The sequence below is a fragment of the Carcharhinus amblyrhynchos genome, chromosome 16 (assembly GCF_965287045.1).
Source record: "Carcharhinus amblyrhynchos chromosome 16, sCarAmb.v2.hapA, whole genome shotgun sequence".
Lineage (NCBI taxonomy): Eukaryota > Metazoa > Chordata > Chondrichthyes > Carcharhiniformes > Carcharhinidae > Carcharhinus > Carcharhinus amblyrhynchos.
In genome coordinates this window covers 46,777,775-46,921,953 of record NC_137339.1, presented here as the reverse complement: position 1 = coordinate 46,921,953, position 144,179 = coordinate 46,777,775, and the positions used below count along the sequence as shown (strand labels likewise).

At 42.6% G+C, this 144,179-nt stretch overlaps 3 protein-coding genes, 1 long non-coding RNA gene and 1 other non-coding gene across 5 annotated transcripts; 2 read left to right on the top strand and 3 right to left on the bottom strand.

The window, feature by feature from the left end:
• Positions 1-43,879: 43,879 nt before the first annotated feature.
• Positions 43,880-46,795, bottom strand: neurl2 (neuralized E3 ubiquitin protein ligase 2). Its single transcript, XM_080205060.1, has 2 exons — positions 46,109-46,795; positions 43,880-44,563 (listed from the first exon to the last, which is right to left on the bottom strand). Exons 1-2 carry the CDS (start codon positions 46,788-46,790, stop codon positions 44,448-44,450), a joined length of 798 nt encoding a protein of 265 aa, XP_080061186.1. The 5' UTR covers positions 46,791-46,795; the 3' UTR covers positions 43,880-44,447.
• A 1,306-nt stretch (positions 46,796-48,101) lies between these two features.
• On the top strand, positions 48,102-73,209 carry acot8 (acyl-CoA thioesterase 8). The gene is made up of 7 exons (XM_080205227.1): positions 48,102-48,227; positions 52,280-52,734; positions 61,213-61,349; positions 64,979-65,204; positions 67,245-67,402; positions 71,635-71,826; positions 72,550-73,209. The coding sequence occupies exons 1-7, from the start codon at positions 48,102-48,104 to the stop codon at positions 72,669-72,671; spliced, it is 1,416 nt and encodes a 471-aa protein (XP_080061353.1). The 3' UTR covers positions 72,672-73,209.
• LOC145354117 (U2 spliceosomal RNA) lies at positions 52,905-53,103 on the top strand. The gene has a single exon (XR_013888801.1). It is a non-coding gene; the product is annotated as a U2 spliceosomal RNA (small nuclear RNA).
• Positions 73,210-74,373: 1,164 nt separating the features above from the next.
• On the bottom strand, positions 74,374-115,364 carry snx21 (sorting nexin family member 21). The gene is made up of 4 exons (XM_080205059.1): positions 114,438-115,364; positions 109,990-110,250; positions 87,827-87,978; positions 74,374-77,475 (listed from the first exon to the last, which is right to left on the bottom strand). The coding sequence occupies exons 2-4, from the start codon at positions 110,237-110,239 to the stop codon at positions 76,804-76,806; spliced, it is 1,074 nt and encodes a 357-aa protein (XP_080061185.1). The 5' UTR covers positions 110,240-110,250; positions 114,438-115,364; the 3' UTR covers positions 74,374-76,803.
• Positions 115,365-115,631: 267 nt separating this feature from the next.
• LOC145353994 (uncharacterized) lies at positions 115,632-128,857 on the bottom strand. Its single transcript, XR_013888785.1, has 3 exons — positions 128,657-128,857; positions 123,139-123,632; positions 115,632-115,727 (listed from the first exon to the last, which is right to left on the bottom strand). It is a non-coding gene; the product is annotated as an uncharacterized LOC145353994 (long non-coding RNA).
• Positions 128,858-144,179: the final 15,322 nt, after the last annotated feature.

Sequence of the window (144,179 nt, the reverse complement as noted above, 5' to 3'; positions counted from 1 at the left end):
CTTGGAATTACACCATGGACTCTCACATGCAGTGAGAGAGGCCATGCTAAGTGGTATAGAACAAGAATGGTGGTGGAAAGGGATAAGGAGAGACATAGCCCAACATTGTCACTGATGCGTGACATACAACCTTGGTTGACCCATAAAAATTAAGATGGGACACCAGCCCCAACCAAAGGGGCCCTGGGAATATCTGCAAATAGATTTCACGGGGTCACTACCACAATCCCTCAGTAAAACCTATTGTTTGGTTATCATAGAACAGTTTACCAGGTGGGTAGAAGCGTTCCCTACCAGAAATTGTACTGCTACTATGGTGGCTAGATATTGGCAGAGGAGGTAATCATCAGATGGGGAGCAACCATAAAAATCGATTCGGATCAAGGACGCACTTCACCGGAAAGGTGGTAAAAACAATGTACTAACTGATGGGAATAAAACAAAAATTCCACATCCCTTACCACCCACAGAGTTCGGGAATGGTAGAACGTATGAACCGTATCCTTAAGAATGCCCTGGCCAAGGCCATGCGCATGTCAGGAAAAACGTGGACAGGAGTATTACCTATTAATGAAGTTAAGAACCATGACAAACCGGACTACTGGATTAATCACTTATGAACTAATGACAGGAAAGGCAATGCAATTACCAGAAAACATCATAACAGGTAGGGCCAATGTAGACCCACTAAAAGACAGAATTAAACAGTATGTTTTGGAACTAAGCGCCCAACTAAAAGGGTTGTGTAAATTAGTATGAGACAATTAGGAAGAAAGAGACGCACAGAGAGAGCTTTAAATGCTCCGTGACATCCCAATGGTGGGACGTTGCGTCATGGTAAAAACATTACCTAAAAAACCAGGGTTTGCACCAAAATGGAATGGTCCATATGAGGTCATAATCAGTGGAGGCACTTGTGTCTGACTGGACATAAGAGAGAAAGGTGTATGGAAACATTGGACTCAGTTAAAATTATACAAAGAAGCTAACAAATGATATGCAATACTAATCAATGTCTTTTGCCAAACAGGTAATGACTACAAGCAAGCTTAATTAAAAGCGTTCGGGTTGACAATATAGCCTTTGGGGAATTGTTAATATAGAGTAATAAGATAATTTTGTCTACTGTACTTTACTTGCCTCAATACTTGTCTGCCGCGAGCGTGTCTAAGACAGCATATATAATTGCATTGGTCTATGTTGTCACGGTTGTAAAGGTGACAGGATTAGAAGATAACCTATTTTACAAGACCCATGTGCATTTACAAGGTAATTGAACTGTGTGCTATCTGCTTGCCCAATCCTTTGAGGCCCTGTTCGTGGCCACCCTGGGTGGACCCTTGATTTATATACGGTGGATACCTCGGACTCACCCTGTAAGGGACATACAGGCAAATATAGGAGGGGTACACAGGGAGGATGTGTGGAACCAATAAACTCCACAGATTCTGTGTGCAGGGGGCTCCAAGGAGTGAAAGCGAGAGTATGCTCAGATGATACAAGCTACCCACTTTGCTTCTTGGGGCAAGGGTAGGGGTGTGCATATGCCTTGGTCCCTGAGAATGTTTCCTGTGCGGACACAGTGTACCTGTCAGTGTTATCAAGTAAACAGAGGCCAGTTTACATGTACTTGTAACGAGCAAAGATGCCTGAATGTGACCACAGGGAGGCAATTCATTTCTGGTCAGTGTAATGGCACTCGTGTCAGCTCAGCCACATGGACATACCCGTTTGATACTTACCAATTGATAGGAATGGGTGGAAAGTCAAGTGAACTGGGAAATTGGCTGTATACACAGTTCGTACTGACCAATAACCAGGATGTTAAATGTTACCGAGCCAAGAAAGGATTTGTGTTACTCCTCATCAGCACCTCCTTGGCAACACCAATCCTCCCATCTCTCTTTGCAGTAGGAATAATAGGACCACTCAACTGTTCCATGCCCTCAAAAGGGGTATACCCGGAGAAAGATAGCAACCCGGGCCATCAGCAAGGAATTCTGTGCCAATTGGAAGGATCCAGTCACACTGGGATCGTCACTCGGCTACAGGTTCATTGGGGCCCTGTCTCTGGGGGAGCAGCAGGAGTAATTAGTGCCAAAAATAGAAACTATCTTATCTGTGGATTAACCATTCTGGGAAACAGCACAGCAAAGGGACTGGATGCCATCAACCGAGAACCGGCTGAATTAAGATTGTACACGTAGCAGACCCACTATGCCATTGATTATCAGTTAGCCCAGCAGAGAGGAGTATGCACAATAATAGGAGTCAAATGTATAAATGCATGTTACAGATGAATCCTACAACATCACCCAAGTCATTAATGACATAAGAAAGTAGCTTGACTTAGACAAGGCCCCAACAAGGGGAATAGCTGGCTCGAATGGTTATTGGGGAGATCCTGGGTGTTGGAGTAAACCCGAAATTAAAAGATACAAGATGGTTACCTGGCACAAAATGGACTCTGTGAAAAGACATTAAGGTGTGCTGACTAAGGCAGAGACATTGCACAATGAGTTAAATCCTGTCAATGTCTAATTACTACAGGAAATAAATCAGACCTTGAGGCCAAGAGGATCACCTTAGCTTGAGATAAGGCAGAACCAAAACAATGAGCTTTTGTTAACAAGGTGAGTCATTGAAAGAAGGGCATAAATGTATAATGATGTGCTAACTGCTAATGTCCATACTTGTCCAATATTTGAAAATGTATAAAAGCTCAGCTGCCATTTTAAAGTTGAGAACGTGACTGTGAGCACTGTGGAGAGCCCAGTGCTTCTCCTAAAGCTTTGTTTGGTAAATTGCACATTGAATCTTTAAATCTGACTCCAAGTGGTGATTTTCCCACAACACTGGGGGTCTTATCTAATGGATGGATTAATTATTCTTGTTGTAATAATAATTGCTTGTTGCTGGATTATAGGATGTTTTAATATCTGCTGTAAAGTCATGATGGCTCGGATTGTGCCAGGAGCCAGTGTGGTCACCGAAAACGAACATCTAATGGGAACGTCCGAAGACGGCAATGATGAAGGACGAGATGGAAGATTACCTGTAAACCTGTAATTTGTGAGTTACAGGTCAGGCATATGCATAGAACATCACAGAAGATAAATACCCGAAAGGCTGTGTATTAATTGCTGGACCAACGATATAGGAACTTTGCTATTGTTGGTCAGTCTGATTATTAGTGCATAATCATGACCAAAAGAGAGAACTGTTGGAGTAAAAATTGGAACAGTGACCTTTGAGAGTTAATACATGCAGAACTAACTGCACACAGCATTTATCTTGTGGTTAACAAAGAACATCCTGGTAGCGTATTAAAAAGAACTATAGAACAGACAAAAAAAAAGACTTTGAGGTCCAGATGGTCATCTTAGCTTAAGAAAAAGCAGAACAAAACAATAAGTTTTGTTAATGGTTGTTTTTGAAGGAATGTGATTGGAGGTCAGTTGTTGCTGGGGGGGGGGGGGGGGGGGGCGGTGGAGGGCAGGCATAATTGGCTAATGCATGTACCACGCAAAGCTAATGATGAGATAACTGCTGATATCTGTATGATTAACGTGTATAAAAAATGGCTAGCCGCTGCTCCAAATTGAGAAGTTGACTTTGAGCACTGCGGAGTGGCAAGCACTTCTCCCAAAGCTTTGTCCAATAAACTGCATGTTGAATCTTTAAGTCTGACTCCGAGTGATGATTTTCCACAACAGTTAGCCTCTACACTATGAGTTTCCAAAGAAGAATATTGAACTTGAAACATTAACTCAGTTTCTCTTTCCACAGATGCAGCCAGACCGGCAGATTTTTTTTTTCAGCTTTTTGTGTTTCTATTTCAGATTTGCAGCAAAGATAGTATGTTACTTTTATATCAGTAACATTATTTAATGGAGTATTGTCCATGATTTTGATAGTTTGGATTGTTCCCAATTAATTTTACAATCAAAATAAAAATTTATTTACCCTGTTCATTGTTCAAACATCTATAACACAGAACAAAAGCTAACTTTTAACATGAACATTTATTAGTGATACAATTTTATTGCTTGCACAATAGGAAATTGGCAAGACTGGGGGGAAAACATCACAGGAAAATTCGCTGATACCATAGCATTTCTACACTTAATGCACCCAACAACCATCAAGTATTTCCTGATTATAAAGCACGATTGTCATTTTCCAGTGCCTCCTCAGTTCTCAGGCTGTTCCAAAGTCTTCACAATGAAGTGCAGTCTCAGTTGTCATAGAAGGAACTGAGGCAACTAATTTGCATTTTTTTCAGGTCCTCTAAACAGCAAATGGAATGAGTTCAGTATGTGATCATTTTAGTTGAGGGAGGAAAGTTGACCAAAAAACTGGAAGAACTTCATTCCCTTTGAATACTACTTCGGGAAATTTTGGGATTTACATGATCATCCAAATGACAGCACTTTTGACAACGAACTCTTGAAAACCATGCTAATATCAGCCTGAATTTATGAACTCAATTCCTGGGGACACAACTGTCAGAAAGTAAAATGTTACTCTTATAAATAATAGTCATGAATTAGAACAAGACAGAGTGGAGCATGCCTCATTTCCCAAGACAGCCAATGCATTTCTTAATAAGGTAACACTATTAGAATTATTCAAAAGAACTATTTGAAAATTCGAGAATACCCCTTCATTTATTTTTCATTGTCAAGGTTTTCAGAATGAGTCTTTCATTCCAAACTTAGTCCATAGGGGAAAAGTCGATCACCCCGGGCAGGACATTAATTTTCGCCTCATAATGTGGGTATTGCAAAAAAAATAAATTTTATTTTACTGATGGGTCCTTTTGTTAAAATTACTTCCGGCTAAAAGAAAGTGTTTTACATATTTAATGAATCTAATTGCCAATGTTTTTTCAAGCAATTTTACCTTGTTAACCAGGGCAATATGATTTTCCCTCGCAGTGTATGGGCTGTATATTAACATTCAATTGTGCATAGTCATTTTCATCACAGAGGTGGACAAACGCATGCAAATCGGTTGCGTGAACAAATGCTCTCTGCCGGTTTCAGAAAGTTACAAGCCTGTGAATTATGCAACGCCGGTCAACAGAGGATGGCGATGCATATAACCACTCCGCGGAATTAACAAGGCGCAGGGAGAAGTCAAGACTTCCAGAAAGATGGCGTAAACACTCCGTACAGCGTGAGGATCCGTCGCAGTTTTCCATCTGTATCAACCTGGGCGATGTCCCGCCAGAGAAAATCAACGCGACCATTACCGGCAGGACGGTCAACATCAATGGGGAGAGGGTGGAAATAATGGAGGAAACTGATGGCATGATCAGGCGAAACTACCAAGGGTTTTCCAACACCTTCAACATTCCCCAAGAGGTGGACATCGATACTCTGACCTTGACCATATGCGAGCAGCACACCCTTCTGGTGGAAGCCGAATACTTGGATAGCATTGGCGCCATCGAAGAGTATGTGCCCAAGTCGTCCCAGGCATTAAGCAAGCAAAGTCAACTGCTGAAATCTCATCCTGGAACAAAGACCCTGGATCCCGAACCCCAAGTTTTAAGTTCATCACGAGCACGAAGCTCTTGGGCAAGTATGGGCAACGAGCCCTCGTATGCTTCAGCAGCTAGTACCCCCTTTCAGTCACCGCGTTACACCAATACACCTGTGCAGTCATTCCAGAGCACCAGCACGCCTTTCCAATCATTCCACACAACGCACACAGTCCAGGAGAACTCCAAATCCAGTCCAGACGTAAGCAGAAGGTCTTCCAGAAAAGACAGAGACTCCAGAATACACAACGGCACGGAGAGGAGAGACCCAGAGAGGAGGGACTCAGAGAGGTGGGGCTCAGAGAGGAAGGGCTTAGGAAGGAGAGACCCAGAGAGGGGCGACTTAGATAGGAGAGACTCGGAGAGGAGGCGTTCGAAATCCCATCACGAACAAAGTAGGCGATCTGCTGCAGATATAGAAAACATCCAGAAACGTCATCAGGACAGGAAAAGTGTTTCAAACATCTCCCACAGACACGTGAGATCCAACAAAGATTTCAGTAGCAGAGTCCTGACTCCAACCACAGAAATCACCACTGGGACCAGCAATACCCCTCTCTTCAGTGAAATGACAACCACGGACTCAAGCGGATTTACAATGACCGATAAACGTACGAGCACTGAGTCAACGAAGTCCATCGAACAGGCTTCCCTGTGCCACTCAGACACCAGCAGGAGGACACGCATCTCCACGGAGGAGTCACTCACTTGCCCGCAAAAGCAGCGAACATCATTGCGGCCAGCACCAGCCTCATCTTTAGCTACACACCGGAGGCGCAGCAGACATTGTGCAAAAACTGCCGGGAAAGTAAATAAAATGAAATTCGATAGCTTCCCGTTCTGCTGCTGTCCCCTGCTATTCTAAGAGACAGCCGCACGCCTGCAAGAAGACTAACCCCCCACCCCACACACACACTCCCCCCGGAACCCCTGTACCTGTAATATAGCCCCACCACTGGACGAAAACAAGACATCGACCCACCCAGATGAAAAAGAACCTCTTTTTTTTTCAAAACAGAAAAGCATTTAATTTCTTAAACTTCTGGCATATTAAATCAAAGCAGGAGATCTAGCTTTACATCCATTTGGAATTACAATTCTCTAAAATGTAACTTTAATAAAATTCTGAATTAACGTTTGCTGAACTCTCCATTCCTCTCGTATTTTTAGAAGGAACTGATCTAAGGTAACATACTTTCAACAACTTAACATAAGCTTACTTATTCCCCTCCTGACAGAACGTTTCCCGGGTCAGTGATGGTGCTTAGGAAAGTTACAGGAAAGATAAATTGAGTTATCTGAGATTATCCATTCAATAATAGTATTTTAGTGTAGTTGATATGATCGTTGGAAACACGAATTGTGTTCGAAGATTGAAGTGTGGCTAATACTTCAAAAAATCCCGGTTCAAGAACTCATAAGCATTAACACAGGGATGAATGAAATCAGCTTTCCAAATAATCATTAGCAGGCCTGTAGCACCTCACTTGGCCAGAAATAGCTGTAACTTTTTGATGTGTGCCATCTATAAGTTAACGATTATAAGGATATGAGTATTCAATTTAGTCTGCTCTGTCCGCTCTTCAATGAGGTCATGGCTGATTGGTGACAGTAATCCATATACAGGCCATGTCTGATATATATTAAAGACTCCAAGAGAACAGAAATCTATCAATCTCAGATGTAAAAGTAACAATTGACCCAGCACCAACTGCCCCTTGTAAAAGAGAATCCCAATTTTCTACTGAGTGTATTTCCTTTTGGCCAATCAGGTCTGAATGTGAATGGAATGCCAATGGTCACAATAAATAGGAGAATTTCACAATAACTTCATTGCAGTGTTAATGTAAGCCTTAATAAACAAACGAAACAAACTAAACTAAATAAGAAATGAATGTGCACTTGGTAATACATGGAGTGAGTAGTCAGGCATCAATTCCATCCATCAGTTCTATTGCAGAGTGGCAGCAGGTACCACCAATCACCATCCCCCCATCAGCCCTGCCCCCAGTATGCCCCACTCCCTCTGGCCCCACCTGGTGGGCAGTGTCAGTGTGTCCCTCGGCCAGTGCCAGGCTGGCACAGGAACAGGCCTCAATGGCTTCGGTCCCCATCAGCCGGGCGAGGATGCCTGATCCCCATTAATGAGGAGCAGTTATAAATCCTACTGGTGGAACCTCTCCTGGCATGGGGAGAAACGCCAGCAGACTCAGAGACTACCATCTCAGGCCCGTGAATCAAATTGAAATTGAAATTTCAATATGTTAAGACATGGAGCTGAAAACAAGGTCCAAGGAGAGCTCCACTAAAGGCTCTCTGCTGTTTTCTCCCAACCCACTGTGTTACTCAAGTGGTGCAGCAGGCAGAGAGAATCCCGATGAATGTGTGGAGATGAATTTAGATAATTTGGATAAATAAATCCAAGCATGGTGGATGCCATTTAATGGAGATGGATTCAATGTCATACATTGGAATTGCAAAGCTCCAGGAATGTTTTTACCATACTCAGGTATCTGTCAAAGGATAGACAGCAAGTAGAGACCTGGCAATCACAGCTGATAATTTGTTAAAGTTGTACAGGCACTATGAGCTGGCTAAAAGTGGAAGTAAATAGGCTTTTAAGTTGTTGCTAGGAACAGAAGAGTGTTATATAAAACTATATAGTGCAAGGCCTTAATGTATCCATATGCCGGGGAGCTGGGTTCGAGCTTCGGCTTGGGTTACTGTCTGTGCGGAGTCTGCACGTTCTCTCCACATCTGTGGGGGTTTCTTCCAGTTGTTCTGGTTTCCTCCCACTGTCTGAAAGATGTGCTGGTTAGGTGCATTGGCCATGCTAAATTCTCCCTCAGTGTACCTGAACAGCACCAGCTGTGGTGACTAGGGGCTTTTCACAGTAACTTCATTGTTGTATTAATGTAAGCCTATTTGTGACACTCATAAAAAAAACTTGGAGTATTTTTGCATAGTTTTTTTTGTTCCCACAAATTCAGAAGCATACATTGAGAGGATGTAGGAATCGATGAAAAGATGGTACCAACTGTTAAGGGATGTTATAAGAACATAAGAACATAAGAAATAGGAGCAGGAGTAGGCCATCTAGCCCTTTGAGCCTGCCCCGCCATTCAATAAGATCATGGCTGATCTGTCGTGGCTCAGTTCCACAATCCCGCCCTCTCCCCATAACCCATAATCCCCTCTCTTATCAAAAACCCATCAACCCGCGTCTTAAAAATATTTAGCGAGGTAGCCTCCACCACTTCAATGGGCAGAGAATTCCAGAGATTCACCACCCTTTGAGTGAAGAAATTCTTCCTCAACTCCGTTCTAAACCGCCCCCCCTTTATCTTGAGGCTGTGCCCCCTAGTCCTACTGTCCTTTCTGAGCGGGAAGAGTCTCTCCACCTCTATCCTATCCATCCCATTCGTCATCTTATACGTCTCAATGAGATCTCCCCTCATTCTTCTAAAATCTAACGAGTACAAGCCTAGTTTATTCAGCCTCTCCTCATAGCTCACCCCCCTCAACTCCGGTATCAGCCTAGTAAACTTCCTCTGCACTCCCTCCAAGGCCAAAATATCCTTGCGTAAGTACGGCGCCCAAAACTGCACACAGTACTCCAGCTGCGGCCTCACCAATGCCCTATACAGCCGCAGCAAGGCCTCCTTACTTTTATATTCAATCCCCCTCGCTATGAAGGCCAGCATCCCATTCACCTTCCTGACCACCTGCTGCACCTACAAGCTGGGTTTTTGCGACTCATGCACAAGGACCCTGAGGTCCCTCTGCACCGTCGCCTGCTGCAGTTTTTCTCCATGTAAGTAATAATCCTTCCTACCATTATTCCTACCAAAGTGGACCACCTCGCACTTGCCAACATTAAATTCCATTTGCCAGTTCCTGGCCCATTCGCCCAGCCTATCTAGATCCTTCTGTAGACTCTCCACGCCCTCCGCGCAATTTGCTGTTCCACCAATCTTGGTGTCATCAGCAAATTTCGACAGCATACACTCAGTTCCCTCCTCCAGATCATCTATATAAATGGTAAATAGCTGAGGCCCCAGCACCGACCCCTGGGGCACTCCACTAGTCACCAGTTATGAGGCTGGGCTCTGAAAATAAGTGCTATTTCATTTCGAGAAATACAAGCAGAAACATCTGTCGTCTTTAACATGTTAACTCATGATGGTAAATGTACTGTATAAATAAAAGTTGATGTAACTGATTGATTACTATCAGATTTGATAGGTTACTTGAAATGGATGGAGTGATAGGACTAGATGATATGGCTAGAAAATTCACATGAAAATATCAGCAAATGCAGTCTTTATTCTTTTTTCCCAGAGTTGTTACGCTCCAAAGCAATCCGTCAAGATGAAATTGATGGTGTTGCTCCAGCACTTGAAAAGGAGACTTGAAAAGCTCCTGACCAAATGCTGCTAGTTAGTTGTGATTCTGATGATTCCTGAGGAACCACAATATCCTTGAGTTTGCTTGATTATCATAAGGAGCCTGAAAGAATTCTCAGTCTTTGTCTGTTGAATAGCTCACAAATTATTTTCATCTCTCGTAGCGTACACTATTGCTGGGGGTTGGGGCAGGGAGTGGTACACAGAAGTATGGATGTATCAGAGCATAAGAACTTAAGAACTAGGAGCAGGATTAAGCAATTAAGCCCCTCAAGCCTGTGCTACCATTGAATATGATCATGGCTGATCACACTTCAACCTTAATTCTACTTTCCTGCCCACTCTCCATAACTGTTCAAACCATTACTAATTAAAAATCTGTTTATCTCTTCTTTAAATTAACCCAATGTCCCAGCATCCTCAACACTCTGGGGTAATGAATTCCACAGATATACCACCTTCTGAGAGAAATAGTTTCTCCTCATTGCTGTTTTAAATCGGCTATCCTAAAACTATGACTTCTTGTTCTGGATTGCTCCACAAGCAATTATTCCTACAAAACATCTTCAAACTCCATGGCCTAGGGATCAGCTCCTCCCTCTGCAACTGGACCCTAGAGTTCATTAACCCACAGGCATAATCAGTAAGGATAGGCAATGACACCTCCTCCATGATTAAATTCAGCACTGGTGCTCCACAAGACTGTGTCCTCAACTCCTTAATATACTCCTTATACACTTTTATTGTATGGCCAAATTCCCCTCTAACTCAATATTCAAGTTTGCTGATGATACCACCGTAGTGGGTCGGATCTCAAACAATGATGAGGTGGAGTACAGGCAAAAGATAGAGAATCTAGTGAAACAATGTGATGATAATCAACTTCCCCTCAATGTCAGTAAAATGAAGAAGATAGTTATCAACTTCAGGAAGCACAGTGGAGGTCATGTGACTTTCTACATCAACAGGGATGAAGTGGAAATTGTCAAGAGCTTCAAGTTTCTAGGTGTCTAGACCACAAACAACTTGTCTTGGTCCCTCCATTCCAATACTCTAGTTAAGAAAGCCCACCTGCGCCTCTACTTTCTTAGCAGGCTAAGAGAATTCAGCATGTCCGCTACTACTCCCACCAATTTTTACAGATGCACCATAAAAAGCATTTTCTCTGGATGCATCACAAATTGGTATAGCTCCAGTTCTGACCGAGACTGCAAGAAATTACCACGGGTTGTGATCATAGCCTAGTCCATCACGTAAACCAACCTGCCACCCGTTGACTCTGTCTACACTTCCCACTACCTTGGAAAAGCAGCCAGCATAATCAAGAACCCTACATACCCTGGACATACTCTCCTCCGCCTTCTTCCATTAGGAAAAGATACAAAATTCTGAGATCATGTACCAACTGACTCTAGAACGGCTTCTTCCCTACTGCCATTAGACTTTTGAATGGACCTATTTTATATTAAGTTGATCTTTCTCTACAGTCTAGTTTTGACTGTGCAGATGGAGAAATGAACAGCCACAACAGTGATTTACCAACAATAATAGCAATAGTGGCTTTAAAATGGCTATTCTGGCTGAGAATTAAGCATGCTGAGATTTTTGGGCAACTTGTAATTAAAACCAAATGCAGGTCATAAAGTTTCTCTGAGTCAGGGATGTGGTAGTCTGAAGCTTCCTGAGTTGCTCGGATATGGGAAGTTGTCCATATTGACTTAGACATGGTGGCTCTGAGGTAATGGGGGTGTATGTGGAATACATGCAGTCTGAACTAAGTGTAATGGCGTCGCTTGCATATAATTTCATTGCTTGAGCCATGCGATCGGTTTCTGGATACACAGTTGGCTGGATGACAGAGAGTCTTTTGGAAGCAAGTGGAGGATTTCTAGATAAAAGACACTTTGTTTGACAGCAACAATTCTATAGAGATTAACCATCATAGGAAGCGTGCCCTGAAAGAATTTTCCTCAGAAGAAGATAGATTCTACGTCGGAAATATTTCTTGGCCCAGGTTTTCCTAAACTTGGTGATATTTATTTTCAGTTAAATAATTAAGGTTGGTGTGCAGTTAATGGTGAAAATTCAATTGAGAGTTGATGTTTAGTTAAGAGTTAAAGTTCAGTAAAAGAGTTAATGAGTTGCAACTTCTGAGAATGAGTTGGAATTGGAAGTGTTAAATAAAGAAATAAATTGTTGAATGAATTAAAGGATCAACTACAGTTCATGTTTGTCTCATTAAACTAAAATGCTGGAAAGTATTTAACTTAAAAGCCAAATGATAATTGTAACACTGTATTCTCCTCTCCCCTCTCCTTTCCATCTCCCCTATGTTCTATGACTGGTATGCTTCATCTGTATGGCACACAGGGGTGACACAGTAGCACAGGAGTTCACACTGCTGCTTCACAATGCCAGGGACCCAGGTTCAATTCCCAGCTTGGATCACTGGCTGTGTGGAGTTTGCACATTCTCTCTCTCTCTGCGTGGGTTTCCTCCAGATCTGGTTTTCTCTCGCATTCTGAAAGATGCGCTGGTTAGGAGCATTGATCTGAACAGGCACTGGACTGTGGTGATTAGGGGAATTTCACAGTAACTTCATTGCTGTGTTAATATAAGCCTTACCTATGACTAATAAATACATTTTTAAAACTTTAAAGATACAATATTTTACACTGTATACCAATACATGTGCCAATAATAAATCAAATCAAATCAAAAAGCAGAAGCATCCACTCTATGTCTACTTTGATCATCTTATATACCTCAATTAGGTCTCCTTTCATTCTTCTAAATCCTGTAGTGTTTGATTGCTCAATTTCTCAATTCTAGATTGCTCAATTTCTCTTCATCTCTGGAATCAATCCAGTGAGCCTCCTCTGAATTACATTGAACACGACCACATCCTTCCTCAAACATACACAGTACTCCAGGTACAGCCTCACCAATGCCTTGTATAGTTAGTTGCAGCAACACTTCCTTGCTCTTACATTCCATTTTCTTTAACTGCCAAAATTCCATTTGCTTTCTTTATTACGTGCTCTACCTGCATACCTCCAGTTTTCTGCAACTATTGCATGAGGACAGCCAGATCCCTCTGCACCAAAGAACTCCAAAGTCTCTCTCCATTTAGATATTTTGGTCTCCTGGTCTGAGAAAGGACATTCTTGCAATTGAGGGAGTCCATCAAAGGTTCACCAGACTGATTCTTGCAATGGCAGGAATGACATATGAAGAGAGACTGGATCAACTGGACTTGTACTCACTGGAATTTAGAAGAATGAGAGGGGATCTCATAGAAACAAATAAAATCCTAATAGGAATGTACAGGTTTGATGCAGGAAGAATGTTTCTGATGTTGGGGAAATCCAAAACTAGGTGTCACAGTCTAAGAATAAGAGGTAAGCTATTCAGGAATGAGATGAGGAAGTACTTCTTCACTCAGAGTTGTGAACCTGTGGAATTCTCTACCGCAGAAAGCTATTGGGGCCAGTTCATAAATATGTTCAAGAGGGAGTTGGGCGTGGCCCTTGAGGGAAAAGGGATCAAGGGATATGGTGGGATATGGAGTGAGATACTGAAAGGGCGTGATCAGCCATAATCATATTGAATGGTGGTGCAGGCTTGAAGGATTGAGAGGCCTACTTCTGTATCTATTTTCCATGTTTTTATATTTCACAGTTGCCTTTCCAGTTTTTCAATCAAAATGGAAAGCCCCACACTTGTCCACTTTAAACTTCATCTGTCACATTTTGGCCTTTTCACATAACCTACAGCCTATATCTATTTGTAAATTTCCTATTTCATCATTGCAACTTACTATCCCAATCATTTTAGTGTCATTTGCAAATGTGGCTGTAGCACCATCTATCTCCGTGTCCAAGTCATTAATATAGATTGTAAATATTTGGGGCCTGAGGAACAAACCCTGTGGCACCACACTATTTACATCTTGCGAACCAAAAAAAGACCATTTATCACCCCTCTGTGTCTTCTGTCAGAGTTGCTAAGCAGAGACTGATAGCCAATTTCCATACACATGACGACGGCCTCAACCAAGATCTTGGGTTTATGTCACACTATTTGTAACCCCCATGACTTGCCTGGGCTTGCAACATCTCACTTATTGTCGTGTCTGGAGACAATACACATCTCTTTAACCTATGCTTAATGCTATCTCTACGCACACTGTCGGCACCTTTAAGACTTGACTAGCTGTAAACACTCACATTCTAATCAGTATTCTGTAAACTGAGTGTGTACCTTGATATTGCCCTGTTTGTGATCAGAGCTCTCCATTCACCTGACTAAGGAGCAGCGCTCCAAAAGCTAGTGGTGTTTGTTACCGAATAAACCTGTTGGACTTTAACCCGGTGTCGTGAGACTTCTTACTGTGTTTATGCCAGTTCAATGCTGGCATCTCCACATTCTGTCAGTTAGCCAGTCTTCTATCCAAGCTAAATTACCCCTAACCCCATGTGATCTTACCTTGTGTATTAACCTTCCTGGAGTCCAGATACACTACACCTAAAGGATCCCCATTATCTACTTGGATTGTTACATCTTCAAAGAACTCTTGCAAATTAGTCAAACATGATTTACCCTTCATAAAACAATGCTGACTCTGATTGATTGTGTTTTGATTTTCCAAACGTCCTGTTATTACCACTTTAATAATGGATTCTAACAATTTCCCAACAACATACGTTAAAATAACTATAGTTTTCTACTTTCTGCCTTCCTCTCTTTTTTGCATTAAGTAGTATTTTCCAATCCACTGGAAACTTTCCCTGTCGAGGGAATTTTGAAATATTATAACCAATTGGCCCACTATCCCTGCTGCCACTTCCTTTAATATACTAGCATGTAGGCCATCAGGTCTTGGAGACTTATTTACCTTCAATCCCAATAGTTCAGTACTATCTTTCCCTATTGATGATGATTGTTCTAAGTTCCTCCTAATATATAGCATTATAAATCCTAACCGTGGTACTCCTTATTTTGTACTGAATAACCCTAGCAATGAAACCTAAAGCTCTGTTGGTTTTGTCTACTTCATACCACATGAATATTTATAACAAATGATTAAGTATTATCTTCAGGTTTTGTACCAGGTCCATTTTTAATGAGCAATGTAATAGAACAGAATAATGGAACAGTCCACAAGAAGGCCATCTGGCACATCAATCCTGTGTCTCTGCATTCCAACCTGCAGCAATTGTGCACTACAAAATTAAAATGAAGAGAAGCACTTTTGGTGAGGATTCTATTGGTGGATTGAAGGGCAGCTGCATGCACTGGTTGGGGGTGGAGGGTTATTGCCTGCAAATAAAAGGGCTCTCAAATGAACTGTTCATTCCTAAATGAGGAGAGAGGCACAGCTGAGACATGTTAGCAGCCTTTCAATGCCAATGCAGGGAATCAGAAAAGTGAAGCAATGATGCACATTCATGCATGATCAAAGTGGCACTGATCAATCTCCTTTTAACACTTTGTGTGCAGCTTTGAAATTTCCTAAAGTGATAATGAACTCCAGAGTGATTGGGCAACTGCACAAGATTCAGAAGTTAGTTAGAAATTTGACACTGGACAGATCACAAAGGAGGATTCTCAGGCACCCCTCAATTAATCTCATTTCCTGACTAAACATTTACCCTCGTTCCAAAGAGTGTAGTTTTGGAGTGCTAGTGTGCTTAGAGTGAAAGTGGCACATCCAAGTGCCTGGCCAAAGCAGTTGGTCATGTTGGGGAGTGTACCCTTGAGGCCTTTATATGTACTTTGTACCGGCCAACATTTCAGAGGAACAAAGCCCTTGAACACACATTCACTGATGAAGCATTGGGAGAAAGTAGACATTTGGAGACTACTTCATTTTCTCATTGATAATGCGGAGAGCAGATGATCAGGAAGATGGAACCTGAATAGATAGGACAATATTGCAAGAGAGTCTCTTGGTTTATCCAGGGGAGGAACAAAGTCTCCAAGACCAAGGATTAACAGGGCCTTCTTCAAACAAGAGGATGATCAGGCTCATAGAACCACTATGCATAGGCGACTCACCAGACTCAGGATGTACAGAACTTGCATGTGGTATCTGTACATGAGCAAGAATCAGTGTTGCCAGTGCCTCCATTCATCCAGGGATCTTGTGACTTACATTTGATACATTTACCAGTAGTTGGCATCAAGGGGTGCCTGAGAATCAGTTAAAGTAACTGCTTCACTGAACATCTATGCAGCTGCCCTTCTAGGTCTCCCCTGGGAACCTGAATAGGATCCATGCACAAACACATTTATGAAGTCATAGATACCCTTTTTGCCAAGACCCACAAATATGTCACCATCAATAGGGAGCAAGCAAGCCAGGACACCAATGGGCTTTGCTGAGATTTCTGGATTCTCAGGTACAGGGTGCTCACTATAAAAGCTCACTGGCAACAGGTATTCCAATACAAACAGGAAAGGTACAGCTGGTCTGTGACGATAAGAAACTGATCTTTGTGGCCAATGAAGTGTGACCTCACACCATAGTCATGCTCAAGATGCGATTTTGATGCATGGGCAGATTTGGCAGAGCACTCCAGTGCAGATCAATGTGCACAACCAATTGCAAAGGGAAGGTAGACTTGCCAGATGAGAGGATGGAGGAATTGCTTGTCTTCTCCAATGAGGAGGATTTCAAAGGAGATGTGAGTGATGATTTTGAGACAGCGGGGTTGCAGAGGAAGAGGCCTTAGCATGGGTTAGATGAAGTAGGTGTGTGTGTGAGGCCCTCGATGCCATCAGATTTCTTGAGGAGGACGCAGTGAGTACTCTTTTGGACAGGTTCCCTCCGTCGTGGGCCAACATGAACACCAGCATTCTTATTTTTCTAATTTCACCCATATGAGAGTGAATAATTACACATCAGGCTCACATTGTCCTCTGAAGGATGACAAACCCTCAGCGGAACCTGTCCATGATGAGTCAAAGTGCTAACTGGTGGAGTCCACTTCAGCATGTAATAACTCAAGAAACCCAGCTGGAAAAGAACATTATTTATTTACAGAACCAAGTAAAGCCACAACCTTGGTGTACACATGCTAGTCCCTGCCTTTTTTTGGCAAATCAAATAAACTAAATTAAACAGGCTGAGGGACAAAGCAAGAAGGGCAGCTCCTCAAAGTGGAACTACCTAAAATAAAAACAAAGCATTAATGAAGCTTAAAATATCAAATCAAAAGGGTCAATAACATCTTCCAGTCCCTGCAGTGCCCAATGGACACTGCACGCTCCCTCCCCAGGGACACCAGGATACAGTAGGGGGATCAGACAGGCGAGTCAGACGATCCCCGCGATCACCCGCTGCCCTGGACCTGTTTATGGCAAGCTTGCCCAGGCCCAGGAACAGGTTCATAAGGAACAGGTTCCCGCCCTCCTCCACATCGAAACCTGTAGATCAGAAGCATAGGATTGAAGTGCAAGCAAACTATTATTAAAATGTTTTTCAGATAATGAGAAAGGGAATGCAGCCTAAGCCAATTAACATAGAGATGGTCCATGGACTCCAGAAGACTGCAAAAAGGGCAGGTTTCTTGGGAGCCCGTGAACCATTGCAATTCTCGATGTATGTACTGCTGCATGTGCTACTCTCCACCCCAGGTCCCCAATGTAGTGGGGGAGGACCCCTTCATAAAAGGACCTCCAATAGGGTCCTCTGCCACCAGATGGCAACAAAGAACATGAAGACATGTTTGGGTGACAGACAAGAGTAAGGTAACGGAAGGTGTGCAGGAAATCTTTTTGTGCAGTGGCAAAGGGCAGGGAAGGCACTTTAATGATATGGCTCAAACTGTTGGGCTCCAGACCTGGGAAAGGGTCTGGGCTTGAGACCAATGTAAAATTCCATCAGATACATGGTACACTCTGAAGCTGAAGGGATCCCACTGCACAGCTGCGGCTACCTCCCCCCGAGACTATGTGTGACTTTGGATGCGAGCAACCTTTTGTGGTAACAAATGACATCGGTCATGAACTGAACCATCCCACTTGTGGGGTGGCATCTGGCTGACTCCTCTGCCACCCAGCACACTCCAACTCTGGTCACCATGGCAACGTGTCTCTGCCAGCCATCAGAAATTATGGAGATTCCTGAGCAACAGCCGCTTCTCCAGGCGGGAGAGAGCTGCAGTGCAAGGCGACCGTGTCCCAGATTTTGAGGAGGTCCTGGTAGAATACCAGCAACACCTACAAGGAATTTTAAAGACCCAGGTCTGTGAACAGAAGCTGCACATCATAATTCAGTCATGAACCTAGCAGAAGAAATACATCACCAGGGCATATCATCGAAAAATGTCACGGTATCTCTGCAGAGTCTGACGGTGAAAGGTTACCTAGGTATGAAGGCACACCCATGCCTGACTGCCCTTCCTAAGCAGAGATTCAGAACCTCAGCAACAACCCAATGCAGCCTCTGTCCCAGAGTAACTGCAAAAGCATTCTCTGGATATGTGTGACAGAGTCAGGAGAAGGAGTCAAAGTGACCAACTGGTATGACATCATGGAGGCAATCACTTGTTTATTATGACAAGAACTCATGCTGTGGAAAATAGTACTCAGACCATTATGTCCAATGACTCAGATGAGTGATGACCTTAGCCTCCAGTCCTTGCCAGCCAGGATTTCGCAGCCAGGCAAAGATAGACTCCCAAGTAAAGGTGGTCTTGCTCCAGGTTAAAGTCCTGAGCTCCTTTGGGAGGGGTCCATCTATTACAGACCGATCAGGAGTCCGGAACACTTGGTTCAGTTAATCCTAACAGAGGATGTAGCAGAGTATACGGCTTGGTATACGCTCATCCTCCGCAGGTCAGCCGGGTCCATGAACATGAGGAGCGTGCCATCAGCATAAACATACAGGATCATTCCAATGCCTGGCTCACACAGAGTCAAACCTGACAACCTCCTCCACAAGAGGCACAGGAATGGCTCCATGGAAATAGAATAGAGTTGGCCAGACAAGAGGCAGCCCTGCCACACTCCTCTCCCAAAGCGAAGGGGCACTGTCAGGGACTCGTTAACCTTAATGAGACACTCTGCAGCAGCATAGAGTAATCGGAGATACTTGCGATCCACCTTGTCCAATGCATTTTCCTGGTCAAGAGACCGGAAGGGGTTTTAAATTATAGTGGGCCCAGAGGGTGTTCTGTCCCTGAACCAGTTCTCTGGGGTGCATGATACAGGCACAGAGGTAACTACCCCCATTTCACCCTTTCTCGTGCCTTCCAGCTGCAAGGACGTTCTCCCCCCCACCCTCCTCACCAACAGCTGTGATGGCGGCTGCTGCCAGCACTTGTGGAGAGGCCACTGGAGTAACAATGGAGGGAAGGGGGTACGGCAGTGCCAGCTGCAGTCTCCTTGATATTGTCGCCAACCTTGGATGTGGGACAGTTCTTTTACATGTGCCCCACCCCTTTGCAAACATGGTGGTCCAGAAGACATTTAAGCTGGCCCCCTCATGAGAGACATAAAGCCCCCCCACCAGGCACTCCTTCTAGGCCAGACAGGCAAGGTCTGGCGCCAGAAAGAGTAAATGTGCCAGATGGAGGCTTCCCTGAGGCCAAGTGTGATTGGTGCCAGATTCATCTCACCCAGGACATGGGAGGAGGGTTAGGATGTTCGATAATATAATCCTCTGGGAAGTGGCCTCAAGTTGATCCACTGCCAGGAAGTAAGCCTCTTTTCGAGGGTGAGTTGGAACACCCACTCAGCCTTTCGAAAAAATATGGCCATGCCATGCATTTTGAAGGCTGTGCCAATGGCCAACAGGGTGTAATTTTGGAACGGGTATAGTACTTCACCCCTAGAGGTTTTGTAATTAGGTGGAAAGACAATGGAGGCATGGGAGCAACAGGGCCTGAAAAGGTCACCACTCCCACATAAGTGGTCTTGGAGGGCCAGCGAAGATGGTGTTTCTGCCATATTGGGCAGTGCTACACCACCACTAGTGGGTTTGTAATGCTGTGCAAGGAATGGTGAGGTAGGGGAGTAGAAGGGGTGGTTTGTGGTGATGAATAAAAGGAATAGAGGTGCTCTTTCCCAGATGGTAAGTTTAGCAAGGTGGGAGAGAGGAGAAGAGATCAAAGGGCAGAAGGGAAGATGAGAGATGGGGTGGCAGATCAAGTGCAGAGGAGGGGTTGGTGGGACTAGTTAGGTATACCTCAGTCAGTGTGGTGGGTGAGAAGACTTAGTGTCTTCAACCTCAGAGGTGCCTGGCTTTAAGCCCAAATGATAACCTTCACCTCTCACCCCTTCAGTTGGTAGAAAAGCTTTCCCTTCCTCCAACAGGAAGCACCAACCTTAAAATGATTGGGGCAGCAAACCCAGACTCAGTCCAGTTGTCCTCTCCACCCCTCTCTTCCTTTCAGGCTATGAGGCCTTTGCACCTCAGACCCAGGACCCAGGCCCCTGTGCTCTAGGCCTCAGGAGAATTAAATCCAGTTCTTGTTGAGACTGCAGTTCTGCAGGCCTGGGTCTGCCTTATAAATGGCTTAGGTAATGAGTTCCAGCTGGACAAGCCATTACCTGTTACCAGGGATTCATACTCAGTGAACCTCATAGGGAGATGAATTAGTGATTCCCAGTGGGGGTTGCCCACATGGGGGTTATTATCAGACATCAACAACAGATATCAGAAGGTACTGCCTCTTCAAACATCTGTTCAGCATTCCAGCCTCAAGATGTAGGGGCAGTTGCATGATCCTCAGTGGACACGCAGGTATATGCCTTCAATCTGATGAAGCTCCTTTGGGGAAGTTCATCCGAAGCAACAAAATTACACACTCTGTGTAAACTTTGGTGAATCAGATAATTTACACTTTGGACAAGGCAGCAAATGATGTCCTGCTGCTGTGAATCCACTGAGATATGACTTAGTCATCTGTGGTATATTCATCTAAATCACACAGGCACCTGGTACTCTTAGTAAGGGATCCTAAATTATCATTTTCTTCACCTTACTGTGGATGCGGACCACCTGAGCATGATGACATCAAAACTTAATTGCCAGATATTGAAACACTGCTTCTTAAACACAGATATTGTGCACTCATGGCTAACCCTGTCCATTATAAAGTCCAAAATGCTCAAACAACATGAAGCCTTCAAGGGCACGTGTTAGGATGTTAGATAATATAACCATACTTAAGTATTTATTCACTCTTTTCCCATTGCTCCCTCACATAGTGTAAAGAAATGATGTGTATTTCCAGAGCTCTACTGCCCTCCTAAATCACTGTTTGTAATTAATATCAGTGACCTTGATGAATGCTAAGGTAAGGGGAATGCACAGTGCTGTATCCCAACATTTTGACAAAAGCCTTATCACCACATTAAACACAACTACAGGGTGTGAGATATTAAAGATTGGATATTTGAGCACAAATGCAATAATGTGGCAGAGCTTCTTCATCTTGAGGTGGCACGGTGCTCCCACATATCAGCGAGCTCAGCAGAAAAACACTCAAGTCAAAACCATGGTTGGCTGATTGTGGGCTCAGAGCTGACAGATAGGGAGAGAACTGAAATCACAAGATATATGAACTTTCTCCATGCACGATCACATCTGTCCTTCACTGTTCAAGAATACAGATGAGATAGGAAATCTCTGCTTCAATCTAACACAGCCAAGAATAGACTCAACTCTGCAAAGCAAGTGAATAAGGTACATTCCACGACACACTTAATATTAAGGTCAAGGCATCGCTGAAGTGGAGAATGATCTGCAAAAGAGCCACACACTATGGCGGGTAACATGTAAGTGGACTACATAGACGAGATAAGTGTGGGGACGAGCTAAGGTATCACACATGATTGACAGTAACACTCATCATAAGAAGGAGCATACAAAGAGAAGATGTCATAGAGTCATAAAGACATACAGCCCAGAAACAAGCCCAACTCATCCATGCCAACCAGGTTTCCTAAACCGAACTAGTTCCCTTTGTCTGTGTTTAGCCCATACCCCTCTAAACCTTGCCTATCCATGTACCTGTCCAAATGTATTTTAAATATTGTAATTGTACTCACCTCTACCACTCTTCTGGCAGCTCATTCCATATATGCATCACCCTTTGTGTGAAAAGTTGCCCCTCAGGTCCCTTTTAAATCTTTCCCCTTTCACCTTAAATCAATGCCCTCTCGTTTTTGACTCCCTTACCCTGGGGAAAAGAACTTGGTTATTTACCTTGGCTATGCCCCTCGTGATTTTATAAACCTCTATACGGTCACACCGCATTTTCCCACATTCCAGGGAAAAAGTACCAGTTTATCCAGCCTCTCCCTATAATTCAAATCTTCCAGATGTTACAAGGTAACATCATTGTAAATCTTTTTTGCACCCTTTCCAGTTCAATAACATCCTTCATACAGCAGGGCAACTAGAATTGTATGCAGAACTCAAAGAATTCATGGTAGGCTGGTAGAAAAGGTTAAGGCACATGGCATACAAGGACGGGTAACTAGGTGGATTGAGAACTGGCTGGGCAATAGGAGACAGAGGGTAGTTGTTGAGGGGACCTTTTCGCGCTGGAGGCCAGTGACCAGTGGTGTGCCGCAGGGCTCAGTACTGGGACCTCTCCTCTTTGTAGTATACATAAACAACTTGGAAGAGAGCGTCCAGGTTTGATCAGCAAGTTTGCGGATGACACCAAGATGGCAGGATTGGCGGATACTGAGGTGGAATGTCAGGTGACACAGCAGGATATAGATAGGTTGGTACATTGGGCAGATAGGTGGCAGATGGAATTTAATCCTGACAAATGCGAGGTGATGCATTTTGGAAGGAATAATGCAGAGAGGAGCTACGTGATAAAAGGTAGACCGATTAGAAGTATAGAAATACAGAGGGACCTGGGAGTGCAGGTTCACAAGTCTATGAAGGTTGTGACACAAGTGGAGGAGGTCGTGAGGAAAGCTTATGGAATGCTAGCCTTTATAGGAAGGGGTATAGAGTATAGGATCTGCCGTCTAATGCTTCAGTTGTACAGAACGTTGGTTAGACCGCATTTGGAGTACTGCGTCCAGTTCTGGTCACCTTACTACCGGAAGGACGTGGAGACTCTGGAGAGGGTGCAGAGGAGGTTTACCAGGATGTTGCCTGGCATGGAAGGACTGAGTTACGAGGAAAGGTTGGAGAAACTGGGACTTTTCTCCTTGGAAAGACGGAGATTAAGGGGAGACATGATAGAGGTATATAAGATACTGAAGGGAATAGATAGAGTCAATAGTGAGAGGCTGTTCCCTAGACTGGGTACAATTAGAGAGGTCATGATCTAAGGGTGAGGGGGGAGAAGTATAATTTGGATGTGAGAGGAAGGTTCTTCACACAGAGGGTCGTGGGGGTATGGAATGCGCTACCGAGTAGGGTGGTGGAGGCAGGAACGTTGGACTTGTTTAAGGTTTACTTAGATAGACACATGAGCGAAACAAGGATGGAGGGTTATAGTAGGGGGTATTAAATAGGGTCAGAGCCTTGGGAGACACTGGAAATGCAGACTTATATGTTAACGTTTTTGTCTTTTTATTCCGCAGGTGGAGGTCCACCTTGTTGTCAAACAAGGGGCATGCACACGGTGGGTCGTGCGTGGGCTGCTCTTGGAGGTTCCGGGAGTGACCTAGTACTTCGTGTCAGTGTGTGTGCTTGATCCTGGACCGGTAGATGGGCGCCGCAACAGCTCAGTGACTATCACTGCTAGCTGTGCAGATACATGGATTTGGGCCTGTGTCTGTGGGAGTTTGCGCATTCTCCCTGTGGTTGCGTGGGTTTCCTCCGGGCGCTCCGGTTTCCTCCCACACCCCAAAGATGTGCTGTTAGGCTGATTGGTATACCAAATTGACACTACTCTCCCCTGAATCTAACTAAGTTAGGGGTTCCACTCACATACACGCAGGGCAGGGTAGGTGTAGGAGGATGCGGCGGCGCGGGCTCGTTGGGCCAAAGGGCCTGTTTCCTGTGCTGGGTTGTTCTTTGTTCTTTGTTTGTAACTCCAAATGTGGCCTTACCAACTTGTAACATAATGTACCAACTCCTGTACTCAATGCTCTGACCGATGAAGGCAAACATACCAAATGCCTTCTTCAACACCTTGTGATGCCACTTTCAAGGAATTATGTACCTGCACCCTAGATCTCTGTTTGACAACACTCCCCACAGCCATACCATTAACTGTGTAAGTCTTGCCCTGGTTTGTCTTAATAAAATACAACACCTCGGATTTATCTGAATTAAATTCCATCTGCCATATGTTGGCCCACTGGCCCACTTGATCAAGATCCCGCTGTGTTCTTAGAATATCTTCTTCACTGTCCAGGACACCACTAATTTTGGTGTCATCCATAAACTTACTAACCATGCCTCCTATGTTCTCACCTAAATTGTTCACATAAATGACAAACAACAGTGGATCCAGCACACTGCTGGTCACAGACCTCCAGTCTGAAGACAAGATGGGAATCTTTGCAAGGATTCAGAAAAGGGGGGATTAAGAACAAGAGGAAAAGAGAGTAAGGAGAATAAGGAAAATGATAGGTACAGAAATCAAATGTTAGATTCAGATAAATGCTGAGTAAAAAAAAGGAAAGGAAAAGAAATGTTAAAAGTGTCCACCTTGAGGTTTTGTACCTGAATTCTTGGAGCATTCAAAACAAAATGGATGAATTAGCTGCAAAGAGTTACGATACAGTTGGCATTACTGAGACACCTGTGCCTTTTAATGCCCTTTTGAGAAGGGAGTCATAATAGCAGATCTGAAGTAGAGGGGAACAGGACCTGATGTGAGAGATTCTTCAACAATACCAGTTAACATGGGAGCCAGGAAGGGAAGTTGGATGGTCAGAAATAAGTCAAGAGAGCAGGGGATGGTCACATGGACTAGATGAACATGAAGAAGGCCTGGGGGGAGGTAGGAGAGAAACTAGATCAAAAGAATAAGTTCAGGTGCAAGGCCAGGGAATCTTAGGGGATTTGGGCAACTGAAGGGGAAGCGAGCAGCAAAGGCAATTGATCAGATAGTCTGAATGTAGATCTATGTTCGTGGATGTGATATGGGGGAGGCAGGGGAGAAGAAAACAGCTTGCTGTAGAGATAAAATCTGGAGGTTACCTATGCATCCCGGGTTGACCCAGCAATAGTGAACAGCTTTGGCAGATGAGAGCAGGATAGTGCTTTATGTAGTCCGGCCAAATCTTGGCGTCAATGGCTAAATTAATTGTCCTCCATATTAACTTAATATGTTCAAGTCTGCAACCCTTGGATTTACGGGATACAAAAAAGGATCCCAGCCCAGGATGTGTGAGAGAGAAACGGTTTTAGTGGACACGAGGGCATCAAAAATGCAGATGAGGGTACAACTAAACAGATAGATCAATCATGGCAAAATTGTGCGGCACAGACATGGCAGGCAGGTGCGATATTGAAAGAACAGTTTTAAGTGAATTCGGAGAGCGTTTTCTTTCCTCCAGGGTCAGACACAGAAGGAGGTAAAGTCAAGCTTTTTTTCTTAACTCAAGACGTTCCACGAACAAAAAAAAGATTCTATTTCCTGAATAGCAATAGTGTAACTTCAATAATTTATTGCCAGCATATATTTAAAAATAAACCCAGACCCACACGATTGAATATTTCAATGCTGGAACTGCCTGTTAGTAATTATTTTTGTTGACATAAATATATTTAAAATTAATCTCACCTAATAAATTGGTTTCTGTCATCCCCGAAACCATGGTATCTTCACTCCTTCCTGATCCAGAAAAAGGAATGACACAACTGACTCTGCCAACGGTGAGTCTTATGGCTCGTGTATGTGTGTGTGATGCAGCAACCAAACCAGTGTGATGTCATTGATACAGTAAACATTACCTTTGAGACAATCAGGGCAAAGCAAAACCAAATAGCACTGATACTAGTCAACTCGTTAGAAATGGAACATGTCACTCACTCACATCTTTCTCCTCCCTCGATATTCACACTGATTCTCATTTTAAATTCGCTTCTAGTGATGGAACCTGAGCGAATATTCAACTAGATTTTTTTTAAAAAAAGAAAGGCTAGGATTTGAGATATCAAAAATTCAAGAACTGATGATCAGTGAATCTGATTTCGAATTTTCTTTAATTTAGGGTTCTTAACAAGGCCACTGTTGATTTCAAACGGCTCCCTAATTACCAAAATTACTAAACATACAAAATGCTGCATTAAACTTCAAATGCTTTTGAGTGGGAAAGTGCTCGAGTCTGATCTGGGAATGCCAAACTTGGAATGATTCCTGAAAGAAACCCGGGGCTGCCCTTCCTTCTGGAAACGCGCACGTGTGAAAATCATTCTTACGAAATAACAATGTCTCAGGTTGATTTCACTTGTTTTGCATCACTGGGGTGTGTAGGCTTGTGTGTGGTGTGATATCACAGTGACAGACCGGTGGCGTAACGAAGAGGCCAGCCCCAGGGGAGGACTCCTTTCCTAGAAAGTTACGAAAGCCCGTGAGCCGGCAAACATCAGCACATAGGGGGCAAGCCACCCTGGGAGACTTCGTGCAGATTTCAGTGGCGGTACGAAAATATACAGCCGGGACCAATGCAAACCAAGAGCGACCCTCCCGACTTCTGCTGCACTGTGAATCTGAGCGGGGTTCCTCCCCGGGATTTGGCCGTCAAGATCAAAGACGGGAAGCTGCGTATTTATGGAGAACACGTGGAGAGATTCCAGGGCGAAAACGGAGCTATGAATTTAAACCTGCGGGGTTTTTCGAACGAAATTAACCTCCCCTCGGGCCTGGGCACTGACGCGTTGACCTTCACCGTTTTCAACAATCAGGTTCTGAAAATCCAGACCAAGAAGCCTTCTCCAGCCACTGCCACCGACAGCAAGTGCCCAGAGGAGGCGACACCAGTTAAATGCTGCCCCAAGGAGCCGCCTGTCCCCGTGCGGGACGATCCGCGGAATGACTTCCCGAAATTAACCCGCTACCACGGCCCGGGTTGCCCCTACAGAAAGCAGAACAACGGGCAAGCTCCTAGCACCAACAAGGCTTCGGACTCAGAATGTTGCTTCCCAACCACCGATACAGAATGAAAAGCGAGTCGGAGCTGGTAACCCAGCTACCAGACTGAGCAGAAGCTGGAGTTGGAGCGAAACCTGGAGGGGGGGGGGGTCAAGTTGACCAACTCCTGCCAACTATCTAAATGGGGAGCCAAAAGACACAAGGAGCTCTCTTCCATCTTAGAGCAACCGACGTCTGAAGCTTTTCAATAAAACTCAAAATTAAACATTCATGACAATTTTCCCAAATTCTTGTACACATTTTTCGTATGCACATCAAGTGAAACAAATAAATTTGACTAAGCAATGAAAGAGAAAACCGCTAAGTCAAGAGACAAAATAATGTCGTTAACCAAGTCATCTATCACCAAGACGATGACTTTGGTAACTTGTTAACCCTCTTGTTGAAGAGCGCTGGGCACGTTACTACCTCAATAAAGGTACATAAACTCCAGTTGTTGTTGTAGTGACCGAACAGACCAAATTGCATTTTATTATACGAGTGTTTTTTGGATTTTTCAGAACTTTTTTCAATATTTTTCTGTAAAACCTGAAATAGATATACCCACAGACTGGGCACTACGTGGGCAGGAAAGTGGCAAATGAAATTCAGTCTGGAGATGTGTAAGATCCTGGATTTTGCTTTAATATGAAATGCAGTAACATCGAAAACGCAGGAACGTGCATGGAAAATCCGCACTTGTACTAGTCCCAGAGGAGTTCTCCCCATGTCCTACCGGCACTTATTCCTTAATCAACATTATCGAACCACATGACCTGGTCATTAATCATACATAACACACTGTTTATGAGATATTGCTGCATACCAAGAGTCCGCGTTGCTGTGAGAACTGTAATGCTTTGGCTGTGAAGTACTTTGGGATGTTTAAGGTAGGATAGCAAGTATGAGTTTGTTAAATAAAGGTATGCCTGACTCAATTAATGAACTTTCTTAAGGTATTAGCAAGGGAAGTTGTTTAGCATAGCACATTTGATGTAGTCTACATGCGTTTTAGCAAAGCTTTTGGCGACCCAACGAGAATTGACAAGTGGCAGAAAGTAAGTGAAATGGTTGGCGATGTGTGTGGTGCCTGGAAGGTTGCTTCCAGTGGGGTTATGCAGAGCGTAGTATTACGTTCCTTGCTTTATGTGATATACATCGAGGATTTAAGCTGAGATTTAGGGAGCAAGGTTTGCAGATGATACAAAAATTTGCCAAAATTGATAGTGTAGAAGACTGTAGACTCCGGGTAGATATCAGTAAAGTGACAGCAGGTGGACAGAAAGGACGCAAATGAAATTCAATCTGGTGAAGTTTGAGGTGATGTATTTGAGGAGATCAAACAAGACAAGAGAATACAGAATAAATGATTGGATGCTGCGAAGTGAGTAGAACAGAAGGACCTTGGTGTGCATGTCGGTAGATTCCTCAAGATAGCAGGATAGGGAAATAAGATGGTTAAGAAGGCAAACAGGGTGTAAGACTAGAACTGTATAAACACTAGTTAGAATAAAGTTTATTTATTAGTAATAAATAGGCTTACAATGAAGCTACTGTGAAAATCCCCTAGTTGCCACATTCCGGCACCTGTTTGGATACACTGAGGGAGAATTTAACATGGTCAATGCACCTAATCAGCACGTCTTTTGGACTGTGGAAGGAAACCAGAGCACCCGGAGGAAACCCATGCAGACACAGGGACAACATGCAAACTCCACACAGACAGTGAATGACCCAAGCTGGGAATCAAACTCAGGTCTTTGGTGCTGAGAGGCAGCAGTGTTAACCATTGTGCCGCCCTACTGCCCATAGTTCTAGTGATCGTATTACAGGAAAATGTGATTGCACTAGAGATGTTACCGAGGGAATGTATGAGGATGTTGCCTGTTTTACTATGAAGAATGCTTGGGTTGGCTAAGGTGTTAATTGTATATAAATGACATTTAATTATTTGCAGGCAGAAGGCATTAATTGGAGTTGAGCATAATAAAGGACGCTTGTTGAAACTTCTCTGGTGAAGTTAGAAGGCATAAAGAACAAAGAACAAAGAAAATTACAGTTCAGGAACATGCCCTTCGGCCTTTCAAGCCTGCACCAACCATGCTGCCCGACTTAACTAAAGCCCCCTACCATTCCAGGGACTATATCCATCTACTCCCATCCTATTCATGTACTTAAACTGATGTTTTTTTTTTAATGTGAGACTTAGTGAAGATTGACTCCAGTACTATTCCTCACCAACTGTCTTTCTGGAATGGAACATAGTCACAAAGAATGATTGTCTGAAGGTGAAAGCGAGAAGTAAAATAAATCAGGAATAAGACTACAATCCAAGTAACCATTGTAAGAAATGGTTGAAAGCATTTTAAATTGTTCGGGTATGATTACCCTTAAAAGTGTTCAGAGTCTGAACTGAATGATCAGCGAAGAATGAAGTGGATGTGTGGACACAGGTTACAATTCTACCCAACAGGAATTAAGGTATGATGGTGACATAATCATTTTCCATAGGAAAGGCACAGATTTTCTGTCAGTGGTGGATTGGAAACACTCACCATTTACTGTGATTTAAACTGCCTGCTTACTATTTTATGCTGGAGTCTTTGCACATTCTGGTCTTGGCTGCAGTTTGAATGCAGCAATGAACAGAGTCTGGAAGCCAAGCAGTGATCATATTTCCAGTGAAACCACATCCCTTTTCCCAGTGAGTACACTTTTTTTTCATCACAAACTGAAGACATGCCCCTTAAGGCCTGTTTTTAGTTCATGGATGTGCAGAGTTTTAAAGAGACCATCCACAACACTGCATAGCTTCCTTCCCTGGCCCCAAAATGTTCATCCCCTCCCTCAGTCCCCAATAATGCTCACCTGCACCAGTGCTGATGCCCTCCCCCACCCAACAGTGCTGACCTTCTCCCTCCCCTCCACCCCATAATCCTCACCACCGCCCTTCTGACAGTGCTCACCCCCTTCTTCAGCCATTGATTTTCAATCCTCCTTATCCTCAATAATGCTTGCCTCACCTCACAGTGCTCACCCCTGTCATCCCTCGACAATGTTCACTCCATCCCAAACAATGCTTCCCTATCCAGCATTGATGAACCCTCTCCCTTAACCTCCAACGTTGCTCCCCTACCCTCCCTCAACCCTTGACAATTTTCAATCCCTCCCCCCCTCACTGACCTTCACCTCAAACAATGCTCATCCCCTCACACCTTGACAATGCTCTGCCCTCTTGATACACTCACCAACACCTCTGACTCTCCTAACATTGGCTAGACAGGAACCTGGGTTCCGGAAGGTAAGTCAGGATGGGGAGTAAGCATTGTGGGACAGCAGGGACATTGTCTGGAGGGGTAAGTGAACATTATCAGATGAGGGTGAACATTGTCGAGAAAGTGGTAAACAATGTTGGGGTGGGGGGAAGAGCTGGTGTAAGTGGAAGCATAGTGAGCATTGTTGGATTGAACACTGTCAGGAAGAAAGTGAATATTGGAGGGAGGTGATTGAATATTGTTTGGGTTGCTGTGGTGCTGAAGTGCTCTGACAGTCTTGCTGATTAGGGTCCATGAAATGCTGCATAAATTGCAGCAAATCAACTGGCCTGCAGGTAAACGGCCAACCTGGCATGGGCAGTTCATGCAAAGAATTAACTTCAACTGGTCTGAAGTAATAGCACCTACCATTCGGCAAAATCCAAATTGTCTTCTGTTCTATGCAATAATCCTCCTGCACTGGAAGGTATGTTCAATTGTTTTCTGAACATTTCAATGCTTTAGATGCATAGAGCACTGACGTCAATGAGAACATTCAGAAAGCTCTGAGGCATCCTCTGAAAACATCAAAGACAACAGCATTTAATTCAGTATATTTGAGTTTTTATTAATAAGAAAATCGTAAGCAATAGAAAAGCCCTGCGTTAAATCCTGATGGTGAGGCTATATTTATCAAATATTAGAATCAAGCTGTTGAGGCTCATTTCTCACAATCAATTTTTTTACTCTGAGATAGACATTGTATTAGAGGAGATTAAGGAGAAGATTTGACTGAGATGTATAAAATTATAAAGGGCTTGAATAGAATGGATACGAAGGGTCTATTTCCCTTGGGCGAGTGGTCAATAACAAAGAGCATAGACATAATTGGCAGAAGGGTTAGAGGGAAGTTGCATAATGTTCTCATCGAGGGGATGCTGGGGTCTGGATGAACGTTAGATGCTGGCCCAGCCTGTGATGCCCACATCCTGCACATTATTTTTTAATTCCTCACTCCTTTTGTATAAGTACTTGGGATTCTGCACATGAAGTTGCATACTTTACAAGTTATGGCTGGGAAGTGCAATTAGGCTGATTGGCTGTTTTCCAGCTGAAACTCCTGAGCTATAAGCTTATGTATCTAATTTTTTGACACAGTGATCATTTAATTTAAATTTATTAGTGTCACAAGTAGGCTTGCATGAAGTTACTGTGAAAATCCTCTAGTCGCCACATTCCTGCATCTGTTTGAGTACATCCTGTTTGAGGGAGAATTTAGCATGGCCAATGCACCTAACCAGCTCGTCTTTTAGACTGTAGGAGGAAACTGGAGCACCTAGAGGAAACCCACTTAGACACGGAGAGAATGTGCAGACTCTACACAGACAGTGACCCAAGCCAGAAATTGAAATTGGGTCTCTGGCGCTGTGAGGCAACAATGTTAACTGTGTGCCACCGTGCTGCATAATGAAAGGTGCCATTTAAATGCAAACAATTTACTTGTATTACAGGCAAAAAACCAAAAGGTACAGCAGTGTAGATTATGTAGCTGCAAGTTTAAGACAACAGAAGAGACGATGATCACTCAGGAAATTCAAATTTTAGAAACCCTTTTCTGCAATTTACATTTTTTTCACACTGACCTTTCAGTGTTCTAGGTCCTACACTCAAGATTGACAATTTAAATCTCTCTAGATCTCTATTTCTCTCTTTCTCTATCACTTTCTTTAACATCTAACTCCACCTGTTCTATTATCTCATTATGCAGCTTGGGGTCAAGCTTTGTTTAAAAACACTCCTGTGAAGTGCCTTGGGGCGCTTTACAATGTGAAAGGCATTATGTAATTGCAAGTCAATGTCGTGGAATACGTTCAGTAATCTAAAAATAATTTTTGAGGAAAATTGGCACTAACAGGGCATACTGTAGCATGTAATTTTATGATCTTTGTGAATTCAAGCAAATCTAACGTATTGGTCATGTGGTCAGATTATCTGGTGTGAAAACTCCATGCACAAATTGGCAAATGTGTATCATTCAAAATAATTTTCCAGTTTCTACCATCTCCTAAGCTATTCTCAGGGGGAGAAATGTGGAGAAACCATTCTCTGGAGGGTTCTAGCCAATTTTCTGAGTATAGTTGGTTGATTTTACCTTTATGCTAATGATTTTAAGGATGAAGCAACCCTAAGTTCCTTAAATATCTCAATCCTTTCATGTATCTGAGCATATAAACTATTTCAGAAGATGTCAAGTGATTGAGTATTTATTTTCTATCACTTTTCTATAATTGACACTGCAGAGGACTATGAGTGGAGCAAAATTTGAATTGTTCCTTGATTTATCTTCTGATTGTATTACTTCTGCGTAGTCAATTCTTGACTGTCATTGAATAGACTTTATGGTGCAGTAATCATCCCTTCAGTGTTAATGTCATCATTTATCAACAGCAAACAGATAAGATAGATTTCAGCTTGTGGTGAAGCGATAAAATCTACCTTAGACTTTTCGGCCTTTTGGCTAAGATCAAGTGTTGAATCAAGGCCACTAGATTGGTTTTCACAAAGAGCTACTTGATTTTGATGTGGGTTAAGGATTGAAGAAGATAGTAGGACGGAAGACAACGCCTGAACTCTGCTGCTATTGGTGGATCTTCATGCTGGTTTAAGCCTCCAGCTTGGACATACCGCTGGTACATCATGACTCAGTGTTTGAGCCATGACTACAGCTTCTTCTCAAGCACCAGTCAAAAGATTGTGAAACACAGTCTGTGTGACAGTGCCTGTGGATTTAACCTACTTCATGAAGCAGGTTCTGTTTGAGTGCTGCAGATTTGATTCAGTAGACATCTTCTGCCCATCAATGGGTTTTTTAATGTGACCTTCAAGAGTTTTGTAGAATATATCAAGCTTTTGCAGGCTTTTAAACAAAAAGGCATCTAGGGATCACTTTCCATCCAACTGCAGAGCCTCTGTTTACTCTACTGTCACAGTGGAACTGTATGTTGTTACGTTCCACATGTACAACTCCACATCCCCATGGTGAACATGCTCATGTTTCTCACCAGGTATATTGTTATAAATCAAAACAGTACTGAGGTAAAGGGCAACTTTGGCATCTGAACGAGCAAAAGTGACCTTGAGAATGGAATCGCCACCCTTTATTTTTGCCATTGGAGGAAGTCAAGGCTACCCCTTTTGTTTAGGTCAGGCCTGAGTGTGCTGCACCTGCGGCAAAGCCAGATATGTTGCTGCTGACTGCAACACAACCTACTACAGAAAATGCTTGCTGGAGGGGAATGTAACCAAGGGCTGCAAGGAAAGCAAATACTGCAACCTGTGTGGGGAGGCTGGTCATCTTTATAAGGCCTGCCCAAAATGAGGGACCACATGTGCTCAAATCATCAAAGGTGGAGCAGAAAAGGTCATCACAAAGGATGTTCAGGTACACTCCAAAGACACCACTACACAAGATGCTGCCAAAGGCAAAGCATCTGAATCAAACGTGGAGGTCCCGGCACAGCCGGGTAACACATTTGTACCCCCATTGAAAGGTGTAGATTCCATACAACAGGAGGGAGCAGGTCAAAAGTCCCTGCATGAACAATAAAAATCAAGAAAATCACTTGCAGCTACAGCGTCCAGTGGCAGCACCTCCTCAGACAAGGAAAGACAAGATCATTGTTGATGAAGCGCCAAGATGGAACAGGAGACACAGAGAACCCAGACCACCAGCGATAAAACATCCAAGAATATTAACCTCAACTCAGTGGAGCAGCAATGCACCTACAAATCCCAGAAAAGACACACAAGGCCATACAAGCTCCTGGCAACTGGGAGAGCGGAGATTAGCCTGTAACCCTGACACCAACTGAGTGCACGGCTACAAAACCACCCCAATGTTACCCGGTTGAACTTACAGGCCTGGCACAGACCAGAACTGCTTTCTCAGCCCTGCAATCCTGAAGAAGCGCAATAGCACCACAGGTATGCAGGGATACATGCAGCAACTTGAGCTTGTGTGGAAAAGACTAGACATTTGAGATAATAAATCTGCATTCTTTAAAATGGGTTTGAAAATAGCAGCAGTCAATGTGCAAAGTATTAAAGGTGCTTAGTAAGGTGTGGTCAACCTCATTTACCTGGCCAATATTAAAGCCAACCTGCTGTTCCAGCAGGAGTGTGGGCTACTGCACCTCAGCAGCCACAGACGCTGGTTGAGCTTATAGTCTCATGGGCCATCCACCTGGTCAGAAGGAAATTGCCATTCCTCTGGCCTGGGTATTCTGTTGAGGTGGGGCAACTCCACTGTCTCCGAAGTTAAGGAGGTGGTGGGAATATGCCTCCTCATAGCAGATGTCACAAAACCGCTCTCCTCAGACTGATTAATGTGTACGCCCCGCCTGTAAAAGATTGAGCAACTTCCACTGCTGCTAACTACTTCCAGGCCAGTCATTCTGGCCAGTGATTTCAACTGTGTCATCAATGCAGCTGGACAATCCAGCAGAGCTGACACCAAACTGGATGCCACTTCCAGACTCCTGATGGAAGCAGTTAAAGATGGCAAGCTGCACAATGACTTCAGCAACCCAGCAGACAGAGTGCCGGGAAGATACACATGATCGCGGCCAGGTGAGTCTGTATGCTCCATCAGAGACTTCCTGTTTGTGTCTCTCTTACTCTCAATCAAGTCCACTGACATCAAACCAGTATTCTTCTCTGACCACTGCCTCCTACTTGCCAACTGTCACCTATAGGCCACAGAAAGCAACTGGCCCGCAAGGGGTACCCAGACGTGCACTCAGATCCTGCATGGATCAGCTGGCGGGGGTACTCACAGACATCTTCAACCTCTCTTCACAACAATCTGAGGTCCCTATCTGCTTCAAGAAGATGACCATCATCCCAGTACCTATGAAAAACCAAGAAGTGTGCCTTACTGACTATCAGCCAGTGGCTCTGACATCCATCATTATGAAGTGCTTCAAAACGATAGTCATGGCACAAATCAATTCCAGCCTTCCAGACTACCTGGATCCACTACAGTTTGCCTACTGCCGCAACAGGTCCACAGCAGACACCATATCCCTGTTCCTGCACTCAAAAGCTAGATAACAAGGACTCTTATGTCAGACTCCTATTCATTGATTACAGCTCAGCCTTTAACATTATTATTCCCACGAAACTCATCTACAGACTCCGTGGCCTGGGCCTCAGCACCTCCCTCTGAGACTGGATCCTGAGCTTTCTAATTCACAGACCACAATCTGTAAGGATAGGCACAACACCTCCTCCATGATTATCCTCAACACTGGTGCCCCACAAAGCTGTGATCTCAGTCCCCTATTATACTCCTTATAAACCAATAACTGTGTGACCAAATTTCCCTCCAATTTGATTTTCAAATTTGTTGACAACACCACCATAGTGGGTCAGATCTCAAACAATGACGAGACAGAGTACAGGAATGAGATAGAGAATCTGGTGAACTGGTGCAGCAACAATGATCTCTCTCTCAATGTCAACAAAATGAAGGAGATTGTCATTGAGTTCAAGAAACATAAAGGAGAACATGCCCCTGTTTACATCAATGGGGACGAAGCAGAAAGGGTTGACAGCTTCAAGATCTTAGGTATCCAGATCACCAAAAATCTGTCCTGGTCCCCCCCTTCCCGACACTATAGTTAAGAAAGCCCATCAATGCCTCTACTTTCTCAGAAGACTAAGGAAATTTGGCAATCAGCTATGACTCTCACCAGCTTTTACAGATGCATCATAGAAAGCATTCTTCTGATTGTATCACAGCTTGGAATGGCTCCTGCTGTGCCCAAGACTGCAAGGAACTACAAAAGGTCGTAAATGTAGCCCAATTCATCATGCAAACCAGTCTCCCATCCATTGACTCTATCTATACTTCTCACTGCCTCGGCAAAGCAGCCAGCATAATTAAGGATCCCACACATCCCAGACATTTTCTCTTCTACCTTCTTCCTTTGGGAAAAAGATACAAAAGTCTGAGGTCATGTACCAACTGACTCAAGAACAGCTTTCTGTCGCTGTTATCAGACTTTCGAATGGACTTATCTTGCATTAAGTTGATCTTTCTCTCCACCTGAGCTATGACGGTAACACTACGTTCTGAATTCTTTCTCATTTCCTTCTCTATGAATGGTATGCTTTGTCTGTATAGCATGCAAGAAACAATACTTTTCACTTTATATTAATACATGTGACAATAATAAATTAAATCAAATCAAATCATACCAGAGGGTGGGCAGGGGGACATGGAAGCAGAATATAAAAGTGTTGACCCCAAAGAACTTCAAAGAGCTCAAAAGAGTTCAAAAGGTTGAAGAACCCTGAAACCTTTCTTTGAGTCTCCATTGCTCTGGTGGAAAGCAATTAAAGGGAGTGTTAGGAGTTCTTCAGAAGGTGAGAGCGAGATGAAGAGAAATGTCCTGACTCCAGAACAGCATGCAGAATCTGTTCTGACTTCCGTTGATGGGGGTCGATGTCAAGGAGGATCTCTGGGAGGTAAAGAGCTAGCAAGCCTTGTTCTTTGCTTTGGAAGCCTTCAAGATTATCTTCCAATCCAGAGTCCACTCAGTAGAGCAGGATGAAAGGTGCTTGTGTTTTGTCTTCCAGAAGTTCCACAGAGGGAGCTCTGCAATCAGTAGCCTGAAGTTAGATAGTTCAATAAAGTCATCACGGACTGATATTCTGAAGATCTGAAAATCCTTCTGTGCCGGACTGTGTGACCTGAAGCAAATGGACAGCATGGTCTTCCAGTTCTTCCAGTCATCTATCACAGAGATCTTAGACAACACTGAGCAGCAGAGCCTGGACAAACCTATCTTTGGATGAGCTGGCAAAGGCTGCCTAGTCCTATGAGATGAGTTAACCCCTGGAAGCAACGGCTTACCAGCTGAGTTGTATTCAGTTCTACGGGACTGGATTGGCCAAGACCTGCTGGAAGTGTACAAAAGTATGCTTCTGTATGGCAGCAAATTAGAATCCACGAGGAAAGGCATCATTACCCTCATCTACAAGGGAAAGGGAAGAAATTGGTGACCCATTTTACTATTGAGCATGGACTATAAGATTCTAACTAATGTCATTGCCAACTGGGTCAAGTCTGCTCTGGAGTTGGTGATCTAATCTGACAAGATCTGTGCATACCCGGCAGAAAGATCTCTGGTATTCTCCTGCTTCTTGGATACGATTGCCCACATGCAGGACAGGAGGGTGGGCACCTGCCTCATTAACCTTGACCAGGCGAAGGCATTTCACAGAATATAGCATGTTTACATGATGGATGTGCTCTCCAAAATGGGGTTTGGGGGAGAATCTGCAACTGGATCCAACTGTTCTAGTGCAGTTTCAATCAATGGTGGAAATCAGAAATCTGTGAGATCAAATCTGGTGTCAAGATGGCCTGTCCTCTCTCCTCTGTCCTGATTTTATGTTGTGACCCCATCAAGGAGGATCTGGGCATAAGAAGGGTGACAATTTGAGAGAGCAGAGCCCCGCAGGTCAAAGCCTTGAACTTGAACAGTGTACTAGAACATCTTCTGCTCAGACCCTACGTCAGTGTGCAGACTTCTGAATGGGTGTGACTAGTTTAAACTGGACTCAAGAGCCAAGGTAAACTATGGCAAGAGTGAAACTATATTTTTTGGGAACTGGACTTTGCTCCCTTCATAGTCAAGCCAAATTGACTGAAGTTGCTGGGGATATGATTTGGAGGGGCTGGGGCTTGAATCAAAACTGGGAGGAATGCATTGCCAAGGTAAAGCAGAAACAGGGCTTGTGGGAGCAACGTTCTCTCTCTATTGCAGGAAAAAACCTCATTTATTATGAAGTGCTCTCAGGATTGGTGTATGTAGTGCTGGTCCAGCCCATGCCCCAACCCTACATTGCAACAGTCACCTGAGCCATCTCCAAATTCATCTGGAGATCCAAGATGGATTGTGTCCGGAGAGACACCATGCATAAATCTCTGGGCAAGGGATGGAACAATGTACCCAACAACACACTTATCCTGATGGTCACCTTTGTGTGCATTGCATCAAGCTGCACATAAATCCTTGGTATACAAACATCAAGTGTCACTATACACTGAGGTTCTACCTGTCCCCAATGTTACAAAAAATGGATCAGGCCACATTGCCATGGAATTCTATAAGTAGTTGGACCATTCCAATCACCTGTCCCTCTTGTAAAAGTTTATTCAGAAGAACACCTTTGACACAAGGCAATCAAGCAGTGGTCTACATCTAATTTCCTTGAGGCCCTGAGGGAAAAGGAGATGGTGGATCCTGCTTAGTTGGTTCCCTAAGCAGACTGTCAGAGTTATTTGATAGAACACCTTTCAAACAAGCACCGAGACCTAGCTTGGATGGTAATGATGATGGCACTTCCCATCAGATTCTCATGCATGCCCAAATTCTCTGCACCTCTGTATACTGCTCTTGAAGAGGCTAGCGGGAAGAAGAAATAGTCACACATCTCCTTGTGGAATGTGCCTCTGCAAAGGAGGTCTGGAGAATGATGCAGTGGTATTCGTCAAGGTTCATCCTGAGTAGCTTTGTGACACAGGACTCTAAGCTCTATGGGCTGTTTCCAGGGACGCATTCCAAGACAAACATCAACTGCTGCTGGAGTATCATCAACTTGGTGAAAGATGTTCTTGGGCTTGCCTAAAATCTATTGATCTTTCAGTGCAAAGTATTTTCCTTGACCACGTGTTACAGGCTGGCACATTATGTGCTGAGAGACATGTGCTATGGCAGCCACTGCCAAGGCGCAATGGGGAAAAGCGAAGTAGCTTAAGAACATAAGAACATAAGAAATAGAAGCAGGAGTAGGCCATCCAGCCCCTCGAGCCTGCCCCGCCATTCAATAAGATCATGGCTGATCTGTCGCTGCTCAGTTCCACTTTCCCGCCCTCTCCCCATAACCCTTAATCCCCTCTCCTATCAAAAACCCATCAACCCGCGTCTTAAAAATATTTAGCGAGGCAGCCTCCACCACTTCAACGGGCAGAGAATTCCAGAGATTCACCACCCTTTGAGTGAAGAAGTTCCTCCTCAACTCCGTTCTAAACCGCCCCCCTTTTATCTTGAGGCTGTGCCCCCTAGTCCTATTGTCTTTTTTGAGCGGGAAGAGTCTTTCCACCTCTATCCTATCCATCCCATTCATCATCTTATACGTCTCAATGAGATCTCCTCTCATTCTTCTAAACTCTAACGAGTACAAGCCCAGTTTATTCAGAAAACAAGGTGAAGCCTTCCATTGTTTGCTGGAGCAGACGAGTGAAGGAGCAGAGAGAGAGCTAAGATTTTACCTGTTAAAAACCTGTTTAAAATAAGTTTAAAGCACTTTGTTCTTTGTAGAACTGTTTAAAGCATTTATTTATTGTATTTACTGCTTTAAGAATTCTGAGGGAGTGGTTAGCAGGCAGTTGTGGGCCATCAGCTTTAAATCAGCGCCAGGTTTAAAAGGAGGCCTGGTGTAGACAGCGGGCAGCGTCTGAGCGGGCAGCGGAGTGAGTGGGAAGCAGAGTGAGCTACTAGGGCTTAATATCAAAAAGGGCTGGAAGGAAAAAAGGCCAGGTGAGTTTGTTTGAAAAACAAAAAAAACAAAAAAATTTTTTCAAAACTACTACAGTGAATAATGGAGGGGCATGTGATGTGTGGTTTCTGTATGATGTGGGAACTGGTGGACCCTAGGGTTCATCCCAGTGACCATGTCTGCAGTAAGTGCAGGTTGCTAGAGGAGCTCCAGCTCAGGGTAAATGAGCTGGCCTCTGAGCTACAGACACTGAGGCTCATCAGGGGGAGAGAGGGTGCCATTGTCAATGGGGTGCAAGTGACATTTATTTAGCTTGAGAGACTAATAACCAGCAAAACCCCTCAGACTGTGTGTATAATTTTCACTGTGTGTAACTTTATTGAAGCACCGCAGAGTGCAACATGAATAAAGTATTTAGTTTGTAATGAATTTTGGACTTTGCAATGAATGTTCTCAAACTAAACTCAGCGTAAATTTTGATCTCAGGAGAAAATGTAAATATTGTCAAACTTTACTATTGTACTAATTGAAAATGTTTTGTAACGTGGTTTTCAGATTTTATATGAATAAAGTATATTTTTGCAAAAAAAAATTGCCTTAATAATGTATGATGTTCATGGAATCACAATGTGATGCTTAGATGCCTTCACATTAACTGCCAGGTTTATATATTTGCATGATGTCCCTTCTCAGAGGAATCCACTTCCAAAAATCTTAGCTCAATAAAGAAAGGTTCTGGGAAGCTGAGGTGTGCGTGGCAAAGATAGACTTCTAGAATTATACCAGCTGAAACTGCACTATCTGCCAACACAAAATGCTCAAAGTGTTTTTTTTTGCTGTTTATTCAGTTAGGGCTATCCCAATTGTTAGGAAAGAATCTCGATCCACGTCCGTAGATCTAGTCCTCCAGGTTCCATTAATGAGAGTTTCTAAAATCTTGAAAGCCTCAATTAAGACCAACTTGGTTTGACTTCCTCATTGTGAGGTTAAAGCTTAACTGTGTCCTAAAACGTCTACCTTACCTCTGCTAAAGATGATTACCAGGTGGTCATCAAATAACAAGAAAGCATGGTTTTTGAGTCCTTGCTAAGGTGCATCAGGTATGAGGCATACCTCACAAGTGTGCAGAAAATGATCCCCAGTATTCTGGTTAATATTTATCCCTCAATCACAAAAACAGACTTTCTTGTCATTATCGCAGTGCTGTTTGTGGGAGCTTGATATCTGCAAATTGTCTGTTGCCTACATTATAGCAGTACTTACATTTCAGAAGAACTCAGTTGACTGTAAAATACTGAGACATCCAGTGGTCATGAAAGGCACTGCACAAATACAAGTCTTAATTCTATCAAACAAAGGTAAGAGCATGCAGTGGAGAGCATTGACTGGGTGGTTACTAGAACGCATATAAAGAAATACTAATATGAGTTGAATAGAGTTGGGAAATATAGAACTATAATATTTCACTCTGAAAGATTGCCTTCTTTTCACCAACAGGCTATCAGGAGTAAAATGCCTTCCTTATGGTGAAAATATGAATGCATTGCCATTGTGCTCATATATATTGCAAACACACAATATACCCCATGAACTAGCTCAAAGTTTAAAACATCAGTGGAAAATACTTGTCTCACTACTGATTCAAGGTAGGCATCAAAACCCACATATATGAGCATATGTTTATATACCTGATTTCCATGAAATTGTCATCCCTAGCCAACGCAAAAAATATTACTCCAAACCAAAGGAAAAACTTTTCCATGAATCTCATCTGGAGTGAATTTAAGATTGTATTTTGTCTTTGAGGATCAGGCGACCATTATGAATTTGTTTACGAAATTAGATGCCTATTTTTGGAGCCCTGCCCAGGAATTAAATTGATAAAAGTGAGGTAACTACCAAAAGGCCCCACCTTTGATCCCGAATCTGTGTGTATTTCAACTGCAGTTTCTTTATAATTTGGTTGTGGGATGTGGGAAATACTGGACAAGTTGTATTTTTGTTATTGCTCACCCTTGGTCATCCAGATAAAGTGGTGTTTTGCTTTCCCTGGAAGCTGCTGCAGGCCTTTTGGGGGATAGTAATTCCACAGTTACATCAGCAAATTTTCAGACAGTTATCCAGTAATGATGAAACCTTGGTCATACTGAACAATTCATCTGAAATGTATTAATAGGAACATCATGTTTGCCTGAATCACAGATCGATCAGGCATGCCTGCTTTTTCTGAAGACCATGAAGTAAATGAGGAAAATGTGTACAGAAGTCAAGTGAAGACATAATTACTCTCAATTGTGATTCTCTGGGATAGAATCATGCTCATGGCTATTTATAAGGCAGAACAGAGCACATCTCAATCACTTCAGCAAACAAAATGTACACTGCACACACTATATAGTCAGGTGAAAGTATAGCCCATAGGTTGCAAATCAAGTGTAATGGAGCCATATTTATTTAATAGTGTCCAGTACATTAATATGTTGTTTAGCCATAATCAAGGGACATCTTGAATAACATCATTGATTGTTAATGAGGAAATTGGTAAATTTAACACAAATTTAATTATGTGGCTACTTGTATAGATTCAACTTGATAGCATTTTTCAACTGTTAATTGTTGTATAGTGGATTAATAATTATGGTAAAGATTTTGAGATGGCATCATGATGTAACAGTGACATCAGCAGTCATGTGCTGGAGACCATGTTGAGCAGCTGAAGTAGTCTGTACACAAGAGAGATGTACATACCTAGTGGCTCATCCTGTCTAGTGTAAATAAAATCATTTCGAAGTGACCAGCCTGAGTTAGACTAGAGTTACTCATGGTAAGAGGGGAAACCAGAACACGTATAGATTGGGCAAGAGACCATCTCACAAAACATTAATGAAAGGTTACATACTCATTAATCTTGAACAGGCAAAAAGTTAATCAATAATCTGTGGATATCGAACCTCTTTGTCTTCAAATTCTCAGTTTCATTGTTGCTATTGACCTGTGTTTCTAACTGAGTAGCACATTAATAATGCTCATTCTGTTTTCTTGCAATACAAATTATACACTAAGTCATAACTATGAAGAAATTATGTGATGAGTGACAAGAATAATGGAGTCATTAACTCAGAGTTACAGATAAAGGTGATTAATGACTCAGTGATGGTGAAAAATCATGGAAGGAGTTTTCTGTTTTTAGGTTAAGGGCACACATCAGTGGGAAAAAGAATGTATTTCCCACAGGAACTGGCAGAACTATCAAATGGGATTCACCCATCTGAAAGATGCAAATGCACTCATCTTGGGGAATTGATTGGCCAGCCCTGCAGTTTGCCCCAATCTCAATGCTTGGTATCAGGCCCCTGTCTCCCAGAAAATGGAATGGTGACCCCCACCCCCCACTGCTGACCAAGGGAACACCCTCAACTCTTACCAAACAGGGGCACCCTCCCCATACCACACAGGCAACAGGGTGACCTGACAATATCCTGCCCCCCTCCATTTGCACCCCCTTGGAATTGCCCACTCAGCCTCGCTCCTTGGATCATGTAGGTCAAGCCCAAGACAGGAGGTGAGAGCCCTGTCTTGTCAGCTTGGATTGGGAATGTCCCAACTTGTTGGGACTCTGAATTGGCTTTAATTTGACTTGATTGGATTGGAATAAAGTAAACAAACTCAGCCTCCCTCCCTCCTCAGAACACCACTCAAGTCCGCTTCCCGCACTGACCACCCATATGTACTCTGCAAAAGAGGAAGTTAAATCACTTATTCCCTTTGAAGAAACCAAAATCAATCAGGCTTAGAGTTAATGTCAATATTGCGGTTCACAACAATGGAGGTACTTGAAATGCCTTCAAACATGAAGAGAACTGTACATAAACACAGCTGACTGGAGACTGAGTACAAATCCATTAAGATGTCAATGGAAGCCTCTTTCAAAGCACTGTACCACACAAATTGATAGAGATCAAAGGTTTCCAATGAGATAGAGACAGGTTCGGGGGGAGGGGGAAGGGGAGGGCACTGAGGGCACAAACCCACTAATTGTATCAGAATTAATGTGCTTGTATAATTATTGTCTGCTATGGGTGGGAACCTGATTGGGGCCAGCGGGGTCGGTCAGGTGAATCCTAAAAGCCATCACACCCACGAGGAATCCCAATTTTTAGCTGACGCCCCATTTAGCAGGGTATTGGGATTCCCACCAGCCTTCTGCTGAGGTCAGTGAATTCTCCCCTTCCCACACTGTTATTAGAGAGGGAGTTCCAGGATTTTGACCCAGCAAAAGTGATGGGATGATACTATAGCTTCAAGCCAGGATGGTGTGTGGCTTGGAGAGGAACTTGCAAGTGGTAGGTGCCCTTATTCTTCTAGGTGGTAGAGGTTGGGCATTTGGAAGGCATTTTAAACATTCATAAATAAACATGCTAATATTTTAAACTGTTCTGCTTCATGTTTCAAATTTTAGAATACTTTACATACAGTTTGTTTTGTAGTAAGCTGTAAAGAAAAGAATAAGTAACATGGATGCTAATATGAAACCATGTGATTTACTTTTTTCATCATGACCCTAGTTCAAAGTCTTTTCCCCATCAATACTGCCTCATCATTCATATTTGCAGTAATTCTTTAAAAGGTCAGGTAGGTCTAGCCAGTCGATAGCCAGTCTGTGCATTATGCATTTCTGAACAAGCTGACGGCACAGAGTCTGTAGAGATGGAACTGCAGAGATAAAGATAATTAAATTATTAATCGCACTTCTCCTGAAGGAGGTTATGCATGTGGTATATAATTATCAATCAGGATATACATATTTATTTGTGCATTATTGACATTTGATCCAGAGATTTGATCCAGAGCATTGATCAAGCGCCACAAACCCAAGCAGTGATTTGACTGGGGGGGACCGTCTCTTGAATTTACTTCATCTGATGTTTTTTGAACCTCGCTTATTTTTCTCTTTTGGAGGGTTAAAAAGAATTCAAATCTGACTTGACACTCTCCCTAGCCTTATGTATTGCCATTCCAAAATGAACTTTACTATTATAGTGTTTTATCTGTCTAGCTTTATTTCTCTGTATGCAAACAATTCTTAATATAAATGGAAACATAACCGTGCAGTCCTGCTGTAAGCCAGTTCAACTCACATATTAGTTCAATTTATGATGCATCTAAAAATTAACAGACTAGGTATTGATTTTCTTTTAAGAAATAGATCAATGAAAAAGTACTGCTGTTGCTATAGAGATAAAAGGAAATTGTGCTTCCTATGTATATAGCTGATGTGGAGTGGCTGATGAAGTAATTGATGACTCTGTACAAAGATTTTGATCAAACTCAGCACTTTTTAACTTTAATTTCACTGAATTCTTTGTTATTTCATGAGATCTGGGGATCACTGGCATTTGTTGCCAATCCCTAATTGCCCTTGAACTGAGTGGCTTGTTGAGCCATTTCAGAGGATAGTTAAGAGTCAGCCACATTGAAGGGCCTGGGGGCCTATTCCTGCTTCTATTTCTTGTGTTCTATTATTGTGAGTTTGGGAGTCACTTGTAGACCAGACCAGGTGAGGACATCAGATTTCCCTCCCTAAAAGACATTAATGAACCAAATAACTTTATATGGTAATGGATAATAGATTCAGGGTCACCATACTGAGAATATCTTTCTATTCCAAATTTTCTTTGATTAATTAATTTATGTTAAGATTTCACCAGCTGCCAAGGTGGGATAATGGTGACTACAACAACTATCGATTATTGTAAAAACCCATGTGGTTCACTAATATTCTTTCGGGAAGGAAATGTGCCATCCTGATCTAACATGGCTCAGCAAGATACATAGCTCAAGGGCAATTCAGGATGAGCACCAATGTTGAACTTGCTAGCATTCCCCATAAATCATTTTTTAAAAAATAATTGAACTAAAATCCCACCGCTGCAAGCTGTGACATTAATCCATGTCCCTAGAGCATTAGCCTGGGCCTCTAGATGACTAGTCTACTGACATTACCACTTCTCACTCATTTCGCCTGCTGAACACAAAATATATTAAAAGGTGAATGCATTCGATTTGGTTTCTGAAAAAAGAACTATTACAATTTCAAATATAGGAGCCCGCAGTTTTTGTCCCAGCATATACTTAAGAATCACAGGTGCAGGACACCATATGAAGGGGCATTCAGGAGTATATATGCAATGTTACAAATCAAATAAATCAATCTGAAATAGTATACTAATGTAACAAATTTGATCTGGTGATACTTACAACCGTAGTCCACTTGTATGATCCTCACAGTCTTGGTGGAAGCAAACACGTCAACAACAGCGTAGAGAGGTTGGTTTATGGGGATTCCTTTAGCACAGGGGCCCATGTCCTCCCCATTGATGACAATGTGCATTTCCCCCATATTAGCACGAATAGTGTACAAGACCCCCACTCTGCTTCCTCTGGCAGTTGCAGGAAGAATGTTAGTCTTATACAGTTGATCCAAGAGGTGACTGTACCTTCCTGGTCTGCTTCTTCCCACCAGCTTATCCTTGGGGATTTTACATTTTCCAATTTGTAGATAGTCTTCCATAGAACAAGGTGGCATTGGAGCAGGAGCGGATTCCTGATCATTAGTGAGGACCTTATTGTGATTCCTGGTTATTGCAAAAACCCAACTACTCCCCAAATTTACCAAATCAGGAAGAGAATACTCAGGTACTGACTCTAGGTTTCTTGGATTGTGTGCTGTCAAACCAACCCTTATATTGCCACACCAGCCTAACTCTTTCTCCACAATTTCGACAAGGAAAATTTTGTCAGGATCCAAAGGTTCTTTGCTGAAACATACCCCATTACCGAAGCTCTCAGCTCTTGTTGCCTGAGTCTGAGAATCATCCAGTCTCACGTTCGTTCCATGAATGTGGTGGAAACGTATATATGGATCTGACATTGCAGCCATTTCTGTGATCCTTGCTGCTTAGGCTATTTTTAACCACAGCAGGAATTTGTGTTACATATCAGTTCAGAGACTGACAGCTGGTGTGGAGGGGCTGACATAACTGAAGCCTACGTAGTACCCCTGCTCCTTCTATTTGAACTGCAAATGTTATCCCATTTCAAACAGCGAAATACAATGAGTTAAATCTGAAATATAAACAGGGAATGCTGGAAATACCCAGATCAGGCAGTTTCTGCAAACAGGAAAACAAGTTAATTGGCAGAATTTTCCCAAGTTGTTGCAGACAGATTTGATTATGAGGGTGGTGAGGTGGAAAAGTCCCATTAAGAGGGTCAGGATCCCAACACGATTCATCCCCTCACAGCTACCCCAGGGAGACTTGTGAATTGAGAAGTAAATGTGTCAGTGAGAGTGTTGCAAGGTCTACTTGGGCCCAGCCACACTGAGTTGCGGACAACATGAGGAATTTGAGAAATGTGGATGTAAAACTTGCAGTAGCCGTAAGGACATGTAAGGGTGGAGCATATAAAAGTTTGGAATGAGGCCTGATTGCTGGAGATTATTGATGAATAAAAAATGGGGTTGTGGTACATTGAGAAGTGAGTGAAGTTGTTGGAACAGTAGGTAAAAGATGGCACTTGAAGATTCACAGAGATTGGGTGGTAAAGTGGAATTCTGTCTAAGGATTAGCCTTGATTTTATTAAATGTGGAGCAGGGTAGAGGAGTCGCAGTGATCCACTCCCACACCTATTTTGTTTGTTCTTGTGTTTCGGTAGGGAACTCTCATGTCAAACAGGAAGCCAATTGTGGGAGGCAATTTGGACTTTTTATAATCATAGATTTGTTTTCCAGAAAAGCATTCTTTATTTATAAAACTTATTAAAGTACTTTATGTACATAAAGGTATATTCAGTTCAAAGTTGATGTTACATAAGATGCAATACCAAATCACTTTCTTCCAATGCTGTATGTTACTCTTAAGTGTAGCAATGTCCATTACATGTCAAACATATTACTCGAGGGTTTTTCCAGTTTCTAGTACCCTAATATACCACCACTGAAAGTATTTCCCAAATTGCTTTTATGCAATAGCTGTTCCAAATGCCAGTGCTTCTGGTCCCAGACTTTGCAATTTGCCTGTCTGTAATACTTGGTTATGAACAACTGTTTGTATGAACAACTAGAAGACCAGCAAGTTTCAGGCAGAATCATCAAGTTGACAGTAATCCAGCTGTAGTTGATGTTTATTTCAGTGAGCGTTCCTTGGGAACAGCCCAAAGATCACAGAGTCCTGCATCACGAAACTCAGGATGAATCTTGACAAAAACCACTGCATATCATTAGACATTTTTTGCAAAGGCACATTCTATGACAAGGTGGACAATGGTTTCTTCTGCATCACAGGGAGCCACCTGAAAGGCTATATGCAAAAGGGGGTAAGACTCCCAGCAAGTAAGAAGCATCTCATGGGGGTGGGCCATTCCCACCATCAACCAATCTTGGTGCTTTTTTGAAAGTTCTGGCAATGAAGTACTCTATCAAATTACTTTGCCAGTCTGCTCATGGAAGCATTTGATTAGGATTCAACATCTCCTTTTCCCTCAGGCCTCTAAGGATGTTCTGTGCTGACCACTGTGTGGTGGACTAATGGTCAAATGTGTTTTTCTGCATTAACTTATCCACGAAGAACAGTTGGTATGGCATGGTCTTGCTAAACGTAGTGTTCAATGGCATAGTGACCAGCCAAACCTTCACAACACCCAAGGACAGGTGGAATCACAGCACACAGTGACATTTGTTCTTTGCGTACCAAAAGTCTGCACACAGCTTGATGCAACCACAGTCAACATTCCGGGAGTTAGCATTGACAGAAACTGAGCTGTACTTGTGGCTACAAGTGTCAGTCAGAGGCTGGGAATCCTGTGGCCAAATAACTCACCTCATGACTCGCTAAAGCCTGTTCACCCTCTACAAGACATAAGAGGGTGATGGAATACTCTCCAGTTGTCTCGATGAGTACAGCTCCAACAACACTCAAGAAGTGCAAAAACATTCAGGACAAAGGAGCCCTCTTGACGGACATCCCACCACCACCGGCGGTGCACACGAGGAGCAGTTTGTACTATCTACAAGATGGACTGCAAGAATTCACCAAGACTCCTTAGATCATGCCTTCCTAACCCATGACCACTATCATCAAGAAGAAGAAAGGCATCAGACACACGCGAACACCATCAGCTGCAAGTTCCTCTCAGAACCAGCCATCAACCTGACTTGGAAATAGATCACAAATCATTCTATTTCTCTGGATCAAAATCTTGAACTCTATCACTAATAGCACTAATGAACTGCAGTGATTTAAGGAGGTTCATGTGGTGTAGGTACATCCACAGTGCTGTTAGTGACCAGAGTCCCCTCCCTTAGAGGTTTGTACACCATGTTCCAGTGAGCGCAGTTCATTTTTAACGCACAGATGAAGAAGAAGATGTCTCGGATGATGACCAGGGTGCAGGATTGGTGAAATAGCCACGTGTATAGCAAAGGAACTTGATCTTGTTTGTGTCATGGTTTACTCTCCAAGGGCTTATCGAGCTGCTCGCAGATACATAGTTTGCACAATGAAAGCGGATCTGAGCAGAAGAAGGTGACATTGTCCATGTTCAGTAATAACAGGCTACATTGCATGGGGGGCACATTTTAAAATATGATTTATTCTTTTCTTAAAGTTACAAGCCAATGTGTTTAGGTGGACTGAGGGAGTCCTAATCCCCCCGTTACCTGCTCCAAAAACCAAATTCAAATTAAATCCAATTCATGGTACACACAAGGAAAACATGCAAGATCCTGGTTGACAAGAAAAGGCAATGCACCCCAACTTAGACATGATTAGATGCTTGGCTCTGATGCTTGGTTTTAGCCAATTCTTTTGAGTTAAACATCAAACTAAAACAAACTGAGGAAAACAAAATAAAAGGGCGGTTCCCGTAAACAAAAACAAATCATAAATGAAACTTGAAAACATCAAACCAAAGTGTGGCACAGAAAACCTCAATAGTGCCGTTGTATACTCTTGCTCCAGGGACACCCAGCTGCAAATATAGCCACAGTAAAGGGACAACCACCGCGATCATCCACAATGTTATTAGTGACAGAATTCAAGGATTTTGATCCAAAGAAGCTGAACGATTTGTGAAATGTTAGCTCTGTCCTCTCTCCACAGATGCTGTCAGACCTGCCTTTTCTTTCAGCCTGGATCTTGTATGTTTCAAGAACACCCATTTCAGACTTCTATTCATTGACCACAGTTCAGCCTTCAACACCATTATTCCCACAAAACTCATCTCCAAACTTCGTGGCATGGGCTTTGGCACCTCCCTCTGTGACTGGATCCTGAAGGTCCTAACCCACAGACCACAATCAGTAAAGATAGGCAACAACACCTCATCCATGACCATGCGCAGTACCAGTGCCCCACAATGCTGTGTTCTCAGCCTCCTACTATATTCCTTATACACCTATGATTGGCCAAATTCCCCTCCAATTCGATTTTCAACTTTGCTGATGACACCACCGCAGTGGTTTGGACCTCAAACAATGACAGGACAGAGTATAGGAATGAGAAAGAGAATCTGGTGAACTGGTGCAGCAATAATAATCTCTCCCTCAATGTCAACAAAACGAGGGAAATTGTCGACTTCAGGAAGCGTAAGGAAGAACATGCCCCTGTCTATATCAACAGGGATGAAGTAGAAAGGATCGAGTGTTTCAGGTTTTTAAGTATCCAGATCACCAACAATCTGTCCGAGTCCTCCCAGGCTGACACTATATTTAAAAAGCCCATCAACGCCTCTACTTCCTCAGATGACTAAGGAAATTTGGCACATCAGCTATGACTCTCGCCAACTTTTACAGATGCACCATAGAAAGCATTATTTCTGGTTGTATCATAGCTTGATATGGCTCCTGCTCTGCCCAAGGCCACAAGGAGCTACAAAAGATCTTAAATGTAGCCCAATCCATTACGCAAGCCAGCCTCCCATCCATTGATTCTGTCTACTGCCCACTGCCTAAACAAAGCAACCAGCATAATTTAGGACCCACACACCCTGAACACTCTTTCTTCCACTTTCTCCCGTCAGGAAAAAGATACAAAAGTCTGAGGTCATGTACCAACTGACTCAAGAACTGCTTCTTCCCTGCTGCTGCTCAGACTTTTGAATGGACCTACCTTGCATTAAGTTGACCTTTCTCAACATCCTACCTATGACTGTAACATTGTCTTGTTTCATTCTCTATAAACTGTATGCTGTATAGCACACAAGAAACAATACTTTTCACTGCATGTGACAATAATAAATCAAATCAACTCCCTTGCATGTCTTTTAGGGCAAACCAAATCAAATTAACTCAGGGACAAAGTAAAAGGGGCACATCCCCAAAAGGAGGGGGAACAACCCAAACAGAAGTACAAAGGAAACTTAAAACATCAAATCGTTATGTGATTATCAGGGTCTATAATGCACCCCAGCCCCCGCAGTGCTCAACAGGCGCGGAAGGCATCAACTGCGCCCGTGGACACCACATGCTCCCTCTCTAGGGACACGTGGCTGCGAACGTAGCCACAGTAGAGGGGCAAACAGTCAGAATAGATGACTCTGTCCATCGCTCGCTGCCTGGACATGTTAAAGGTGTATTTCGGCAGGCCTAGGAGCAGGTTCACCATCACGACCCACCCCTCTCCGCACCAGGTGTCCATAGATCAGAGTGTGGGACTGAAATGCAAACAAAATATTAATAAAAGGTTATTCAGGAAAACAAAAAGGGACTGCAACCTAAAACATAGAATGTAGACATGGTCCATGCACTCCACAAGGCCACAGAAGGGGCATCTTGGGAGCCCGTGAAACCTACAGTTGTACGGAACTGCTGTATGCATCAGCCTCCACCCCAGGTCCCCAAGAGAATTGGGGGAGATCCCTCCGAAGAAGGACTTCCACTGGAGTCAAATCCCTTGCGTGGACCATGAATTGGATGCGATCGACAGGGCCGTCCGTCCCGACTGCCTGCCCCTCTACCGCGGCTATGTTCGCGGCCGGGTGTCCCTGGAGAGGGAGCACGCGGTGTCCGCGGGCACTGCCGAGGCCTTCCGTGCCCGTTGGGCACCGCAGGGGCTGAGGTACCTTATAGACCCAGATAATCACATTTTGATTTGACGTGTCTTAAGTTTCCTTTGTACCTTTTGTTTCTATTCGGGCCGTTCCCCCTCCTTTTGGGGAGCTGCCCCCTTTTTGTCCAAACGTAATTTAAGTTGGTTTACTTGTTTCGCCCGAAAGACCGACCACCATGCATTGGATGCAATTAGCATTCAGTTTTGGGCGGAGCTCCTCCCAATGCGCCGGCCTCCGCCTGGCTCTGATTGGCTAGAATCAAAGTTATTGTGATGACTTCGTGCTTCGTTTTCTGATTCGTGGATCTGGATGTCACTCAGAAAGCTGGTTTTCCGATTGGTCAACTCCTTGTGCCGGCGGAATGGCGGCCGTGGGCCGGGGAGAGGAGCGGCGCTCCGGCAGCCCGGCTTCGGGCGACAGGGCCCCGGCACAGCGCTCCGGCAGCCCGGCTTCGGGCGACAGGGCCCCGGCGCAGCGCTCCGGCAGCCCGGCTTCGGGCGACTGGGCCCCGGCGCAGCGCTCCGGCAGCCCGGCCCCAGGGCGACTGGGCCCCGGCGCAGCGCTCCGGCAGCCCGGCCCCAGGGCGCAGGGCTGAGGCAGAGCGTTCCGGCAGCCCAGCCCCAGGGAGCAGCACGATCCCGGATGACAGGGTTCCGGCACAGCCCCCCGGCAGCCCGGCCCCGGGGAGCAGTTCGCCCTCTCCCACTGCGGATTTGCGCAGTGCGTTGGTTACCAGTGTCCTGAATTTGGAGAGATTGGAGGTGGATCTCTACAGGTGGATCAGGCACAGTAACCTGTCCTTCATCAGTTAAAAGTTTTTCAAAGCTTATTAATCACAAGTAAGGCTGACATTAACACTGCAATGAAGTCAATTACTGCTGTGAGTTAATTACTGCCTGAGACGTTAAGAAGTCTCGCAGCACCAGGTTAAAGTTTAACAGGTTTATCGCTTCTCAGCCTTTTGGCTAAGATCAAGTGAAGTATCGACATGCTGCACTTGGTTGAAGTCATTAGGTTACATTTCAGCTTCATTTGAAGCAATTTTTTAAAGCGGCATCTCGGCCTTTTGGCTAAGATGCAAATAAGATCAAGCCTTGGAGGAGGAGCTATACCTACTGCAATCAGCTTGGATCATGCAGATCAAGCCCAAGATGTGGATATGCTAGCGTTGGACATATCCAACGCTGTAAAAAGTAAAACACAGTAAAAAGTCTGACAACACCAGGTTTTAGTCCAACCGATTTATTTGATAGTAAACTCATTAGCTTTCGAGGGGTTTCCCTCTTCTTCAGGTGAATGGAGAGTTCACTGTCTGAGGCCAGAACTCTCCATTCACCTGAAGAAGAGGGAAACCCCTCAAAAACTAGTGAGTTTACTATCAAATAAATCGGCTGGACTAAAACCTGGTGTTGTCAGTCTTTTTACTGGATCAAGCCCAAGACAGATGGTGAGAGCCCTGTCTTATCAGCTTGGATCGGGAATGCCCCAACTTGTCGGGACTCTGAATTGGATTTAATTTGACTTGATTGGATTGGAATAAAGTTTAAAAAAAAAGGTTTATTTGGAATCACTTGAAATAGTGATTTCAATTTTTAAAAAATGTTATTCCAATCCAATCCAGAGTCCTAACAAGTTGGGACATTCCTGATCCAAGCTGACAAGACAGGGCTCTCACCTCCTGTCTTGGGCTTGATCTACATGATCCAAGCTGATTGGAGTAGGCATAGCTCCTCCTCCAAGGCTTGATCTTATTTGCATCTTAGCCAAAAGGCCGAGATGCCGCTTTAAAAAATTGCTTCAAATGAAGCTGAAATGTAACCTAATGACTTCAACCAAGTGCAGCATGTCAATACTACACTTGATCTTAGCCAAAAGGCTGAAAAATAACCTTGTTGGACAATAACTTGGTATCATGTGACCTCGCATTTTGTCCGCCCCAGTCTAACATCAGCATCTCCACATCACGTTTTAGGAGACTTAACAAGTATACCAGACAATATACAATACTTATACAAGAATTTATAATGGAATGTACGACAGTAGGCAGTACAGAAGAACAGAGGATCCCTGAAGGCAGCAAGGCAGGTCAATAAGGTGGTTAAGATGGCATATGGAATTAGCTGAGTCATAAAATATAAAAACAGTGAGGTTATGATGGAGTTATTTAAGATACTGGTTAGGCCACAGCTGAAGTATTGTGTGCAGTTCTGGTCATCACACTATAGGAAGGATGTGACATTGCAGGAAAGATGTGATTGCATTAGAGAAGGTGCAAAGGAAATTCACCAAGATATTCCCTGGGTTGAGGCATTTCAGCTATGAAGAGAGGCTGGTTAAGCTGAGATTGTTTTCCTCAGAGTAGAGAAGACTGCGGGGGAGGGGACATGATCAAGGTATACAAAATTGAGAGACATTGATACGGTAAATCCCTGGAGTATAACCATAGGGGGATGGATTTAAGGTAAGAGGCAGAAGACTTAGGAGATTTGAGGAAAAAAGAACATTTTCACTTCATCCAACAGGTGGTAGGAGCCTACAGTTTGAAAGGGTAGTAGAGGTGGGAACCCCTTAAGCATTTAAATGAACGTTTGAAATAGCAAAGCATACAAGGTTATGGACCTAGTGCTGGAAAATGGAACGAAAGCAGAAATATGCTGGAAAATCTCAATTTGTCCCTTTCACCCTGTGCAAAGGGGGATGCAATGGCCTAGTGGTATTATCGCTTGACTATTAATCCAGAAACTCAGCTAATGCCCTGGGGACCCAGGTTCGAATCCCACCACAGCAGATGGTGGAATTTGAATTCATTAAAAAGTACTTGGAACTAAGAATCTACTGATGACTGTGAAACCATTGTCAATTGTCAGAAAAAACCCATCTGGTTCACTAATGTCCTCCTTAGGAGAGGACTGTCACTGCTTCCCATTTACCTTCTGGTGTTCGACAAGTTGTTAACCATGTTTAATCCCACTACCCCTCCCTACCATCGTAGTATAAATGTCTATTGACTCACTTTCCCCTCAGCTCTGACAAAGGGTCATCTAGACTCAATGTTGACTCTACTCTCCATGGATGCTTTCAGACCTGCTGAGATTTTCCAGTATTTTTCTGTTTTTTTTTCAGGTTCCAGCATTTGTCGTATTTTGCATTAATGCTAGAAAATGGGATTCAAATGTATAGATGCATGGTGGCTGGTGTATATACAGGGACTTCCATTGTTTGCTGGAGCAGACGAGTGAAGGAGCAGAGAGAGAGCTAAGATTTTACCTGTTAAAAACCTGTTTAAAATAAGTTTAAAGCACTTTGTTCTTTGTAGAACTGTTTAAAGCATTTTTTTATTGTATTTACTGCTTTAAGAATTCTGAGGGAGTGGTTAGAAGGCAGTTGTGGGCCAACAGCTTTAAATCAGCGCCAGGTTTAAAAGGAGGCCTGGTATAGACAGCGGGCAGCGTCGGAGCGGGCAGCGGAGTGAGAGGGAAGCAGAGTGAGCTATTAGGGCTTAATATCAAAAAGGGCTGGAGGGAAAAAAGGCCAGGTGAGTTCGTTTGAAAAACAAGGAAAAAAAAAATTTTTTTCAAAACTACTACAGTGAATAATGGAGGGGCATGTGATGTGTGGTTTCTGTATGATGTGGGAACTGGTGGACTCCAGGGTCCACCCCAGTGACCATGTCTGCAGTAAGTGCAGGTTGCTGGAGGAGCTCCAGCTCAAGGTAGATGAGCTGGCCTCTGAACTACGGACACTGAGGCTCATCAGGGGGAGAGAGGGTGCCACTGTCAATGGGGTGCAAGTGACATCCACCCCCCCTAGACTGGCTAACTCTAAGGGTCAGGGACAAGAGGGGGCTGCTGGGAGGAGGAAGGGGGGTGAGGAGCAGAGGAAGGAGAGTGGGGAGAGGAGGAAGGGGGGTGGGGAGCGGAGGCCTCAGCCTCTTAATCTGCATAACAGGTTTGAGGTTCTTGCTTCCAATCTGGAAGAGGACAAGGCAGGTGAGGTTGGTGAGCAAACTCTACACAGTACAGTGATGCAACAGGACATAGGCAAAGAGAAGGGGAAAAGGAACGTAGTAGTGATTGGGGATAGTGGGGTGAAGGGTATTGACACTGTCCTTTGTCACAATGACAAAGTGCACAGAAGGGTGTGTTGTCTGCCTGGTGCTCGGGTCCGGGATGTCGCAGCTGGGCTGCAGAGGAACCTGGAGTGGGAGGGTGAGAATCCGGTCGTTGTGGTACATGTGGGTGCCGGCGACGTAAGCAAAATGCGGACTGAGGATCTGGGGAGGGAGTATGAAAAGCTGGGAATGGAATTAAAAAGTAGAACCGACAAGGTGGTCATCTCTGGGCTACTGCCTGAACCGAGTGCAGACGGGCATAAGGTTGACAGGATTAAGGAAGTGAATGGGTGGCTCAGGGATTGGTGTGGGAGGAATGGGTTTGAATTTATGGGGCATTGGCACCAGTATTGGGGTAGGTGGGACCTGTTCGGGCGGGATGGGGTTGGTCTGAACCGTGCTGGGACCAGAGTGCTGGCGAATCGAGTAAAGAGGACTGTAGACAGGGCTTTAAACTAATTGGGGGGGGGAGGGTGCGAGGGTAGGTGACGTTACGAGGTCTGAAGTTAAGGATAGAGTACAGGTAAGGGAAGAGGCCGAGGATGTCCCAATAATAGAGGGAGTAGGGGGCGTGAGTGTGGTTGGTGGCGTTACGGCAAATAGGGTCCAGGTGAAGGCTGGGATGAAAGCACTTTATCTGAATGCACGAAGCATTCGGAATAAAGTGGATGAGCTGGTGGCGCAGATCGACACAAATGGATAAGATCTGGTGGCCATTACAGAGACGTGGCTGCAAGGTGACAGGGACTGGGAGCCGAATGTACAGGGCTATCAAGTGTTTTGGAAGGATAGGCAGGAGGGAAAAGAGGGGGGCGTAGCTCTGCTGATTAAGGATAGCATCAAGGTGGTAGCAAGGGATGATATTGGAGCCAAGGAGCAGAACGTGGAATCGTTGTGGGTGGAGATTAGGAACAGCAAAGGGAGGAAGACGCTGGTGGGTGTCGTCTATAGGCCCCCGAATAATGATCTGGAGGTGGGGCGGGCTGTTAACGCGCAAATAAGTGCGGCGTGCAGGAATGGGACGGCCGTAGTTATGGGGGATTTCAATCTGCATATTGATTGGTCGACCCATGTTGGACGCGGTGGGCTCGAGGAGGAGTTCTTGGAATGCTGCCGGGATAGTTTCCTGGAACAGTGTGTGTTGGAGCCGATGAGGGAGCGAGCTATCTTGGATCTGGTATTATGTAATGAGGCGGGTAGAATTAGGGACCTTGTGGTGAAGGACCCTCTTGGGGAGAGTGATCATTGTATGGTGGAGTTTCTGGTGCAGATGGAGGAGGACAAAGTGGGTTCCCGGACACGCGTACTTTGTTTGAATAGAGGGGAGTACGGTAGGATGAGAGAAGAATTGGTGAATGTTGACTGGGGGAGCGCGTTGGAGGGAGGGTCTGCTGAGGAGCAGTGGAGGATCTTTAAGGAGATCTTTCTTGGTGCTCAGCGGAAATTTATTCCAATGGTCAAAAAGGACAGTAGGAGGAGAGGTAATAAGCCGTGGATAACGAAGGAGGTGAAGGAAAGTGTTAAATTAAAAGCGGAGGAATTTAGAGTAGCTAAGAGTAGTGGGTGAGAAGAAGATTGGGAGAGGTTTAAATGTCAACAAAGATTGACAAAGAAGTTGATAAAGAAGGGTAGGAGAAACTATGAAGCTGGGCTAGCGCTTAATATAAAAAAGGATAGCAAGAGTTTTTATAAATATATAAAAAGGAAGAGGCTGGCTAGGGTGAACGTTGGTCCTTTAGAGGATGAGAAAGGGGTAGGGGATGGGGATATGGCTAAGGTATTGAATAACTTTTTTGTTTCTGTCTTCACGGAGGAGGACGTGAATAATTTGCCGGGTGTTAGTGATGGAAAGGTGGTAGGACTAGAGGATCTTAATGACATTACTGTTACTAGAGAGGCGGTGCTCGACAGACTGGAGGGGCTGATTGTGGACAAGTCTCCAGGACCGGATGGAATGCATCCGAGGGTGCTGAAAGAAATGGCGAAGGTGATAGTGGATGCCTTGGTTATTTTCCAAACGTCGCTGGATTCCGGGGAAGTGCCGGAGGATTGGAAAACGGCTAATGTTACGCCGTTGTTTAAGAAGGGTGCCAGGCAAAAGGCGGGGAATTATAGGCCAGTTAGTTTAACATCTGTGGTAGGTAAAATGTTAGAATCTGTCATTAAGGAGGAAATTGCGAGGCATCTTGAAGGGAATTGCTTGATAGAGCAGACGCAGCACGGTTTCATTTAAAGGGAAGTCGTGTCTGACAAATTTACTGGAGTTCTATGTGGTCCACTTCAGTAGGAATAATGGTAGGAAGGACTATTACTTACGTGGCGAAAAACTGCAGCAGGCGACAGTGCAGAGGGACCTCGGGGTCCTTGTGCATGAGTCGCAAAAACCCAGCTTGCAGGTGCAGCATGTGGTCAGGAAGGCGAATGGGATGCTGGCCTTCATAGCGAGGGGGATTGAATATAAAAGTAGGGAGGTCTTGCTGCGGCTGTAGAGGGCATTGGTGAGGCCGCAGCTGGAGTACTGTGTGCAGTTTTGGGCGCCGCACCTGCGCAAAGATATTTTGGCCTTGGAGGGAGTGCAGAGGAGGTTTACTAGGCTGATACCGGAGTTGAGGGGGTTGAGCTATGAGGAGAGGCTGAATAAACTAGGCTTGTACTCGTTGGAGTTTAGAAGAATGAGGGGAGATCTCATTGAGACGTATAAGATGATGAATGGGATGGATAGGATAGAGGTGGAGAGACTCTTCCCGCTCAAAAAAGACAGTAGGACTAGGGGGCACAGCCTCAAGATAAAGGGGGGGCGGTTTAGAACGGAGTTGAGGAGGAACTTCTTCACTCAAAGGGTGGTGAATCTCTGGAATTCTCTGCCCGTTGAAGTGGTGGAGGCTGCCTCGCTAAATATTTTTAAGACGCGGGTTGATGGGTTTTTGATAAGAGAGGGGATTAAGGGTTATGGGGAGAGGGTGGGAAAGTGGAACTGAGCCACGACAGATCAGCCATGATCTTATTGAATGGAGGGGCAGGCTCGAAGGGCTAGATGGCCTACTCCTGCTCCTATTTCTTATGTTCTTATGACAAAAGGCCCCTCAGTAAAGCTCTGAGAATCTATGTAATCGATGGGATAATGTCTAAATGAGGGCTGTGTCTTTGGATGTCATCTTTTGAATTATTGTATCCAAAACGCACATCAATTGTTAGTCTAAAATATTGAGATTTTGGTCAAATGACTGAATAAAGTGTTAGGGACAATTCAATATCAATAATTTAGGGTGATGTTTTAAACAAGTGGAAAACTTGTTTAAGACATGACCCTAAATTACTGATGATGTGCTTTGTTTTAAACAAGTGGAAAACATTGGACATAAGAGGGTCGGAGCAATGAAAGTGCAAATGTTCATGTCTCTCAACTGCAAATTGAGAGCAAGTGGGAAAAATAGGATGGGTTAATCTTCAGAGGTTGAGGCAATTGTGTTGAGTAAAAGTCAACTCTGCATGTGCTGTGCTATTTAACTGACTTTAGACTCTTGATGCTGACACTGGGAACCTAAATTAGAAATTGATATGTTAACAGAAGGAACTTGACTGCAATGTTTTTATATTTACATTGGACTCTTATTTTCTATTTTCAGCACGTTTGATTTATGTTAAATAGCTTTTTATAGGAGTCAGCACTGCCTATTATCAACTCTCCAAATACTGTTTTCATTAATCAAACATTAACCAATGCACTAAGGTAAGTATCTGTTTAATTTGATGGCTAACCATAAGTAGAGGTATTGGAATTCTCAAGCACAGTTGCTTATGCTGAGTTGGAAAATTACTACAAAAAGTGATGTTTTCAAACTGCCCTGTCGGCTTTCTGTCTTGTGAAATGGTTGTGCCGAGGTGGTTAACTGCGTTCAGTGAAATTAGTGTTCTATCCAGGATGCAAGTCTGGGCGAAATCTGTGGAGACCATGGGTTGCCAAATGTCAGGGTCCTCCTTTTAACCTTTCTGCTGTAGCCAAAAGAATGCAAAGTGCTACGTTTGTCACTGGCATGGTTGCAAGAGTTTCTGAAAAAATACCAAAATTAAACTAGAGCTTCAAATCAGGGTTGTAATTCTTGTCACCCACCAGTTCCTTTTTGGAGGTGCATTTATGATGCTTATCAATGTTGAATACTAGCTGAATCTCACCATGAAGTGTTATGTATACAGAATGATCACTTGGTTTTGGTACGAGTAAGTGCTAGCACCAGTGGTATTCTACACCAAAGTAAAACATATTCAGGAGGAGGGAAAAACACAAGTCTAGCAGGGCGTAAGAGTTTTTGAACCACAATAGATAAAAGATCAAGGATAACTTTAAAACAAAACCAAAATAGTGTGGATGCTGGAATCTAAAAGAAAGACAGAAAATGCTGGAAAATCTCAGCAGGTCTGACAGCATCTGTGAAGAAAATAGAACTAATGTTTCAAGTCTGGATGGCCATTTGTCAGAGCTTCATCAGAACTTTAAAAACCTGAGGAGACTTAGCAAAGTTAAAATCAGTGGTGAATGGAAGTGACAAATCTAATAAAGAAAATTACAATTGGTAATGGTAGTGTATTTTGTTTTGCATAGCTTGAGGCCAGTACCGACTATGTTTGAGGCTGGTGAGTTTCATGCAGTTAAGTTATGATTGAAGTTGCGTGTAGGCCTGTGTAATGAAGTGACTGTGAAAATCCCCTAGTCGCCACACTCTGGTGCCTTTTCAGGTACACGGAGGGAGAATTTAGCATTGCCAATTCACCTAACCAGGGTGTCTTTTGGACTGTGGGAGGAAACCAGTGCACGGGGAGGAATCCCGTGCAGACGCGGGGAGAACGTGCAGATTCTGCACAAACAGGATTTGAACCTGGGTCTCTGATGCTGTGAGGCAGCCATGCTAGCTACTATACCACCGTGCCGCCAATTGAAAGTAGATTGTGGAAATGTGTGAAGACTACATGGTAGAGTATATAGAAAATTGTATCATAGTGCTACTGAAATAATGAATTTGTGCAGAGAAATTAAAAATGAAGTATTCTGTGATCCTGTCAAAATCAAAATTTCCATGTTTTATGTTTTAAATTTTAAATTCCCTTTGCCCCATCCACTCTTCTATGCTTGTTTTTTTTTAAAAGAGGAACACCTCACTGGATCCCAAGCAGTCGTGTGTTATTTGGTGGACAGATTGTGGGCCAGTCGCTAGCAGCTGCTGCAATGTCTGTACCTGAGAATGTTTTTGTTCATTCGTTGCACGGTTACTTTGTACGAGCAGGTAAAATGTGAACTTCTTCACTGGCTAGTTCCTCCTCTTCCTGTAAAGCAGCTGTGAAAACTAAAACCTGCATTGCATCAGAAATTCAGACAGTGCTGTGCTCTCACAAACAGGAGGATTTGCCCAGAGAATGTCAATGAACAATCTGCATTGTTAGATATATTTGCTATTATATTGAACAACGGCATGTTTGTTCCATGGGTGCCAAGAAGAAAAAAACTTGCATGTCAGTTTGCTGATATTACAGAACTTCAAAATGTATTTGCCATTATCAAAAATATAGTTACAATTCCTGATATTTCATTTGTAGTGAAGTAACCACTTATATTTACAGTCTTGGTGACTGTGCGTGGAGTTTGCATGTTCCTCCATGCCTGCATGGGTTTCCTCCAGATGCTCCAGCTTACTCCCACAGTCCAAAGATGGGTGGGTTAAGTTGATTGGCCATTCTAATTTGCCCCTTAGTGTCAGATTAAATGCCTGGGGTTATGGGGAGAGGGCCTGGGTAGGATTGTGGTTGGTGCAGACTCGAGGAGCTGAATGGCCTCCTTCTGCACTGTAGGATTCTATGAATATCATGAGGAGGCTGGACAAAGGAGATAGGAGGACATTGTTCCCACTTGTGAAAGGATCAAGAATGACGGCTCAGATTTAGTGATTTGCAAAAGGAACGGATGTGATGAAAAGCTTTTTCATTATAATGAGTTGTTCAGGTCTAGAATGCACTGCCTGGAAGTGTGGTGAAGTAAATTCAGTAGGAAGGGTGGTGGCATAGTGGTATTGTCACTGAAGTGGTAATCCAGAGACCTAGGGTACTCGTCTGGGGACTCATGTTTGAATTCCACCACAGCAGCAGATGCTGAAATTTGAGCCCAGTAAAAATCATGGAATTACAAGTCTAATGATGACCATGAAACCATTGTTGTAAAAACCTATCTGGTTAACTAAAGTCTTTTAGAGAAGGAAATCTCCCACCCTTACCTAGTCGTGTGACTTCCGATCCACAGAAATGTGATTGACTCTTAACTTCCGTCTGAAATGACCTAACAAACCACTCCGTTCAAAGGCAATTAAGGACGGGCAGTAAGTGCTGGCCCAGCCAGGGAAACCCACATCCTGTGGAAAGAATTTAAAAAATTAAGGCATTCAAGAGGGCATTTGATGATTTGAATAGAAACAATGCAGGTGGAGGGGGAAAAGGCATAATGCTCATTTGGAGAGCCACTGTTGACATATGGGTCGAATGGCTTCCTTGTGCATCTAAACAATTCTGTGAAACATAATTTGATTTTGAAAAGTAAAGTCTGTAATTCGCTGCAGTTAGGCAACATTCATAACAATATATAGGAAAACAGTCTCATGCTACATACCAGATAACTAAATTGAAATTTGACACTTCTGATGTATTTTCACAGGAGGAACAAAGCTGACATCCATGTTGATGATGTTGGGGATAGGACACAGAGCGAAAAGGGAGGGCAGACAACCTTCTTTTTGGAATGGGAGGATATCCCTTGTGTTTTTTTAATAAATTTAAATGAAACTACATAAATTTTACTATTTTTGATGCACTGTAAATAAACAGCAGCTATGTTAACTGACCCAGCAGGTCAGATATTACTAAATTAACTAATCTTTCCACTTCAGTCAGAGGGTTGGTCATGAATGCTGTCTTGGTGCTCTCAAATCAGTCAGGGTGAAGGATAGAGAGCAGTAAACTATTTGGAACTTACTCCAGGGTTCTCCAGATCGACTGCCATAGTTTAGGAAGATCCACTACAACCCTGAATAGATACAGATAGAACTATTCTTCTCCATCCCAGAAAATTTGAGGCAAAAGTTCACATTCAGTTTGTGGCTGGACCGTTACAAATTGTGTAATGACTCCTTTAATTCTGTCTGTCTGAAGTATCCAATTTATCAGTTTGTGTACATGTGCTTGTGCCCACACAGCATGTAGTGATCACCTATTTTTCCCTCCTAAAGCTTATTTCTTTGACCAACATCCCTCTCCCTAGCACTTGTGTTCATTTTCCCTAAGCTTCTAGTCATGTGCTTTAAGCTATCTTGCTGTTAAAATGGCAATATAAATTGACGCAATTGCTAATAATAAATCAGAGGAGTACAGATGGAGAGCTGCTGTCTGCAACTTGCATGTGTTGTGCATTTCTGGAAATGGCATAATACAACACTGTTCTGCAATTCAAAATCCATTAAAGAACTTGCTAAAATTGAAGCTTTACGTTTTGTGACAAAACATTAACTTGCTGCATATCTTGGTCACCATGTATTGGTGCTTTAAGAGGAATTTTCCATGTATTGTTATACATTTTACAAGAGAAAACACTAGATAGGGAAAGGATATGCATTTCTCACCTCACTGTTTTGCATGTGATAGCTATGCTATCCAGCATTTGAAATTAACATTAATTGTCAAACAATTGCTATCTCAAGGAAGTGATCACTTTCTTCTAAACATTCGGATTGGTGATTTTTGGATTTGTTACTTGTTGCAAATCATTTTATTTTCATGGTTTGTTCGAGTAGGATGAGATGTGCTTCACACATTTCCAAGCTGGTATAGGAGATTCTATCCTTGTTTTTCCAGCCTGTTAATAACATTTTAAACAGTTGTAAGTTTTTTGGTGGTAATAAGCAACTAAGTAAAACCCCACATTCTGTTTGAGGACTTTCTTATTAAACATTGTGATAAAACCAAAACAGATTTTGGAAGTACACACCAAGTTTGTTAGTAGACTAAAATTTCAGGGGGGACTGTTTTGCAAGTACCTGAATGTTCTCCCAAAACATTCCCTCCTTTTAGTATATGCAACCTTTTTAATTGGCAGTAACAAAATAACTATATTTTACAATCTTGGGAGATGGTGGCATAGTGTTATTGTCATTGGACGAGTAATCCAGGGGCCTGGGCTAGTGCTCTGAGGACATGGTTCAAAACATAGAATCCCTGCAATGCTGAAAGAGACCATTTGGTCCATCGTGTCTGCATCAAAAACAGTCCCTCCCAGGCCCTATTCCCGTAACGTCACACATTTGCCCTGACACTAAGGGGCTATTTAGCATGGCCAATTAACCTAACCTCCACATCTTTGGACTGTCCCACCAAAGTAAATGCTGGAATTTAAATTTGATTGACCTGGAATGGTGATGGTGAAAGTATCATTGATTGCCGCTTAAAAAAAAATCTGCCTAGGTAAGGAAATCTACAGTCCTTACTTGTTCTGGCCCACATGACTCCAGAATGACAGTGATGTAGTTGACTCTTAATTGCCCTCCTGAAATGGCCAGTCAGTCATTCAAGACCAATTGGGGATGGGACTAAATTTCCAGGGGATTTACTAGGAGATTTTCACAGTAACTTCATTGCGGTGTTAATGCATGCCTACTTGTGACTAATAAAAAAAAACTTCAAAATGCTGACCTGAGCAACAGTGCTCACACCCCAAGAAAGAAAGAAGTGTTGTCCAACAATCTATTCATTACGAATCACTCCTAAATGTGGAAAGCATGGAGTATAAGAGGATTGTCCTTTTATCAAGTCAGTTTCACTGTAATACATAATTACACTTAAGCCCTGACCCTTAACATTGTGTTTAATCTTACTGCAGGTGATCCCAGTGTGCCAGTTGTATACAGAGTTGATCGTACTCGGGATGGTAAGAGCTTTTCTGTCCGTTCGGTGAAAGCCATCCAGCATGGGTACCCAATCCTAATTTGCCAAGCCTCTTTCCAGAAGAAAATGGAGAGTCCAATTCAACACCAGTTTACCATGCCTGTTGTTCCTGCCCCTAAAAATGTATTGACCCAGGAGGAGCTCATTGAAAAATACTTGACGTATGGCAATTAGCCAGCACTGAGATAAGACATTATTTATAATATCCTGTACTAATGCTTCAGAATATCAGGCCCCTTGTATAATGGTTTGTATAACTCTAAAGACAGACTCAAGTTGCTATATTTTTAGATTGACAACAGCTTATTAGCTTCTCTAACCATTAACTGCATAGAGAGGTTCTGGAAATATAATTGTAATTTCACATATAATGCCAGTTTAGTGCAAATATCTTCCCTTAGTTGGGAATGGTTTATTAGGTAGGCATTGTAATTTGAAGAAACTTTTACAAATTGTTATTATGAGTTAGCCCCTCTAATCTTCAATGAATAACCAAATTCTTGTCAATGATACCATACTAAAATAGGCAGACTGAAAGACTCAATTCCTGGTATGTGTCTGCACTGTAGGGATTCTATGAAACCAGCTGGTAAACAGTTGATGTACTCTGAATGCAACATTGTGGCCTAAGGAAGGGTGAAAGCATCTAAGGTCCATGTTGTGCGGTTCTCTGATATGCCAAAAACTTCAGCCAATACAACGACTCATGAAATCCAGTATCCCGGTTAAAGATTTATCTTTATTAACCAAAGATTGACGGGAGAATGAGCATTGGGCAGTCCAATGCCTTACTGCAAGAGAAGGCCTTAAGCATTCCCATACCACCCTGAGGTTACAATGCATCAGACAGGTCAATTTTACATTTCTCAAGTTTACATTTCCCACCTTCTGTTAGTTATGAACCAGTCAAGTAGAGCCTGGATGGGATTGTGGTCAGTGCAGACCCGATGGGCTGAGTGGCCCCTTCAGCGCTGTAGGGATTCTGTGAATACCAATCATTATTAATACCTGTCATATACTTCAGCCAATTGTCTCTTACCCTCTGACCTCGTGGGATTTCATTGGCCTGTAAAATCCGGATGCTTCCTCCCTCTAATGCCGATGCTACTTCCCCTATTCCTTAGCAACCCCTGATGCTTAGCTACAAAGGTCAATGTTAATGTTCTCACCAACACTTGCTCACATCAATGGCCGAATCAGACAGATGTATATTCTTAGACGACTTATCTGGACAGTATGAACTACCCTATTCATAAAGGGCTCTAGTAACTGTCATTGATGAGAACTTGCACATTTTGTAGTTTCATTGTCTTAAAGAATGTGGTTCCTCTCGTCATGCCTCTTATCCCATCAGGCTTCACGGTAACCTGCTTTTGGTTAAAATGTATAGACTTCATGGCTAAAATACATTTTTAAAAATCCAAAATACATGTTTAAATCAGAAATAATTGTTCAAATCTTATACTTAGTTAAATCACTTGCTGTGTTTATACATGTCTTTATGTAGCCCATTCCCTATTAACTTCTAAGCCTAATCTAAGGTCATTTCACTTATTGTTAGTATTTTAATAGTAACTTAAATCCCTGATTATTTGAAATTTCTTTAACCTACTACGAATTCACTACTCCTGTTAGAAAGTGCACTTGGACTAATTTCCGATGAGGCCAAAGCCACACTAGGCTGCAAACCTCTGCACTCAAATGGGTTTCCAACACTTTTAATCTGGGGCCTTGCAAAGAAGGGGTTCACTTGGTGAGATACTGTGGGGGCAATGGCACCATAGAAGCATACCCCATTTGTTACAGTTTTGGCTTTTACAACACACTGTCTCTCAGATGTTACTGTGACAGTTTTATTTCCCTTGTGAACTAAGGTTTCCTTTTTTCTTAAGCCTCTGGCAGATAATCTAGTATATTACTATATTATTTGAGGTTCTGTCATTCAAATATGAGAATCTGAAGCCCTATCTCCCTTTGTGATTCACATGATTCCATATAGCAACTTACAGCAGGAAGATTTCTTGATATCCTGGTCAGTGTCTGGCTAGCTCCATCAAAAGCAATTCATTTGTTACCTATTTACTACATATTGCTCTACATAAACTAGCTACCATATTTGCCAATGCAAATCATTGTTGTTAAAAATAGTTAACTGTGCATTGATATGATTATATTTTTTAAAAATGTTATTTTAGTTTTAGAGATCCAGATCTAACAGAGAATTATAAAATGGATCTGACCAAAATATTAGCTGAAGAGGCTCCAATTGAAATCAAACCCATAAATCCACCAGGTTACTTCAGACATATAGCCACGGAGCCTGTACAGCAGTTCTGGGTTCGAGCACGTGGTTACATAGGTAGGATTCCAAATTTGCTTTCAGGATTATTTCTGCTTGTGTGAATTGGGAGAGTAAAATTGGGTCCCTTTTCTTTAGAAGTCAAATCTGCTGGACACCACCAAATTTGAGGGGAAAGCAGGTTTTGAGATTGTGTGATACTTGTCACTATTATCATGAGGTCTACCTGTAAGAGGTGCAGAGAGCTTTAGTGAGAAAAAGGAACAGTATTAGGTCTGGATCAAGCAGGGTACACTATTATCCCATAGAAGTTACCCAAAAACTGGATACATTCTGAAAACATAATTTAATATTGGTATTCTCTCAAATCCAAATTTCTACTTGTCAGTGTGGCAGCTTCCCATTCTGACCTTCTTTCTTCACATTCATATGAAAAATCCAAAGTTGTTAAGGCATAGTACAAAGTAATGAATCAAACTAAGAAAAATGTTACTATAAACATCTTGTGAAAGCTAATTTGCTCTGATACATTAATGTTGGTGCCAAGCATCTTGTTACTGCTTTATCTTAACAGGCTAATTTTAATGTGAGTTGGTTCTCCTCTCCCTTGTTTGGGACCTTGCCTTGGGCACAGTTGCCAATTTCAAGGACTACAGGCATGAAAGAGACGCTAACTATCTTTAGATAAAATATGATGCAATAAAGTTTGAGAATCACCTCTCTAGATCTGCTTAGTTTGCCTAGACCAATGTCATGGCTTTGTGATGAGTTCAATGTTGAATCACGACTGACCAGTCTGATAAGTATTTCCATTGTTGTCAGGATATTTTCCTAATGTGCAGTTACCCAGTTCATACTCATTGACAGTTCAGCAAAGATATGAAAGTCCCAAATTGCTTCTAACATCTGCCACTTGCTCCTCTGGCTGTCCATATTGCTTGTTCTTGAGGCCTGCTGATCAGTGGGTCTCCACCTTGTCTTACTCCTGGACCTCAATACTACCATCATTTACTCACCCTAGGCCTGTGGAAAGGGTGGAAGGAAAGATACTTGTGACACTTGGAAAATCTGAATACATAGTGTTGTTAAGAGCTCTGTGATCATTGCAAAACTGATTTTACTGTGACGGGTGCCATAGTTTTAGGCTTACTAAGGAATGCCCATTGTGGAACCTAGATACTGTAACTTTAGTACACCAGATGGAGCACTTGATTTTGTAAGCTCATGAACTTATTTATCCAGTTTTTTAATTGTATCACAAGTTTTAACAAACAGAGTGCCCATGGATTAAAAGGACCACAACAGAATGGATACAACATTGGTTAGGAGATGGAACATGGTGTGGTGGTAATTAACTATTTTTCAGTCCACGGGGAAGTATATGTCAATGTTCTCAAACTGGCATCAGGACCACTGATCATTTTCATATATATTTATTAATAACTTGGATTTGGGTATACAAGACATAATTTCAAAGTTTGCAGGTGATACAAAACTCCAAAAAACAGTGAATGACGAATTAAGGACACATGGCAGGTGAAATTTAATAGAGAATTGTGAAGTGAAACATTGATAGAAAGAATCAGGAGAGGTAACAAAACTAAATGCTACATTTTAAAGAGCAACAGGAGCGGACCTGGAGGTCTACATACACAAAGCTTTGAAGGTGGCCAGGCACACTGAAGAAACTTTTTTTAAAAAAAATCACAGGCTTCTTGCCTTTATTAATAGAAGAAAAGAATAGAAAAGCAAAGCAGTTAGGGTAAACCTTTTTTGGATTCTCATTTTGAGAGTCCACAGCCCCATAGATCTCCATGCAAAGGATTTGGGCTGGAAGAACCATCACAGTCCCTGTGCCATTTATAAAGGCTCCACTCACAGGATCCAGACTACCTCCTACCCTGTGACAGTAACATTGCCTTAGCCAGGGTTTCTATCTGCAGTGTGCTATTGAAGCAAAGCCACATGTTGTAGATTGGCTCCCTCTCTGATTCATTGCACTAAGCAGAAATTATAGGAGAAAAATTTGGATAAATGTTTCAAACCCAAAGATTTGGGGTTAAAATGAAAAAAATCATGTATTTATTGTGGAGTAAAACATAATTGACTATTCATTACCAAATGTTTTTTGCAGATTGCTTCTGTAGATATCGTAAACCAGTCTCCTTAATGGAATTGTCAAAAAGGGACAGAGCCTCCCAAACCAGCTTGGAAATGTGCAACCCGTATTCCATCTTTCCTGCACTTTTTACAACTTCAGAACATCCCACGGTGTTTTACAGACAATAATTGTTATTGCAATTTGAAGGAATCCAGTAGCCAATTCATGCACATCAAGAATCCACAAAGATAGATTATTAGGTGATCTGTTATTTATGGTGATTGAGAAATAAATGTTAGTAAGGGCATTGGAATAACTTATCTTCACATAATGTCATGAATCCTTTACACCATCTTGGAACAGGTGGGGCCCAGGTTTAACATCTCATCTAAGATGGCACCTCCATGATAACAGTATTCCTCAAGCTCCAATCAGAAGTCTAGGCTAGCGAGTGAGTGCTCCATGTTTAGAAATGTCTCTTTTTCAGTAAAATGTTAAACTGAAACCTTGGGTTGGATTTTCAAATGAGATGTGGGAGGATCATGTTGGGAAACTTGCTGATCCAGTAGACCCAATTCCTTATAAAAAGACACCCTTGCCAGTCATATTTCAAGTCAGGGAAGGCCTCCACCAACTGTATTTTTGTGTTGGACCTACTGCCTCCAGAACCAGGCCTGAGGCAGCATGGAAATTGATGGAATGGTAAGGTTAGCAGGCTAGAACCCCCAGCTACGTTTATTGGGATATTGGCTAAGTTTAATGATGATTGTCAGGGCCTCAAACCCATCCCCATCTCAGTGCGCTCCATAATCCAACCCCCAATGGCTTCAACCTCTACCTAACCCCACCACCACCCTGAAATCTGGGCCCAATCTGCACATTTTTTTCCGTAACCACTCTCTAAGTATCTATGGGGAAACCTCAGGAGCCATTTCTTTGAAATGGGGATGAACAATATAATAGAACTTTCACTCAAACATACTCCCTACGGGGGAAAATGTTCTCCTTAGTAATTGAAAAGTAGTAAATCTGGCCAAGTGGGCACGCTGTTGTAAAAACAAATAGATCTATTTCATTGACCACATGAAAGAAATTTAATTCTTTGATGTCCTCTTAAAACTCTCAATCAACATGGGAATACAGTCTCCTGAAATGAGTGAGCTTGGACCTTTGACACTCAAATATTCAAGATATGTAATAGTGTAATCAATAAAGCTTTTTTCCCTCTGCTAAGCTACACCAGCTGTCCTGTCAATCAAAGCAATCTTTATGTTGCCATTAAATCTTCTCTACCTTCTTTCAGTATAAAAGGGCTCTGGGCTTTCAAGTTATTTTAAAACCATTCTACTACAGATCCCAAGAAATGTTTTCTTGGTTTTGAATGCATAACCGCACACTTTCCAGTAAGAAAACAACTCTAATGCAGCTCAACACTAACACAATGTTGATGAAACTACCTGTGCAGGAAAGAGCCCTACACCCACTCACTGCAGTAAAAAACACATCTAACTACTAATGCAGAATTTAACTGTGGAAACTGAAGGAACGCACTTTTAATTTCAAGGCTTGTCAGTAAACCAATTACAGGAGCAGATAGTACTTTTAATTCCCTACTAGGGACTGGGGTTCCCCAATTCCATGGGTGACTACAAGGCCAACCCCCAAAGAAGTAGGCAAGGCGGGATCACTGAGTGTAAGCTCACTACACTTATCCGAGGCCTGTAAAAATCCCACACGGCAGGAATGGGAGCGGAGATCTGGGTTTTGGGTCCTACCTACTATATTTAATTTCCCCTGCCTCCGATCCTGCTTGAAAGAAGACATGAAAATCCAGGCACTTCAACTCTGGTGAATATGAAAGATCCCAAAGGATTATTTAAAGAACGAGAATAGCCTCTTGCTGTTCAGGCCAACGTTCCTCCCTTAACCAAATCCAGCAAAACAATTGAACTGTTCATTCCCCTTATTATTGATTGTGGGATCATGCTGTGTGTAAAGTCCCTCCCATATCTGTCTGCAGAACAAGTGACTGCAGTTCACAAGTAATTCTTTGGCTGCTAGGTGTTCTCCGATGTCCTGAGGATGTGAAAGGTTCTATATAAATCCAAGCTCTTTATACTTTAGCACATAACTCTGATATTAAGATGCCAACATCCTGATCCAACAGTGTAAAATTGTAATTATTTTGTAGGTGATGGGAACATGAAGTTGCATTGCTGTGTTGCTGCCTACATCTCTGATTACTCCTTCCTGAAAACTGCATTATTGCCTCATTTGCAGTACAGGGTTAAGTTCATGGCATCCCTTGACCATTCCATGTGGTTCCATGCCCCATTTCGGTCTGACGAGTGGATGTTACATGAATGTGAGAGTCCCTGGTCCGGTAAGTTTTTCTGTTTTGACGGTTCAATTTGCGTAGAAAGTGATGGATATGGTCCATTAACTATTTAAAATTGATGCCAAAATAGTTTTTGGGGGAAGAAAACATCAGGGGTAGACTGCCTAGATACTGTCTGCGTTAGCATGGTGGGATGAGCTTTGTCCATTCCATTCCGTACAGAATTAGTTCTTGATTAATCTTAACCATACCATTTAGAAAAGTGCTGGACATAGGCCAAATGAGTTCCCTTGTCACACAAAGATTAATAGTTGAGCAATTCTCATGCTTCTGATAGCAGTTGTTGCATGAATAGCATTGATGATATATCTGAACAGGTGTTTGCCCATCCTGTTAGCCAGGTATTGATTAAGTGTGGCTGTGATTTTCCAGCTTTTCTTTACTGTGTGCGTATCACAAAGGGCACCAGCAAATATGGAAACACTCTCCAGGAGCCCTTTCTAACTTCTGATTATCAGTGTCTACTGCCCAAAAAGGAAGCAATGAATCAGTGTAGAATGTTGCAGCAAAAAGAGAAACAGGCAATCAATACAAGACTGTGCAGATTTGCTGCCTTGTGATCCACCTATGCTCCCTCAGGAAGATTTGAGTCCTGGAGAGAATAGGCTGGTGAAGCAAGAGAAGGATTCATCTCAGTGCTCAAATTCTAATAACAGTAACACCAGGTGACTTCTGTCTAGCTCATGATCTTCTCACTGTTGTGTGTAGGTGGCTGCAGAGGCCTGGTACAGGGTTGTCTCTGGAAACAAAATGGAATCTTGGCAGTTTCTTGTTCTCAAGAAGGAGTATTTTATGTGAAACCAACAACCCCCAATGAAAGCAATTTGTGACAAAATAGGCTAATTGCCAATGGTGGCAATTTGTCTCTTCGTCCTCTTCAGCCTGCACAGCAGATAAAGTCCCCTGATTCCCAAATGTTTAACTGCGATATACATATTTAAATGTAATTTAAAATCGAAGGACTACATCAGATTAGAGAATGCAAAAAATGTTTGGGACTTGTGATAATTTCTGCTGCTGGGGGTACAGAAGAAAGCACATTAAGCAATTAAGCTGTGATTGTGTCCTAGGTCCTGAGTGTCACAGTTTGCATGGCCTAGTAATGTTAATGCATTAAAGATCTTCAGCTGGGATATTGGATTGTTTTATAGAATATTTATTTCATTAAATGTGCATTGATGTGTACGGTTTAGTTGTGGTTCAAGGGTCCTTTCAAGAAAAATTCATACTCAGGATTCAGAAAAATGATCTTAAGTTCATAGTGACTAAATCATAATAGCATATATTTGTACATTCTGGTGTAAAGAATCCATTGCAAGACATTTTCAAAATTAAATTATATTTTTATTAAAATCATGTTTGTGCTAATTATGGCTTTGTTGCATTTTTTTTTGTAAATAATCAGTGTACAGCGTCAAAACTGATCAGCTTAGATCACATCCATTATCGAGCCTGTTTCTGACTTGTGCCACTTCTATTGAACAACTGTGCCACAAATCTTTTTCCAGACCAACCTTCTGTGCAAATGATTTGCAAGATGTTTAAAAATAAATGGGATTTATTTCACCAAAATGTTTGGCTTGAAGTTTTAGCACATTACAGCACAAAACCATTCAATCCATTTTAATACACAGTGGTGTTCGCTTCTTAAACTATTTTAATTTGTTTTCCCCACTTAATACTAATACTTAATAGTTTCAATTTATTTTAAAATTATTCAGGATGAGGTATAGTGCATCTGATGTCCTTGTTGTGATAATCCTCATGTCCTCTTATTACTTGCCAATCTACTGTTTACCCATAACATCTTTCAGAATTCTGAAAACTTGTATGAACCTTCCCCCTCAACATTGTGTTCTGCATAGGGGTGGTAAGAGGTCAATGCATTTAATTTTTTGTTTTCTTATCTATAACCTCATTCAAAAAGCATGGAAAGAAATGAGATTTTGAAGTGTATCGGAATAATTTCTATTAAAGCCTCGGAACCTAATCTGTCTTCCTAGGACTGGGTGGGAACATCATATTTAGTTCCATTATTGTAGAGCCAGAAGAGACCATTTGGCCTGTTATCTATGCCAGCTCTTTGAAAGAGTTATCTAATTAATTGCAGGCCTCTGCTCATTCTCCTAGCACTGCAGATCTTTCCACAGCCATTTCCATTCAGGGTGGATTAGCACTAAACATCCATCTTTTGTGGTTATCTTATATCTGGCACAAACTTTGGCTCATCAGTTGTTGTTGACAAATCTTCCTCCCCAACATTTTCCTTTGGAGTTAGAAATTAGAATTTCTGCACTGCAATATTTGCCCTGTCTCTATTCTCTCAAACCCAGAATGTTAACAATTGCATGCTGATTGAATAGAGATGTTTTTAAAATGGTGAGAATGGGATAAGATTTAATAATTGTGATGCTGAGGTAACTGCCAAATTCTGCATTAACAGCTGGAACAAATGATCCCTGATTTATCTTAATGTCTGCACTATAGAGCCAGTCAAATTTAAATTAAATGTTAATTCTTGTGTCAAATAACTAGAAACTTTTTTCCTTTCCTTTATTTTTGCCACCTCTTACACAAAGCACCGTACAGACATTTAACAGTTTTATATATACACAACACTATACAAAATGCAGATATATCAGAGACAGTTGTGGAATACAAAACTAAGTGGACAACTTAATTAAATGACAAAAATACAGGGTATTCAGTCACAGAAAAACACCAAACAAAACAGTTAACACCAAGGATATGAAAATCAACCAACACCCTATGAGGCATTTCCAGTTTGCACCTTAACTCTGCATTCACCAGCCTTTTCTAAAGTATTCCGATTGGCTCTGACACACACTTCCTTATTTAATGAAAAGAGAATTGTAATTGTTGATTCATTTTCTAATATAGCAAAATACTTCAGATTTTTGTATGAATCATTAAAATCTACTACATTTGAGACTATTTAAAAATCACTAAAGTGCATTTCAAACATAGTTCCCAACATTATTCATTTCCTTTAACATAGAGATAGGTGTGACAAGCCCTAGTATAATACTTTAAAATGTTTGGTAAAAGCTAAAGGCAGATAGGAAAGCATACATGTCCTTAAGTGTCCAAGAAACCCAAAATATGTCTTGAGTATAGATAGAAATAATGCGCATTCATATCACTTCTTGCCCACTCAAGAAGTGTCTCAAATACTTAATGTAGGGAAACACAAGTGATTTTGCTCACAAAAACATACTGCAAACACTGAAAAAAATTGATAATCACCTATTTTTATTGCTGGGTGATGGATAAATGTCAGCCAGGAGAATTCCCCTGGGTTTCAGTGCAGTTGACATTTTTAATTCCAGCTCTTCACTGAAATTTTGTTGAATGTTTGCATTTGTTTGAAGCAGTAGAGTTTTCAGAAACACATCAAAATTGTTAAGTCAGGTTTCCTGCTGAAACTGGATGTGGGCATTTTACACAGTCATCTTAAACAGGAAATCCATCCAGATGAAACAAAACTGGCAGCACAAAATGTAGTTGGCGTACGAAGTGGAATTGTAGGACAGAAAATGTTTGGGAGAGCAAAAAAATTGTAAAAAAGTCAGTCCACCACAGGTTATACTACGTTAGCAATAAAAGGAAGCTAGAATACAAATATAAATACTTAATATACAAATTTACAAATTATCTTTCATCATTTAATTGACTGGCCTCACTGTAAACACAAACTAATATCTCCATATTAAAAATGTCATATGCTTGCCATAAAAAACCTTTGATTATTCTATTGATTGAAAGTTCAGGTTTGGCAGTGGGATGCATGGTGTCTAAACTGCTCCTTTTACAGTCACTGTTGGTTCTTTCACTGTGGAGAGTATTCTGTCTTTCTGCCTCTACAGCTGTACATATTTAAACATGCAGGAAGCTGTCTTCACTACACAAGTTGTAATTCATATTGGTCAGGGTCAACTGAAATAAGCTGCAAAAGCACTTTCACATTCAATTTCCCTGAAAGCTAACATCTCATGTTGGGGCTGTAGCTCTGCAGGCTAAAGCAGCTTTTCATTACTTCACTCAAGGGACACTATTTTCAGGTGAGCCTAACCCATGTTGTCAGGCTATTTCAGTAATGAGGATATCAACAGAGGCCAATCCTCTCCTTATTAAATGTTTACAGTTAACAAGAAGGCCAATTTACAGCCCCAACTGAGATCACTTGGGAAATGAAACCTGGTGTCACCCTAAATCAATACTGCTTAGTACCAAAACCTGAATGTATTTTCTTCCTCTTGGAATAAAAGCTTCCAAAGTCATATTCTGCTGTCCCCACTGCCCAGCCAACCCAGTTAAACACAGTAGAAATATTATACCCTGGAATAGTTCATTATGCAGAACAAAGAATGTACAACAACTTGAGAATTAGAAGCAAAGTTTAGATATAAAGCACATCAATAAATGGACCTACAAACAACACATCACTGCAAAAGAGATGCAATATATGTTACTGAATAGCTCCCAAGATGAATATTGCAATAGTTCAGAAGTTTTATATCAGGAATTCACCCCAAATTGCAATTTAATGTTTAGATTCTAAAGAACATAGACATCATATTACATTAACATCAGCCTGTTTTCTGCCAAATGTGTCCTTTGAATCAGGAGAGATTAAGATTAGAATCACGTTATTATAGAGTAAGTCACCAGTAAATTTTTCATTTAGGATGCACTGCACACTGTTTTACATCAACTAGATTACATTATAATTACATCTTTCCCAGCATCAGGAGAGCTATTTTCTGTGATACTAATCAAAGATGCTGCATACAGTACACAAGAAAGTAGAGCTTGTTTGACTAAACTTTGGTTCTTTTTAACATTCCTGCAGATATGAAACTGTACATTTTAATAAAACTGCTAAAAGATTTCCCAGAAGAGCCCCCTCCATCCCTCATTAAGCATCAAGTTGTGTCTGATTCACTCTACAAAATCTTTAATAAGATGTTCTTTAAGACTAGGTTGGTTTGAAACATCTATCCCAGCTTCTTGGACTTGCTGGAGTTTGGCTTCAGACTCACGTTTGTCTTTAGCTATTTTCCAGGACAGCCTGATATTGGAATGAAGTAAAGGCACTAGTAATGGATGATTTTCCTGGTTGTCTATTGTCTGTAAGGCCTGTTCACAGTAAGCCTGGGCCTCTTCCAAGCGATCCAGTTCTTGGTAACAAACAGAAATAGAAGCTTGAGTGAAAAGTAAGTGCTCAGTATCCCAAGAGCACAGCTTTTGCTGTAGGTGAAGAGCATTGATCAGCGTCTGCATAGCCTCCTCACACATACCCCCACGCAATAATCCCTGGCCCGCTTTTAAATCTCGAAAATAAAAAAACTCCAGGAAAACCTTGGACCTGCGAATATCTGCAATTGAGTGGATATGCTGCAGATACTGTTCAAATGCCCGGCTGCGTTTGGCTATGGTTTCATGTGTGAAGTTCCTCCGGATTATCTTCTTTGGAAACACCACGTTGCTCATCTCCTCTTTGAAGTGTTTGTGGAGTTTCTCGTTCAATTTTGCAAAATCCGTGTAACGCCGAATAATCAGTGCCTTGTTATCATCAAAGCTGCCTGACTTTATCACATGTATGGTGTAAGCCTGTGGGAAAGGGAGGATATTTGTTAACTGTATTTTTAAAAGGCACATGCTACAATCTTTATCAATGAACAATGTATTTGCAATGCTTGTCCCCAGCACACACCAACTATGATCACTCACTGCTATCAGTGTCACTATGGCTTTGGAGTTAGTCCAAATCTCACTCCATGGACTTGCACACAGAATCTATGCTGACATTGTAGTGCAGCACTGAGTGTTATCTGTACAGTTTTCATGATGATGCATTAAGTCAAGACCTTCAGGTAGATGGAAGAGGTTCCAGGCTACTGCTTGAAGGTGAATTCTCCCTGGTGTCCTGGCCAACGTTTATCCTTCAATCAATAGCTCAGATTATGTGGTCAATATTGCACTGCCTTATATTGGGCCCTGCTGTCTGAAAATTGACTGCCAAGTTCCATGCCAAACATGACATGTTACAAAAGTACTTCATTGGTTGTTAAGCATTTTGGAATATCATGGAGTCAAGAAAGCACTTTATAAACACAAGCTGTTCTCCTTTTTCATCACTGCAGCTGGATTCCAATTAATTCCCTCAAGCATTTGATATTATCAAAGTGCAACCAGGTACTTAAGGCACATCAGGCTTTATAGCTATAAACTAATATGTTTTTAATGTGGTTTAATGTTGATTCAGGAGTTTGTCACTATTTCGACACAGGGAAGAACAGTTTATGCTGTTTACAATCAAAATTTTCAATTTCAGACACAAAGGAAAAATGTTTGAATTTAAACATTGTGGACCTGTTGACTGGTAACAGGCTAATAGTGTGATGTCCATTTTCAAAAAGGGGAACAAAGCAGGTATGGGAAACTCAGATTCATTAGTTTTACTCCCATCCAATATCAAATAATGGAACAGATCATCAGAATGAACAGCAGTGAAGGCGGCAGCTGAACAGAAAGATTCTCACAGCCCGACCTCTGATTCCACTGAGGAAATGACAACCCAAGTCAACTGTGGTAAATTTTAATATACTGTGAATTTAGACTTCCCAAAAGACATTTAATTGACTTCCGATGAGAAAGGTTTCCCATTCAGCTGAAAAAAAACCTGAAGAGTGGAAAACAGTGGGCAGTGTTTTTTTTGTTTATGGGATGTGAGCATTGCCAGCTGGGCCTGCATTAATTGCCCATCTCTAATTGCTCTTAAACAGCCTAGCAAAGCACTCAGTTCAAGAGTCAACCAGTGACAGATTTTCTTCCCTAAAGGATGTTCGTGGTTTTTACAACAAAAACGCTTTCATGGTCATTGTTAGCCTTCTAATTCCAGATTTCTATTGACTTCAACTTTAGCTATCTACAATGGTGGGATTTGACCTGGATCCCCAGAGCATTATCCTGGGTGTCTGGATTACTATACCAATGACAATACCATTATACCTCCTTGCAAAGACTAATTATTAGATTAGGGGTACTGGTGAGGCTGGTACTCAGTGGGATACACTAAAGATTAGTGTTGGAACTAATAGTGCTTTTAAACTACATCTATAGCTTGGGAAGGGCAAGGGGGGCAGTGGAGGAGCTTTACAGACCACCCCCCATCCCCCACCCCCACTCCACATAGCACCCAGCGGCAATGTTTTCAGTGAGGAGCATGTAGAAAGATTACCTTCAACTTTCATGCCTTCCCCTTCATCCCTGATCCTATCCAGGTAATATACAGAGGGGGGATATGGGATAAGATACCCACCAGGTCGCCAACTCTTAGACCTGCCAGGGTCCTTAACAGCTCAATTGAGGACCTCAGTCCTCCTCCACTGCCATAATATGCTGGGCATCAAAAGGCAGATGAGAAGGCCATTTTTTCACCAAAGGTTGGTGAAAGAGTCGGAGGTAGACAGGAGCATCCCCCTAAAATTGTACCTACCCTCATCCTCTTTCTGCCTCCCCACATGCCTTCCAACCCTTCTTCCCCATTCTAACCCTCCCTTCCCCTGCCCCTCCATGTTGATGTTAATTGAAAGGATGTCCAAACTTGGAAACACCAGTTCATAGAGTATAGTTTTCTGCTCAGGATCGGTATAAGAGGCCACATGGGATACCCAGTGAGAATAGGTCTAGTAATAATGACATAGTATAACACTTATTAAAGATTATAAGTAAAGGTCAGTTCATAGCTACCATATTGTATATGATTATTCATTCTTGGCAACATCTCTTCTTTGTTCCTTCCATAAAACTGTTGACAATTATGGGTGGGATTTGACAGGAAAAAGTCTAAGGGTCGAGCTGGAGTGAAAAGGGGAGAGTTGCAGATGTTTTTTTCAATGAGATTTTACTCCCAATCTTATGCAATTAGTGCATGATGAAATGGATTAGATTGTTTCTAGCTACTACAGGGAGTGGGTGGAGCTGAACTCACAAGCCAGCTTGATCAACTCACCAGCCAGCAGAGGAAGCTATTGCAAATGTGCAGAACTTTATGGCTGCACATGGGCAATTCTGACAGCAAAGGTCTGACAGAGAGAGAGATCTATCAGGCCTCTGCTGCTGCAGTCAGTGTCAACCCAGCACGCCTACCACTACCCCCACCCCCCAACAACTGCGAGGCCCAGGGTCAATCACAAGCCTCACTGCCTAAAAATATCAGCCTTGCTGCCCAGATTAGTTTTGCTCCCATTTCCTGCAATTGATTATAGGCAAAGCGACAATGGGCCTCCCTCCCTCTTCAATAAGGCAGCCCAGAACTGACCCCAGACTTCCAGCTCACCCTGACCCTGCCCCTCTCAGCCACACCCCTCCAGGCCCCTCCAATTTCAGATCCCTCCCTTTAGACACCGCCTCAGCACTAGTGCCAAGGTGCACAGTAGAATTGCAGGGAACCTTGAGATCTCAGAGTCAAGGATTGGAAGAGAAATCTCTCCAGGGACATAACTGGGGCCAAGTCGGCTGTGTGCCCTTTTTGGCCAAGGCTGCTGCTGAGATGTGCCTCTTTGTAGCTGGTCAGGGCCTGCCATTGACAAGATGCTGGTAGCATGGTAAAAGATCCTTTTGAAGGGCCTTTGGTAATAGAAATTGGCTACTGTCTTGGGATGGGACCAGATTGAGGAGCTGATCCAACCTGGGATTTTTCCAGCCTTCCGGGTGTCAGTAAAAATCAATAATGATCAGTCCAATTTGCAGAAGACACCAATCTAAGTAGAAAATTGAAATGGTCAAAATATGGGCAAAAATAAGGAAATCTTGTAGAAATAGCGAATGAGTTGGAATAGCCAAGGACGAGATTGACAGAGACCCACGAGTCTTAGTGAGCTCCATACTCAAGTTTTGCAGAGTGGCATTCAACAAAGGCAATAGAATGTTGAATTACATAGTCAAAAATGTAAAATATAAGTGACAGGCAGTCTTAATCAAAATGCTCAGAGCTTTCATTAGATCAGACTGATCACTGTGTCTAATTATGAGAGGGGGAAATCAGGTACTGAAGCACAGAAGAGCCATCAGGAGAGCTGATGAACACACGTAACACTGCTTTGTCCCAACCTGTTTTTCTTTTCTGAACTTAACCCCGTTATGAGCTAAATTTTAACTTAACAGTAACATATCCTATCAAGATCTTTTTGTAGTGTATTTGTCAGAAATCCTGAAACGCAACAAAGTTACGAATATTCAGTGTTCTGATAATGCTGGTTAAGTATGCACTGTGTTAAATGAATCAATGGAACAAACATCTTTTTGGAATGGACTACAATTGGATTAGAGATGTACACTCTGTACTGGGATCTGTGCTGTTATTGAGGCTCCTGCACTTCTCAGAGAAAAATAACACAGGATCTGTCGTCGCCAGCACAGCCTGTTCTCCTATCAAAAAGCAGCCTTTCCACTTGACACATGGTCTGATATTGGTGATGTGTGACCTTGTATTTTCCCTTTATTCAGATCTCATATGGTCTCAAGAGTATGAATAGGTCTGACTGCGCATGAATCAGTCTGCTCCCTAGTGAATGTGCAAGGATGAAACACGTTCTACAGCTTCTCTTTAACCTAGGTTTTCACTCTGCTTCTCTTATATTTATTAATGATTTGAATGATGGGATAAAGATCTATGTTTCCAAGTTTGCCAATGACACAAAGATAGGTGGCAAGGTAAACAGGGTAGTTGGAAGTGTAAAATTAGAAAGTGTACATTCTTTAATCCAGTTGGAGTACCACTGCAAAAAAATGTTCCTTCCATGACCAGGAACTGACAACAGAGGAAACAAAGAAACAAAGTCCATGCCCTACCATTCCTGTAATATGTTGAAACTAAAGGAATCAATCCCTTTCTCATGCACCAAATCCTTACTTTAACCTTTTTCACCATTAAGAAAGTACTCTGATCCATTTTATGTTCTCAAGTAGATAACCTCATACTTACATTGAAATTCATTCAGCACAGTTTTGCTCATTCCATTAGTATCTCTCTAATATTACACTTCCAACTACCCCCCTCACCTTACCACCTATGTTTGTCCCACTGAAAAACTTGGAAATATGGATCTCTTTCCCATCATCCAGGTCATTAATAATTACTATGAACAGTTTGGGCCCCATCACACAAACCACCAATCATACCACTCAGCCAATTTCCTAACCAGGTCAATAATCTGCCTAATGTTCAACAGTTTCAACTTTAGCTAACCATCTCTTCTGAGGGCTTCTGGTAATCCATAAAAATAACATTTATAAACATTTTCATGCTGTAATGACATAACTATGCTAGGGGTTGTGGGTTTTAAAAAAGTAAAACATGTGGTTTGCATGCAAAACTAAAAACCGGAGCATGTGAAACACCCCAAGAACATCACCATCAAGTCATCTGACTGGCTATTAAAGCAATCATGCAACCACTTAAACATATAACACATGCCAACTACTGAAGTCTCCTCTTCAAAAATGTCAATCAGGTTCATCAGACATGACCTACCTTTTACAAATTTATGCTGGCTTTCCCTGGGCAGCTGAAAATTTTCAAAATGATCATTCATTCTAGAGGTAATAATAGACTTGAGTAATTTCCCAACAACAGATGCTAGGCTAACTGTCCAATAATTTCCTGGTTTTCTCTCTAGCCTTCCTTCAGTGGTGGAGTGGCATGTGCAATTTTCTGATCTAAAGGAATGGTTCACGATTAGCCAGAATTTTAGCAGATTATAATTAGGGCATCTGCAATGTTCTCAACTACTTCCTTTAATGCCTTGGTATAGAACCAATCAGTCCAGGGAAGGTATCATTCTTTAGTATCATTGCAACATTACCATTGTCACTTTTTATTAAGTGTATATTGCTCTCAACATCCACTTTTTCCTATAAGAACTAGGAGCAGGAGTAGGCCATCTGGCCCTTCAAGCCTGCTTCGTCATTCAATAAAACCATGGCTGATTTTTTCGTGGACTCAGCTCCACTTACCCACCCATTCACCATAGCCCTTCATTCCTTTACTATTCAAAAATGTATCTATCCTTGCCTTAAAAACATTTAATGAGGTAGCCTCACCTGCTCTACTGGGCAGGGAGTTTCACAGATTCATGACCCTTTGGGTGAAGAAGTTCCTCCTCAACTGAGTCCTAAATCTGCTCCCCCTTATTTTGTGGCCATGCCCCCTAGTTCTAGTTTCACCTGCTTCCATCTTATTTATTCCCTTCGTAATCTTGTATGTTTTGATAAGATCTCCCCTCATTCTTCTGAATTCCAATGAGTCTACTTAGTCTTTCCTTATAAACCAACTCTCTCAATTCCAGAATCAACCTAATGAATCTCCTCTGCACCCCCTCCTGTGCCAGTATACCCTTTCTCAAGTAAGGAGATCAAAAATGCACACAGTACTCTTAAGTGTGACTTCACCAGGTTCTTATACAGCTGCAACATAACCTCTCTGTTTTTGAACTCCATCCCTCTAACAACGAAGGACAAAATTCCATTTGTCTTCTTAATTACCTGCTGCACCTGCAAACCAACTTTATATGATTCATGCACAAGGACACCCAGGTCCCTCTGCACAGCAGCATGCTGCAATTTTTTACCATTTAAATTACATTCCATTTTGTTGTTATTTCTACCAAAATGGATGACTTCACATTTACCAACATTGTACTCCATCTGCCAACCCTTGCCCATTCAGACCATCTATATCTCTTTGCAGACTTCCGGCATCCTCTGCACACTTTGTTCTGCCACTCGTCTTAGCGTCACGTGTGAATTTTGGCACACTACACTTGGTCCCCAACTCCAAATCATCGATGTAAATCGTAAACAATTGCAGTCCCGACACTGATCTCTGAGGCACTAGTCACTGATCGCCAACCGGAACACCCTTTTACCCCCACTCTTTGCTTTTTGTTAGTTAACCAATCCTCTATCTATGCTAATACGTAACACCGTGCATCTTTACCTTATGCAGCAGCCTTTGGTGCGGCATCTTGTCAAATGCCTTCTGGAAATCCAGATGCACCACATCCACATGTTCCCCATTGTCCACTGTGCATGTAATATTCTCAAAGAATTCCACCAAATTAGTCAAACATGACCTGCCCTTCATGAACCCATGCTGCATCTTTCCAATGGAACAATTTGTATCCAGATGTCTTGCTATTTCTTCCTTGATGATAGACTCAAGCATTTCAACCTACTGGAAGTTTAAAACAATTGTGTTGATTTTGACATCCCTTGCAAGTTTCTATTGCTGCTCTTTTTTTGTCATTCTTACTGTTTGTCACATTTTGCTGTTTTTTTACACATTCCCTTTCACCAGTGTTTGCGCTATTTTGTGCATTTTTTTCTGTTTGTTCTTTGAATTTATATTGTCCCTGGTTGCTTTTTTTTCACAAATAGAACTCTTGCCTCTTAGGGGTATAAACTGGTCCTGTATGACATTAAAATCTTTTTATGAACACTTACCTCTGATTAGTTATTTTTATCTTTTAATAGATTTTTCTAGTTTACTATAAATAGCCTCTATGTCACTTCTGGAATCTTGGAAGTCCTGAATGAGTGGTACTATTGGCAGTCATCCTTTTTTAGGCTGCTCCAGACTTGGAACTGCAGATTGGCAATGAGTCATTTAAAGTAATGTTGTATAGCCACTCCCTAGCATTTTCCTTTCTGCCTTAATGAACAAATCTAGTACCATTAGAAACTGCAGGAAGCCCATTTGTATGTTTGAAGGGAGGCTGAACTGATACAGCATTATGTAACAGCCTTTTGTGGCCCAACAAACACCTTGTACTGTTGCCTAGATCTCTACAAAAAACTTTGACACGGGAAATTGCTCCATCTATAATTACAGATTACAACACTCTGTGAATGAACAGATTCTTTAAAACAAGTTACCTACATAACTGGTGGGTGATTCATAGAAAACATGTTAGCTCACACACCGCTCACACTCTAGTTATACAAGGTTTCAAAACTTCAGTTTTTTTTTAAATAAGAATGTGCCTGTAATCTGAATTTTAAGAAGGATAAAATAGACTCCATTTGGCAGCATCATTACATCTGTTTCTAAGATATTTCTGCTTAGGATCATTAGTTAATTAAAAGTTTAAATCTGATTTTCTTGTAGTTTATGTAATTCATGAGCAAGTCCCTGAATGAAATTTGAAGGGCAAATGCCACCTTTAGCTGCTGTTTTGAAAATATAAATGAAAATGATGGCAGAACCTTCACTAAAGTCCACGTCTGGCAAAGCTCCTTTTGTTTGCTCAGGAGACAAAAGACGAGAAATACATGCAAATACACAATCATTTCACTTTGCCAAATCAATAAACAGCACATCATGCTTCTACTCCCTCACAGAAAATATGAGAACACATTTTCACAAAGCCAGGTTTGCTTTAAACCAGCAGTATTGGTGCCACTATCAAAGGAGATTGGTGCAGCTACTAATACTGAATGAGAATATGTGGATTACCAAATACAAATACTCCACTGTGCTTGAATATGTGTGTGAGAATTACCATTATAATGAGCAGCAACAGTTAAATGAACAAACACCACATGCACATATATTCCATTCCAATGTAAATGATTACACAACCATTCATTCAGATTCAGGCTGAACCCCAATGAGTTTGCGAAAACATGTTTCAGTTCCTATTCACTCAGGTCAAGAAACTAAGTTACAGTGGTGCTAGTGAGCAGGACAGCTGCCAGCTTCCAGTTCAAAGATACCTGGGTTGGTCCCTTATTTAAAGGAACAAATGCTGGATTGGGAGACAGTCCAGAGAAGGTTTACTTGCTTAAACCCAGATATGCAGGGATTTTCTTTTGAGGAGAGATGAGGAGTTTAAGTCTGTATCCATTGGAGTTTAGAAGAATCAAACAGACATACAGAATTCTCAGGGGCTTGATAGGGTAGATATTGAGAGGTTGTCTCCTCTTACAGGAGAGTCCAAGTCCAGAGGGCATAAAATCAGAGTAAGGGGTCAGCCATTTAAGACAGAGATGAGGAGGAATTTCTTCTCTTCGAAGGTAGTGAATTTGTGGAGTTCCTCATCACTGAGAGCTCTATAGACTAAATCATTAAGTATGTTGAAGGCTGAATAGACAGATTTTTAATCAGTAAGGGAATCAAGAGTTATGGAGATAAGGCAGGAATGTAGAGTTGAGAATTATCAGATCAGTCACGATCCCATTGAATGGTGGAGCAGACTCAATGAACTGAATGCCCTACCTCTGCTCCTACATCTTACGGTGATGTCTTAGTTAAACTTAATGAGTGGCAAGCAAACTAAGTTCAGACGAATTTATTGGAGTTCTATGAGGATGTGTCCAGGGCAGTGGATAGAAGAGAGCTGGTGGATGTGGTGTTTCTTGATTTTCAAATGGTGTTTGATAAGGTGCCGCACAAGAGGTTATTACAGAAGGTTAGGGGGCATGGAGTTGGGGATAGGGTGTTAGCGTGGATAGGGGATTGGTTGTCAAATAGGAGGCAGACAGTGGGGTCAATGGGTGCTATTCGAATTGGCGGTTGGTGACTAGTGGAGTGCCCCAGGGATCGGCGCCGGGGCCTCAGCTATTTACCATTTATATAGATGATCTGGAGGAGGGAACCGAGTGTATGGTGTCAAAATTTGCTGATGACACCAAGATTGGTGGAATGGCAAATTGTGCGGAGGGTGTGGAAAGTCTGCAGATGGATCTAGATAGGCTGGGCGAGTGGGCCAGGAACTGGCAAATGGAATTTAATGTTGGCAAGTGTGAAGTTGTCCACTTTGGTAGGAATAATGGTAGGAAGGATTATTACTTACATGGCGAAAAACTGCAGCATGCAACGGTGCAGAGGGACCTCGGGGTCCTTGTGCATGAGTCGCAAAAACCCAGCCTGCAGGTGCAGCAGGTGGTCAGGAAGGCAAATGGGATGCTGGCCTTCATAGCAAGAGCGATTGAATATAAGAGTAGGGAGGTCTTGCCGCAACTGTACAGGGCACTGGTGAGGCCACAGCTGGAGTACTGTGTGCAGTTTTGGTCGCCGCACTTACGCAAGGATATTTTGGCCTTGGAGGGAGTGCAGAGGAGGTTCACTAGGCTGATACCAGAGTTGAGGGGGTTGAGCTATGAGGAGAGGCTGAATAAACTAGGCTTGTACTCGTTAGAGTTTAGAAGAATGAGGGGAGATCTCATTGAGACATATAAGATGATGAATGGGATGGATAGGATAGAGGTGGAGAGGCTCTTCCTGCTCAGAAAGGACAGTAGGACTAGAGGGCACAGCCTCAAGATAAGGGGGGGGGGGTGCAGTTTAGAACAGAGTTGAGGAGGAACTTCTTCACTCAAAGGGTGGTGAATCTCTGGAATTCTCTGCCCGTTGAAGTGGTGGAGGCTGCCTCGCTAAATATATTTAAGACGCGGGTAGATAGGTTTTTGATAGACAAGGGAATTAAGGGTTATGGGGAGAGGGTGGGAAAGTGGAACTGAGCCACGACAGATCAGCCATGATCTTATTGAATGGCGGGGCAGGGTCAAAGGGCTAGATGGCCTACTCTTGCTCCTATTTCTTATGTTCTTATGTTCTTAGATGTTGTGCATCTTAAGGCTTTTATTAATGGATTCTAGGTTAAAGATCAGAGGATTTGTAGTGATGTAAAATTTAAGATTCAGAACAGGAACAGGCCATTCAGCCTAATTGGTCTATGCCAATACAAAGTCTCTATGTTAGCTTTAACCTACTTGCCTCTTGTCAGCCTAATAATACCTCCTTCTGTTTCTTTCTTCCCCATGTTTTTGTTATTCACCTCAACTATTAGTGTGTAACAATAAGGTGCAACTTTTGAGACAAACACTTACCACTCAAGAGAACAATAAGATAAATCTGTTCAACAAAAGACCAAGCTCCTCAATAATAAACACTCACCACATATTTGGAGGATGAGTCATGGATGACATTGGCACTCGTGACCTCAAAAATCAGCTTCTCTGCGATGACATTCCCTCTAGATTTCTTCCAGTTTTCCTGGAGCTGTGCAGTGAGCACGTTGCTGGGTTTCAACTCACCCAAGGGACATTCTATAAAATACATAAAATGAATGGCATTGTTGCAGTCCCCAAAAAATCATTACAATAGATGATATAGTTATAGCTCTGGACTTGGGTAAGTAACCTATTGTTGTCACTTTCTATCCGTATTGTTGAAATTTGACCAGGATTCTCCTGAATTGGGACTAAGTCCCCACGTGATACATGCTGCAATAGCAGCATGTATCACGTGGGATTTAAATAGCAACCCAATCTCTGTGCTTGGAGACAAGACCACCCACCACCCCCCACCCCCCCCTCCCATAAGTGGTGGCCCCTACACTGACAAGGGAAGCACCACCACCCCCTCACCAAGGAGGAGCATCCTTCCCCCAATCGACAAATAATGGGTATCCCCTGCCCCACACACCTTGGCTCAGATCCCCTATTCACATCAGATGCCCCACTCAGCTGCTTTCAGACCATTCACTTTGGCAGTGCCAACAGTGTACTGTCCCGGGCACCCTGGCATGTTCACACTGGCCTGGAGCCTTGGGCTCTGTGGGAGCTCAAGTAGTAAGGTCCAGTGGCCATTTATCCCTCTGCTGATGCCAGACTGCAGAGGAAGGGTCCCTCAGGGATCCTGGGGGTTGGGTGGGCTCAGGTTGGGACAAGGGATTGAACTCAACACTTTGCCAAAATGGGCTGTCATTGCTGTATTCCCTTTTTAGCCCTGGCAAACCTAAATAGTTTGGGCTCCATCACACATATCACATCACACTGTGCCACTCAGCCAATTTCCTTTCGCTAACCATATCTTCTGACGGTTTCTGGGGAACTCAACTCCATCACATAAAACATCCATTAACCACTGCACTCTGTTTCCTGTTGAGCCAATTCTGTATCCATGTTGCTACTGACACTCTCATTCCATTAACAGAGGAGAAATGAGGGGAGGGAGAAAATATAACTATCAACATTTATAATGCAGCAGAAGTTAGAACTTTTGTGGGGTCATTATGACTCAGTTAAACCTTTGACAAATGATAACTTTAACATTTTTCAGAGCTCCCAGTCAATTCCTGTTTTGTTAACAAACAGGAACCACTACTCTGGGATTTCATTTTGCTAAAATGTTTGTTCCTGTACGGTGATCAGGATCAAACATAGAAGAGAAACAAGAATTGGTAGTGAATGGAAAGCGATCGTTCTATTACAGGAACAGTCACTTCAATATCGAAAAAAAGGAATATTCTTTCATGTGACAGAATAAAATCCTTTAGTTTATTAAAAATCAAGAGAAAAGAAATGGTCACAATGAGAATGAGGACATAGCAGAGAATTTACTGCCCTTTGTGCCAGCATAGCATGTTCTTTCAAGTCCTATAATACATTTTATTTCTGTCTATATGCAGGACAGGGAAGGATGTTGGCCTGCACTCACACAACAGCTTTACTGATTCACCAGCCACGAATGCTAACTAAGAGCATTTTCCTCAGCACAGCGATCAATATGACAAGCCACTGACAGGCTTCTAGTCAATCAATAAGCTTCTGTTTATCTGTAGAGTAAATATTTTCCCTTTCAATAAACTACTGACAGACGTCCTGTGGCAATGGTGGTGTGCAGTCTATGATCAGGAGAACAGTTCTCGTGTTTACTGCTAAAAAGGCCTGGTCCTTTCAAGGCTACTGTCCGAACATTCTTTGAGGGAATCCAGCTAATTATACTTGCTTATAAATTGCTGAGGTCATTACATTAAAATTCAAGTGCCAGGTTATTAAAGGCCTGGATGAAATGGCAGATCTCCTGTTTTTGACAAGATTATAAATAAATTGCTTATTCTTAGACATAGCTTTACCCCATCACCTTCAAATCCCTTGAAAATTGTTTTCTCTGCAAGCTCTGCATTTTACTGGGCATCTTAATTTTCCATTTATTTCACTTTCTATTTTTCACCCAACAGTGCAGATTCTTCCCCAGAAGAACTATGTTCCACCTATCATTCTACTACTCCACGAGTATCAACTAATCCTCACCACCTCCCAAATTGCAGCCCCACCCACCTATATCCTCCCTCCTCCTGTTCCAGTTACTCACTCTGTCATTCCACACCAACAAATATCTCAGATTAGTGCCTCCCCTCTCAAATCCAACCTCACTCACCCATGCACACACACTCAGCTCTTGCGCAATTTTAGCTGCTATTAACAACCACACTGCACTCCTACTTGTAGCCATTGGTGACACTTCACCCCACAACCTTGCCTCTAAATTCACCCAGGAAACCACAAGAAGAACTTTTCTACAGAGTTCCTAAAATCTTTCAGTTATCTTTCTTGCAGTTACCTTTAGCAGAGATATTCAGGTTAAAACAACTTAAACATGACAACTAAGTTACATCTGTGCCAAACACACACAAAGTCACAACTCTGCAGGACCAATCTGGCTTGGATCTCAACTCTGAAAATAGGAGTGTCAGAGGTTGAAATGCAAAACATCTGGAACTGAGCCGATGCCACCTGAGCACACTTCTTGTTTATACAGAGATGAATCGAGGCAATAGGGAACTATTCCACTTGCAGGGACAGGAGTGGACATTTAAATATTATTACGAGGCTGTGTGCTTTAATTTTAACAGTTATTCTATCATTAAACAGCTGAGTTTCCCAAGACTTGTATAGATGAGGTAATTGCCTTTATAATGCTGCTTGCATTATAAAAGGAGCAGAAACATTTCTTCCAGACACAACAAGCCACCAGCAATTACCACACACAACAGCAGCATTCCATCTCCAGCCTCCAGTGCCCCCCCCCACCCAGCCTTCAACCCCCTGTTCCAGCATCCCGATGATTAGACCACCACACCCCTGCCACCCAACCAAATTTCCGACTATTCCAGATCCCTCCCAATGATCAGAATTGGCCCATGCCATATCAACCAGCCCAGCTTGGATCCTGAAACCACCTTGAATAGAAACAGAATCCCTGCAGTGCAGAAGGAGGCCATTTTAGCCCATTGCGTCTGCACCGACTCTCCAAAAGAGCGGCTTACCCAGGCACACTGCCCCACCTATCCCTGTAATTCTGTGCATTTACTATGGCTATTCCACCTCATCTACACATTCTTAGACAATAAGCGGGATTCAGAATAGCCAATTCACCGAACTTGCTCATCTTTGGATATCTCTCTCACTCTGCTGCTCTGATAGGCTTTGGGACCTTGTGAAGCAGACTGCCCGCCCAAAAGACCTCCACCTTGTCAGGTTGCTTGTGGGCAGGAGCTCCATTTTTAAAATCCACAGGAAATTCAGGAAATCTGCTCACCCAAATTTCCCAACCTCACAGCAGTCACTAACCAACTCCTCCACTCCCTTCCCCAAAAATACACACACAATTCGCCTTCAAACTAATATCCTGCCCTTCACTGGTTTTCCTTTAAATTTCTTTCATGTAGAAGACAAAGTTCAAATAAACTTACCAAACCTGATTCGGATACAAATTGTATGATTCCATTTAAGTAATCACAACCAACAAAGTGTATAAAAAGCTTAATTTATGTTGTGCCTCATCGCGTCTCAAGGTGTTTTAAAATCAATAGATTAGTTTTAAAGTCAACAACAACTTGCATTTATGTAGCTTCATTAATGTAATATGATGTCCCAAGGTGCTTTGCAACTTCTTTCAGCCAAAATTTGACATCAAGTCCCCAAAGGAGATATTAGGCTAAAGAATTGGTCAAGGAATCACTGTTAGATGAGCAAATTTCTACACAATCCCAGGAACAGTGTTTTATTGAGTGACAAAATCATCTGTTTTGGTTGAAAGAGAAATTTTAGCCTTCTTCAGTTTGTGGAATCTCCCATAACCAACTGAGCAAGCAGAAAGGAGCTCAGACAGAGTAGTATTCTCTCAGCACCCAATCTGTCAGTACAAAGTGCAGAAATGCCTGAACAGAAAACCTCTTTACTCAGAGGAAAGAGAACCCCTCACACCTGAAAACACCAGTCAGTCACAGTCACGATGTGAAAATAACTGAGAAATATAAAGATGTTAAAGAACGTCTGATAACATTTATGACAGTGAAAAACAAAATAAAAATGACAATTCCTTGCTGACATATGACAGAGAAACAGATTTAGATTAGCCATGATTGTATTGAATAGCAGAGCAGGCCTGAAGGGCCTGGTGGCCTACTTTTGCTTCTATTTCTTGCGTGCTAAATGACAAAAGGAAAGTAGATAACTGCCTGTAAGCAGCACCAAAAGTAACGTTAGTAAAGAAAATTGTTTTCGCATTGAAATGGGTGGTATGGTGGTGCAGTGGTTATCACTGCTGGTTCGCAGCACCAGGGACCCAAGTTCAATTCCAGCTTTGGGTGACTCTGTGGAGTTTGCACAGTCTGTGTGTGTGCGTGGATTTCCTTAGGGTGCTCTGGTTTCCTCCCACAGTCTGAAGATATGTGATTTAGGTGGATTGGTCATACTAAATTGCCCCTTAGTATCAGAGGGATTAACAGAGTAAATATGTGGGGTTATGGGGATGGGTGGGAATGTTGTTGGTGTAGACTCGATGGGCCGAATGGCCTCTTTCTTCACTGGAGGGATTCTATGATTCTATAATCTTTCACCCTCTCCTCAACAGACTTATTTCTGTAAATATAAACAGCAAAGAAATGATACAGGTGGATTTTGTTCCAAATTTGTACTGTAGTAGAAATTCTCCCCATTTGCTCAAATCAGCATCTTATAACAACACAACTATTGGGAACAAGTATTTAAAATCAGTTTCATGAAGATTAGTCCACTTCCTCCTTACTGCAAGACTTCCTCCTTGACTGAGGAAACTGTGCAGACCACTGTTACATATTGAGTGGCGCTTCATATATCTGCACTACTTCATAGATCAGTGATGAGTTGCAAAACACAAGACCCTGTACCACTTCACCTTTTTTGACACTGTTTGTTGCCTTGTTTCCTTTTTCTGCTACAACCTAATATCTTTCTGCAAAAAAAAGCACCAAAACTGCAAATTCTAGCTTGGCCAGCAGTCATTGATGGTCTCTACAAATAAAATAACATTGCTGTACCATCAAAACAAAGGATTCAAACTTAACCAAAGTCATTAGCCATGAACCTTCAATATACAATAATGCAGCATATTTTAAACCAAAAAAACTCCTAATCATTTTTCTCTCTCTTCCTGAACTCGCTATCTGATGTTGGGATATTGTTCCACATTCGTGACCTGTTCTCTTGTATCCTGGCCAAGTTGACGACATTCATACATGCTTTGGCAGCAAACGTCAGCAATGTGGTGGAGGAGGGGAGGATCACAACTGTGCCTCGTGCTGCCCTCACCGATGCCCATGTACACACGCTTCAACAAAGGTCGCAAGCGCACAATCTAGAGTAGGAACTCTCCAAATTGGCCAGCTGTAATGCTCCAGTAGATGCCCTGGTTCAGATTATTTAATGCAGCCCAGGCCGGGGATCAAACTAGACAAGTTGCTTTGCATCACTCAGCTGCCTTTTGTATAAACACACTGAGCTACCAACTGTGTAATGTATTTATCATGGTTTAATAAATCCCTTTTGTTGTTGGAACACATTGAGTTGCCTCCAGTTATTACAATACCGATCATTACCGTATATGGAAAATTAATTCATGCTAATTTTACAGTGGCCAAAATAAAACAGGCCACATTCTGCATAGGATACAATATTCAGTATCTGTTCATGAATCTAAAACCAGCATCCTCAATAGCAGCTTCAGCAACACTCATCATCTTTTTTTTGTTTTACAGGCTTGTTTATCTCTCTGTCCTCTCTTTCCATCCCCCCAGCCAGACAGTAAGTGGGTGATCTTCATCACTGTTTTTTGCTGATCCTGTTGTGTAGAGTAAAAAAGCAACTTGAAATGCCCATCTCTGATTTCCTTTGTCTCCACAGTACTTTCTGCACCCCACTCATAGGGATTCTATGAAATTGTTCCTGAAAAAGTATGGAAGTTTTGCAATATCCTGGCCAATATTTGCCCCTCGTACAACAGTACCAAGATACATTTGATTGTATTGTCATTGTGGGACCTTGCTGTGCAGTAGTTAGCCCCCACCTTTCCCTACATTGAATCAGGAACATCACTTCTAAAAAGTTATCATGAGCTGTGATATCTGGAGTTCTTGAGGGAGTGCTGATCAAATGCAAGCACTCTCTTGTAGTTCAGCTGGTGGGAATCCACTAAGAGAGATTACCTTGCACTTTTGATAACAAACAACAAAGAACATTACAGCACTGGAACATGCCCTTCAACCCACCAAGTCTGCACCGATCACATTGTCCTACCTAGACCAACTGCCTGTATCCCTCTATTCCCCACCTTGCCATGTGTCTATCCAAATAAATCTTAAATGTCACTAACTTGTCTGCCTCAACCACCTCACTTGGCCCCACTTGCATTCCAGGCCCCCACTGCCCTTGGTGTAAACTTTACTTGTTAGAGATGTGAGGGGGGAGTTAAGTTTATTTTTTCATCACAAGTAAGGCTTACATTAACACTGCAATGAAGTTACTGTGAAATTCTCCTAGCCACTACAGTCCAGCGCCTGTTTGGGTCAATATACCTAACCAGCACATCTTTCAGGATAGGGTGGAAACCGGAGCACCCAGAGGAAACCCACACAGACACGGGGAGAACATGCAAACTCCACACAGACAGTGACCCAAGCCAGGAATCAAACACAGGTCCCTTGCTCTGTGAGGCAGCAGTGTTAACCTGTGCCACCTACCGAACCTTTCTCCCCTTACCTTGAACTTGTGCTCCCTTGTAACTATCATTTCTGCCATGGGAAAAAGCTTCCAAGTGTTCACCTCATCTACGCCCCTCATAATTTTATAAACTTTTATCAGGTTGTCTCTCAGCCTTCTCCTTTCCTGCGAGAACAATCCCAATTTATTCAATCTCTTCTCATAGCTATAACCCTCCAAACCAGGCAACATCCTGGTAAACCTTTTCTGAACTCCCGCTAAAGCCTCCACATCCTTCTGGTAGTGTGGCGACCAGAATTGGATACAGTTATCTAAATGTGGCCTAACCAACATTTTATATAACTGTAACATAATTTGCCAACTCGATGCCCTGGTCAATGAAGGCAAGCATGCCATATGCTTTCTTCACCAACTGGGCTGCCACTTGTAAGGATCCGTGGCTCTGTACTCCCAGATCACTGTGTGTGTCTATGCTCCCGATGGTTCTCCCATTTATTTTGTAGCTCACACCTTAATTGGATCTACCAAAACGCAGCACTTTGCATTTGCCAGATTAAACTCCATCTGTCATTTCTCCGCCCAATTTTCCAGCCTATCTTTCTCTGTAGATTCTGTGACAATCTTCATCACTTCCGCAACTCCAGCAATCTTAGTATCATTTGCAAACTTGCTAATCAGACCAGTGGTGTTTTCTTCCAAGTTGCTTACATACATTACAAACAACAGAGGTCCCAGTAATGATTCCTGTTACAGACCTCCATTCAAAAAAAACACGCTTCCATCGCTACCTTCTGTCTTTTATGGCCAAGCCAGTTCTGAATCCATCGAGCTGGTTCACCCTTGATCCTACATGATTCAATCTTTTGCGCCAACTTGCCCTGAGGAACCTTGTCAAATGTTTTACTCAAGTCCATGTAGACAACATCCACAGCCCTTCCCTCGTCAATTATTTTTGTCGCCTCCTCAAAAAATTCAATCAAATTAGTGAGACATGACCCCCTTGCACAAAACCATATTGCCTTCCACTAATAAGACCATTCAGATCCAAATGTGTACAGATCCCATCACTAAGAATCTTCTTCAACAATTTCACAATCACTAACATCAAGTTCACTGGCCTATAATTATCCAAGATACTCTTGCTACCCTTCTTAAATAACTGGACAACAGTGGCTATCCTTAATCCACTGGGGACGTCATCTGTGGTCAATGAGGAAACAAAGATTTCTGTTAGAGTTCAGCAATTTCCTCTGTTCTTTCCTTCATTAATCTGGGATAGATGCCACGTGGCCCTGGGGATTTGTATTTCTTAATGCTTTTTCATACACCTAACAATTCTTCCCCAAAGATGACTTGCTCCAGAGGGTTTATATACCCCTCCAAAACACATAAGAACATAAGAAATAGGAGCAGGAGTAGGCGATCTAGCCCTTCGAGCCTGCCCCGCCATTCAATAAGATCATGGCTGATCTGTCGTGGCTCAGTTCCACTTTCCCGCCCTCTCCCCATAACCCTTAATCCCCTCTCTTATCAAAAACCCATCAACCCGCGTCTTAAAAATATTTAGCGAGGCAGCCTCCACCACTTCAACGGGCAGAGAATTCCAGAGATTCACCACCCTTTGAGTGAAGAAGTTCCTCCTCAACTCCGTTCTAAACCGCCCCCCCTTTATCCTGAGGCTGTGCCCCCTAGTCCTACTGTATTTTTTGAGCGGGAAGAGTCTCTCCACCTCTATCCTATCCATCCCTTCATCATCTTATACGTCTCAATGAGATCTCCCCTCATTCTTCTAAACTCTAACGAGTACAAGCCTAGTTTATTCAGCCTCTCCTCATAGCTCAACCCCCTCAACTCCGGTATCAGCCTAGTAAACCTCCTCTGCACTCCCTCCAAGGCCAAAATATCTTTGCGCAGGTGCGGTGCCCAAAACTGCACACAGTACTCCAGCTGCGGCCTCACCAATTCCCTGTACAGCCACAGCAAGACCTCCCTACTTTTATATTCAATCCCCCTCGCTATGAAGGCCAGCATCCCATTCGCCTTCCTGACCACCTGCTGCACCTGCAAGCTGGGTTTTTGCGACTCATGCACAAGGACCCCGAGGTCCCTCTGCACCATCGCCTGCTGCAGTTTTTCGCCCCATAAGTAATAGTCCTTCCTACCATTATTCCTACCAAAGTGGACCACCTCACACTTGCCAACATTAAATTCCATTTGCCATTTCCTGGCCCATTCACCCAGCCTATCTGGATCCTTCTGCAGACTCTCCACACCCTCCGCGCAATTTGCCGTTCCCCCAATCTTGGTGTCATCAGCAAATTTCGACACCCTACACTCGGTTCCCTCCTCCAGATCATCTATATAAATGGTAAAAAGCTGAGGCCCCAGCACCGACCCCTGGGGCACTCCACTAGTCACCATCCACCAATCCGAATAGCACCCGTTGACCCCCACTCTCTGCCTCCTATTTGACAACCAATCCTCTATCCACGTTAACACCCTACCCCCAACTCCATGTCCCCTGACCTTCTGCAATAACCTCTTGTGAGGTACCTTGTCAAACGCCTTCTGAAAATCAAGAAAGACCACATCCACCGGCTCTCCTCTATCCACCGCCCTAGACACATCCTCATAGAACTCCAGTAAATTTGTCAGACACGACTTCCCTTTAACGAAACCGTGCTGCGTCTGCTCTATCAAGCAATTCCCTTCAAGATGCCTCGCAATTTCCTCCTTAATGACAGATTCTAACATTTTACCTTCAACAGACGTTAAACTAACCGGCCTATAATTCCCCGCCTTTTGCCTGGCACCCTTCTTAAACAACGGCGTAACATTAGCTGTTTTCCAATCATCCGGCACTTCCCCAGAATCCAGCGACGTCTGGAAAATAACCACCAAGGCATCCACTATCACCTCCGCCATTTCTTTCAGAACCCTCGGATGCATTCCATCCGGTCCTGGCGACTTGTCCACAATCAGCCCCTCCAGCCTGTCGAGCACCGCCTCTCTAGTAACAGTAATGTCATTAAGACCTTCCAGTCCTACCACCTTTCCATCGTTAACACCTGGCAAATTATTCATGTCCTCCTCCGTGAAGACAGAAACAAAAAAGTTATTCAATACCTTAGCCATATCCCCATCCCCTACCACTAGGTCCCCTTTCTCATCCTCTAAAGGACCAACGTTCACCCTAGCCAGCCTCTTCCTTTTTATATATTTATAAAAACTCTTGCTATCCTTTTTTATATTAAGCGCTAGCCCAGCTTCATAGTTTCTCCTACCCTTCTTTATCAACTTCTTTGTCAATCTTTGTTGACATTTAAACCTTTCCCAATCCTCTTCTCGCCCACTACTCTTAGCTACTCTAAATTCCTCCGCTTTTAATTTAACACTTTCCTTCACCTCCTTCGTTATCCACGGCTTACTACCTCTCCTCCTACTGTCCTTTTTGACCATCGGAATAAATTTCCGCTGAGCACCAAGAAAGATCTCCTTAAAGATCCTCCACTGCTCCTCAGCAGACCCTCCCTCCAACGCACTCCCCCAGTCCACATTCGCCAATTCTTCTCTCATCCTACCGTACTCCCCTCTATTCAAACAAAGTACGCGTGTCCGGGAACCCACTTTCTCCTCCTCCATCTGCACCAGAAACTCCACCATACAATGATCACTCTCCCCAAGAGGATCCTTCACCGCAAGGTCCCTAATTCTACCCGCCTCATTACACAGCACCAGATCCAAGATAGCTCGCTCCCTTGTCGGCTCCAACACACACTGTTGGAGGAAACTATCCCGGCAGCATTCCAAGAACTCCTCCTCGAGCCCACCGCGTCCAACATGGGTCGACCAATCAATATGCAGATTGAAATCCCCCATAACTACGGCTATCCCATTCCTGCACGCCGCACTTATTTGCGTGTTAACAGCCCGCCCCACCTCCAGATCATTATTCGGGGGCCTATAGACGACACCCACCAGCGTCTTCCTCCCTTTGCTGTTCCTAATCTCCACCCACAACGATTCCACCTTCTGCTCCTTGGCTCCAATATCATCCCTTGCCACCACCGTGATGCTATCCTTAGTCAGCAGAGCTACCCCCCCCCCCTCCTTTTCCCTCTTGCCTATCCTTCCTAAACACTTGATAGCCCTGTACATTCAGCTCCCATTCCCTGTCACCCTGCAGCCACGTCTCTGTAATGGCCACCAGATTGTATCCATTTGTGTCGATCTGCGCCACCAGCTCATCCACTTTATTCCGAATGCTTCGTGCATTCAGATAAAGTGCTTTCATCCCAGCCTTCACCTGGACCCTATTTGCCGTAACGCCACCAACCACACTCATGCCCCCTACTCCCTCTATTATTGAGACATCCTCGGCCTCTTCCCTTACCTGTACTCTATCCTTAACTTTAGACCTCGTAACATCACCTACCCTCGCACCCTCCCCGCCCCCTAATTAGTTTAAAGCCCTGTCTACAGTCCTCTTTACTCAATTCGCCAGCACTCTGGTCCCAGCACGGTTCAGACCAACCCCATCCCGCCCGAACAGGTCCCACCTACCCCAATACTGGTGCCAATGCCCCATAAATTCAAACCCATTCCTCCCACACCAATCCCTGAGCCACCCATTCACTTCCTTAATCTTATCAACCTTACGCCTGTCTGCACTCGGTTCAGGCAGTAGCCCAGAGATAACCACCTTGTCGGTTCTACTTTTTAATTCCATTCCCAGCTTTTCATACTCCCTCCCCAGATCCTCAGTCCGCATTTTGCTTACGTCGCCGGCACCCACATGTACCACAACGACCGTATTCACACCCTCCCACTCCAGGTTCCTCTGCAGCCCAGCTGCGACATCCCGGACCCGAGCACCAGGCAGACAACACACCCTTCTGTGCACTTTGTCATTGTGACAAAGGACAGTGTCAATACCCTTCACCCCACTATCCCCAATCACTACTACGTTCCTTTTCCCCCTCTCTTTGCCTATGTCCTGCTGCATCACTGTACCGTGCGCAGTTTGCTCACCGACCTCACCTGCCTTGTCCTCTTCCAGACTGGAAGCAAGAACCTCAAACCTGTTATGCAGATTAAGAGGCTGAGGCCTCCGCTCCTCACCCCCCTTCCTCCTCCCAGCAGCCCCCTCTTGTCCCTGACCCTTAGAGTTAGCCAGTCTAGGGGGGGTGGATGTCACTTGCACCCCATTGACAATGGCACCCTCTCTCCCCTTGATGAGCCTCAGTGTCTGTAGCTCAGATGCCAGCTCATCCACCTTGAGCTGGAGCTCCTGTCCCTCTCTTGTGAATATCAATACGAAGTACTCATTAAGGATCTCACCCACTTCCTTTGGTTCTATGCAGAATTTTCTTGCTTTGTTCTTGAGTGGACTAACTCTTTCTCTAGCTATCCTCTTGTTCTAATATTTGTATAAAATGCCTTGGGATTCTCTTTAATCCTGCCTGCCAAGGACATTTCATGACCCCTTTTTGCCCTCCTAACTCCCTGTTTGAATTCTCTTCTACTTTCAATGTATTTTCAAGTGCTTTATCTGTTTTTAGTTGCCTAGAAGTTGTGTACGCATTCTTTTTTTTTTTGACTAGACCCGCCATTTCCCTGGTCATCCACGGTTCCCAAATTCTGTCTTTCCTTTTCACAGGCACAAGCCTGTCCTGCATTCAAATCAACTGCTCCTTAAAAGATTCTCACATGCCAGATGTGGGTTTACCCTGAAACAAGCTCTCCCAAATAACAGTCTCCAAACCCTGCCTAATCTGGTTGTAGTTAGCCGTTCCCCAATTTAGCACCTTAACCCTTGGACAACACTTGTACTTTTCCATGAGTATGCAAAAACTTACAGAACTGTGGTCACTGTTCGCCACAGGTTCCCCTACTGCAAGTTTGATGACCTGACTGAGCTCGTTCCCTAGCACCAGGTCCAGTATAGTCCCTTCTCTAATTGAACTTTCAACGTACTGTTCCAAAAAAACTTCCTGAACACACTTAACAAATTTCTCAGCGTCCAGACCCCTAGACCTGAGGGATTTCCAGTCAATATGAGGAAAATTAAAGTCTCCCACGACAACAACCCTCCCACATGAGCCGCGGACAGATCACTCCACATTTATTTGGGATCTCCAGGGATGTTATCAACTGGATTATTTCTTCCATCTGGCAATGTCTTATCAGCATCAGACCTGACTGAACCCCACCAATGAACATTAAGCAGGTTGCACCATTCCTTGCTTAATGGGGGGGAAAAATGAACATGTGTTACAAAGATGCAAGCAATGACGTGTAGATATTCTGGATTACATTCTGCTATCAGTTTTTTGTACAGAGTGTACAATCATTCATTTGGCACTCATGCACACTATATCTAAAGACTATTGCCATTAACCAATCTCTAGCAATGTTTGTATTAAGTGATTAGAGTACGTAAAACTGACCATTAAACACATTAGTATTTGTTCTCTAACTACAAAATCACAGGAAGTCATTAAAAGTCCTTTCAGTCTCTTTGGCTAAGCACCATGCAGATTAAATGTAGAAAGAAGAGTCCTGCTCTTAATCAAGGTCTCGGTTAGCCTTTCCTTTATTCAGATTCTGCATGGGTCAGTTGCTTATCATATTAAATCCGATATATGTAGTCTGTCTCTGAGCTACAAAAACCATCAGAATTTCTGGATTGCAAACGGATTTTAAAAGCAGTTCAATCAGAAATTAGATACAAGAAGAACGCAGGAGATTACTGCACTCCCCAGCAGGATTTTCCATTTCTGGTGGGGACCCTGACATGAGGATTAAATCCAGGTCTGATCCCACACCAACTGAGTCATGACTATCACAAAGTGAAGCCTGGACATTTAGGCATGACAGCACTGGTACAAAGAAAGGAAACTTTTAAGTGCAAAAGATTTTTCAAAAGAGTGGCTCAGGAAAAAACAACTTTAATTTCTTACTGTTGGTGCCAAGTGGCAGTCAGTCCTTCACTCAAGTGTTTCACTTGTATTTGGAGGTCACCTTGAATTGTTCCCAATCGCAAGTGCTAATGAAAAGGTCACTGACATTTCTTCCTCCGCAGACACTAATTGCATAATCTAGTTTTTTTAGCATCTTCCATTTTCTCTGAATCTAAGTACAAAGAAAAGATACAGCCAGCAGTATAGCTCCCTTTTGCCAACTCACACTATTTTAAAATAGGTACTGCTGGCTGCTGAAGTATTAAGGTGACATCAAATATAGTTTATTTTCTTGTGTGCTTTGATGGTTTGTGTAATGATCTAACATTGCCACTTTGATGGTTAGGCAAATAGAATGTAGTTTAACCACAGTGCCACTGACTCACTGTTCCCCTTTATCAAATTATTTTTAGCCAGCGACTTCACACAAATTTACTGACAGCTTCTTTTCAGAAACAAGCTGGAAACTACGATAGGAGTGTTTTGCAGATATTATACAAAGTGAGGGATGGTGAAAGGCTAGCCTGGAGGGGAGGCCTAGAAACACTAGGCCTCTTTGATGTACATCCTGTTCCATTGTAAACTCTGGGAAACTTCTCACGTCCTGGACAACCGCATCTGCAAGTGTCAGCAGCTGGAAGGACTAGTGTCATTGTTGCGTATTTGTGAGGCTATGTGCCCAGCAAATTCATATTATTCTATGTATTTCAAAGGTGAGTGTCTCAGTGAGGTATCATTTTGGGCTGCATCTGGTGCAGCTGGACACCACAGACAGCAAACTGTATGATTTCTGATTTGATTTGATTTATTATTGTCACATGTATTAGTATATAGTAAAAAGTATTGTTTCTTGCATGCTCCATAAAGCACACCATTCATGCAGAAGGAAGGGAGCGAGTGCAGAATGTAGTGTTACAGTCATAGCTAGGGTGCAGAGAACGATCAACTTCTGTGTTTAACTGTGCATGTGCAGTCAATTGATGTTGCCGGTCCATTTATGCAAACATACTGGTGAGCTTTGTTAGTCTCACCATTATTTCCACAAAATATGGATTACATTAATGAAAGTTGATAGGTGTGAGATTCCCACCCCACTGTGCTGGTTGAGTAGCAGAGATGGGCAAGAAATTTGAATGGGAACCAAAAAAAATCAGATTCATGCCCAGCGTCTAGCAGTTCATAATCTTTCCAGGTCACCTTTTGATGTGATTAGCCTTGCATTATCAAGGCTCATCACAGAGGTCCTCACCAGTGAGGATCACAGCTGGTCCCCATCAATGGTGACCAAACCTGATGGTCTTGCCGGTAGGATAGAGGCAAGAGCCCCCTCTGCCGCTCCAGTGGTTGTGGGCAGTGGATGCAGCACCTTTTGGGCAGTGCCAGCCTGGCACTCTGGCACTGCCCACCAGGCATCTGACAGTGCCAAGGGTGGGGACAGAGGGAGCAGGGCCTCATGAGGGGTGGGGCCAGACAGGGCAGAGCAAACTGGAGGAGGGGGTGGTCAGTTGGACAGAGGGGAGTTGGGAACTCTGCATCGAGGTGGGTGGGACCTGGTGGTGGGACCAGCCACCAGGCTTCATACTTTAGCTCAATCTTTGTATTTTAAAAGGATCAGCAGGGTGGCACAGTGATTAGCATTGTTGCCTCACAGCGCAAGGGACCGGGGTTCAATTCTGGCCTTGGGTCGAGTTTTCATGTTTTCCCCATGTCCTGTGGGGGTTTCCTCCTACACTCCAAAAGTGTGCATGTTGGTGGATTGGCCATGCAAAATTGTCCCTTAAGTTAAGGGGATTAGTGGGATAAATGCTTAGGGCTATGGGAATAGAGCCATGATGCACTGCTCTGATGGAGAGTCATTGCAGACTCAATGGGCTGAATGGCTTCCTACTGTACTGTAGGCTGGCAGCTGGTGAAGGATGGGTGGATGGGAGCAGAGGAGGCTGGCGATTGCGGGGGGCGGGGGGGGCTGTCAGAGGGGAGAGTGGTGATCGGTGAGTGTTAGAGGGTGTCTGTGGACGGGGGTTAGTGAGATGGGGGATTGTGGAGTGTCTGGGGGAAGGTTGGGGGCGTTTGTGGGTGGGATGGGGGGAGCAACATCTGTTCCCCAGTAAGCTTAGGATCTGTCCCCCACAACCCACCCCACCCCCCCATCGGCGTGAAACTCTCTACTGCCAAAACAATTAACTAGAAAAATTGAATATGGTGGTTCACTGAAAAAAGATTTTTGTGAATTTTCCCCAGAATTTTGGGAGGAAATTCTCCACGAGTGTTGTAAAAGATACAAACAAAGCATCATGCTGAACTTTGAAATTAGAAACTTTGAATTAGAAACGCAAAGCTAAACGTTAACCTGGATATTCAGAATACTCAGTCAGTATTTCCATTGCTAGAACTATTTTACTGGCAAAACTTCATGCCCTGGTATTCCAGACGCTGCCTCTTTAACGAAAGATTTAATCAATAAAGAAAAGTTAGCCTCAGGACATTGTTAACCATTAACTGAAGCACGCCGGACCAAACACAAGCCACACTGGTCTAAAATCAGCATTGTAAATCAATGCCTTGACCTTGTTTGCTAAGCAATATGGTCCAACTCTGAACTGCCCTCAAACAAGGTCAACTAGGGATGGGCAATAAACGCTGGCCAGTCAACAACGCCCATGTCTCACAAATGAATCAAAAAAGGAAACCCTCAGTGTTGTCCTGTTGCCCATCCTCATTATCATTGTAAATCTGACTGTACTAACTTGAGATGACTCAATGTAACAACTAAAAGATTTATTGACCAAGAAGAACTATATATAATTAAGGGTTTAACAGCACAACTATACAGGTATAGTCCCAACAAGATTCTGACTCCAACTGAAGTATTCCACCCCAGAGAATGCGCTCTTGATTGGCCCAGCTTCATGCTCTCACGCTCCATTTGTTCTGGCCTGGTCATGTGGATCGTGATTGATCGCCCATTGAAGCAACCATGCTGCCACACTGACATCATCAAAAACAGCCCAATCATCCAAAACACACTTGACCATTACAAAATGGAGTTTAAAAACAAGGCAATTACTTTTAAACGTACACAGAAAGAAACAACTCTGTATCTGGCAGAGGCAGCTGAAATATAGAACTAAAGGCAAAAAGTCAAAGCAGAGATGTTTTGTGGTTACATCAATATAAAGTTGAATTATGTTATTTATTGGCTTTGAAGTTAATGTGTACTGACTGCTGTTAAGTCAAGTAAAATGGCTCATAAGAACCGTATTGAAGGACATTGCTTATGAAAATTAAAATGGAAATACCATATTTAGCATAAATATAAAATTATATAGGTATACTTCTGAGGCTGTATAAGGCTCTGGTCAGATCCCATTTGGAGTCCTGAGAGCAGTTTTGGGCCCCATATCTAAGGAAGGATGTGCTGGCCTTGGAAAGGGTCCAGAGGAGGTTCATAAGAATGATCCATGGAATGAAGAGCTTGTCATATGAGGAACAGTTGAGGACTCCGGGTCTCTATTCGTTGGAGTTTAGAAGGATGAGGGAGGGGATCTTATTGAAACTTACAAGATACTGCGAGGCCTGGATAGAGTGGACGTGGAGGGGTTGTTCCCACTAGTAGGAAAAACTAGAATCAGAAGGCACAAACTCAGTCTAAAGGGACGATCCTTTAAAACAGAGATGAGGAGGAATTTCTTCAGCCAGAGAGTGGGGAATCTGTGGAACCCTTTGCTTCAGAAAGCTGTAGAGGCCACATCATTGGGTGTCTTTAAGACAGAGGTAGATAGGTTCTTGATTAATAAGGGGCTCCGGGGTTGTGGGGAAAAGGCAGCAGAATGGGGATGAGAAAAATATCAGCCATCCAGAACACACTTGATGGGCCGAGTGGCCTAATTCTGCTCCTATGTCTTACAGTTTTATGGGCTTATATAAATGCTTCCAGGAACATCATACTTCAAATAAAGATGACAATCTATGCTCACAACTGCAGTCACATCAGAAACACACATATGCTCAGACTTCTACGTCACAAAAGGACAAAGGCGAAACAACAGGAAATACAATGAAACTCACCTCGAAAAAAATGTGGAAAGGGTCCAATGAGGGATCCATTTCACATGAACATACCAGTTGAAAGTTTAATCCAAATTTCAAATTTTACACCTTAGGAATGCAGCTGGTTACAGTAGAACAAAGATGCTATTCACTGCTGCATTCACCCCAATCGACACATCAGCAGAGAACTCTCTTGCCCTAAGCCTTCTTCTAAGCTCACCTCATCTTCTCTCACGATATTACTGGACCATTCGGCCAGATGTTACGTTGATTTAAATATTTATGATGATTTTTAATATTATTAGTGAGTCCCAGGTGCAATTGTCCAGGCTCATTTAACGACCGTGCCAGTGAAGGTCCTCACCGATGAGGGTCATATATAGTTGGGACCAATGACTGCCTCACTAGTGGGACCAAAGGCCATTGAAGCCTCCCCAGGTATTCAGGGGTAGGAGTGGGCATTGTCCCATGGCACTGTCAGCCTGGTACGCTAACACTGCCCATCAGACACTAGACAGTGCCAAGGGGATGGAGCCTAAGGGAGGGATGGTGCCTGAAGGGAGCAGGCCCATGATGGCTTCCTGATTGCTACCCCATCCCAGCCTATCACTGGCCCTGATTGGCCTGGGAGGATATCGGAGTCAGTGATTGGCCAGGGACAATCATGAGCCCTGATTCCACCCCCCAACCCCATTCACACACCCAGCTGAGCGTTGGCCCTGATGTCCCCACCCTGACCAATTGCCACCCCACGACAGGCAGATGGGGGTAGATACTGCACGATGGATTGGCTGGGGTGGCAATTGGTCGGGATGGGGACATCAGGGCCAGTGATCGGCCTGGTGTGTGAATGGGGGGCAAAAAAATATCAGGGCTCATAATTGGCCAGGGAAGATATCGGAGTCAGTGACTGGCCAGGGACAATCAGGGCCAGTGATCAGCTGAGGTGGGGTAGCAATCAGGGAGTTGGTGTGTAATGTCAAGTGGGAAGTTACAGATCTCCTAGTACACTGTGCACACTTGTACAATGTACTAAGAGATCAGGGTGCCTGCACAATAGTGCACCTAGCTGTCTGCCACTGGCTTGCTTGCGTGAAGTGACTTCACAGAAGTTGAAGCAAGTGCTGACTGATACAGAAATCAAGAGGTTCCTTTCAGTGCTTCTACGCTTTGTTATAGGGTGTGCTATTGAAGTTCCCTCCAGACTGCAATCCCTATGCAATCAGTGAACTGATGAAAACCTCCACTTTGACTGTGTTAGTCTCAATGAAACACTCCTTGCAAAGCAGTTGTTGTCAGCTTCAGTGGAGTAATATCAGCGACTAATTGTTCTGCCATTTTCACGTTGCAAACTCCAGGCCATTTATTAATTTGCAATTAAGTTAAACTTCTGACACCATTAACACCCTGCACTGGCACCACCCAGCAGGCAGTGCCAAGGTGGCAGGGCATAAGGGGAGGGGGCAGGGCATGAAGGATTGGGGCCATGGGTCAGGGCTTTTATGGGGATGCAGGGGTGGGCACAGTGATTTGCAGGGGGGGGGGGGTGTAGCAATGTGGGCCAGTGACCAGGGGAGGCGTGACGATCAAGCCAGAGATCTGGGGGGCAATGTCAGCAGTGGGGCAATTGGAGAAGGGACTGATGTCTGAAGGGGCAATATCCAAGGAGGCAATCAGAGGAGGGGAAAGGGCAGTGCAGTGTTTGGGGATGGGGGGGGAGGGGGAGGTGAGGTGAGAGATCTTTCAGCATACCATGTACACTTGTACACATCGCACTGCAAGATTAGAATGCATGCGCAATGGCGCCCCTGCAGCTCAGCAGCCAGCTTCCAACATGATTAGGCTCCATCCACTCCCCCTATTAGTAAGAATCACACTTTGCCTCTTTTTTTTCTAAGTGCCATATAATTGCGTCTGGGAGCTCATCCTAAAAGTTGGTGAGATTCTCCTGAGTTTTCACACTCGTTCAGCACTTAGAATTTCTTTGGTAAGATTGTGTCTATTGTTTCTCATACGGAACTTGTTAAATGCCTTTTGAAAGTTTGTGTGTGACATATCGTGATGTTTTCCTCAGACAACTTGGACTGTCACTTCCCTAAAGAAGTCCCATGGTCAGGCTGCATATACCCCTTCTGAATTCATGCTGGCCACTGTTCACTATGCTATTAATATTTAGACAATGCTCAAAAATGTCCTTGATGAAAAATTGCATTTCCTTTAGAAAGAGTAACCAGGATTAATCATTCTTGTTTCCAGCTTCTCCCTCATTTGAATATACACATGAATATACCTATTTCCCAGTCCACACTGAAGGTCATTATTTGAGAAAATATATGGGAGAACCAGAATATTATAATGAGAAAATGTGAATGGTATTGAATCAGAGTTAATAAACAAAGCACACAATTGTGTCATGACCTGATGCACCGAGGGAGCCCATAAGGTTGAGTTGTGATCTAACTCAGGTGATTAAGATGCTAAAATAATTTAATAGAGCAGATACAGAGAATTGATTTGCTCTCATTGGTGAGAGAATGGATCTAGAACAAGGGGCCAACATTTCTTTCCCTGTCCCCGAAGAGAGCTAGAAAATTTATACATTTCAAAAATAATAAATTATTACATTCATTAAATGATGTCCTAAGTTGACAGAAACCTAAATAGTAAAACTGTTGCAATATATTTTTATTAGCAAATTGAGAAAATGACTCCGGAAGTAAAACTCTCCCAGACATTTTTTTTCATCTTTCTCTTTAAAAAGAATCAACTCACCAGGGCCCACCTGCACTGCATTAACTTTGAGTGAGATAGCGTATTATATAGATCAGCTTACTAAGCTTGTTATTGTACAACAAACTGAAAAGGATATGAGGCCTGCAATAACAATGGTCTTCCTCTACTTTTCCTTAAACAAAAGATAGTAGTGATAATAATTCATGCTCAAGTCTCTGCAACTTGCCAGCGTGTAACACTTTTTCTACATCAATTCTACATCTATTATAAAACAACCTTTGAGAATGAATATCAGCACATCATCAACAACAATGCACTATGGATTATAGTCCCAAGTGACAGATAATGTCAGAACCATCAGTAGGAAATTACTATATGCTCTCAATGGCAGACAGGAATGACAGAAAGAACAGAATTGAATAAAATCAGTTTATAAATCAAACAATAACAGTAAGGTAATCTGCCATAAATTCAAATACATAATTTAAGGGGTTATAAATTGCCCAAACGTTGCTGTAGATTGAAAGCATATTGGGTTTGGATCTCACGGTCAGCAGCCAACTTTGGGTAGACTTCTGCGTGGCCAATTATGCTAATTAGAGAGTCATTTTAGCACCATTATAAGCATTACTATAGTAGAACAAAGATACTATTCACTGCTTCATTCACCCCAATGATAATGAGTGACTGACATGCAATCTCACGCATGATTTACTGAGCTCCACCACCATCTTCCCTGTAACAATGGGAGTATTCAATTTCTTCATTAAGTCTAAACTAGGGGGTATAATTTAATACATTTAATTCAATGTGAAATCATATCCAGAAAGTAAAATAAAGAAAGGATTAAGGGCAATAAAATGAAACATTTATAATGTTTTCAAATCTCTAACAATAATTAAATATGAAGGAATGAAATGCTGTATTGTAAAAATCAATTTTCAGTGTTGATGTTATTTGGCAGTAGTTAACACTTATGACATTCATAATTAATCTATAACTGAATGGCTAAACATTAACTTTTATTGCATATCTAATGGGTAGGTGCTATAATTGCACGTATTTCATGCAGACTCTCTCAGTAAGGTACCAAAGTAGCTAAGCTTGTGAAAGCATAGAATAAATTAGATGGCAAATTCTTGATTTCAGTGTTAACTGTTTTTGTGCAAATACTGGTAGCTGCTGTCTGATTTATTCCAAATAACAGCAAGCACTGAGAGCCTCAGCATTATTCCCATTGCAATAATCAATGTTCCAACTGCCATTCAGATCAGCTCCAATATATGAAGCTGTGATATCATTCAATTCAAAATACTGAATGGATACCTTCAAAATCTATTCAATTTTACTCCATGTAAACCCAAGTTTATGATAATAACACCATCTAGTACTCTAATGGCTTGGTTCATGGCGCTACATTTAAACACAAGTAATGAATCTTGATATGAACAATGCATGTTGTCATATTCTTTAGTAGTAACTATAACAATGGCATGAAAAATTAGAATGTTAAGAACTTACAACCTACGTTTTAAAAGTAATATTTTACCTGTAGATTCAATCCCATCACTCTCAAAGCTGTGTAAAAAGTCAGGGTCACTGTTTGTTGCAGCTGTTTCGGTATAGTCCTCATCTACTATATCTGCATCTCCAAAACTCAGTGTCCCACTCAGGCGTGCAGATAACCCCTCTGTGTCATCATCAAGTTCTGATCTTTCAGGAAAATCTTCCACTGCCTCCTCAGTTGCATTGACTTGTCTAACTGTCTTTCGAAGCCTGTGTAGGATTTTTGAAGCCATGCCACTGTACTCTGCAAGGAACATCAAAAAGACATAAAAGGCACATTCTTCAGTCAACTATTTATAGAATATCACAGTAGAACATAAAAGGTGAAGTCAATGACAAATTAAAACATCATTGTACAGAAACAGGAAAGATAGCAATGTATGAAAAGGGATATTGTAAGATGAAACTCCGTGTCAACATGATCTATTGCATTTAATGAGTGGATGACAACAACGTAACAGTATGGAGACAATCACAGTAACATAATGTCCTGGGGGAATTACATTAACATACCATACTTCCCTGGGAGGGATCACAGTGATATATCATAATACCCGGTTTTGTGTGTGTGTGTGTGTGTGTGTGTGTGTGGGGGGGGGGGGGGGGGGGCGTGGGCAGGCGGGGAGGAGGAGGAGGAGGAACAACTATGGTAACATACCATACCTCGGGAATCACAGTAACATATGGTACTACCCAGGGGGGACTAACGCTAACATATCATACTACTCTGAGGGGAATCACAGTAATGTAGCGTATTAACCTGGGCGTCTCAGTAACATCCCATATTATCCTGGGGAATCACAGGAACATCCCACATGACCCTGGAGAATAGGACCATAAGACCATAACTATAGGAGCAGAATTAGGCCACTCGGCACACAGGGTCTGCTCTGCCATTCAGTCATTGCTGATTTTTTTTCTCATCCCCTTTTCCCCATAACCCCTGATTCCCTTATTAATCAAGAACCTATCTCTGTCCTAAAGACACCGGGCCTCCACAGCGTTCCGTAGCCAAGAGTTCCACAGATTCACCATTCTCTGGCTGAAGAAATTCCTCCTCATCTCTGATTTAAAGGTCGTCCTTTTAGCCTGAGGTTGTGCCCTCTGGTTCTAGTTTTTCCTATGAGTGGAAACACGTCCTCTCCACGTCCACTCTATCCAGGCCTTGCAGTTCCTGTAAGTTTCAATAAGATCCCCCCTCATCCTTCTAAACTCCAACCAGTAGAGACCCAGAGTCCTCAACCGTTCGTCATACGGCAAGCTCTTCATTCCAAGGATCGTTCTTGAGAACCTCCTCTCGACCCTTTCCAAAGTCAGCACATCCTTCATAAGAAATAGGAGCAGGAGTAGGCCATTTAGCCCTTTGAGCCTGCCCCGCCATTCAATAAGATCATGGCTGATCTGAAGTGGATCAGTTCCACTTTCCCGCTTTCTCCCCATTACACTTAATTCCCCTGTCTATCAGAAACCTATCTACCCATGACTTAAATATATTCAGCGAGGTAGCCTCCACCATTTCAATGGGCAGAGAATTCCAGAGATTCACCACCCTTTGAGTGAAGAAGTTCCTCCTCAACTCCGATCTAAACTGCCCCCCACTTATCTTGACGCTGTGCCCTCTAGTCCTGCTATCCTTTCTAAGAGGGAAGAATCTCTCTACTCTACCCTATCTATCCCCTTCATTATCTTATACGTCTCTATAAGATCTCCCCTCAGCCTTCTAAACTCTAATGAGTACAAACCCAGTCTATTCAATCTCTCTTCATAGGCTGGTCCCCTCATCTCCGGTATCAGCCTAGTGAACCTCCTCTGCACTCCCTCCAAGGCCGATATATCTTTCCGCAAATGCGGCAACCAAAACTGCACACAGTACTCCAGCTGTGGCCTCACCAGTGCCCTGTACAGTTGCAGCAAGACCTTCCTGCTTTTGTATTCTATCCCCCTCGCTATAAAGGCCAACATTCCATTCGCCTTCTTGATCACCTGCTGCACCTGCAGATTGGGTTTTTGCGATTCATGCACAAGGACGCCCAGGTCCCTCTGCACCGTAGCATGCTGCAGCTTTTCACCTTTTAAATAATAATCCCTCCTACTATTATTTCTATCAAAGTGGATAACCTCGCACTTGCTAACATTGTACTCCATCTGCCCGGTCCTCACCCACTCGCTCAGCCTATCCAGATCTCTCTGCAGACTTTCCACATCCTCCACGCAATTTGCTTTTCCACTCATCTTCGTGTCATCAGCAAATTTCATCACCGTACACTCAGCCCCCTCCTCCAGATCATTTATGTAAATGGTAAACAGTTGAGGCCCCAGCACCGATTCCTGCAGCACTCCACTGGTCACCAACTGCCAACCAGAATAGCATCCATTGATTCTAACTCTCTGCTTTCTATTAGACAGCCAATCCTCTATCCATGCTAACACCTTACCCCCAAGTCCGTGCACCCTAACCTTCTGCAGCAACAGCCAATCATCTATCCACGCTAACACCTTACACCCAACTCTGTGCACCCTAACCTTCTGCAGCAGAAGGTTATCCTTATCTACTTAGATATAGAGTCCAAAACTGCTCACAATACTCCAAATGGATCTGACCAGAGCCTTATACGGCCTCAGAAGTACATCCCTGCTCTTGTATTCTAGCCCTCTCAACATAAACGCTAACACTGCATTTGCCTTCCTAACTGCCTACTGAACCTGTTCGTTAAGCTTAAGAGAATCTTGAACAAGGACTCCCAAGTTTCTTTGTTTTTCTGATTTCCTAAACATTTTCCCATTTAGAAAATAGTCTATGCCTCCATTCCTCCTTCCAAAGAGCATAACTTCACACTTTTCCGCATTGTAATCCATCTGTCATTTCTCTGCACACTCTCCTAACCTAAGTCTTTCTGCAGCCCTTCTGCTTCCTCAATACCACCGTTCCTCTACATATCTTTGTGACTCGCAGTAACATACCGTACTCCCCTGGGGACTCGCAGTAACATACCGTACTCCCCTGGGGACTCGCAGTAACATACCGTACTCCCCTGGGGACTCGCAGTAACATACCGTACTCCCCTGGGGACTCGCAGTAACATACCGTACTCCCCTGGGGACTCGCAGTAACATACCGTACTCCCCTGGGGATGAATCACAGAAACATACCGTACTCCCCTGGGGATGAATCACAGAAACATACCGTACTACCCTGGGGATGAATCACAGAAATATACCGTACTACCCTGGGGATGAATCACAGAAACATACCATACTACCCTGAGGATGAATCACAGAAACATACCGTACTACCCTGGGGATGAATCACAGAAACATACCGTACTACCCTGGGGATGAATCACAGAAACATACTGTACTACCCTGGGAAATAACAGTAACATACCATATTATTCTAGGAAATGGCAGCAACAAACCATACTACCCTGGAGGAAAAATTCACATTAACATACCAAATTACTGATAGAAATCACAGTACTTTCCTGTGGGGGCACTATCCTTGGGCATTACAGTGTCAAACCACAGTACCCTGAATGTGATGGTGGTGGAGGTGTGGGGGCGGGACTGTACAACCACAAGGGTCAATCAAAATAACCTATTTCACTGGCTTGTGGGGAATCATAGTAACATTCTTCAATATCTGAGGTTCAGGGGTGCATGGTGAAATCACAGTATCACGCTGCAAACCTGTGGGGGGAAATCACAGTTAAAGTAATTCTGGAAAGAATGGGTTAGGATCTTGTGTGGGGAGTGGGATATTCACAGCAGCATTACATACTGTCCTAGGGTTATCACAAAAATATACTGTATTACCCTGCTACCATGAGGTCATAACCACAGTGACATACCCTTTGACTGCAACTTCCAACCCCACGACATTTACCACTGAGAAAGACAAGGGCAGCAGATGTATGAGAACCCCACCAGCTTCAAGCCACACACCACTGTAACTTGGAAATATATTGCAGTTCCTTCAGAGCTGCTGGGTCAAAATCCTGGGACTACCTGCACTGCACAGCCTACAGCAGCTCAGCAAACCTTCTCAAGGGCAATTAGGGATGGGCAATGAATGTTGACCTAGTCAGCTACACCCACAACCAATGAAAATATTTTAAAAACCGTAGTACTCTTGAAAGGGAATAGCGATTCTGCAGTAAAATAACCACCCTGGGGATAAACACACCAAATCAGGAAGCCCAGTGATCAGTCCGGACTGAGGACATTGGCTGCTTTCCTGTGTCCATCCATGAATCCAGTGTGACTGAGCCCAGGGTAATGCCCCGATTGAGAATAGTGAATGATTTACTACTGGACTATGGAATGCATTGCCCTCACTGAGCTATTCAGAAAACCACATCCTCGATTATATGGCCACAAATTTTTTTTTGAAAAAGATAAGCACGAAAGAGGTAGGAAGAGCTTCTGGAAAACCTGTAAATGTTTGTCTGTCACAGGTGTGAGAGCAAATGATCCAAAATTCCCAAGCGCATCACTGACAAACTGGAACAATAAACATGCCACAACTCCTCTCTCCAAACTCAAAACATATTCCCGTGACGACGCTGCTGTGTCTTTCACTGGAAGGTACAAATGAATTATCAGAACCCAGAGGCTGGGTTTATTTACATAGTGTCAGTTCTCTGTCCGTGACAGGTTGCCCAATATCCAGGAAAAATAATCAGGCCCACGGGCGGTGAGGAATTCAAAGGAGCCTGAGCTTAGTGAATCGAGACAAACTTCCACTGCTCGCACCGCCTCTCTCCGGGAGAAAGAATCCCTCTTGTTAGTCGATGGCGTCTCTCAGAGATTCCCGGCCCGTTTGCACTGTATAAAACTACTCAGCAGTTCAGAGTTAGCTCCGCCAAAAAGCAGCTCCTTCTGCATTCGCAGTGATTTGCACGGCTCAGCGAGAGAGGGGAAGAGTAACAATCCTGCCACTTAGCCAGCCAAAAACATTGAAAGAATCAAAAGTTGCAGTCCTTGGATGTAACTTTTTTCCGTGTTCATCGGCGCTGGAGCAGACACAGCAGGGACTTTCCCCAGTAAACTTCGGACTGGTGCCACCGTGAATGCTACTGGGCGGCTCCAACGCTCTCTTCCACTCCGCCCCAGCCACTTTCCGGGATGGGGCCGAACCTCCTTCACGCTGCGCCGTCTTTCTCCGCCGCCGAGCACTGACACCGACTGGCCTGAGGGCGGCAGGGCAGGAATGGGAGTGAACACAAGCGGCCGCACAAGATAAAGGGGGAAACTTGGGAGAAAAAGACGGGTCGGTGTAAGTAGAGAGTGAGGGGCCGGAAAAGCAGGCAACACTAGAGAGAGCACGCCAGAGCAGAGATTTTAACATGGAGAAAAAAGTCACTCCACAGCAGCAACTGTAAACAAACAGTGCAGGAAATTGGAGTGAAACGCACAAGTCTTGTACAGAGCAAGCTCATTAACAATAAACTGGGCCTTGATAATTATATAAAAGGTCCAATTCGAAGAAGTAGAGTAGTTTAAATGGTCTTCCCTGTGGAGTTTTGCTGGCAGACCCGCCCGGGCGTTGTAAGGACAAGCCCTACAATCTATGTGGGCTGGTAAACTCCGATGCCAAGTCGGATTATTAATGATGAAAAGCATGTATACAAATAACGATGCAGTTTCATGGACGTGCTTTGTGTCTCTTAGCTTCGCTCTTTGCCCTTGACACGTATGCAGGAATTTTCTTTGACTTCAGGGCTGGGAGAGGAGAGAAGAGAGTTTGGGTATGAGTTTTCTCAGACTCAAGCAAAACTACTAGAGTTTCAAACAACTGTATATTAATATGACAATTCAAATAAAGCAAATAAAGATAAACAGAGCTTGACGGGCAAAATCTCTGAAGCAGAGAATCTAAGCGCGGGGCATGTGTTAGTTCATCATTAACTTTGTCACTGTGCATTGCCATGTGCTGGTGCATACTTGGAAAGGTAAACTCCATTAATCATTTGTTTTATGTTCTTTAAAATAATCGAAAAATTGTTCTTTGGAAAGAAGAATTGGCCTGAATTAGAATATTGAAATGTGTCCACGTTTGGTCTTCCTCAACTGGCGGCAGGTATTGAGGTTTTGGAATGGATACGGAGGAGGGACGCTAGAATGATGTCCACTATAAACGATCTTCGTTATCAGTGTAGGTTAAAAGAGTTGGGATCACACTTGACGGAAGTGTAGATTTAGGGATGATCTGAATGAGGCGCAAAAGGTAATGGAGGGAATAGATTGTGTTCTAAATGACAGTCTGTTCAGGTTGGAGAGAAGTAGGAGTCCCGATTTTAAGTTGCGCAAGACCAGGTCTAGGTTAGATGTCAGGAATTCGTTCTTATCCCCAGAGAACAGTGGAACGGTGATATAGATGTCGTCTTGTGTAACGGACGTTGATTCACTATCTTCCTTCAAGTGAGTGGAAAGGTCATTCACGAGGGAACATATGTTCAAGGTGAGGGGCAGGAGGTTTGGGGGGAGGGGGAGTTATGTGAGAAAAACATTTTTACCCAGAGGGTGGTGACGATCTGGAATGCGATATCTCAGAGGATAGTAGAGGTGAGTACCCAAGGATATTTTGGCCTTGGAGGGAGTGCAGAGGAGGTTTACTAGGCTGATACCGGAGTTGAGGGGGTTGAACTATGACGAGAGGCTGAATAAACTAGGCTTGTACTCGTTAGAGTTTAGGAGAATGAGGGGAAAGCTCATTGAGACTTATAAGATGATGAATGGCATGGATAGGATAGAGGTGGAGAGGCTCTTCCTGCTCAGAAAGGACAGTAGGACTAGAGGGCACAGCCTCAAGATAAAGGGGGGGGCGGTTTAGAATGGAGTTGAGGAGGAACTTCTTCACTCAAAAGGTGGTGAATCTCTGGAATTCTCTGCCCATTGAAGTGGTGGAGGCTGCCTCCCTAAGTATATTTAAGACGCGGGTTGATAGGTTTTTGATAGGCAAGGGGATTAAGGGTTATGGGGAGAGGGTGGGAATGTGGAACTGAGACACAACAGATCAGCCATGATCTTATTGAATGGCGGGGGCAGGCTTGAGGGGCCTACTCCTGCTCCTATTTCTTATGTTCTTATGTTCTTAGGTGAGTTGCCTCGCATCTTTCGAAAAGTACCTGGATGGGCACTTAGCACATTATAACATTCAAGGCTACGGGCCAGATGGGATTAGGTGGAAGGTCAGATGTTCCTCGCGTGTGGGAGCAGACTCAATGGTCCAAAGGGCCTCTTCAGCACTGTATGATCATACCAGAGCTTAAATATTTCCTGGATGGAGTAAGTAAAGTGAGTATTGCACATGGACAATAATCAGGGATTGAAATTTCCTGGACACTTCGGATAATCAAGAGTAGAAGAAAGGGATTTCCTAATTTTAGTCAACAGAATTTGGCCCTACCATTTCATCTATTTTTTTCCACATGAAAATACCTTCTTCTGTTAGAAAACATACAGATAAAATTCAACCAAAAAAATTTAAAATCCTACCTTGGCAATCTGACATACCTGGAATGCCCAGATAGCAATTAAAACGAATCATTAACAGTTCCCAATTCTGTTCTTTGATTTGAAAAGTATATGGATATGTTAAGATTTTCTCCTGTTTATCAGTTGGTTTTCAACCTTGCTGTGAAATTGGGAAATTACATGAATAGTTTATATCACTAAAAGGGACAACTATACTCTTACCAGACTCCTTGGTTCTATTATGGAACTAGGAGACAGAATCACCTCCCATTTATCATTTTCACAACTCTTCTTTTTATCCTTTTGAATCAAATTTGACTATCCTTTGAATGGAAATTATCTTACGGGTGTTTACTAAACCCCTCCAACCCAGGTTTTAGCCAATTTATCTCACATTTAAAAGTTAAATTTCCAATGTATGAGTAATAGAATTGGACATTTTCACAACAAAAGATAATTTTGAATAGAACTGAAGTGGGGAAAGCTTACAGGATGAAAAATAATGTAAAAAAGAGAAAAGTTATGAAGATTGCAGGAATAATGGTGGAAAAGCAGAGATCAAGATGAATAAATGGTCAATAGTTGGAATAAATATATCAGAATTCGAGTACCTGGGAAACATTTTATCAGAAGATGGTCATTGCCATAATTAATTCAGAGTTAAAATAGCAATGGCAAATAATGCTTTCTCCAAACAAATAATTATTCCTTATTAAAATGAGTAGCAATCTTTATCAGGACTGTGATTTGGAGTGGCTTTTTGTATGGAGCTAGGATGTGGATCTTAAGAAAAGCAGATATCCAAAAAAAAAACCCAAAGTGTTGTGAAATGAAGAAGGATAGTGTAAATCAGTTGAAAACAACACAAAAGCAATGGAAATGTTCTTCAGGGAGGATGTTCTAGAGAAGAAAAGATCATTAGTTAGTCTTGTTAAAAAGAGACATCAAAGTTAGAGTGCCCACATTCTAAGGCATGGGAATTTGCTGACTGAGGTTATTGAATGGAGAGGAGAAGGAAGTAGACCAAGAAGGAAACAGAGAAAGAATGATAACTTGCATTTTAAAATAGGAAGTTCCTACAAGTAATTGAAGAGGAAAATACAAGGCCACAAGATCTGGATCAATGAACAAAAGACCTGCCCTCAGGCAAATTACTTCTAAAATGTACAAGGCATCACAATTGTGCAGAACAAGCTCAATAGCTTGAAGGCTCTTTTTCTGTTGCCATCGTTTTAAAAATGTATATACATTTCAAGGAGTTTTTAAAACCTCTGTACACTTTCCCACTCTATGTGTGTATAAGTAATCTCTTTTTGTGAGCAATAGGGGTGGCACAGTAGCACAGTAGTTAGCACTGCCGCCTCATAGCACCAGGGACCTGGGTTCAATTGCTGCCTTGGGTCACTCTCTGTGTGGGGCTTGCACTTTCACCCCATGTCTGCGTGGGTTTCCTCCACGGTGCTTCAGTTTCCTCCACAGTCCAAAGATGTGTAGGTTAGGTTGATTGGTAATGCTAAATTGGCCGTAATATCAGAAAGATTAGCAGGATAAATGTATGGGGTTGCAGGAGTAAGGCCAGGGTGGGATGGATGGGTGGCTGAATGGCCTCCTTCTGCACTGTAGGGATTCTATGAATAACTTCTATTTATTTAGCACATTTAGGATATCCCAAAGCGGCAATTAAATACTTTTGTAAGGTAAGTATTGGTGTAATGTTAAAAATGCTGCAATTGGCTTCCTTGCTGCAAGTTTTTTAACCAAAAACAAAATCAGCAACCAGAGCACTTGTATTAGCTGTTGGTTGATGGTTAAATATTGACTAGGATAGCAATTTACTCCTGCCCTTCTTCAAGTAGTAAGAAGTCTCACAGCACCAGGTTAAAGTCCAACAGGTTTATTTGGTAGCAAACAACACTAGCTTACTAGAATCTAGTGGCATTTGCTACCAAATAAACCTGTTGGACTTCAACCTGGTGTTGTGAGACTTCTTACTGTGTTACCCCAGTCCAACACCGGCATCACCACATCACTTCTTCAAGTAGAGCAGTGGAATAATTGACATTCCCTGAGAGGGAATGACCAAGGGTCATCCAGACTCAAAGCATTCGCTCTGTTCTCTCTCCATTGATGCTGTCAGACCTGCTGAAATTTGCCAGCATTTTTTGTTTTTGTTTCAGATTCCAGTATCTACAGTTATCTGTTTTTACCTTAGGGCAGTATGATGAAATTGTGCCTTTAAGAAATGTATTTTAATCATGTTCTTTTGCAGGAATTTGTCAGCACCCTTTTGTCTGCAGCTAGTATCCTCTATTCGTTACTGAAGCAATATGATAGACATCATGCTGATTTCAATCTGGACTAATGCAGCAATGTAGTGTTTTATGGTCCTTTGGAGAATGCTGAATGGTGCTTCATTTGAGGATGATTGATAGGTCAGGTGATATGCCTGGAGAAAGTTTCTTCCACAGAAACGTTCAGATTGTAGTTTCATTTCTCAGTTGCTGCTGGAAACTGGTGGAAGAAGGTGCACACTCTCTCTCTCTCTGTCTATCTTTCTCCCCTGAGGCTTATTGGACAGTTCCAGGACTGGGAAGCCTTAGAGAGTTAATCCAACATTAAAAGGACCAATTCACAGCAGGTGTTAAAAACTAAAAATCCAGCATCACATGAGCATACCTATTTTTGTGCCAAGTCTGCAGAAGGGTGTATCTCTATGGAATGGTGCTAAACTTGGAACAACAGAGATTGCTAGCTGATAGGAGTTACACTGTATTATGATTAATTCTTGTAAGTTCTAGGCTACCTCCACAAAACACCTTGGAGTTTCTGGCCTGTGTTTTTAACAGCAGAAAGAACACTGGTCCAATTTCTGATCTCAAAGACAGCATTCCTAATACTGTAGTATTCATTTAGTACTAATCATACCAAGTTTCTTACATTAAGTTTGAACTCAAAATCTTCTGACTTAGAGGTAAGCGTGCTACCATTGAGCTAAATCTAGCACTTAGACCGGTATAGCGCCCTGTTTGGAGAATAAGTGTTTTTGCATTTTGAAGTTGCTGATGATTTCCTTGCCATATCGGTACAGCTAAAGGAATGTTATGCCTCACAGAAACTGCCAGCAATCATATATTTCTTGCCTTTTCTTCCCAGCTGACCTGAGGAACTGATCCCAGCTGGTGCACCATTTCCTTGACTCCTACAGCCCTGCGTCACCCAAATACCCATTCTTTTTGCTTAAACTGAAGGGTTGGTTGGTTTTCCCACCTCATTTCACCAGAAACCGGCAAATCCATTGCAAAAACATGGGAGAATTTTAGCACAGGTAACCACACAGTACACATCGAAGGCCCACTGTCTTCTGCACTGGTTTAAAATATTTAGTTGGTCACATCCTCAGGTCAAAATGATCAAGCTTGTTCTCAGGGGTTTTTTTCCAAATAAATATCTACTCAGGCAAAAGAGATGAATTGTCTCATTTTTAATTATTTTATATTTTTAATTTACTAAGCAACTGACTGCTGCACATCGGTGTAACTTGTAAATAGTTCTGTAATTTTCGATTATTTAAAATTGGGGCTTTCACCATGGTGGACTAAAGATTGGCTTTATCGCAAAAGCAAACATTTTAAATCAATCTTGAATCAAATCGTACCAAGTCAGCACCACGTTTGGCATTTTTTTAAGTGACATTTCAAAACGCTGCCTAGTAAACTCACTCACGGCAGCTTAATTGTTCAATGACAGGCAGTTGAGATGGAGCGCAAACAATCCGAGAAAAATAATCACACCTAGTGCTAGCACAACTTTGAGCGCAGCTTGTGCGGGATCGCCGATCGCCTTTAAGTTCCTAAATATCTGAGTGTTAGTATGCAATTATCTGCTTAAGCTTATCTCACAACACTCACTAAAAGGCAAGGTACCGCCAGTGTAGTAATTTCATATCGATGTTATGCTGCATATCTTTTGTTTAAACAAAGTTAAAATTGCCGTCGATCTGTCCAAAAAAGCAGAGTTGTCCTCGCCTGTTGCAGAGTGGCCGGTTCAAAAACCCAGGACTGCTGCTGAGAGATGCATTAAAACGCGGGGCAGCTGCCAAGAGCTCTCTAAGATTTTTCAGGCCTTAGGGAACCGAGGGGAGAGGAATTGTATAGAATCCCCTCGGGCCGTATGATTCACATTGAATGTTCACAATGAATATTCCAGCTATTACAATTATATAGAAGGAAATCGGAATGCAATGTGGTCTGTGTGGACAACTTAAATACCTTTGCACCATTTGTAATATCATGTTGATGCTTCTTTGACTGTATCCAAGCACATCACATCTTAGACGTATGTAGAAAGTCCTCGAATGTATGCAGAAAACCTGAATATTATTGCATCGTGATAACCACTTTGAAATGACTATAATGTTCTTTTAGATATTTTACGAATAAAGCATATTTTTGAAAAAAGTAAATCCGTACAAATTCTGTATAACTGGCCTAACAGTTTTTCTTGACTGTATCCATGTGGATAGAAGTAATACAATTAACAATTTGTGTTACAAATGTTGCTTTACTTATCATACCGACCCTGCACCTTCCCTAACAGCACTAAATAAATGTTTCTGCTGCCATCTAGTGGTTACTTTCATTTAATGCGGGAGAATTAATTTGCTGCATTAACTTAACGTTTTCGAATAAATTATTCCCCAGTTACATTTAAAGAGTTGGAATTCAGATGTGGATAATTGCATTTTTGTTCAGTGAAATAAAACCGTTCTTGGGCGTGTGATCTCAATACTTAGATTCACATTGCGTGTGTGAACTTTCACCTCTGTTGCACGGTAAGATGAAAAATGGATTGTATATGCTTTTTGCTCATTGTAAGAAGGCTCGCAACGCCATGATACATATTCTTGCGACTCGGCCAACATTGTCTACCTGATACACTGCAGAAAAGGATATCTCGAGTCATGGTACATCGGCGAAACCAGGCAGATGCTAAGACGATGGATGAATGGACACCGCTCGACAATCAACAGACAGAAGTGTTCCCTTCCTGTCAGGGAACACTTCAGCAGTCACGGGCATTCAGCCTCTGATCTTTGGCCTTCTAGACACACAACAACGCAGATTCGCCCAGCAGAAACTGATAGCCAAGTTCGGTAAATATGAGCATGACCTCAAAGGGGATCTTGGTTCATATCACACTACCTGTAACCCCCATGACTTGCCTAGGCTTGCAAAATCTTATTGTCCTGGCTTGAGACAATTCACATCTGGCATGGTCTGCATCTGTAAAGATTACCTGTTAAGACTTGTATTCCAACCATTATTTTGTAATTAAGTCTGTGTCTATATGTGTTTGTGAACCCAACTCTCCATGCACCTGATGAAGGGGCAGCGCTCCAAAAGCCCATGCTACCAAATAAACCTTTTGGGCTTCTTACTGTGCCTACCCCAGTCCAACGCCAGCATCTCCACATCATTTTTGCTCATTGTGTGAGCATTACTTCCTTGACTGCTGAATGGTACTTTACGTTGATGAAGTGAACACACATGCAAAGTATGTTTACTTGTATTGTGTGGGATATGTGAGACGTTTTACACCAAAATTAGTTCATGCAATTAAAACACCATGACAATAAAGACTTGAATTTCTACAGCACCTTTCATGACTTCAGGACACCCCAAAGCATTTTGCTGCCAATGAAGTACTTTCACAGTGACCATTGTGTTCGTTGAGGTATAAACATTGGTCATAACACTATGGTTCAAGATAGTGTCATGAGATTTTATATCCACTAGAGATGGTCGACTTGAGTTCAATTTGATGTGTCATCTGAAAGACAGCAACTCCTTTACTAATCCACTGAAGTGTGAGCTTGCTGGCTGGGCTAAAATTTATTGCTCATTCTTAATTATCCTTGAGAAGTGGGTGCGATCTTGAACTGTTGCTGTCCATGTGAAGTGGATTTGAACCTTTTGACCCAGAGGCAAGACCATGAACTAGAGTTGGCGAAAGTTCTCCAAGTGGATTTTTTTCATATAGTCTTACGTATGTGCAGAATGAAGGAGCAGAAATAGGAATATTTTTCAGCAGTGCATGAATCATCCTTACAGTCAAAGATATTCATTCAGTAAGAATGAGTTGGTCTGTATTCTGTTGGGGAAAATTGTGACACATTTATCTTGACCCAGATCCAAATTTCATCATTTAAAAAAAACACAGCATGGATAAAATTAGCTGAGTTTTTCAAACCAATCACTATGAACTGCATGTGAGTCACTCAGTGAGTCACTCTCACAAATTCAAATAATTGTGCCATTACCCCCACCCCACAGATTAAATTGGCTGAGGTCTGTTAAAATTTGGGCCAGGCATGGCTTTGTTAATGTCAACATTCACCATCATTTAGCACTGAAACTGACAGCAGCTGAAAAGGTCTGAGATATGCAAAACAATGCAAATATGGTCAGTAATTGAATGTTTCTCCCTAATAGTTAATAACTATTAACCTAGATTGTGATCTTCATTGCAATCATGATCAATGAAAACTTCAATTTCTTCACTGTTAGTCTTGCTGTATAATCCTTGAAAAAGCTATATATTGCTGAATGAATTGTACTTGGTTTACACATGATGTAAATCATATTGTACCATGTGTTAACTTGATAATTGTTGTGAACATTCTCACTGGTCCTGAAAAACTCATTTTATTTTTGTTGAATATGAAATGTCTTCACATTCTTCAATTCCACACTTTTAAAGTCTGCTTATTCTGCTTATCTTTAATTTAGTTTTTATCTTAATACATCGTAAAATTTCAAGATGAAATTAATTGAAGCTAAAAGTGAAGGATACAAAGTGGGTTTAACTTCTAGATTTGACATGAATGAATGCTTCAGTTTGATTGTCTGCTGCTGCCTGCTTGCTGACAACATTGCTGCTGCTACACACCAAGACATCTCTTTGATTTAAGATCAGTTTTGAAGGTTAGAGGGGAACTCACACCACAGACATAAATCATGGGTAGCTTTCTTCGAAGAAAACAGCAAGCACCCTTGTTTTGCAGCAGTGTTTGGGATATTTGACTATATCTCAAGTAATATCACTGTGTAGCAGTGTATTCAAAGTCCAGTGCATTTACTTTGTTTATCACAGGCTAATATGTGTTCCTACATGCTGTGTGCACAGCTATATCCTGCAAAATGAAAACTAATAACATCTTGTTATTGCAGCGATATGGAAGGTCTCAAGCATGCTTCAAACATGCTCCTTTTCCAAACACATCCAGGCTCAGAAATAACCATGGAAAAGAGGTAACAGCTGCTACTGTGTCTTTATATGAGTTTAAGGAATTATCCAATGAGTTCCCCCGCCCTTCCTGTGCATATTTAACCTGAATTTATACACTTAATATTTGCATATATTTGTTTATTCAATGTTGGGACAAAATTAAGTTTCTGCATGTATGCTTTGTAGATGTGTCAAATTTCATAGGTGAAACTTGACCCCTGGGTATTTATACCATGTTTTCACACTGTGAATCTATGAAATTTCATCTGCAGTCAAATGCTTTTAACAGACATCCTACTAATTATAATGTTTGCTGTATTAACTGTGACCTTCATGATTGACCTCCTCAGGACATGTATTAAGAGAATTTACATTAAAATTGTCATACTTTTTTATTAACTAATATAATTTACCTTAAGCAGCTTTCACTGAATGGTAGGGTTTTGCAAAGAAGTACAATGATTTGTCAGCACAGCTCACCATCCTTTTAACTCTTTGCCACTTATTTTTTCTATGATGATTGGGTATAATTTGGACTCAGCAACAGCAGTCTGATTCTGAGTGACAGTATTGTGAATTAAAATTTAATGTTAGTGCATACACTTCAGTTTGGTATTGCATTGTTACAGGTGCCATCTTTCTGATAAGCTATTAAGCCACAGTTTTCACACAAGTGCTTTTATAATTCAATGTAAAAAATTCCATGGTGTCTTTTTTTATTTGAAGAAGAACTAAGGATCTTCCCCCATGTTCTGGCATATGTTCTACCCTCAAAATAGATTATTTAGTAATTTATTCAATTTCTTCTGTGAAACTTTGTGAGCATTAATTACTGCATTCTGTCAGATGACAACAGTGACAACTTCACTTTTCAATATTTTTTGGATGCCCAGGGATGTGAAAGCTTATGAAAGTTTGATCTCCCTGTTGTTCTACATGAAGATACATGAATATCTAACATCTGCTAATAGTTAAAACTGTATTACATCAGGCAAATTTGTAATGAATAAGTGACATGGTAAAGCTTCTTTATCACTAAGTAGACAGGAAGCAGGGCGGGCGGGGGGTGGGGGGTGCCTTTACAAATGTTCACATCATCGCTAAATCCAACTTTAATGATATAAACATCTTCCATTCCCTCTCCAGAAAAGGACAGCTGATCCCAGTTAAGTGAAGCTCTGATACCTTCCTCAAACTGGTATGATGATTTCATTTTAAAACTCCATGATGTTATATAGTTGCATTAAAATAGTGCGGGGAGGATTGGAATTTGAATTGTCTACTCATGTTTCCCTTAAATATACACCTCTTTCAAAAATAGAAACAGTCCAGCAATGTGTTCGTTTCTCAGACTTGGTAATTATTTTTCTAAGCCAGGATTGTATCAATTTGCACAGTAATGTGTAATATAAGCATTTTTTATTTGATAGAATCATTTTACAAAGACATTTCATATTCCCTCACACTTTTCTTTTGCTCCCCATTCAAACACTTAGAAGGTAGCATTAGAAAAATGTCAATTAATAAATAAGTTAAGATATTCATGTCTGTAACTTGATGCATGCATATTAATAGCCATTTGCAACTGCAAGTTACTTGTCTTGTACAAAACAGACCACAATGGAATAAAAACCTAAATTAACACACAAGCAGATATGCCTTCCCTGTCCATGGCCGAGAGATATTAATAGGTGTCAGTGGGTAGATCTTGAATGTGTCTGATAGGAAGACTAAGTCACCATTACCCAGAAGGGCGCATTATTGGTCCCTGCCAGACCCTTCTTAACCTAAATAGGAGCAGTGCCTTTGAGAACTTCACAGCCAGGGAAGTTATTCTAAATCCTTTGCACAGGCCAAACAAGGCTGATTTACCTTCAGCATAAGCTGATCGCACAAAATGGATTGTCCATTCCCCTGACTTCTTCCCCACTCATAGTTCACCTGCAAACTTGTCAATAGAATCAGTTGTTCTCTCCAAAATGTGGCTCCTGTGAATTCTCACCGCCCTGAGCTCAGTGAAAATAAGTAAAGATATTCAAAGGTACTAAGGGGCAAGGTATCATATTAACCATCCTGTCTTCTTGTTAGATTATTTAATGAGTGGCTTATTTAAACATGAACATGTGGTTGTAAAGAGAATTTTAAACCTGCATGACCCCATTTTAACTTTAAAGGACACCAGTTTCAAATCCTTTTTATGGGAAACTGGTTAAAAAAGGAAGGGGCAGTGCTCTGAAAGTTCGTGGCTTTGCTAAAAATAAACTTGTTGGACTTTAACCTGGTGTTGTAACACACACTAATGCAGTGCCTGATGGTGAAACTTACCTTTGCTGGTTAGGCAGCTATTCAGACTGGGTGGAATAATGTTCAAAGCCTGACCAAAACCATGATCGAATTTCAAGAATTTCTTACATTTGTGGTTGCATTTTCAGCATCTGCACAATATTGCTTTTATGTTACTTATCTAATGTTCCTGCAATCTAACTGAGCTTCAGATTCACTTTAACCTGCATTGGCTTCTTACAAAATGCTATAGTCCATGGCCTCAGCTGCTTTATGATTCATCACACAGTGGAGCCCACTTACTAATGGATAGCCTGGATTCATTTCATTGAAACAGGGATCGGGACAAAATCCTGCTTTGAAATTCCCCATCAATTCAGAAATGTACTGAAAATACCTGATTCCAGAATGATTTCCAGGCGTGGATGTACGTAGATTGTTGAGGATATTGATAGAAGTGAATCCATTGTGAGTCAGATTGTAAAAAATATCAGTTATATAGCCATAGTTGTTTCAATTATAAGCAATTAAAATCTCACAATGTAAATTGGTGGTGTAACAGCAATATTAAATCAGTAGGTAAAATCTGAAAGCTCACAAGCACTGAAGTCAACTTAGTAAAGATCTTTACATAGGTGTAACATAGTTCATATACGAGATTTCCATCTGATACTTCTGTTACGCTAGCACAAGCACAGTCTGATTTTGACCGGAATGTGTAGAATGTCACCTTCGCCCCCATCCACCCAACCTTCCCCCCTTCCCCGCCCCACCGCGTAAATTCTATCTGCTGGCACGTTTATAAATCAAGGGACTCAGAGAATTAATGTGCAAAATCCTTAATATGATCGCCTTTCAACGTTTTAAAATAAATGGGCAGACCACATGCACTGGAATTAGTGCCCAGAGGAATTTTAGAACAATGTATTAAACGTTAGTCTATCAGCATTCTCACAGTTGACAAGTATTTCCTGTATTAAATAGTAGTTGTAGAATTGATTTGTGAGATTTCATTTTAACAGGGAGTAAAAGTGCATTGAACCAAATAAATCTGCATGAATGCAATTATGAAGTAACTGCATGTAGCAACCATTGAAAGAAAGAGTTCTTTGATATGGAGGGAATTATACCCAAACGAAGCTAATTGCTTCATTTAAAAACATGCAAAAATAATTAAATATGTCACAATTTCTCGATACTCTTTATTCACACTGTTTAAAAACAGCGTTCATTGCCAAGTCCATGATTTGAAATGTGATACGTGTGAAATACCTGGGACCGTGGTGACTCTAAATGAAACACCAGTCCTTCGAGTGTAAAGTCCAAATCATGCCGAATACCGTCATCTTCCCCAAATCACTCCGAATTGATCGAAAATATTGCATTCCCATGCTACAAAGTTCAGGCTAATTTACTCATTTAGAAATGAAAGTATACAGAAGCATTTTTTAAAAGTAGTAAATGAAAACAAATGCAGTCCTTCATTTATACGAGTATTTTTTTTTAATCCTGAGAATAACTAACAATTTGTTTCAAGGTTCTTAATTTTTTTTAGCAAGATGGTCCCAACTGCCATGAAGTCCCTCTTTGTCCCGATAACTTACACTTCCAGATGATATGTGAGCTGAAAAAAGCCTGTCGTAGCTTGATTTATTCCGATGTCCATCAACTTCTGGCTGCAGAACTGTAGCTCACAATAAGAACGGTGATACAATGGTAAGAAATCACGTTAATAGCCAAGACTTTGTGATCACAAGCGAAGCAGCTCAGCTTGAAGCAAACTGCCCACAGGGACCTATGGCACGGGGTTTCCTTCCCTCAATCAGGGACCAAGTCAATGGGTTGCTTGGTGTGCAGCAAACGTGATGTTAGCCAACAGCCAAACAGCTAATCACATTGAAGTGTTCACACATATCAAACCGGGATGTTAAAGAGTCTTTATTTTTAATTTAACGTTTCAGAAAGTGAAATGAAGGACTATGAATTAATTGTCATGGAAACTAAAATAAAAATCAACTTTATACAAATAGTGATTTCTTTTAAAATGAGGAGAAAACTGGCATTTCACAAATACAAAATGAGCTTTTCAGAGTCAGTGAGAATGTTCAGCTATAATTATAATTAGTACACCAGCAAAATGGAACATTTTCAGCGGGTTTTACAGTCAGAGTGGAAGATCTCGCCAATTCAATTGATTGCAATCCGGGGATATTTTAGCAATGCACCCTCTGATAAAGCGGAATAAGCACTGACAGCAAATTTAGGACTTCCACGTTGTTCCGAGAAACGTAAGCCTTATCCTTCTGATGACCCCGAGAGTTAAACGCAGTTTCCATTTCACACTAGCGCGTCTCATTCGAAAATTCATTCACCAAACGCCCGTATATGTATTAAATGAGTAAAAGGAATAATATATACTAAATGCTGAATATAACTGCAGATTTACATTTTCCTTCCAAACCATTTTGAGACGTCACTGAAGTATGGGATTTTTCATTGACCATTATCAGACATTTCTCACACAGTCTTAGTCACTTTTAATAGCAACTTAACCAGACCGTAGCTAGCTGTCCCCTCCCCTCTCCGTATATACTGTAGCTAAAAGAGTAGGTCAGAGGCATTGAATTCTGCAGTGAGTAATTCACCTCCTGTCTCCCATCTATTGGGTACAAGTCAGGAGTGTGATGGAATACTCTCCGCTTGCCTGGATGAGTACAGCTCCAGCAACGCTCAAGAAGCTTGTCACCATCCAGGACAAAGCAACCTGTTTGACTGGGACCCTAATCCATAAACATTCACACCGGCCACCACTAATGAAACCGACAGCAGTGTGTACCATCTCCCAGATACACTGTACAAACTCACCAAGGCTCCTTAGACAGCAACTTCCAAACCCACAACCACTACCTTCTAGAAGGACAAGTCAGCAGATATATGGGAACACCACCACCTGAAAACTCCCCTCCAAATCACTCACCTCCCTGTTTTGGAAATATATATTTTTATTTTATTATTGTCACAAGTAAGGCTTACATTAACACTGCAATGAAGTTACTGTGAAAATCCCCTAGTTGACACATTCTGGTGCCTGTTTGGGCACACTGTGGGAGAATTTAGCATGGCCAGTGAACCTAACCAGTATGTCTTTAGAACTGTGGGAGGATAGTGGAGCACCTGGAGGAAATCCACACAGACATGGGGAGAACATGCAGACTCTGCACAGACAGTGCCCCATACCGGGTATTGCTGTTCCTTCATTGTTGTTGGATCAAAATCCTGGAACTCCCTCCCTAAATAATACTGTGCATACCCACACCTCAGGGGCTGCAGTGATTAAAGATGGCAACTCACCATCAACTTCTCAAGAGAAGTTAAGGATGGATAATAAATGTTGGCCTAGTAGTGACACTCACATTCCATAAATGAATTTTTAAAATATACGGCAAATTAGCACATCTTGTGCTGTAAAGCAATGCCAGACTATTGTGGATGCTTAAAACTGCTGTCTCAGGGGTGATCCACCCACTATGAATAAAGAGTCAAAATCCAGGAGTCAGATCAACATGAAAGAGCTTATATTGGACAGCACACAAGTAATTCAAACAATAATGCATTGATATGCTTGCTAGTAGAAGGCTCACTGGTGTCTCCTCATATCATCTGTCAACGTAGTTTCTATTGCAAGAATTCACCTAACATAGGGTTTCATAATATATTTATACCACTCTTAAAGAACACATGCTCAGTTTTTTTAAATCCTATCACTCCTGTCAATATTAAACAGAGAAAATGAATACTATTTCATATCTGTATTCTCAGTTTTGTGAATTCCATTTTTCTCAATGTCTTACTATTTCATTTATTCTCAGTTTTTGTAATTTCCTTCATATTAACTATTAGTAATAGATAGCTGATGACAAATGTGCTGTGCTGGCTAAACGAAGTTGCTTTGGTTGTTTGTTTTATGTTCAGTTTGCACAGTGGCCAATTATGAAATGAACCAAATGTCTCCTTTCCACATCTCTTCACTTGTGTAAGTAAATTCTTTGTTCTAAATGTTTTACATCAGCCCCCACACACTTGCAATACTGTCATTTTATTATGTTGTACATTGATTTAGATATTAAAATGTTATCTAATATTTTGCTAAAGCCGACATTTCCATGTTATTTTTTCCATCTCTCATTCTCGTCAAAAGGTTGTATTTACCAATATAGTCAATTCCCACCCCTTGGCAATTAATAAGCAACACAGACCAAACACAAATCTATGGATGCTGTCCCCATGATATAATATTTTCTACTATTCACAGCCGCAAGGGTAAACTTGGTCCCTTGTCAGCTTTCTCTGGTTTCATATCTACCAAATGATATTGAGAAGCTCTGTTTTGCTCCAGGATACACCTTTCGCCCAGAGGGAGATATTGTCTGGTCAAAGCAAACATTTCTGTTTGGAATGCAATGTTTGCTAATCAAAATGTTGCTGTCCTCCCTTAGAAACTTAAAAATCCAATACTATCAATCACGCGATAAGAATTTCTATGGCTGTATTATTTTCCAGTCAGCATTAAGCGAGACCGCTTGCATCTTTGATCTTGAGTGTTGAAGACTGTCTTGGAAATGGGTCTGATTATTCCATTCACCCACATCTTTGTCAGTTGTAACAGTTGATATCCGCTTACTGGTCTGCGCCATTTAACCCTTGTTTTATTTGATTCAAAAACAACCTAAATCTATCCTTCAGTCAACGTCAAAATATAAGAACATAAGAACATAAGAAATAGGAGCAGGAGTAGGCCATCTAGCCCTTCGAGCCTGCCCCGCCATTCAATAAGATCATGGCTGATCTGTCGTGGCTCAGTTCCACATTCCCGCCCTCTCCCCATAACCCTTAATCCCTTCTCTTATCAAAAACCCATCAACCTGCGTCTTAAAAATATTTAGCGAGGTAGCCTCCACCACTTCAACGGGCAGAGAATTCCAGAGATTCACCACCCTTTGAGTGAAGAAGTTCCTCCTCAACTCCGTTCTAAACCACTCCCCCTTTATCTTGAGGCTGTGACCCCTAGTCCTACTATCCTTTCTGAGCGGGAAGAGTCTCTCCACCTCTATCCTATCCATCCCTTCATCATCTTATACATCTCAATGAGATCTCCCCTCATTCTTCTAAACTCTAACGAGTACAAGCCTAATTTACTCAGCCTCTCCTCATAGCTCAACCCCCTCAACGCCAGCATCAGCCTAGTAAACCTCCTCTGCACTCCCTCCAAGGCCAAAATATCCTTGCGTAAGTACGGCGCCCAAAACTGCACACAGTACTCCAGCTGCAGCCTCACCAATGCCCTATACAGCCGTAGCAAGACCTCCCTACTTTTATATTCAATCCCCCTCGCTATGAAGGCCAGCATCCCATTCGCCTTCCTGACCACCTGCTGCACCTGCAAGCTGGGTTTTTGCGACGCATGCACAAGGACCCCAAGGTCCCTCTGCACCGTCGCCTGCTGCAGTTTTTCGCCACGTAAGTAATAACCCTTCCTACCATTCTTCCTACCAAAGTGTACCACCTCGCACTTGCCAACACTAAATTCCATTTGCCATTTCCTGGCCCATTCGCCCAGCCTATCTAGATCCCTCTGTAGACTCTCCACACCCTCCGCACAATTTGCCGTTCCACCAATCTTGGTGTCATCAGCAAATTTCGACACCCTACACTCGGTTCCCTCCTCCAGATCATCTCTATAAATGGTAAATAGCTGAGGCCCCAGCACCGACCCCTGGGGCACTCCACTAGTCACCATCCGCCAATCCGAATAGCACCCATTGACCCCCACTCTCTGCCTCCTATTTGACAACCAATCCTCTATCCACGCTAACACCCTACCCCCAACTCCATGTCCCCTGACCTTCTGCAATAACCTCTTGTGAGGTACCTTGTCAAACGCCTTCTGAAAATCAAGAAAGACCACATCCACCGGCTCTCCTCTATCCACCGCCCTAGACACATCCTCATAGAACTCCAGTAAATTTGTCAGAGACGACTTCCCTTTAACGAAACCGTGCTGCGTCTGCTCTATCAAGCAATTCCTCTCAAGATGCCTCGCTATTTCCTCCTTGATGACGGATTCTAACATTTTACCTACAACAGACATTAAACTAACCGGCCTATAATTCCCTGCCTTTTGCCTAGCACCCTTCTTAAACAACAGCGTAACATTAGCCGCTTTCCAATCTTCCAGCACTTCCCCGGAATCCAGCGACGTCTGGAAAATAACCACCAAGGCATCCACTATCATCTCCGCCATTTCTTTCAGAACCCTCAGATGCATTCCATCCGGTCCTGGCGACTTGTCCACAATCAGCCCCTCCAGTCTGTCGAGCACCGCCTCTCTAGTAACAGTAATGTCATTAAGACCCTCCAGTCCTACCACCTTTCCATCTCTAACACCCGGCAAATTATTCACGTCCTCCTCCGTGAAGACAGAAACAAAAAAGTTATTCAGGACCTCAGCCATATCCCCATCCCCTACCACTAAGTCCCCCTTCTCATCCTCTAAGGGACCAACATTCACCCTAGCCAGCCTCTTCCTTTTTATATATTTATAAAAACTCTTGCTATCCTTTTTTATATTAAGCGCTCGCCCAGCTTCATAGTTTCTCCTACCCTTCTTTATCAACTTCTTTGTCAATCTTTGTTGACATTTAAACCTCTCCCAATCCTCTTCTCGCCCACTACTCTTAGCTACTCTAAATTCCTCCGCTTTTAATTTAACACTTTCCTTCACCTCCTTCGTTATCCACGGCTTATTACCTCTCCTCCTACTGTCCTTTTTGACCATCGGAATAAATTTCCGCTGAGCACCAAGAAAGATCTCCTTAAAGATTCTCCACTGCTCCTCAGCAGACTTACCTTCCAACGCGCTCCCCCAGTCCACATTCGCCAATTCTTCTCTCATCCTACCGTACTCCCCTCTGTTCAAACAAAGGACGCGCGTCCGGGAACCCACTTTCCCCTCCTCCATCTGCACCAGAAACTCCACCATACAATGATCACTCTCCCCAAGAGGATCCTTCACCGCAAGGTCCCTAATTCTACCCGCCTCATTACATAACACCAGATCCAAGCTACATTGCTGCTTCTGGGACTTGCTATGCAACATGATGGCTACCGCCTTCCCTGCGTCTCACAGTAGCTGCGAAGCGCGTTGAGATGTCTGGTGGTGGCAAAATGTGAAAATACAACTCTTCCTTTAAACGTCCAAATAGGCTGTACTTTGCGGTTTTCGATGTGTTTTTTTTTGTTTTGTTATTATTAGGCCAATATCTTCACTAACCTTATTCTGAACCATCCCTATTTCTTCCAGCACTGCCATCCCAGTCATGATATTTGCCTCTCTCTGGAGTATCTCCTGAAAACTGTTTCCTCATGGCCTCGCCTGTTATAAAAAGCCACAAGGACTCTGCATCCATCCGGTTCCCAGTTGCAGTATTTACTCACCTAGGTTCCTCTTTGCACTTGACTTTCTATCCCTCGTTACCTTTTTCGACATTGGAGACGGGAGCTTCCCAACAACATTCACCTAATAATACGGATTGGCTTGTATAATTGTCAATACGTAGGTTTTTATGTGTAGCTGTAGGAGAAAATTGAGGAGAAACCAGATTTGGTTATCTTAAAAATGATTTTAATTAATGATTACAGATTCCCGGTTCCTAACACATCCGAACATGCAAACACTCTCCTTTTCCACCAGTTCCTCAGTATTTGTTCAGAAGATTCCTCACACTCAGATTGTGGTCAGGATGAAGGTCTGTTCCCGAGTTTCCATTGATATGGGGGGGCTTTCGCCCCTGTACAACCCTGCTTTCTTTGTCCAAGAAGACCGTCATACTGACCTGCCTCTGATGCAAATATAGAGTGGCCGCACTGTGTACTACACCCTAGTGATAATCCATGTATTGCCACTCGATTGGACTGTTGGTTGGTGCCTCCACTGCGTCTGAGAAGAAGCATCGCGCATTGAACTATTGCCTTCCACGGCCAAAATAGCACCAGAAAAGGACCGGGTGAATGATTGCTGTATCCCTAAGAAGCTCATCCCTGAAAAAAAGGCATATTGCTTTTGGAATTCGGAGAGCCCATTGCTGCTCTAATTCATATTTTGTTAATATTCTTAAATCATTGTATATCAACTAATAAATACATTATATATGATTAAACAGAACAAAATTCATTTCTCAACATGTTGCTTTCTGCGTACAGTACACGGACCAACAAGTTGGAGTTTGCTTCCCTCAGTATTATTCTATTTCCTTCTGCTTTTTAAAGCCCTTCCCCTAGTTGTAAAACATGCCTCCATTCAGTGGATTGCGGTAAAGCAAACAGCGACCCAGAGCACAGATTGATTGATGGTTTCTATACGATTCAGAAAGGCCCTTTAGCAGTTTGTGGGAACACTTCACAAACTGGCCATTCCCTCCAATCGCTGGGAGCGTTTGCTCCATGTTTCCTTCTTCTCTCCCTACCAGCTTATCTTCCGATCCACCTCTTGTCTGTATACTTAGAGCTTGTTAGCGTAAATCAAATATCAGATGTCACAGCTTTGATATTCTATCCTTAGCTTCTATTTCCCTTTCATTTTCTCAGCTGTTGGCTGCTATCTGGACTTCTCCAGCAGGTTCCACCATACGGCTGAAGCTCATCCCTTTGGACTTTAGCAGTCTTATCTCTTCAGTCAGAGCTTATGGATTCATGTCCCAAACCATAAATTGGAGCAGAGACCCCAGCCTGACACTTCAGAATAGCATTGACAGAGATGTTAAAATTAAATCAAGGCCCCATCCGCCCCGTCAATCCTAAAAATCCTCTGCAACTATTTTGAATAACAGCAGAGGAGTTTTTCCAGCTATCCTGCTCAATACTACCACTCCACCCTGAGTTTCTTCTCTTAAAATCCAACCACTGCTTTCTCACCCAACCCAATCGATCAGACCGGGTGAGAAAGATGCAATGAGTCCCTCAAGCTTCATGGTTTCCCAGCGTCGCATGGGAACCGGGGGGGGCTGGGAGTGGGGGAGGGGACATATTAATAATGCGCTGGGGAATCCATCGAGGAACTTTCCATATAAGAGTTTACCCAGTTAAGTGCCTAGAAGTGCTAACTTCCTCTGGACAATTGTATTGTGCTAGGAACCACTTTACAGAAGTGATTTAAAATCACTAACTTCCGATGATTATACTAGTGTTGTGGGAAAATCACTGCTCGGAGTCAGACTTAAAAATTCAACATGCAGTTCATTGAACAAAGCTTCGGGGGGAGCGTTTGGCACCCCCCACAGTGCATGTAGACAAATTATTGATTTTAGGGCAGAGGTTAGCCTTCTTTTATACACTTTAAACATTCAGACAACAGCAATTATTTCATCATTAGCTGGCTGGTTACATACATTAGCCAATTAAGTCCCCTAGCAACAATTAGCTTCCAATCACTTTCCTTCAAAAACAACCATCGACAAAAACCCACAACTTCTTGTTTTGGTTTCACTTTTTCTTAAGCTAAGCGTACCATCTGGACCTCATGTTAGTCTGTTCCACATTCCATACAAAAATAAAATGTAGCTCAAGGTTAGTTCATTATTGAGTCAGCAACAGAATAGTCTCCATTAACTACAGAGCCCAGTAGTCACATACGCATTGGTTTCCAAAGTCACAGTCTTAATTTTATTCCAACAATTCCCCCTTTTGGTCCAGATTATGTGTTAATAATCCAATTAACCAACAGTATCAAAGTTCCTGTATCGCTGGTCCAGCAATTAATAATCAGTCTTTTGGATATTTGTCTTCCGTGATGTCACTCGCAGGTTACGCATTTACAGATACTCTTCCATTTCATCCTTCTCTCCATCAGTATCATCCTCGAGGGTTCCATCAGATGTTCTTCTCCGGTAACCACACTGGCTCCTGGCACAATTTGAACCATCATGACTTTACAGCAGGTATTAAAACATTTGATAATCAAGCGGCAGACAATTATTATTACAACAAGAATAATTAATCCATGCATTAAACAAGACCCCCAAGATATCTTTGTGTAACTTCTGAATATCTATTTCATCTTCTATCTGGCCCATTACTGCTATTGGCAGCTCGCCAACTGCCTCCTGCTCTAAGGCTAGCTGCAGCTTGGTTCCCTTTCTATTTTAACCAGTCGGGGTTATCCCTTTCTGTTTCCTTCTGATGTGCTTTGATTTTTATCAGTGCTGCTTCTAGGGGTTTTTTGCTGGCCTTTAGTATTGCCTCGATCCGTTGTTGGTTTTTAACAGGAGTTCCTCCCATGGTTACAAACCCCTCCTACCCCATGCCATCATATAATCATATATTACTCTGAACGCATACCTACTATTGGTATATATATTTACCGTTTTTTCCTTTGGACAATTCTAGAGCCTTTGTGAGTACCACTAGTTCTGTTACCTGTTTGGATAAACCTCTGTCAATCCTTCCTGACTTTACCATTTCCAATCTATCATTTACTACTGCCCACCCTGTCCGGGGTGATCCTTCCATGTATTTACATGAGCCATCTAAGGTAAGGTTACCTTACCTTCCTCTGTATCTGTATCTACGTCTCCACAGTTACGTGGTCACCCTGTGTCCAAAATTCCTTCTGCTGGGTTATCTCCTATGTCTTTTACTATTATAACTGATTTGCTGGGAGATAGGAGGATGGATTCCCATTTGGCCCTTCTCATATTTGAGACAGACCTTAACTTTCCTGTGTTTAACATTTTCACCAGGGTGTGTTTGGTGTGCAGGATTATGTTTCCTGTCATCACTATAAGTTCGCTAACCTTTACTGACCAGGCAAGTGCAATGTAAGGCAGATATGCACCTTGGCAGTCCAGCTACTAACGGCCCTTCTGCTGTTGAATAGGAGCCTATGGGTCTCCGTTTATCGCCATGACCTTGTGTTATTAGTGCAGAGTAGAACCCCCCCTTCATTATTACAGTGTTTGTGAAATTCTTTATTGGAATCTGGTAGTCCCAGTCCGGGGGCTGATATTAGTTCTGTCTTTAAAATATTATAGGCCTCTTCTTGCTCAGGTCCGCATTCTGTGGAGTTTAAAGCTGGCTTTTCCCCTTTAACTAGCCTCTGTATAGGCTCTGCCAATTTTGCAAATTCTGGGATAAAACTTCATCTACAATTAAACAGTCCCAACACCTTCCTGACGCCTCTTGCAGTGACTGGCCACGACATTTGTTGTACCGCCTTCTTTCAGTCTGTTGGCATCTCTTTAAGCCCTTGTGATATTAAATGTCCTAAATTCAGGACTTGTGCTTTCCTGATTTGTGCCTTTTTGGGGCTCACCTTAAATCCTGTGGTGTTCCGTTCATTCAACAACAAGTATAGTGCTTCCTGATGTCCTGACTTGGATTCTGAGCCAATTAATATATCATCCACGTATTGTAGAATTGTGCTATCCTTCGGTAGTTCTATCATTTTCAGGATGTCACTCATTACTCAATGGAAGGTGACGCGGGTATTATGGAATCCCTGCGGTAGGTGAGTCTAAGTGTGCTGTTTGCCTCCCACTGTAAACACAAATTTCCCTTGGGAATCGGGGTAGGGAGCAGAACCCATTGGCTATATCTAATATAGTAAAGATTTTATGCTCCGGTGACAATCCATTCAGGATTGTCGAGGGGCTTGCTACAATGAGGTGCAACTTGTGCATGACCTCATTGAGGGTAATGTAATCTACTGTGAGTCTGTAGCTTCCGTCAGGTTTGCTCACTGGCCAGGTAGAGGAGTTAGTGGTACTTGTAGTTTCCCTCAGGATTCCTTTCTCCACTAACCTTTTAACTATTTCTTCTACAGCTGCCTTTGCTTCTGGTTTTATCGGGCACTGTCGGTGGGGCTCATGCTCTGGTCCAGGTACCTTTATGGGGTCAATTTTTATTAGGCCTGTATCTAATTTCGTTTCGGTCCATACTCCAGGGATGGAGGCACAGATGGCTCCAAACCCCTTTGTTTCTAATCGCCAATCCCTGGTGGTAGCTGTGGCCACCTAGATAGTCTCGAGATGACTCACGATTCGTGGATTGGGTATCAGCCCATCTGGCCTCCTGCCTCCGTTTTTCCGCTGGGCATGCGGCCATGACTGGTTGGTTTATTTCCCTTAAGTGCAGTTAATGTCCTACCCAGACCGTATCTAATTCTTCCCAAAATTTCGTATTTGCACTTATGGCTTGTAGTTTTCCCAGGGAGGTCAATATCTGTTGTCTCCTGCCTGGTGTGAATGGATTATAACGTGCTGTTGGCTGCTCGATCATTGCCCCTCGGGTTACTGGTGCCAAGTTACATTCTGGCGCTATTCCATCTTCTGCAGAGGCTTTCGCTCTCCGTTATGTTGTCTCGTAAGGGGGCAAAGGGCCCCATTGCTCTTCTAATAATTAATTCATTTTCTCTAATTCCATTAACCTACATTCTAGTTCCTTAATTTTATTCTTGTCTTCGCACCACTTTTTAGTGGAAACGGCTACTTGTCCAATTAGTCCAGCTAATTGATGTACTAATAATGCCCCTGCCTTTTTTTGTTTTGTCTTTCTTTTCCCCATCTACCCACTTCGTCTATTGTTCTGGGGTCTGAGAAACATCCCAGCCATTCTTTTGCACCTTCTTAATCAACGCGTGTCTGTCTGTCATATATTTATCAATAAGGGAACACGTAGGTCCCCACTTAGTTTCCTTCCCTGTCATCTTACAGGTTTCTACACCCCCCTCATTGGGGTTTCTATTCATACACATGGCCACAATTAACTTCCCAGCAATGTGCTTCCTCCACCGACCTTGATTACTTAGCAAAGTGTTTCCTCCACCAGAGTCCAGCTCTAGGTCAGGGTGACCAGCTCCTTACTGCACAACTTTACAACTTAACTGACAGACTACCACAATTACACAAGTCTACATTTGTTTGCCACTACAGGATTTGATACTAAAAGACCTGTTTGTGTTTCATGATCCTAAGTGCCTTGGTGCCTCTATGCCCACTTCAGGGTCCTGACCTTCGCATGGGGGATTTTCCCCTCTTAACAAGTGGTCCAAGGCTGCGCGTTTGAGACAGGCATTTCCTTGCCCTTCATCAATTGACACAAGCAGTCAACTCCTTTCTGACAATCCCGTAAATTCCCCTTAATTTTACCCCTTTTAACTGCACTGTTGATTCAGCCTGACTCCCACAGTTCAATGATCTCTACTCCAGTTCGCCGATGAAGACCAACCGGTCAACTCCAGTAATGAGGTCCTGTTCATGACGCCAACTTGTTGTGGGGAAAATCACCATTCAGAGTCAGACTTAAAAATTCAACATGCAGTTTATCGAACAAAACTTTGGGAGAAGCACTTGGTACCCCACAGTGCACCTGGTCAAATTCTTGATTTTAGAGCAGAGGTTAGCCTTCTTTTATACACTTTAAACATGCAGACAACAGCAGTTATTTCATGATTAGCTGGCTGGTTACATACATTAGCCAATTAGATCTCTTTCAACAATTAGCTTCCAATCAATTCCTTCAATAGGAACCGTTAACAAAAACCCACAACTTCTTGTTTCGGTTCCGCTTTTTCTTAAACTAAGCATACCATCTGAACCTAGCGTTAGTCTGTTCTGCATTTCACACAAAAAAAATGTTGCTCAAGGTTAGTTCATTATTGAGCCAGCAACAGAATGATTTCTGTTAACTACAGAGCCCAGTAGTCACAAACACATTGGTTTCCAAAATCATAGTCTTAATTTTACTCCCAACACTAGTTTTACACAAATTTTTTTTTAGTTTTTTTATATACTTTATTCCAATTCAATCCAATCAAATCAAATCCAATTCAAAGTCCCAACAAGTTGGGACATTCCCGATCCAAGCTGATAAGACAGGGCTCTCACCTCCTGTCTTAGGCTTGATCTACATGATCCAAGCTGATTGGAGTAGGTATAGCTCCTCCTCCAAGGCTTGATCTCATTTGCATCTTAGCCAAAAGGCCAAGATGCTGCTTTGAAAAATTTTTACACAAGTAGTTACTCTGAAATATTCAGAGGGAAAAACCTTAACTCTGGAGTAACTAAACACCCAGACCTAGCCTTGCGAGAACACCCCACATACACATAACACTCCCCCCTTCCCCTCAGCAGATCTCCCAGCCCAACCCTTAGGCCTACCCTGACACCTCTCCCGATCAGAATACGGTTTCCCCACCTCCTGCACACCCCCAGTCCAGCTCTGTCTGACACTGCCCCACTTCTTCCTGATCCAGTCCAACACCCCACCTTCTCACCTGCCCTCCTCTCCCTGATTTGGCCCCCCGTTATGACCTGACTCAGGTCTGGTTCAGGGACTGAAGCAGCCCCCCCTCCCTTGCACCCCACTTGATCCAACTACACCTGCCACACTCTCCCCGTCCCTCCCAACCTCCTCTTACCCTCTTCCCCTCCTTCACGTCTCCTCCCTATTGTCTGAACTGTTTACCTTTGAAACTTTCCTTCTCCCTTATTGTGCCTTTATACACCCCCTTTCCCCAATTAGTTACTCTGAAATATTTAGAAAGGGGGAAAAAAAAACATTTTAACTAAATGAAACTAAACACCCAGACCCATGCCAATGCTGCTGGGGGCACACTTCACAGTTCCTGCCTCACACAGCCTGAGTGAGGAAGGTTGGGTGAGATTGGAGCTTTGAATTACAATGAAGGTAAATTAATTCAGAATGGCAATCCAACAGAGGTTTCCACTTTGAGGAAGTTATGATCACTCAACCAGACCTACTAAGTTTGGCAGCATTTTGTTTCATTACAGATTTCTTGCATTCATAATATTTTTGCTTTACTTGAGTACTTTGTGTCAGTGTTTACTGATTTTACAGAAATCTGACAAAATCTTGGAAGCAGAAATGGTAGAGTTACTAGATGGCTTGAAAGCTGAGAGGCACTGGAAAGACTGACTATAAGACCATATGTTGTAGGAGCAGAAGAAGGTCATTCAGCCCCTTGCTCTGCCATTTAATGAGATCACAACTGATTTGATGTGATTCTTAATGCCACTTTCCTGCCTTATCCCCATAACTCTTGATTCCTTTACTTAACTTAAATGTCCATCTTAGCCTTGAACATACTTAATGACCAACATCTACTGCTCCTTGCAGTAAATTCCTCCACATCACTGGCTGACCCTTTACTCTGAGATTATACTCTCTGGTCCTAGACTCCCCACAGGGGAAACAACCTCTCAGCATCTACCCTGTCAAGCCCCTGTGAATCTTGTATGCCCCCAACTAAGCTTAGACTGGATAAGTCAGTTGATCTAGATAGCTTGCTAAAGTAAGTGATGATGGATGATGAAGTTCTTGCCATAATCTCCCAGTCTTCATAGGTACAGGCAAGATGCCAGAAGGGTATTCAAGAAAGGGTGTAAGGACAGTCCTAGCAACTACAAGCCTGTTCATTTAACATCAATGCCAGGTCTGGTTTTTAGAAACAATGATTAGAGAAAAAAATCAGCAGGCATTTGGAGAAGTTTGAGTTAATTAAGTATGGATTTGTAAAAGGGAGATTGTGCTTGATTAATTTAGTTGAAATTTTAGCTGAAGTAGCAGAGAATGTTGATAAAGGGACTGCAATGAATATTGTCCATATGGATTTTAAGAAATTGTTTGACTCAACGGCTGGTTAACAAAATTGTAGCACATGGAATAAGAGAGCCAGTGTCAATATGAACAGCAACAAATGGTTGCGAAAAATGATTATTTTTCAGTCTGGAGGATGGTAGACAGTGATTTTCCTCAAGGGTTAGTACTAGGACCACTCCTTCATATATATATTATCTGGTAATACAGGGTGATATTTCAAAATTTGCCAATGATTCAAAACTTGAAGGGATTGTAACCAGTGATGATGATACTTTTTGGCTAGAAGACATGGATAACCTAGCAGAATGGGCAGATAAGTGGCAGATAGAATTTAATACAGATAACTATGAGGTGGTGGATTTTATTAGAAGGATAGGGAAAAGCAATATAAATTTGATGACACAGTTGTAAAGAATGTGCAGGAACAGAGGACCCTGGGGTGCATGTATATGGATCTTTGAAGGCAGCAGGACATTTTGAAAGCATGTTCAGCAAAGTATATGAGATCTTGGGTAGAAGTATTGTAGCAGGGAAGTTATGGTAAACCTTTCTAAATAGGTAATTTACTGATGATGATTTACCTCATTCTGTTTATAACGGGAGTTTTGCACTCTTGCCGACTCTTGGGACATATGGGTATAGCTGTGTTCTTAAGGTCCAGAACATCATGAAAACGTTAATCCAATTTGTTTTGCCTCTGTCTAACTAAGGGGTGCTGAATGGAGATAGACTGTGATCAGCAGAGAGCAGCAATATTTTGCTAAGTTGGATGCATTAGATTAGCATAGCATTAGAATTTCATACTTACCGTACAGTCAGAATCATTTTGACTGAAGGTGGGTTTGTAGTATTTAGTTCCAGAGTATCCACAGCTGCAGTGTAAATTTTTCCTTTTGTCTCCAGTCAGAGATTTTACTCAGCCACAATTAAAAGTTTTGGTCACCATACTCTTGGAAGAGTGACAGGGTGCTGAGTAGATTTACCAGAGTGATTTCAAGGAGGGGAGATTTTAGTTACAGGGTTAGATTGGTAAAGCTAGAGTAGTCCTCTTTCAGCCAAAGAAAATTGAGCAGAGATTTTATAGAAGTTTACAAGATAGTGACCGATTTGTATAAGGTAGACACAGAAATATTGTTCTTATTAGCGGATGACACAAGGATGAAGGAATACAGATTTAATGTTTTGGGCAACAGATGCAATGGAGTGTGAGGGAAGTCTTTTTTACACAGCGAGTGGTATTGACTCAGAACTTGCTGCCCACTGGAGGTGGTGGAGATAGATATGGTGAATTAATTCAAAAGAAAATTGCATGGACACTTGAAGGAAAGAAGCCTGCAGGGTTACTGGAGTGGAGCGGGCAATGGGACACCATGGAGAGCAGGCTTAATGGGATGAATGATCTCTTTCTGCAAATGACTCAATGGCTCCAAGACAGCCAAGTGAAATGTCTGATTG

What these genes read in the sequence shown, in the direction of transcription:
- neurl2 (XM_080205060.1), bottom strand. Translation starts at nt 46,790, where the DNA reads ATGGCTGCAATGTCAGATCCATATATACGTTTCCACCACATTCATGGA. An exon ending in CATACAAGTGGACTACGGTT is followed by an intron (nt 44,564 to 46,108) that starts GTAAGTATCACC and finishes TTATCTCTGCAG; the next exon opens with TTCCATCTCTACAGACTCTG.
- acot8 (XM_080205227.1), top strand. Translation starts at nt 48,102, where the DNA reads ATGAATCTTGACAAAAACCACTGCATATCATTAGACATTTTTTGCAAA. An exon ending in TTGGAGGTGGATCTCTACAG is followed by an intron (nt 52,735 to 61,212) that starts GTGGATCAGGCA and finishes TTTTTTTAAAAG; the next exon opens with AGGAACACCTCACTGGATCC. An exon ending in CGGTTACTTTGTACGAGCAG is followed by an intron (nt 61,350 to 64,978) that starts GTAAAATGTGAA and finishes ATCTTACTGCAG; the next exon opens with GTGATCCCAGTGTGCCAGTT.
- snx21 (XM_080205059.1), bottom strand. Translation starts at nt 110,239, where the DNA reads ATGGCTTCAAAAATCCTACACAGGCTTCGAAAGACAGTTAGACAAGTC. An exon ending in TGATGGGATTGAATCTACAG is followed by an intron (nt 87,979 to 109,989) that starts GTAAAATATTAC and finishes TGTATTTTATAG; the next exon opens with AATGTCCCTTGGGTGAGTTG. An exon ending in ACTCATCCTCCAAATATGTG is followed by an intron (nt 77,476 to 87,826) that starts GTGAGTGTTTAT and finishes CCTTTCCCACAG; the next exon opens with GCTTACACCATACATGTGAT.